This window comes from Leuresthes tenuis, unplaced genomic scaffold (genome assembly GCF_036924035.1).
Source record: "Leuresthes tenuis unplaced genomic scaffold, fLeuTen1.0.hap1 SCAF_24, whole genome shotgun sequence".
Taxonomy (NCBI): Eukaryota; Metazoa; Chordata; class Actinopteri; order Atheriniformes; family Atherinopsidae; genus Leuresthes; species Leuresthes tenuis.
This window is the reverse complement of record NW_027325378.1, coordinates 21,934,098-22,078,276: the sequence shown is the minus strand read 5'-3', so window position 1 is coordinate 22,078,276 and position 144,179 is coordinate 21,934,098. Positions and strand designations below refer to the sequence as shown.

The 144,179-nt window shown below is 39.8% G+C and overlaps 2 protein-coding genes across 2 annotated transcripts; one reads left to right on the top strand and one right to left on the bottom strand.

Annotated features, from left to right (window-relative positions):
- The first annotated feature begins 70,660 nt into the window (after positions 1 to 70,660).
- Positions 70,661 to 80,759, top strand: f3a (coagulation factor IIIa). The gene is made up of 6 exons (XM_072378377.1): positions 70,661 to 70,866; positions 72,205 to 72,316; positions 72,824 to 73,017; positions 74,350 to 74,531; positions 79,175 to 79,343; positions 79,972 to 80,759. The coding sequence occupies exons 1-6, from the start codon at positions 70,812 to 70,814 to the stop codon at positions 80,115 to 80,117; spliced, it is 858 nt and encodes a 285-aa protein (XP_072234478.1). The 5' UTR covers positions 70,661 to 70,811; the 3' UTR covers positions 80,118 to 80,759.
- Positions 80,760 to 85,942: 5,183 nt separating this feature from the next.
- Positions 85,943 to 134,278, bottom strand: abcd3a (ATP-binding cassette, sub-family D (ALD), member 3a). The gene is made up of 23 exons (XM_072378128.1): positions 134,110 to 134,278; positions 129,974 to 130,010; positions 129,766 to 129,864; positions 126,716 to 126,804; positions 118,459 to 118,528; positions 117,252 to 117,349; positions 116,594 to 116,717; positions 116,201 to 116,257; positions 110,468 to 110,610; positions 110,029 to 110,098; positions 109,567 to 109,636; positions 109,246 to 109,343; positions 108,884 to 108,975; positions 103,006 to 103,097; positions 102,813 to 102,879; positions 102,644 to 102,707; positions 100,721 to 100,798; positions 97,885 to 97,950; positions 90,403 to 90,492; positions 90,193 to 90,312; positions 89,478 to 89,582; positions 87,291 to 87,347; positions 85,943 to 86,410 (listed from the first exon to the last, which is right to left on the bottom strand). Exons 1-23 carry the CDS (start codon positions 134,217 to 134,219, stop codon positions 86,333 to 86,335), a joined length of 1,974 nt encoding a protein of 657 aa, XP_072234229.1. The 5' UTR covers positions 134,220 to 134,278; the 3' UTR covers positions 85,943 to 86,332.
- Positions 134,279 to 144,179: the final 9,901 nt, after the last annotated feature.

Sequence of the window (144,179 nt, the reverse complement as noted above, 5' to 3'; positions counted from 1 at the left end):
TGCAACAGAAGCTGTCGTAACTCGTCGTGCTTCAACAGACACAAAGAACCTCGTGAGAGCCCCCGAGCCAGAATGCAAGTGAGTGATTGTGATCTGATTAAAAGGTGTCCGACGTGTAAGAGATTTTATCGCGTTGCGATGACTAAGGTAAAAACCCCCCACGTGTGTGAAGGTTTAAAATGTACAATCTGTGGTGAGAAACTGACCCTCGGTTCTACACCAACTCTCGGTGGACATCAGTGTTACATTCAGCCTAGCAGCGCCGACGAACGGCTTGACGAAAAACTGATCTTTTATGATTTTGAATCCTTAGTCGGTCAGAACGATGTGCATGTCCCCTTTCTGGTCTGTGCAAAAACGCTGAAAGGTGTCGAGTGGTCTGCCTACGGATTGGATTGTGTCAAGAAATTCCTCCTCCGTTTCAGGAGACCACGCTACCGTGGATACACGTTTATTGCTCACAACGGACGAGGTTATGATAGTTATCTAATCCTTAACGTCATGGTGCAACTAGGTATGAAGCCCTCTCTCATCACACAGGGGAGTAAAATTCTCTGTTTTACAGACTGTGATTATGGTTTGAGATTCATCGATAGTCTGTCCTTCCTGGCTATGAAACTGAGTATGATGCCAAAAGCATTAGGTTTCAGTGATCATACCAAAGGTTTCTTTCCCCACAGATTCTCTTCAGAGCAGAATTTGAAATATGTGGGGCCTTTTCCTTCACCGAGTTACTACTCTGTAGAACTCATGAGCCCCAGTGAGCAGGGAGAGTTCTACAGATGGTACGATGGAGTTTGTAAAGGCACCTTTACTGCAAAAATGATGTAGATATACTGTTCAAGGGGTGTGTCTAATTCCGCGAGCAATTCTTTAACGAGACGCGCGTGGACCCCCTGAAATGCATCACGATCGCGTCGGCCTGTATGAAGGTTTTTACCGCCAACTTTCTGCAGCCTAAAACCCTGGCCATACCTTCACCCCTTGATTACAGTCAGCAGAGTAAGACCTTCTCAAACGCATCCATCCAGTGGCTGGAGTGGTTAGCGTTTAGCAGAGGGATTGAGATTAGCCACGCGTTAAACACAGGGGAAAAAGGAATCGGTCCTTATCACGTAGATGGGTATGCGGAAATTGACGGTGTGAGGGTAGCTTTTGAGTTTTACGGCTGTTTCTTTCACGGCTGCCCCATCTGCCATCTGCCTCAGGACGCATGTCCGCTGAGGAAGGAGCCGTTTGAAAAGTTCTATGCAGAGACCCATGAGAGAGAGAGAGTACTTCAGTCAGTGTATGGTCTTCGTCTGCATATCATGTGGGAGCACGAGTGGAGTGAGATGAAAAAGTCCCATCCGGAGGTGATTGAATTTCTCAAGAGCTTTAACGCCCCTGAACCTCTCTCTCCAAGACAGGCACTGTACGGTGGTCGGACCTGCGCACTTAGGTTGAGGTACAGTGCGGGGGTAGATGAAACTGTGCACTACGCTGACTTTACATCTCTTTACCCCTATGTAAATTGCAGCTTTCCTTACCCTCTCGGCCATCCCAGAATCATCTGCAAAGATTTTGATGACCCTGACAGCTACTTTGGTTTCATAAGAGCTGTTGTTTATCCTCCGCGTGGGCTGTTTTTCCCAGTTTTACCTTACAAGTCATCTCACGGAAAACTTGTATTCACTCTCTGTCGCACCTGTGCTGAAATGAATAACCAGGCAGGTGCATGCAACCACAGCGATGAGGAGAGAGCACTAACAGGTGTGTGGGTGAGTGTGGAGTTTAGCAAGCTTGGTTATCGTCTTGCTAAAATCACTGAGGTGTGGCACTTTGACAGGACCAGTAGCTCAATCTTTGTAGACTACATACACACATTTCTTAAGGGTAAACAAGAGGCTTCAGGATATCCCGCAGACGCAATTGATGAGGAGAGTAAGCTGAGGTACGTCAGAGATTACAAACTCCATCAAGGTATTCAGTTGGATACCAGCAAAATAGAGGTGAACCCTGCTAAAAGACAGGTGGCTAAACTGTGTCTGAACAGTTTCTGGGGGAAATTTGCGCAGAGGAGCGACCTCCATCAGACCACCATCGTCACAGACCCGAATGAATTTTTTAATTTCATGTTCTCGGGTAAATACAAGATAGCCTACTTCCACTTTCTAAACCCTGACATGTGCATGTTGCAGTGGACTTACAACAAACGGTGCATCGCTCCACCCAACAAGGTAAACAATGTATTCATTGCAGCATTTACCACCGCATATGCACGTTTAAAACTGTACAGCTGTCTGGAAGTAATGCAGGACAAAATTCTCTACATAGACACAGACAGTCTGATCTATGTGGTGAAAAAAGGTGAGACTCCTCTGAAACTGGGAAACTATCTGGGGGATTTGACCGACGAACTGGGGGGTGACACAATTAAGGAATTTGTTGCAGCAGGACCCAAGAGTTACGCCTACCAGACCAGAAATCAGAAAAAAGTATCGATGCACGTTAAAGGCATCACTCAGACGCATGAATGCAGCGAGAAGGTCAACTTTGACAGCGTCAAAGAGTTAGTGGAGGGATACTTGGCTGACTCCAGAGAAGCGGTGATCGAGACCCCTCAGCGTACCATCAGAAGAGATAAAAAGGGGTTTCTGTTAAAAAATGTGACATTCCAGAAAAAGTTCCGGGTGGTGTATGACAAGACGGTACAACTCTGCCTTTCGGTTATTAAGGTATTAAGGTGGTTAAGAGGGGAAAAAATCAAAAATAAATAAAAATGCCGCAAATTTCAGATATGAAGGAGATTGATTTTGACCCCAGACTAAAGACTCCTTTTTCATGTCTGATTGTGAGGCCCAGCGGATGTGGAAAATCATTTTTTGTTAAAAGTGTTTTAAAAAAGTGTAACCATGTGATGGATGTTGTACCGGATAATATTGTTTGGATTTATACCTCTTTCCAACCATTGTATGCTGAACTGCAGCGGTTGAATAAAAACATCAAATTTGTGGAAGGATTGCCTCATTCTTTTGAAGACCTGTTTAAAACGTAAGCAGCTGGCTCTCAAAAGTCAAGGAGGAGGGTTTATTCTCCACATCCTAACGGCTCTTGCACCCGTAATTGGGGATCTAGTGGCCGGAATCGTTAGAAGATAAGATGTCGCTCAGGACGGCACAAAAGATGTTTCTCATCTCACCTCATCAGTTCAAACACTTGAGTCAGTCAGAGACTTCTATCAGACAGACGGCGGAGGATGATTTGGATAATAAAATGAGAGCGATACTCGACGAGTCAGGAATGACCTCTTATGAAAAAATTAAGAAATACGACGCCCTGCTGCAAAGATACCTCACCCTAATCAAGCAAGGTCAGATGGAGGAGCCGCGGATGACTGTGACTCTTCAGCTAAATAGTCTTAATGATCCAATACCTGAATCAGATTCCCGTGAGACGGATCGTGTTCACGAGCCCGATCAGCTAGAATTGGATGCAATGGCGAGTGAGGTATTAAAAATCCTTCCAAAGCGCGATCGCAGAAATGGTGAATACATCTTGAGGAAATTATCTGAGAGAAATGGCTGGACCACCAGAGGAGAATTTGTTTATCAGGGGCAGGTTGTGAGAGGATCACATTTGGTTGATTTACTTAAAAACCTTCTGCTCCCTTTTAAAAGAAAAGCCCAAACCATGCAAGTTTTCTCAATGTTCTGAATGAACTGAACATACCTTTATCCTCTGTGAATAATCCGCAAGCCCGTGAACAATATCGTCATCTCAAAACAGAGCCGAGCGGAATGGAGAAAATACCATCTGTAAAACCGAAGAAGAAGATAACCCTCTCCCCACATTTTTTAAGATCTGGACATGCTGAGCGAGACGAGGCTGCAGATGAACATAGTCTGCATAAAAAGATAAAACCTCCGCGCTGGGTTACCTTTTCACCATAAATTTCTGTAAGAAATGAATAAAATGATACCGTCATTTGTTCTCAATAAAAAATTTTATTGATTCCAATTTTCAGAGTCTACAGAGTCATCACTTTCATGCATTCACCATTTATAGCACTCTTTGAACATCTGTAAAGAACAGGCTCCGTGATGAAATGAGGTAGCACTGTGCTTTCTGATGCATCTCTGATATTTTTTCACAAAGTTAGATACCATCATATCATTTTTAAGAACATCGTCACTGTAGGAGGATAATACTTGTTGCAGAGACATTCCGCACGCCCGGTGGCAGAGGTAATAAACGCACTGCTGACCGCACACGGTGGATAAGGTGTTCTGAAGTTGGCGATTATGGTACGTTATCTTCAGGGATCGGTCTTTCAGAAATGACACAATGTCTGAGGGGTAGTGAGAAAAATCTGGCGGTAGCCCGTAAGAGTCGAAAAAGGTGGCTTGACCGTTCTCCTCCAGAGTCAGAGCTAGCCAGTGCTCCCCAGGCATGTGAGAAGGATGTGTGTTCACAATGAAGTAAGCCGGCTTTGTAAACGTTTGTGTGAGCAAGGGGAGTTGGTCACTAGCCCACACGCCACAAAATAGGTCTCCCAGTAGATGGTGCAACAGGCTCTCCAGTTGGTGGTTATTCATGCTTACTCTTTTAATAATAGTCCACCAGCACCTGTCTTCTTGAGTTGATCTCCAAAATGGAATCGTAACATGCGTAGACAATGAGGGTTGTGGTGTGAGGAAGCGGAACTCTAAACCTCGCCTCCAGTCTTAAATTCCCATTAGAAACAGGTGACAAGGCGTCGCTATCCTCACCAGGATTGAGATTAAAGATAAACAGCGAGTAACCGTTGTTAAATTCTTCACGTGTGATACTCAGAGGGAGATCTTTTAAATGACGACCTGTCGCTGTGAACAAATTGTAAAATTGGTTGAACTGAGGCTGGAACGCCTTGGCGGGAACTTGTTTACCATCCTGACAAAGAGCTAGATACTCTATATCCATATGTTTAAAGTTGAAGGGTGACAAGTCCCTTCTTCCCGTGAATGCCTCGTGGTGCACCATACCTAAAACAATATATTTAGGCATCGCTCCCAAAAAGAGATTCTCCTGATTGCATATCCTCGAATTTTCAGGGATGGAGTATGTTTTTACATTCACTCGTGACAGTGGGTAGAGAGCGTTTCCTCTCATTAAGGCCGATGTGTGGCCTAAACGAACAGCGGGGGTGACGGAAACTTTTTTGATAAAAAGAGAGGCTCCTAATATCATTAATCGGTAAGTCGAGTCTCTGGTTCCCATGAGATAGAAGGCCTCACTGGCTCTGGTTAGTTTAACTCTCATATCCACAGAGTTCAGCAGGAGCCTTTCGCAGAAAAAGATATCCCCATGGAGGGGGCCCAATAGGTGTACTTCCCTGGAATTAGCTGTACAGAGAGCCCTCTGGTTTAGCCCTCTGTTTGGCCCATTATTGGTTACTATAGAGTCTATGGCGCTGGCTGTGTCTTTACAATAAAGACCAGCGCTGAACTGACTCTTTAACGTGTCTTCAGAAAAGTTTAGCAGAGTCTCGATCATAGCTCTATATGGGTGGGTGGCACTAGACTGTGAAATTAATCTATCACCAAGAGTAACATCGCATTGACTGAATAGTGTATTGAGAGGATAATTGATGAGACCCACAGGTGCGTCGTTCGCCAAGTTTGTGCCGTCTGCATTGGTGATCTTTACGCGTAGATGTAACAAGGTATCGTTGAGATCCAGATAATTTTCACCATCTCCCGGTATAAAAAACTCAATCGGACCATTTTCAGTAATAGCGGATAGAGGCATAATTTCCGTGTAGATCTTATCCTCGATAGAAAGCTGGGTCATAGGGACTGAAAATAAGTCCAGTTCTGCCAGGGTGCACTCAGGGGATTTGTGATGCAAAAGAGCCATGTTTCAGTCTCTTTCTCTCTCTATTTATGATTCAGTGAAATATATCCCTGCTCCATGTAGACTTCCTCCCTTTAGGCTTGATCCTTCCAACTGACTTCTTTCTTTTGAGCGGCCTCACTATTTGTGACCTCCTCACACGTTCACCCGGCGGCCGCTTTCTTGGTCTTCGTGACAGAACCATGATACCCGATCCTTCTTGTCCTCCCGTCTCTGCAGGACAAGAGATCCTTCTCATGGTTTTGCCTATGACATCTGAGGCAATGTTTGTAGCTGCTGTTTTCAGATGAGGCTTAGCTATAGCAAAACCTTTTTTAACAAGGGGGGCTACGAAGCGAAATAATTTTGAAAATATAGAACCTATTCCACGACCGTACATTACAGGTGCTCCATAAAAACCAGGCAGGGTACCTCCGACCTGGTTCTGGTAATAGTTTACGAAGCGGTGAGGATCATCCCTCATGTTTATCTGAACCATGTTGCTTTGTTTTGTTGTCCTCCTCCTGACACAGACACAGACACTGAGGTGACCTCTGACTGAATGTCACTATCAAGTGACTAATGAGTCTGTGATCAACCCGTTTTTATATATATATATATTACCTCTTACTCTCTCTGTGATATTAGAGTGAATGACCATCATTTCATTACGCGTTGTGATATCACGGGTCGGAAGTGTAGTCTCACAACGGTTTTCCCATAAGTAAAATTTACTGGAGTGTTTTGATCCGTTTTAATCTCTATGTGGATGTTTTCAATATGCCTCTTTGCTACAGGTAGATAGTTGACCGGGTTAAAAGTATGCGTAATTATATCGCCAAACTTACTCTCTACTCTAACTGTTCGCAAGAGCGGGGCATAAGCATCGCCGACTATCTGAGGAGCAACCACATCGCTGTAACAGTAAAGCTGGTAGAAACCTGCTTTTAAATCCATCGGGTAAGGGGCACTCCTTTTATCAAATACGATCCATTTGCCAGTTTCCACACCTAGCATGTAGCTCAGTGGTGGATAAAAACGCAGGTGGTACTGGGCACCTGCCTGATACACGAGTCTATTTTCCACCGTGTTCACGACTAAATAAATATCAGAACCTATTTTTCTAAGGTGACCCTCAATCTCGGCTTTGAGCTGATTCAAATCCTTGAAATGTCCCCATCCTATATTCTGGCGGTAGAAATTTTCCAGCCCCGCTTTCCTCCATTCAAAAAAAGCCTGGTCCCTGGGGGCGTTATGCCATGTGTACGGATAAGAAATCTCCGTCAAGGCAACCTGCCACGAACCTTCCAAATCGATATGCTGGGCTAAATCCATGCGGAAACTGGAACTGGTATTATTCTTAAAGACGTTGAGACTAGCGTTGGAGGGCAGGGTGATATAAAACCCCTCATCCTCTACCGTTCGGTTCATGGTGTAATGTAGCGGGCTAGGAGTAGCGATGGCCCCCTTTATACCTCGTGAAGGTCACTGGCTCTGACCCAGCTGTTGAATTTCTCAGGCCAGTTTTTCCAACGGACAAAAACCTGTTTTACACCCCTGATGTTGCGTCGTTTTAATATCTTCTCCACTTGATACATCTTGTCTTTATTCAGTTTAACTTTTTGAATCTCCTCCGTGTAAAATGAACCTTCAATAGCTTCTCCATCAAAATCTTTGAGTTTGTACACAGGGGGAGATCGTGCAAGCTGCTCGGTCACTGTAAACACTTTGTTCATATTTCTTGTCAAACACGCCTCGCAGTTTAGATATTCTTACAAGATCTCCTTTTTTAAACTTTATCCTTGAGTCCTTGCAGCGTTGATCGCGTGCAGAGCCGTACAGGTTCTGAAAAACTTTAAAGGTGTTTTCTAGAGTCACCTCTACAGGCTTCATTTTGATGCTCGTGTGGTAACTGTGGTTGTAACTTTCCACGAGATCCTGCAGGACGTCGAGGTATCGACGTGTGTTATTAGCAGTAAAATATCTCCACATCCTGGTTTTTAACGTGCGGTTAAACCTCTCAATCACAGATGCCTTTACCTCGCTCGGAGTAGCAAAATGCACAACTCTGTGGTTCTCTAATAATGCCTTAAATTTTTTGTCAAAAAATTCTTTCCCCGCATCAGTTTGAAGTTTTTTAGGGGTCTCGCTTTCTTTAAAAACGGATTCAAAAGCCTTTACCACCTCTGCGGCAGTTTTTCTCTTCATAGTGCGAACGTAAGCCTTTTTTTGAAAACACGTCAATGACGGTTAATAGATAATTATACCCGTCATTGTACTCAGCCAAGGCCTGCATGTCGCAGAGATCTGCTTGGAATTGTTTTAAGGGGCTGGTGACAAAAACTCTGTTTCTCGGAAAATGCATTCTTGCAGGTTTATGTAGAGTATATGCATCTTGCTCTGATAAGAAGTCTTGCACTTTTTCGCACGCGACTTTCTTACCCGTTTTGTCCTGTACAGCTTTACGCAACCTCTCTACTCCCCCAAAACTACCTGGGTGGATAGGATTGTAGAAAACCTTTTTCATTAACCTCGTTTCAGCCATCTCATCTTATACAAACTCTGGCTTGTAATGACAGAAAACACAGAACGCAAGTATATTTTAACCTTTTATTTTTTCTCTAATGTGTGATAATACACACGCACACACACAAACAAATGATCACAAAAAGCAGGAATGCTAGTAATATAGGATTTAAGAAAAGTTAAATGTTATAACAACATCACATGATTACAATATTAGTCTAAACACATCCGGCTGATGGAAAGAAGGAATGTAACACCCCTCTTTTAACCCTCCCAGAACTTTGTCATGGTTTGAAGCTGCTGCAATTTCTTTACATCTTCTCCAATCAACTGCTCGTACATATCGTGTATAGAAGTGTTGATTTGTTTCACCAGAGTTAGTTCGTACAAGTAAGCTTCTGCCACAGCCCTGACTCTGGCATCATCTTCACAAATGTTACGCGCAGTTAGAAGTTGAATGGAAGCAATGAATCGTTGAGTATAAAGTCTCCACATCAGAGTGTAGTAATGGTCATGAAAAAAGTCGTCCTCGAGGACATCCTTGCACTGATGTTGGTGTAAACTAGGGTGATCGACACTACACCCGTAGCATGATTCAATCATAAATTTTTTGATGGTCTCGTTCAAGAGGTGTATCATTGCAGTTTTCACAACTTTGAGGAAACCTGAGGGGACCCATCCATCAAACTCGTCCTCACCCTCTCTTCCGGCATCCTGAGTGTGTGCAGGGGACCCCTGGCCTGGTGGAAGCTGAGAGTCCTCCATTTCGTTAGATTTAGCTTCCTCCGTTGTTACGGCCACGGCGGATCCTATCGGGTAGAGCGTTAAGCAGCGGTCATCAGGCGCCGAATTTGAGAACTCGATCTCGAGAGAAGAGGATGAGTTGGAGGAGAAGAAAGACTCAGACGAAGTCGCTGGTGAAGGAGGGTGATACGGCTCCAGGTAGTATCTGTCGCTGTCTGGTGATCCAAACTGCGGTGATGTGGATGTTGCAGAAGGGGTCCCTGTATGCATCAATAGCGACGGAGAAGCATTCTCCAGATCGCGGTCAGTGATCTCCTCGCACAATGTCTTCTGGACGCTAGTTTTCATCCTGTTCCTCATGTTGATCGGTGTATGACCTGTGCTGGAGTGTGTCCTTATAAACCTGAAGGGGGTGTGGTTATTGAGGTTGAGGAGGACGGTTCTCAGTGGAGGGAGGTCTACACAGCCAGGGTTTTCTTGACTGCTAGAATCTCACCCCAGTTCTGGCAACTGCGGAACAGTGTGGAAACTCGATCCGCTATATCATTCATCTTCTCCACCCAGGCTGCATGAGGTGTCCACAGCGTCCTAAACACACCACAGTCAGAGTTATAGCACTCAAGAACAAAAAGATCCCCGTCTTCATTCTCATTAGATTTCCGGTGGCTTGCACGGAAGAACTAACGGCCTCTAACGCCTGTTTTCGATTGCCACACAGCAGTGAAAACCATCCTTGTTTTGGCCAGCTCAGCATCATCCAGAGGATTCTTCAGTCTCGGACTCTCCAGTCTCGGCCGTTTGGCTGCAGACATTGCCGGGATTTCTTCGGGTTCTTCTTTCACTGTTAACACCTCCTCAGCCGAGCCCTTGCCTCCTTCTCTATGACGCGGTATCGCTAGTTTCAACACTCCCCAGTCGTTGGAAGTTAGCATACCCACAGTGGTCAGAGGTCCCGGCTTCTCACCACCCTCGTCAAGCTGATACAGACAGAGGTCACCTGTTTCATACATGAACACATAGCCCCATCTTCCCCGCAGTCCATAAGGCTCCAGTGACCATTCTTCCCGTAGAGACACGGGCGGCGGTTGCTGCGTTCTCCACAGAAACACCATCCTTTTCTTGGGAGCATTTGGTACCAAGGGCTGATCTTCAAATATCGTTACCGGAGTCTCACAAATGAGAGACCGCAGAGCACACGTCCTCTCCGGGGCCTGCGTAGATTTATCCTCTACACTCACTCTGCTTCTTGTCCTTGGCATCTTGAATCAGCTATCTTTCACCCCAAAGTCGTTCTCTACACACTTACTGTCTCAGGGTTTTTATCCTTTACTCGAAACCCCTCACCTGTCCACCCATTGGCCCTCAAACCTGGGGTCGAACAATACCCCACCCCACACATCTAATTATTTTCCCATCTTTACCTTACAGGGACCAGTCTTTGAAGCTGTTAAAATGTTGACCGCTTCTACAACTTAACCTTTTCTATTAACCCTTTCTCTTATTTAAACATTCAACGAATATATTTCTCACAACCTCCTGACTTTAGCTGTAATCATTCTTAACCCTAGCCATAAACACCTTAGATGTCAAAGATCTCTTCAACAGATGGCTAATCTATGTCAAACAAAGGTCACACGTCAAAATAGCTTGATCGATCGATAAGAGGTCAAAAGTCATATGCCCAGATGTCAGCAAACAGATGTCAAACAAAGGTCACCTGTCATATTAATTTGATTGATCGATAAGAGGTCAGAGGTCACCTGTCAAAATGAGTTTGATCGAAGGTATCCTTTTATTTCTCTTTTGCGTCATTCTGAAGGTGTTCAAACATATTTGTGGCCAGACGTTATGATTAAAATGGATGGATAGATCTGCCTCCCATTTTGAGGATAGTAGAGACATTGTGGCATCTATCTTCGACAATAATTAATATATTTTTGATAGCAGTTATGGGGTGCAGACGCTCAAAAATTCTGCTACCCTAATTGGGAGTTGTAATTGGGAGGATAGATTTCTTAGTTATTATAGACTTAAGTTGTTGATATTCTAGGAATTTATTTCTACCTATCCTATGTTGTGATATGTGCTCATCAAATGAAACAAAATTTCCATTTTGGATCATATCTTCCAGATGTTTGATTCCTTTGTTTAGCTTTTTGTTTTGTTTTGCAGCATGTCAGGATTGTTCCAGATGGCTGTAAGCTTACACGGTGGAAGTGACGAATTTAAGAAATTCCCACCAGGCTGTCAGAGATGTGCTGATGTTAATACTTTTGAAACATTTGTGATGTTTTACATTTTGACTAATAAGTGGCATGTCAGAGATTTCCAGATTATCACACAATGCTTGTTCTACATTTATCCATGGTTCATCTTGGGATAGGTTTAAACCATTTTGATATGTATTGTAACCTATTGGCTAAGAAATAGTGCTGGAAAATAGGTAAATCTAATCCACCACTGTCCTTGGTCGGTCAGTGTTTTTTAAACTAATACGTGGTGGTTTGTTTTTCCACAGAAATTTGGAGATACATGAATCTAGTGATTTAAACCAAGTAGCGAATGGTTTTATGGGGATCATTGAGAACAAGTAGTTAACTTTTGGTAGTATCATCATTTTAATGGTTGCAACTCTCCCCATAAGTGATATGAGTGGGATATGAGTTGGAATGACTTCCAACTAGTGAGATCGTCCTCTGCTGTCTTTAATAGTTGCACATAATTTAGCTTTGTTAGCTCTGAGAGCCTGGCGGAAATGTTTATGCCTATATATCTAATATTTCCTGACTGTAAAGTGATCACAGGTATATTCTGGAACCTACAGTTAATGGGCAGAACTGTGGTCTTAGACCACAGTTCTGACCACAGTTCTCTATCAACTGGTGTTGATAGAGTCGTCTGAGTGTGATCGTGTGAGTGAAAGATGTTTGTGAGTTCTGAAGGAAAAGTAATACATCATCAGCATAAAGACTTACTTTATGCTCAATATTTTGGGGTTGGATGCCTTTAATATTTCTATCTTGTCTGATAGCAGCTGCTAAAGATTCGATGAAAATAGCAAAAAGTGAGGGGGGAAAGTGAGCAACCCTGTCTTGTACCTCTCTGCAGACTGAAGCTTGAAGAAGTTTGATCATTTGTCCTGACACATGAATTTGGGGAGCTAAATAATATCCTTATGCAGTCGATGAAGTATGACCCAAACCCGAATTTCTTTAATGCTGCGAATGAAATTTTCCAGAGAGATGATTGTGGTTTCCAAATTGTTGATGGTAGAATAGTCTGTGAGATTGATTAGCCTGCGTGTGTTAGTGGATGAGTGTCTACCCTTGTTACTAGGCATATGTTGATCTATGAAACTGATCTATGTTACTGTCTGATGGATCATTTTGTGATGAATATAAGGTTTTCTACAAGTCCCTAAAAGCATTGTTGATTACATCAGGGTCATGGGTTACATTTCCTTTTGAGTCTTTAATAGAAGTGATTGTTGTTTCCTTTTGATTGGCTAGGAACTTTCCAGATTTATTGCCATGCTCAAAGTTCTCCAAGCGAAGTCTTTGTATCAGAAACTGTGTTTGTTTCTCAATAATTTCGTTTAGTTCAAGTTTAGCTTTTCTTAGTTCATTCAGTATCTGTTCCTCTTTAGAGGCACTGGAGGCAACTTCTAATAATTTAATCGCTAGTTCTAAATCTGATATCCTTGAACTTTCCCTCTTTTTCTTATTTGATGAAAAATAGTTACTTATATACCATCTACAGTGATATGATTTATACAAGTTAACGAATTCAGATCACCTGGGGTTTAGAAGAGCCAAGGAGGGGTTTCCTGGTCGCGGTACAGCTGCCCGTTGATGAATAATTTATCCACCGCAATGACAGCTCAGGAGTCTCCTTCCATGAACTTTCTCCAGATGGGGAACAGGACCCTGCGTCTTTCCAGGATTTCTTTAGGAAACTGGTCGTTGATGCTGAAGTCGGCCCCTGACCTGAACTTTCTGTTGGTAGTGTTCAAACTTCCACAAGACCACAATCGGTCTTGGTCAGCGGGCCTCAGGTCTCTTTCCTCCCAGGCGGTGGATTCGGTGGAAAGTGATGTTCTTCACTGCATCTCCTGGAAGTTTCAGCTGATTTTGGATAAAGTTTTTTATTGTGAGTACAGGATCCTCGTCTGCCTGCTCCGGGATTCCAGAAAACACCAGGTTGTCCCTCATACTGCAAGCCTGGAGATCAATGATTGATTCTTTCATTCTCTTGTTTTCGTCAGAGATCCGGCTCATTCCTTCGGTGAGTGATTTCACCGATTCTCTGTGGGCTGCTTTCTGTGTAGAATCTCTAACAGAGACATACGGGCATTGGAATGGGATCATTTCTTATCTATCTATGTTAAAATGTCAGTCGAATCATTGCCAGCTGGAGACACACACTGGTGACACTTTGTGGTGACTTCTTTTGGAAGTAGAAACGTAGTAGAAAGTAGTCTTGCTGGCAGATGGGGTTTGGTTGGTTTTCCCCATGACGATCCTGTCAAAACACTCGTCAATGAAATCCATAAGGCTTTCCAGACTTTCTTCAGTGTTTTGTTTTTGTTTTACCCGAAAAAATTTATTCGAACAATAGACATTGGTGTAATTATAATCTTACTGTATTGTTTGCTCGATTAGAGGCGCGCCATGTTTGAATCTGCCGATTGTCTTACAGAATCTCACGACACTACAGTGTCACACTCTCCTAACACTCTCACCTCACAAAGGAGTCTTCTAATGTGTGATAAGGGCTTTGCCAAGCTTGACAAATGGAAGTCTCATCAAGAATATTGTCAGTGGGCGCCATGTTCTATTGATGATTGGTAGGACTCTTGTAAAATTATAATCCCATAATACCATTTATTGCTAGCACCACTTGTTTTCTTGTTCCAACATAATAGATGATGACTCTGTTTACCACAATTAAGTTGTTGAAAATATTTTACCTGGACTGAGTGGCTCTGATCGTAAAAATCGTTATCACCTAAAACCTTTATCCTTTATAAATTTTCAAGAGACTTTTACTTTCACAAAAGTTTCCTAACACTACAGGTAGTTCAGATACATTCAAATCTCTTACTGTTTTCTTCTGGCTCAGGACCATTGGCAGTGAGGTGGCTGTTACACCAATAAAGTCTTATTATTTTGTAGTAAAAAATGTAATAAAATGGCAGTGGTGAATTTTATTCTAAATGGAAATAATAACAAAACAACAAGAATTGGAACACTCTATGGTATGTTTGTTATTTGAGGAAATTATAGCATGTAAATATAAATTTACCTGAGTCTGACCTTAACATTACTACATAACATACAGAACAAACATGATTAGATGCAGGAAGTTTGTTCTCTTACACGTCTTGTAATTCTAACAAAGAAATGTTAAGAAATGTACTGAACAAATATTGTGTATTGTAATCATAAATTTATCCAATCTGGTAGTATGATAGTGGATTTGAGTGAAGAAGGAGCCTGCTACCATCTGAGACTGCTGGCAGATGTGTACACACCTGAAGTAAGTAGCACCTACACTGAGAACTACCTTGAACAGCTGCAGGCAGTTGCACGAACGATAGGCAAGACACTGGAAGAAGTCCTTGCAACAGAACTCACAAAGCTCAGTGCAGCCACCTCTGCTCTTTTCACCAATCAGTCAGCTTGTGATGCTCCCACAACAGACTTCACTCATAAAAAAAATCAGGCAAGTACAGACGGCAGCCAACCATGACATCCTTTGGTCTGAGCCCCAGCTTACATGGATTACAATGCAGCTAGTCACTTATGCACCCAGCCTCATCTCATGCTGACCTGATCCACGCAACGCCTCCTGCACCTGCATCACTGAAGTTTACTCCAAGAGTTGAGAATGTGACTCCATCCATCTCATCTGGATTAAAGAATTTTCCCACCTTCAGAGTTGATGACATTAACCCTCCTGAAGTACAGAGAGTAGTGGTCGAGCATGTCATGAGAAACGCAGACATTTCCTCTCCTGCCTACAAAATACATACCCCATTGCATAACACTTAAAAGTATTTGCAAACACCATGTGTTTTGTAAAAGTAATTCACTAAAAAGCATTGCTGTCATTATTTAATGTGAGTCTCATGTAACCCCTGGTTACTGGACATATTAAATAAATAGATAATAATTTTATTTACATTACTTAATTTATATTTAGGTTACATGATTTAAATGAATAAATAATAATTAATTTACTAAATAAATACATTTATATATTTTGTAATGTAACCATAACAACAGTCCCCTGATATAAAAGGCTGTGTAGACCAAAGTGCCCTCACTCTCAGAGCTGCACCTTGAGAGACACCGAGACAGACGGAGTCAGAGACAGACCAACAGGAAATAAAAAAAGAGACAGTAAGAAGAAGAAACCCCTCCTGGAACAGTAATAATCCTGCTGTTTTAAATCAAAGACCCTTGGTGAGTGAAACAATACCCCTTCACAAAGTAGCCCTGTAACTAAAAAGAAAAGAAGTAGCTTAGTGACTGTTAAGAAAAAAAGAAACGTTGGCAAGCTACCAACGGCTACAGTGTTATTTATATTAAATAAATAAATAATAATTTTATTTACATTACTTGATTTATATTCAGGTTACATGATTTAAATTAAGCGATGTAAATACAATTATTATTTATTTATTCAATATGTCCAGTAACCAGGGTGTTCTGTCCTCGCTGAGGTGTGATAACTCCAACTAGACAGTGAGCTAAACTCTATATTCATTAACATGAAGAATGCCGTAGTTTGTTTGCAGATTTATTTTCACTCTTCACATTGTACTGAATCCATACAAAAGAGATGAACTAAGAGAGAGTGAAACTAAGAAAAAACAGACAATATTGCAATTAGTTACCTAGCTTCATAAACATGAACTGAAATCAGAGATTTTCTAAATTATTCCTGTGCAAATTATTCAACAGCTTAACCAACTGGTAATGCTAACATGTCCATGAGATAATAATAACTCGTTTTTTATAATATGAATTTAACATACTTATGAATAAACTTATCCAGAACAAAAATGTAATACATACAAGGATGCCTCTGCTGATGAATCAACAGGTGAGATACATCACCAGCCTGCTGTCTTTTTAGCGATCCGGTTTTAGCTCAGAACACAACTTCAAATTAAGAGTCTGCGTGAAACGTCAAAATAAGAGTCTGCATAAAACAGAAAGTATACACTATTAATTGCATGAAAATTCAGCCTAAATGCCTGAGATGCCTGAACACAGGGGTTACATTCTCCCCTCTCAAAGGTGTGTACGTCCCGTTACACCTGCTTAAGCACAACTGACTGAGGGACATACTTGTTTTGAAATGTCTCTGTGAATGCTGTACTTAAGCCTTGAAAAAGCGACTGTACAATAGATACAAGGGGATTCATCAATTGAGTGTAGTGTAATCTATCTGGTGGAGCTCTGTATCTACTGGAATGTCTCTTTTTTCTTTTCTTCATCTTCGTCTGCTGCCAATCCAGTTACGTCTGGGTCATCTGCTTCAGCACCACTTTCTCTTCCAGTTCCAGTTTCTTCTTCAAGTAAGTTTCCTCTTTCAGGTTCTATTTCTCTTTCAGGTTCTCCTTCAGGTTCTTCTTCAAGTCCTCCTTCAGGTAAGGTTTCCTCTTCAGGTTCTGTTTCAGGTAAGGTTCCTCTTCCAAGTAAGATTTCCTCTTCAGGTTCTGTTTCTCTTTCAGGTTCTTTTTCAGGAATTTGTTCGGTTCTGCAGGGATGCCAATTACTTTCCACACACTTTGCATTCAAGTGCACTGCAACATCCTCATCTGACTCATATCCATTTTCTTCTCCATCTTGAGCAGCAGGGTTCAAGCGAACGCTCTGGCGTGTCCTGCGATGTGGGCCTGTTTCAGGTGAGGCTGACTGTTTTTTTGTTACAGGGAGAAATCCACAGGGTAACAGGAGGTCTCTGTGTAAAGTTCTCAGGGGTCTGCTCTGGTTCTCTGGCTTTACGGTGTACACTGGAAGCTCACCAGCATGTTTTGTCACCACATGAATTTCAGGTTCCCACTTATCCGCCAATTTGTGTTTCCCATGAAGGCGGACGCTTCTAACTAGCACACGGTCTCCAACTTCAAGTGCAGATTCTGTGATGTGATCTGGCCTTGTTCCTTGCAGCATTTTTGGCAGCATTGCTGGTTGCTAGTTTGTAGCGCTCCTCCAAATGAGACCTCAAGTTGCGTACATACTGTGGCATGTTTGAGGACGCTCTTTGAATGGGACTCCAAATGCTAGGTCAATAGACAGCCTTGGTTGCCCCCACGAACTTCAACTCATATGGGCTTCCAGTGACTTAATTTTTAGTGGAATTATAGGCATGCACCAACGGCCGTATATAGCGGTCACATGTATTGATCTTTGCTTCCACTTCAGTGGCAATTTTGGGCCAGTAGTATCTGGATCTCAGGAGGTCTGTTATTCTCTCTATCCCCAAGTGACCCATGTCATCATGTAAGCTCTTCATGGCCGTTGCGCTCAGCTCTTTGGGCAACACTAGTTGGAAGTTGGTATCATCTCCTTCTTTCCTCTTCCTGTAGAGAACTCCTTCTCTCATCTCCAACCGAAGCCACTCTCTTAACAACAACGGGAGTTCACGGAGCTCTTGTCGTACAACTGTTGGAGAATTCTGCCCAGTCTCTATTTGGAGTATCACTTCTCTGATACTGGGGTCAGCTCCCTGCTTTTCTTTTAGTTATCCTCTTGACAGATGGTGGATGTTCCTTCTGCACTTTTCTCTTGCTCAAAGATGGCAGGCATGGCATCTGCATGCATAGCAAGGGATTCAACGAGTGTGATGCAGGGCTCAGGTGACTCGTTCTCTGGGTCATGTCGGAATAGATGACGTCCACAGACTGCCTCGATCACTTCAGGTTCCATTTTAATGAGATTTTCATCCAGCAAATGTCGTGTTATGAATTGCTGGACTTGTTCACGCTCTTTCTGTGATGCAGGATCATTTGTCAGCTCGTCATGGGGACGTCTTGACAGACCATTAGCATCCAAATTATGTTTCCATGCACGGTACTGGAGTGTGAATGAGAAAGTGGAGAGCTGACAGCCAGCGATAACTGGTAGCATCCAACTTTGGTGAGTTGATTATATAGGTCATTGGATTGCTGTCAGTGATGACGTGAACTGAATCGCTAAACTTTTCCGTCACACTGCACTTCAGGGCTAGAAACTCCAGCTTATGTGCAGGATAGCGAGCTTCACTGTGCAATAGGCCTCTGCTGACGAATGCAATGGGTCTCACTCGTCCTTCTTGCTCTTGGTAATGGGCAGCTCCCAAGCCAGTGATGCTTGCATCAGTGTGCAGGATGTTGGGGAGTGTGGGGTTAGCAAAACCCAGCACTGGAGCAGTGGTCAACTTGTCGATGATTGTGTCGAAAGCATGCTGGCATGCGGGAATCCAGCTGTCATTAAAGGGCTCTTTTGGTCTGTGATACTGCTCTTTCTTCTCTCTTGGTCTTTTGATCTTTCTCAGAGGTGGGTAGCCAACTGTTAGGTCAGTTAGGGGTTTGACAATCCCAGAGTACCCCTGGATAAACTGCCTGTAGTATCCTGAGAACCTACGTTTGTTTAGGTTCTTCCGGCGAGGCCAAGTCTTTAGAGCACTGATCTTGTCTGGATCTGTTACGACACCATTCTTGGATATGATGTACCCCAAGTATTTCACAGACGTCTGAAATAACTTGCACTTGTCCACTGACAGCTTCAATCCATACTCTCTGAGACGGTTGAGGACTCGCACCAATCTTCTCTTATGTTCTCTCATCTTCTCTCTAGAGTCGCTGAGAATATGATGATGTCATCGAAGAAGACAATGGTCTCTTTCAGGTTCATGTCAGCCATACACTTTTCCATGAGCCTCTGGAACGTACTCGATGTGTTGGTGATTCCCTGGGGCATATGCTGGAATTCCCAGAATCCCAATGGGCATACGAAGGCGGTCTTGGCTTTGTCCTCTTCCTCCATTTCTATCTGGTAGTATCCAGACTTGAGATCCACTTGGATCCATGCAGCGCTGTGAAGGTCTCTTCAAGGTTGGGCAGGGCATATGCATCTTTCACCGTCTGGGCATTTAATTTCCGGTAATCGATACACAGCTGTATGTCACCATTTTTCTTTCTGACCACCACGATCGGAGAGGAGAAAGAAGATTCAGATTCTCTGATGATACCTGCATCCAGCAGCTCTTGGAGATGTTTCCGTACAGCTTAGATATCTTGGGGGTGTATGGGACGAGCTCGCTGCTTGAAGGGCGTCTCATCGTGGAGGTTGATGTGATGTTTCACTTTGTTAGTTCTTCCAAAGTCCAAGTCATGCTGGGAGAAGACATCTGACATTGATCAGAAGCTGTCTGTCTTATAGCTGTCTCTTCTTCACTTCAGCCAAGGCTCGATTGGATTTCATTGCAATTTGCTGCAATACGTACTTCGTCACCACACCTGAAGCAGTACCAGGGTCTTGGCCTTCCATTCTGCACTGTGACTGCTGTACGACTTACCTCACCACATTCATTTGGGGAATGAAGGGGAATCTGGGCTCTGAGCGCTGCCAGTTGACTTTGCAGCTCTGCTATTTTTCTCTTCAGATCTTTGACATGGGGATCAAACTGGGGGAAATTGGATTGCGGTCTGGATGTCTGCCGGTTCTGTCTCTTTAGGCTGGTCCTCTCACTCTGAAGCTCAGCCACTTGTTTCTTCAAGTTCTGGTTTTCACATAGTACATCTACTGTGGAATTATTCTGTGGCCAGGTCATGTTCTTCATGGGTGCAGGTACACTGAAGATGGGCTGTAGCTCTTTGCTTGGGGGTTCTGAGGTGTTGTCACAGCTTTTGCAGCCTGTTTGTCCTCTTCTGTGCGCAGGAGCAACAGGAGTTCTGGAAAGGATGGGGGATTGTATTTTCTCCTCTCTGGCTGGAGACTTCTGAGCACTGTGTTGTCCCAACACCCTCTGCAAAACTGCCTCAGTTGGTGTTCATCTTGTTCCACAGAAACAGCACCCCCTCTTTTCACAGCCTGGCTGAGAATCACCTGCAGTCTGTTCAAGTACTGGGAGGGTTTCTCTCCAGCATCTTGCAACGTGTTGATGAACTCAGCAAAGAGCTCTTCACCATCATCAACAGTGCCAAAAGCTGAATCCAGTAGCTGCACATAGTCAGTGGGGGAAGCTTGAGGTACTAACTGTTTGACGATATCACCGAGATGGGAGATGAGAATTTCAAGTATCTTTCTCACTCTGTGTAGGTCAGCTCTTTAAGCATGAGCTTGACGTTAGTTCGCCAGGAGTCGTAGTCAGCCTCGTAGCCGACTCGGTAAAATATTGAACCGTTCTGTCCACTATGCACGGGACAATACACCGTTATGGACCGCGGGTTTTCAGTATTGCAATTCATTTTGCACTGATGCTTTACAGGCCACTGTGTGTGACTGTCCAGCCCTGGAGTTAATGTCCAATCACTGCTCTGCCTCCACCCAAGCATGTCAGTCACACTGTTGTAACTGGAGGCGGGTTCAAAGTGCAGCTAGCACATGGAAGCAGAAAAGAGAAAACAAAGAGGCATGGCCACTAGTGGAGCATGCTGAGCACTAGTGGAGGGGTTGTGAGCAGGGGTGGACTAGCCATTGGGAGCACCAGGACATTTCCCGGTGGCCTGGCCGCCGAACTGGCCCGCTCGGTGATTGCCGATGGTCGGTGGGCCGTCTAGTGGGGGCTGGTCTCTGATCTGGACAGCTGAGAGTCTAACAGCGTAGTAATGTTTTGTTAGTTAGACTAATTTACATTGCAGCGCACTTTGAGAGGGCGGCGTTTGTGTGCTGCCACTAATGGTGCGTTCAAGTTGTACACGAATGTCGGAATTTCTGAACTCCAAGTCAGAATTTTAATTTCCCCATTTGAAAGTTGTGTTTAGTAACTGTTATCTTGAATGGAAAGTGTTATATTATTCAGTACACCAGAGATACTGGTATGTTTACAGTTTTTGCTGACAAGCAAAATAAAGAGAGAATTTTGGGAGAAAAAAATTGTTCTCTTTCAGCACAAACACGTACTGAAACTGGTCCGAAACCATTGCCCATGGACCGTACCGTGGGTTACCTGTACCGTTGCAGCCCTAATAATGAGCTGTATTGAAAGGTATTGTTAGGGGTTGTGGAATTTTTTTGGACTTTGGTTTGGTTTTGTCTTGGTTTTTCTGGGTTTTGTTCTTTCCTGGTTGTTATTTATTTGTGTCTTTATTTGTGATTTTTATTAATTAATTTCTTTTTTTCCTTTAATTTATTTAGGTTCTTGTACACTATTCCCTTTTGCAGTTTCCTCAGTCTTCATGCCTGATCAGGTGATCAAGACAACCTGTGTTAATTGTCTTAATACTCATCTGTTGTCGTTTCACCCAGGGTTTTTCTTCGTTGTTTCATGCTGATGAAGCTTCTCTGTCATCCAGGTCATGGTATCCATAAGAGCTTGAATAAGGGCAACTGGACTTCTTGTTGAATGTTGAAGACATTTCACCTCTAATCCGAAAGGCCTCTTCAGTTCTTACGGATGAATTTGTTGTTTCATGTTCATTCTTGTTCTTATTCATAGTCAGGTTTTTGTTAGTTCTTAAGGTTTTGCTTTCATTGTTTAGATATGTTTATGTTTATGCATTTAGCAGATGCTTTTATCCACAGCGACTTACACATGAAAATATAACAAGCTATATAAAAAAAAAGCTAACAATAAACTACATAGAAGGAACCCACTAGTCAGACTCTGTCAGAGGTGACAGAGTAGAGATAGAGTGCAGGCATAGAGGAAAGTAAAGAAAGAGTACAGAGTTAGAGGGGGTAGGGAAGTACAAGGTAAGTGCTAGGATAGGAAATGCTCTCTGAAGAGCTGGGTTTTCAAGAGTTTCTTGAAGACAGACAGAGAGACAGAGCGCTACCTGTTCTGGAAGCACTCTGTTGGTTATTCCACCATTGTGGAACGACACATGAAAAGAGTTTGGATTCTTAAGCATGGTGTAGGCACTGCTAGACGACAATCCTGCGTCGAACAGAGGGACCGAGTTGTGACATAAGCCTTTGCAAGAGCATTCGAATAGATGGGAGCCGTTCCGTTAAACACTTTGTAGGCTAACATCAGTGACTTGAATTTGATGCGGATCATTTCCATCAGTTTTGTTCTATCAGGAGTGGAGTTCAATGAACATAGGCGTGACGTGTGCTCTTTTAGGCTGATCGAAGACCAGACGCGTCGCCGCATTCTGGACCATCTGTAGAGTTTGCACAGCACAGGCTGGGAGACCAGTTAGGAGAGCATTGCAGTAGTTAAGGCGGGAGATGGCCATGGCCTGCACCAGGAGCTGGGTGGCATGTTGGATTAGGTATGGTCTGATCTTTCTTATGTTTAGCAATGCAAAGCGGCATTAACTAGCAACAGAGGTAACGTGATCTTTGAAGGTTAGTTGGTCATCAATCATGAAACCCAAATTTCTAGTTATCTTTGATGGAGTAAGAGATAGGGATTCAATTTGGATGCAGATGCTGTGGTGTACGGTTGGTTTGACTTGGAAGACAAGCGGTTCAGTTTTAGAGAGGTTTAGTTGGAGGTGATGGGCTTTCATCCATTTTGATATGTCAGAGAGACGGTCTGAAATTTGTGCTGAGACCGTGTGGTCATCAGGTGGGAATGACAGATAGAGCTGGGTATCATCAGCATAACATTGGTTATGAAGCCATGTGATCGAATGATCTGGCCCAGTGAGGTGGTGTATATGGCAAAGAAAAGAGGTCCCAGTACTGAACCTTGGGGGACCCCTGTGGCAAGGTGGTGCGCTGCAGAAGTGTGACCAAGCCAGGATACTTTGAATGACCGACAAGTGAGGTATGATTCAAACCAGGAGTGTGCTCTCCCTGTGATGCCCATGTCAGAGAGTATGGACAAAAGGATACTGTGATTGGCAGTGTCAAATGCAGCCAATAAGTCGAGCAGGATAAGTACAGAGGACTTAGCTGTCGCTCTGGCTTCTTTAAAGGATTCTGTCACAGCCAACAGAGCCGTTTCAGTGGAGTGTCCACTTTTAAACCCAGATTGGTTTGGATCAATGAGGTTGTTGTGTGAAAGGTAATCAGTGCTTGACCTGCTTAAAGACCTCCCTTTCAATGGTTTTAGACAGAAACAGGAGGAGAGAGCCCGGCTGATAGTTCTCCATATGAGTTGGAGGGAGGAAAGGTTTCTTGAGCAGTGGCGTAATCCGAGCTCGCTTGAATGTGGTAAGAAATGTGCCCGATGTCAGTGAAGCATTAATCACATGCGTGACTGCTGCAGTTACGGTAGGAGCAATGAATTGGAAAAGATTAGTGGGAACGGGGTCCAGTGGGCATGTAGTTGGACGGCTATATTTGAGAAGTTTAGACACACTGCTCTGAGCGAGAGGGGTGAACGGGGAAAATGATGCAGTAGGACTTCTGCATGCAGATTTTGTGGTACAAGGGTCAGTAAACTGTTTGCTTATAGCTGCCACTTTATCAGTAAAAAATGTGATAAAGGTGTCTGCTGTTAGATTGGTAGCAGGTGGCAGAGGCAGAGGATTAAGTAGAATTTTTAAGGTGGAAAAAAGTTTCTGGGTGTCAGTAGTACTATGAATCTTGTTTATGTACAAAGACTTTTTTGCACCAGTAACACTGGATCCGAATGATAACAGTAGTGCCTGGAGTTTAGCTAGATCTGCAGGATTTGTGCCATTTCCTTTCGGCAGCTCTGAGATTGGTGTGCAATGCTCGGAGAGTATCATTAAGCCAGGGGTGAGACTGGGAGGATTGAGCGGGTTTGGTGGATAGAGGACACAGACTATCCAGAGATGAGCTCAGTGTAGAGCATCATTAACCTCAAGGGAGGAGAATGTGTTGGAGGTCGGAAGAGCGGAGGCAACAACGGAGGATAAGCGGGTGGGCAACAGGTTGCGGAGGAAGGAAACCATAGGGGTAGAAGCAGATGGTCTTCTCGGGAGACTCACTCTGAACTGAATGAAATAGTGGTCAGAAAAATGCACAGAGGTATGACAGACCGGGCGTCTGCGACACAGTTTCTTGTGAAAATGAGATCTAGCACTTTGCTAGCTTTATGAGTTAGAGGACTGCTGAGCAGTTGTAGCTCAAACGAGTGCATTAGTGTCAGAAAATCTGAAGAGTTAAGACTGTCAAGGTGGATATTCATGTCACCAAGGACCATTATGGGACAGTCATGCTCCAGGATAGAAGAGAGCAAGGTGTCTTGTTCATCTAGAAAGTCATCGAGTTGTCCTGGTGGGTGATATACAACAACCATATAGATTTTGACCAGTGCAGTTACCAAGATGGCATGGTATGGTATTCAAAGGTATGGTATTTAGCATTAGGTAGCAGTTGGTTGTATTTCAATTTGTTGGAAATGAGCATGCCCGTTCTACCACCTCTCCCAGATGTACAAGAGGTGTGGGAGAATGAGTGGTTGGTTGAAAGTGTAGCTTTGTTTTCAGGCTTAATCCAGGTCTCAGTGAGAGCCAATATGTCAAGAGACAGGTGGTTGGCATAAGCCATAATGAAATCTGCTTTGTTTACCGCCAATTGGCAATTCCGCAACCCCACAGACAAGGGCATGTCACAGAGTGGGCTTTAGAGAGCGGAGGTTGTTAAGGTTGCGGTGGCGTTTGGTTGTGTGAAACCTTCTATGTGAGCTGGAGACAACAGGAATGGGATTGACACGCGCAGGTAGACATGCTACTCTTTACCCAAGAATGTCTTCACATGAGAATGACACTTCAGGCGTCACCCCTTATTTTATGTTGTGCGCACAATTGGACATGGCCGTTCATGCAATTCAATTGCACTAGGCTGAGACCGCCCACCAAGAGTTAACCAACAAGTGGTTTCAGAGAGGGGAGTGAACGCCCGTTCACAGCCCCTGAATACTCTGATTGCTTTGCGATGGCCCACCCGAGGCTAGCAGACACACAATGTTCTTTCCGTGCAGTTCCGATACCTTCATTGTGCTGTAGTGAGTTTATAAAGCTCTTGCTTAGTTTAGTATTTTGTAGTATTTTGTTTCTGGATATGCTGTGCTTTTTGTTCTATTTTTTCAATAAATCAAGTTGTGTTCCTCCTCAACCTCCTTCCAATCTGTGTCTGCATTTTGGATCCTCTCACCTTTCTTGACAGTAGGATCGGACCACAAAATGGATCCAGTGGTTAATGACTGTTTGGATGAAGTAGCTGGACCTTTGGCGAGACTAAGAGTAGCAGGTGACCTTATATATGTGCTGCATTCGAGACCTTGGCCCCTCTCCTCTTCTGATGTGGCTGAGCTGGAGGAGGAAGCTAGGACATAAGCAGCACTAGCAGAGATTTTTAACGTGGAGCCAACTACTTTTGTCCCTGTGATCAGTCCTCCAGTCACGTCTTCACCTGACTCTCCAGTCATATCACCGCCAGTCCCTTCTTGGCCTTGGTCCCTCTCCTCCTTGGCCCCTCTCCTCTTCTGATGTGGCTGAGCTGGAGGAGGAAGACAGGACATAAGCAGCACTAGCAGAGATTTTTAACGTGGAGCCAACTACTTTTGTCCCTGTGATCAGTCCTCCAGTCACGTCTTCACCTGACTCTCCAGTCATATCACCGCCAGTCCCTTCTGTCGATGTGTGGCTGGGAGTAGCCACCGTGGAGGTCAGGTCAGACACCCCTCCGCCTGCTTCCGACGGGGTTGGCCGTGACATACCTCTCCAGCTGCCTTACCTTTTCATTGGGTTTACAGCTGCTGTAAGACACCACCCAGTGAGGGCTGCTGTAAGACCCTGAGACACAGCCCGTGATCTCTCCCACTCACCAAGAAGACAATAATCCACACGGGGAGATAATCACTTAGTTTGAATATTTCAGCCAGATGACTGCCAAGACCAAGAGAGAACGGCTCCTGAGATTCCAGCAGGAGCTGGCTCCAGCTGAGCTGTCAAAGAAATGTGTGCATCAATCTCCAGTTCAGGGACAGGCCCAGGACAGGCGCTTCAGTGCCCCTGTCTTGGGCGCTTCAGTCTCCAGAGTCCCTGCTGCCTGCATTGGCGTCTTTAGCTTCTGGGTCAACATCCCAGAGAGATTCCCTGAATGGGAAGCCCCACTGTATGCTCCTGCTCCCGAATAGGTCCCTGGGTGGGACACTCCCATTCCCGTGGAGGGAACAGTTTTACTATGGAACAGTTTTACTACTTCTGTTCCAGAGGTGATCCCGGGGTGGGACACTTCTTGTCATGCTCACGTCTTTTAAGGGTCCCAGGTGGTCTCACTTCAGTTGACCTGTGTTTTCCCTGTGTTTTCGAGGGTCCTGTTCTGGCCAACATCCAGCCTTCCGTCAGACTGGTTCAAGTTCTGCCAGATCTCCATCTGTCTGCCAAAAAGGTTACAGCTCCTTCCCTGCTAACCGTATGGCCACCTGCTAGGCCACCACCCGCTTGCTTCATTTCAACCCCCTGGTGGGGTCCTTGTCTTGCTGCCTGCAATGTAAAATTAATTTTTTTTTGGACTTTTTGGAATTGCCATGTTTTCTGCTTTTCTATACTTGTCATGGCCATGGTTTTGTTGTGGGACTCAAAAGCAAAAGAAAAAATATAAAAAGTTCCTTAGAGGATCCTTGTGATAAACGTACAATATAATAAAGTAATTACTGATGAATTTTCTCCAGTGTTGGTGTATAGAGCAGTGGCAGCCTATGTCCTTCTGTTTAAATATAAACCACTTCCCATTGTGATGAGTGGAGCAGGCAAGCCTGTGTCTTTTCAGTGCCTTTGGTCAGGCATCCAGGGATTTCATAACGTTAAAGACAAAGAATGTGCAGCCAATGAGCTTCATGAGAATGTAATGGCATTCATTCAAAGCCCTTCCTAACACAACTTCCCCCTGCCCCATCAAGAATAATTACTGTTTTGTGTTAGTTTGCAGAATCAAGGGTGAAAACACAGCACTCACTTGCAGAGAGCCAGAGAAAACACAGTAACCATGGGTTACAGAAGCCTGTTCTTAGAAGGCATAAAAGCAAAAACAGTTCTGAAAACCTGACATTTTCTTTCTTAGTTAACTCAGGCTTTCCTCTTAAGACTTTGTGCACACTCACATGAAATGAGTAATGTACATGTAATTTGATGTTTCTTCTGTGCAAAATACACCAATCATGTGACATTTCAGTAACAATAAAAATTTCACCTTGACAAAATCAAGGCAAAAGTTTATCAAATGAATATTTTCGGATATATAGGATTATACGATGTACAGTATGCATGTTGTTTTACTGCAAATATAGTTTCTATGGTGGGTCACCAGGTTTACATATTTAGCGTATTCCTTCAACTGAGAATCCACATCACAAGTTGTTAATTCAACAAAGAGTTGTAGTCAAATAAGCAGATTTTTGGAATGATCTAAAATGCTATTAAAAAGAAACAGTATATCCTGAGTATATTCCAAATTGAAAACCAGCAGAAAATATAGAAAAAATAGGGGGTTTAGGTTCAAACTGTTAGGTGTTGCTAATTATTACACAATTGACCTCTGATGATGAAAAATGCATTTTTCAATATTACAATATTAGTGCAGCATTCAGCTGCTCTGGATTTCGTGACCAGTATTAAGAAAGTGGTTGTATTAGGATATTGACAAAGATGGAGAGCAACTTTGAGGACTAAACTTATTACAATACTAAGTACTTACTGGACTTCATAGGCCTGGAGCCATTCACATTCTAGGTTATGTGAAGTATTCTTATCCATTTTGTGCTTGTGGAGGAGTCCAGTGTAAAAACTTTGTTTTAATTACTTTTTTAAATAACTTTTTAAATTCTATGGCTATAGTATTTAGAAATATTAGGTAGTTTTCAGACAAAACTAATGTCCAGGGTCTATCTATATCTATCTATATCGTGTTTGCATTGTTCAAAGAGGTATGTACACCATGCAAAGAAAATGGGGGGACAGAGGAGGCTATTCATATTTTTACCCTGTCCCTGTTTATCCCACAGATTAACATAATGTAGGTTCACTAGATTTGATCAGATTGTGCAGCATACCTCCCAGTAACTTCCATTTATTTTAGGAATGTATGATACCATTTGGCTTAACATATGAGAGCGAAAGCTTTTATTTTTGGTTCAGTGTCCAACAAGAAGTTACTAATACAGGAAAGACAATTGCAAAATAATGGTGTTGCCAAGCCTTTTCTACAGAGGCAGAGAAAAAGCCCCCTATGTTTAACATACAATTAGTGAGTATTAGGTCTGGTAAGTGTAACTCCCCATCAGTCTCCTTTGTTAAGCATACAGAGCTCTTATCTCAACATAAAGGATCTTAGTCCAGCCCACACTGGATTAGATGTACTTTTGATGCTTGGACAGAAAGTCAGTGTGTTCACTGTGAACTTAGCAAATCGGGTCAGCAGACAAATTAGTCTTAAGTCTTAAGGGTAGAGCAGCTGTTTTATATTCATGGCGGGAACACCTGCTCTGTTGAAATTACAAGCTGAAACCATGGAAGCTACTGATGAAAGTCTGTTAGCAGCTTTATTATGGTGTACAGTATATACTTCCCTTAAATGGAAGTTGTAGAAACACAGACAGGACTATGTGGAAACATTATTTCATTGCCTCATTATGTAATCTTTATCTGGCTATTGTTTCTTTGGTTAGCAGTTGCTGTTTGGTTAGGTTTAGCAATCAGTTTTTATTTTGCTTTGTTAAGATGTATTCTGTCCAGAGTATAACTTGTCTCTTGCCTGGAAAGTCTGCAATTTTTTGTCAATTTTGGGATTTGAAATAATAAACCATACTTTTCTGACCTCTTCCAAGTTGTATGAACATTTTCAGTCATGGCACCAGCGTCGCCCCTCCCTACACGTAGAACATGCGCTGTGAGTAGGGCCCCACGATCCATGGGGGCCCCATTTTGCGCAAGGGGACGCATTCTCCACAAATACGCAAAGGATACATATCGCTGCCATGAAGGAGAGAAAAAAAGAGACGAGTAAGAGACAGCGCACGCGTTGCTACAATGATTGACAGCGCACAGCATCTGACCAATCAGCGGTCAGATGTGCTGACAGGCAGTTGGATGCAGATGGAGAGATGGCCTCCAAACAGCAATACAAGTCGGAAGCAAGCAAAAGAAAGAAAAGATCTAAATAAGACGAGGCTCGTGCTTCACTTAAAGGTGGGTTGTTGAAATAAAAAAGAAAAACTTTGTTGTGTAAACACCCCAGCTGCTAGCCTGCTAATGATAAGACAGAAGAGAGAATAATTCTATCTGGATGTGGACTGGAGATTAAATTTTCCAGGGGCCCTGATTTTCATTTATTGAATGTTTTGTTAACTGTATATACATCAGTTGAAAAATGAGTGGTTAATTGACCAGTAGGTGGTCCTATGTTGGCTCAGGTTTATTGGTTATCAATGTGGCCTGGCTATCATAAGCATCAACTCAGAAGTGGCACAGCAGCTGTCATATGATGACCTCATTGATGACTTTACATCCAGAAAATGCAGCGGTGTTGTTGAAAGAGACTGTTCATTTGATTTGTTCTTACTAATAAAGGTTGTAAACCTAAATGGCATTTCGTGATACAGTCATTTTGTAATGGGGCAGCTCAATCTAGGTCTAAAAATAACTCTGATATTTTTAGACCTAGACCTTATTTCTTGCATGAAATACACTCTACTCACTGAGAACAGTTTGGTGAAAGTCAGCGTCTTTCGGAAGATATTTAGATTCCTCGAGATCCATATGATGGAGTGAACGGGGCTTCGACAATGCAGCCTCCAAATAAGGCATTATCTGTCTTTATTTCATCAATACTTTAAGACGAATGAATGAATGAACATATACTATTGCACTGTTGGCTCATAGCTGTTGTGTTGTTGTTATTGGAGGCTATCCGGGGGCTTATAGAGGGCTTTCAACACACTCGCCTACTGCGATGACGTCATCGACACGAGGTGCTGCAGCGCAGCTTATTTACTCCATGCTCTGTGACAGTCGGCTAATTTCACACATAGTTTGCTACTGATAGTTTTGTACAACATGGTAGGATATTTATCAGATTTTGACGAGGTGGACGACAACTTTGAGTACGATGGACGTCCTTACCGGAGTGAATGAGCTGTGCTGCAGCATGCTAACATGGGAATGCTATACATTGTCCTCCCATATACTTAAACATGCCAGTAGTTCAGCGCCCTGCTCCAGTTTACCTTCAGATCTACATCCTTTAACAAAGCATACATTATTACTATCTGTTCCAAGGATTTACTCCTATTGGCCCAAACACCTCATCTGTAGAAGATGTCGCTCAGTCCATCTGTTCTCTCTGCCTGGTGTCAGATGGAAAATGAGCTGAATGGCAAAGCTGAGCTAAATAAATTATTTTAAAGAAACTTTAAATGACTTGGAGGAAAATATGTTGCTGTAGATGCTTCCACTGATGAGCCAGGATGAATTCTTCTTTTTTGCTGTAGAAGACATAATTATTCTATATTTAATTTTTTACTTTTCATGTGAACTGAATGTATCTGTAACCCTGTTTATTGTGCTTCAAGCCAGAAAACTGTTTATTAAAATATTAATCTAAATAAAACTTTTTCTGGTTAAAACTATATTAGATGACAAAATATGTGTGCGTCAGTTGTGCAAAAACAACCAAACACTGTATTATACAATGTCATGGAAGATGTAAAACAAGCCTTAATAAAGAAGTTCTTTTACTGCTATTTATACCGTTGGGTAGTTTAATCAGCAGTAATTAACTGTAATTGATCAAATTAAAGAGTTTGGATATTGTAGAAATGTGCTGAAGTCCTAATGAGGGTTGATCCTTGGCAGCATGACAGCAGTTCCCTTTGACAGTGACCATCTGCTGACCTCCTGACAACAACAACAGAGAAACAATTTACTATTACAGGTGCAAGTGGTAATATGTGTTGCTTAGAAGGAATAAACTCATGTAATCAGAAGAAAATTAAATAAACTTATAGAGCGACAACCTTTTTTACATTCAGGCTGAAATTAATTAGTGATTCTGATCAAATGAAAACGCCTAGATTACTCTGGAAAGTCCTCTAGGTGTTCACTGAATGGTCAGATGTATCCAGCCCTCTTATCTCTCTTTTCCTGTAATATTTTAAAGTGGTCTTGAGCAATAGTTCTCCAGGCTCTTTCAAAGTTTTTCTTTGGACATTGGCTGCATTTTCACTCATTTTCAGTCTTGTCCTTTTACCTTACCATTTTCAGAGGAACGTTTTTTTTTCTTGTTAAGCCATTCAACTCTGACCTATGAATCATTCAAGCAGAGGAAAGGCTCCTAACTCAAGGGAAGAACAAGTGTTATATCTACACATAATAAACCACAAAGAAAATGAAATATATAAAGAAATGAGGGGTGGCTCAAAACTTCTGCACAGTGCTGTGTCAACAAACACAATTCAGATTACTTTAAATCATTATTTTATCTTAGTTTTAGTGTTCAATGTTGAAGGTAGAACAAGAGAAAAGTTTATAGTTGAATTTTACCACTATAGTTTTGGTTTTTCACAAACTCTGACATGTATACTAATAATATCCACATTTATGCTGCAGTCTCTGAGGCATTGTCTGTCAAAGGTTGGACTTTTAACTAAGTAAACCATATAAATCTTGCAGATCAAAAGCTAAACATGTTTTCTAGTTGAGATAGTTCACTACGAGGAATTAAAGGCGTACTGATACAGTCACCACCAAAGGACAAATCTAATAATCAAAGAAAATCTTTATATGAAAAAAAACTGCCAATAACTACAATAAATTTGAGTTAAATGCAGGCTTACTGATGATGTCTACAGTGACTGAAGTTGTGCTCACATTAACTAACTGCAGTTAAACTACAACTAGCTGGTCAACACGATTAATTAACTATGACTAGCTACATAAAAAGCACAGTAGGCCATACAGAGCAGTCAGCTAATGCCTCACAATGCCAAAATAAGTTGTAATTTCATCAACTTAATGGAGAAAATACTTAAAAAATACTACTTTCGAAACACCAAGAATGAATGGTGTTCAATGCTGGAATTGCTGGTGTTTGGAACTCTCAGCAGATCCATGACCCAAGTAACTTTCGCATTCCTTTCTTTCTATAGAAGTCGATGGCAGTGTCGCCACTCTCTTTTTACACCACTCTGGCTGGATAAATAGAGTTTAATAAAACACGTTCAGCATACTTGAACAATCTTTGAACAACCTGTCTTTGATTGATGCAGAAACAGTCACTTATGCAGAGCACTATAGCATGGCTGCTCTGATAGTACTTGTTACATTATCTAAACTTTTTTAAATCAGTGTGTACCTACATCTGTCTGCAGAAGGGGGGTAAAGAGTCATTTGAAAAGACATGACAACATTATAGGAGTGCACAAACTCTTTTATTAGAGCATTAAAACACTGTCATGGTTTATGTTCTGTTCCATGTCTTGTCTCGTCATTTCCGTTTTCTATCCACATGAGCATCATTACCAGCCCTTTGTCTTGTTCCTTGTTCCTTGATCCACGAGCCTGCAGTGAGCGATCCTCCTGCAGTGCTATCTTGTGTAGTAATTTATCCTTACCCATAGCCTTAGTTTATTTATTCTAAACGGTAAGTTTCACAGCCTTGTTTTTCCTCCGTTTCCAAGGACTTTTCATAGTCACCTCCGTTAAAGGACAGTTTTAAGTTTATCGTTAAAGTTCATAGAGCCTCTGTTTTGTTAAGAGTGCGTCTTTTGTTTTATTCCGCCTCGTTTTGAGAGTGTGTCTTTGTTTTGTTTAGTGTTCATAGCTTCTCCCAGTTTGGAGAGATTTGTTTTGTAAATTTGTTTTGTACAGTTTTGCTCGTCGTTTATATCTAAACTTTTTTTAGTGATCTGCTGTTTATTTACATTTCGTTTTCATTTACTTTTATGACAATGTGCACTGCTACCATTACTACACCAGTATACACAAGAGAAGAACTGTTGGCACTGTCAAGGATTAGATGCGGCATTAAACATTCAATTCCGACCGAGCTAAAAAATTTTTAAAAAAGAAGCTGTATCATGGATGCAGAGCTGGAGCACAACGAAAGGCAAAGAGGCACAACAGGAGGTGGAAGTATAAGCCTTTTCTGCCCTCCGTGATTATGGGAAACACTAACTCGCTACCAAACAAGTTTGATGAGCGCTTGTGCGGAACCAACGGCTGTATAAGAGAGCAGTTTGATCTGTCTGTCTGAGTCCTGGCTGAACGACAACACACCAGACTCATGTGTGGACATACCCGGCTTCACAGCCATACAAGTGGATCGTGACCGGAGTACGAGCGGTAAGCGGAAAGGCGGGGTATTATTCTGTTTTTTAATCAGAGATCAATTAACCCCCACAATGTGACTGTTAAGGAGCGGGTATGTTGTCCAGCTGCTGTCAGTTGGTTTCTGTGCGTTCTATGCGCCCAGAGTTGCCATATACAGTCGCCATCGTTGTTTACATTCCACCGAGGGCAGCCCCGACAACGGCGTGTGACATCATCCATGACGCCATTGCTAGGATACAGACCAAGCATCCTGAGGCATTAATTGCAGTCACAGGGGATTTCAACCATGTCTCTCTATCCTCCTGCCTGAGTGGCTGTCCAACATGTGGAGAAAGGACATTAGATCTGTCATTCAATTCAATTACATTCAGTTTTATTTATATAGCGCCAAATTACAACAATTGTCATCTCAAGGCATTTAAATAATATAGTCCAATTCAAGTCAATTGGAATTCAATTCATTGTAATCATAATCCAATTAATTCATATAGAGCCAATTCAAAAAATTAACATCCTAGCGAAGGAAACCAACAGATTGCACCGAAAGTTGTCTTCAGTCCAATCTCCCGTCCTGAGCGTGCCGTACACATTCATGGAGATGTTTTTGGAACACTGGAATGCAGTATTGGGGCTCTGCAGGGTACTGTTTTGGCTCCTTTTCTTTCCACCTTGTACACATCGGACTTCAGGTACAACTCAGAGTCCTGCCACATACATAAGTATTCTGATGATAAGGCTGTTGTGGCATGTGTGCGCGGTGGACAAGCGAAGGAGTACAGGGACCTTGTGGAGTCCTTCTATGGCTGGACCAAAAATAACTGTTTGCTCCTGAACACTACCAAGACCAAAGAGCTGGTGGTGGACTTCAGGAGATCTAAAACTCCATACCAGTCAGTCTGCATTGATAGAGGGGAGATAGAGACTGTTCAGACCTACAAATACCTGGGGGTGGTGCTGGATAATAAACTGGAGTGGTCTGCCAACATAGAAGCAGTGTACAGGTGGGGCCAGAGCCGTCTCTTCTTTCTGAGACGACTCAGGTCCTTAAGTGTCTGTAGTGATATGATGTGCATGTTTTATCACACTATCATTGAGAGTGCACTGTTGTCTCTGGGGGAGTTGTACTACAGACAAAGACTGTGGGCGTCTGGACAAACTGGTGAAAAAAGGCCAGTTCTGTTGTTGGCAGAAGGCTCGACCCTCTCAGTGCTGTGGTGGAGCAACCGATGAGGAGGAAATTATATTCTGTTTTGGAGAATAACAAACATCCTCTCCACAGCATTGTGGAGATAGAGTTCATAGAGTTCCACAGGGTTTTGTGCTTGGATCGATTATTTTTACTTCATATATGCTTCCATTAGTTAACATTATTAGACAGCATGGCATACATTTCCATTGCTATGCTGATGAAACTCAGCTGTACTTATCTATGAAACCAGATGAAACCAATAGGTTGGTCAGACTACAAGTCTGTTTTAAAGACATACAGACCTGGATGACTCAGAACTGTCTGCTTCTAAATTGAGACAAAACTGAAGTCATGATATTTGGACCTGAGCGCTTCAGGGAGAAATTGTCTAGTTATATAGTTACTCTAGATGGTATTTCCTTGGCTTCTTGTACTACCTTGAGGAACCTTGGAGTTATTTTTGAGCAGAATTTATCATTTGACGCTCATATAAAACTGGTTTCTAGGACTGCCTTCTTTCAATTTGTAATATTGACAAAATCAGGAACATCCTGCCTCAGAGAGATGCAGAAAAACTAGTCCATGGATTTGTTACTTCAAGACTGGACTACTGTAATTCTTTATTATTGGGCTGTCCCACAAATTCTATGAAAAGCCTTCAGCTGATCCAAAATACTGCAGCCACAGTGAGATCTAACATGAGAGATAATTTTTCTCCAGTTTTGGCTTCTCTTCTAAAAGTAGAATGGGAGGCAGATCCTTCAGTTAGGTCCCCCTCTTGTGGAACAAACTGCCAGTAAATGCGCTGATGCCCTTTCCACTTTTAATATTAGGCTTAACACTTTCCTTTCTGAAAAAGCTTATAGTTAGGGATGGCTCCGGTGATCCTGAAACATCCCATAGTTAAGCTGCTCCTCACTTTGCTCTCTTTTTCCCCTGTTTCATTTCTCAAATGAAGCGGAGAGCCTACCAGATACCTCTCACGTAAATAAAGAGAGCGTTGGAGGTAAGATTTAAATCTGGTGGTCTTGACAATAGTATAAATCACTTACATATTTTAGGCAGCATCTGTAATGCTGGCTACTTGCTTAAACAATAACACCTGTTCATTGTGTAGGCAATGTTTATCTTTATCTCTCATGATCTCATTTTATTTCAGAGTTCAATCATTCATTCATTCATAATTTAGGAATGACGTTGCGACAATAATGAGGAAGCTGGATGCCAGTCTTCCATAGAAGATTGCCAGGAAAGAAAAAGATTGCCAGAAGAAATTACATCAGCCGTGGGCCAAACGACACCTGGCACATTGATGGTACTAATTTCATCTTTTTAACTGTAAAGATCCCCCTCTGAGATGGTAACACTAGTAATACTCATGGCAAAGGCATACTCATGCTGTGTAAGTCAAAGCATTTAGGAAACGACAAGGTCAAGTTCTTTGGAATGTGGATACGTCTGGGAATAGATGGGTATGTATGATGAAAAACACTTCAAAAAGCTTTCACCATATCATGATGTTAAAGAAAACAATCTAATAATTAATGGTAAACGAAGAACACTTACAGATATAACAACATACAGTAGAGGATGAAATTATTAGCCCCCTATGAAAATTTCAGTTTTTTGTAAATATTTCCCAAGTGCTTTTAAACAGAGCAAAGATTTTTTTTAACATAGTGTTTTCAAACATCTTAGCTTTATTTTGGATACTTGCATTCATTTACTTTGCACATAGAAACCAAATTATTACACAAAAAACAAAACTACCAGGGTCAAAATTATCAGCCCCCTGATGGAAATAGTCAGTTGTGTGTCCTTTTTGCTGGATACCAGCGTAAAGTTGTTTTTCAACAAGTCTCCTGTCGAGTCTCAGCCCCTTCTTCTTTGGGAAATATCTCCGGCTCCTCAAGATGTGATGGTCTTCTTACATGGACCATGGTCTTCAGTCCACCAAACACATTTTCTAGAGGATTCAAGTCAGGGCTTTGTGTAGGAAAGTCAATAACATTCACTTTGGTCCTCTGGATGTCGTTCTTCCCTAGGAGTGACCTATGTTTTTGTTCATTGTCATGTTGGAAGAGATAGCAACAACTCACACCCAGTTTAACTGCTGACTGCTCAAGGTTTTTTTTCAAAATCTTCCCGTTTCCTTCTTTTCTCGTGATTCCTTCCACCTTGAATAGATTCACAGTTCAACACTACTTGAAGCATCCCTACAGAATAAAACTGACCACCATGTTTCACTGTGGGGATGGTGTTGTTTGGGTTAGTTGCCTCTCCCTTACCTTCACAATCACTAGAGCTCTGTGCAGGAATAGATTGCAAGGTTGCAGACCAAGAAAAACCCAATTTCTGAACAAGAGACACCTTCAAGCCAGACTGAAGTATGCTAGGGACAACCTGGAAAGCATGTCCTTTGGTCAGTTGAATCCACAGAAAAATTGCTTGTGTTTAGAGAAAGTAAGGAAATAGCGACTAATTAGCCCAAAGAACACCATCCCCACAGTGAAAATGGTGGTCAGAGTTTTATGTTGTAGGGATAAAAAAATCTTTGCTCTGTTTAATAGCACTTGGGAAATATTTACAAAAAAAGTGAAATTTTCATAGGGAGGCTAATAATTTCATCCTCAACTGTATGTGCAACCAGAATTATTAAGTCATATATTTGTGTGGACATGTGCTCCTTCTCCTTCTGGTGATTCAGTTTTCTAGAAAACTTCTTTGGCTGAAGGTGGGCACGTCAAAGCAGCGAGTTGTGGCGAGATTAAATAGGATTAATGGATTTTTTATTTAAAAAAAAGGTTTTTTGATGTAGTCACATACAAAAGATTTAAAATTATTTTTTTTAGGCTGGCCTTCCTTGATTCGGACAGAGGGAAGGAAAGCCATCTTGTAAGTCAAATTCAAATTGCATTTCATGTACGCAAGCTGGGAAACCAGGCATGGCTGCGCTTTAGAATAGGGACATCTGTCCATAATCAGGGAAGTTTTAAAAAAATATTTGTAGACAAGCACTGATTACATTAAAAAAAATTTTTGTGTGCATGTGTTGTTTAGAGAGCGAAAAGCTACAATAACATCTTGAAGAGGACTTGGATTAAGAAATGGCTGACAAAATCTGAGGTACCAAAACTAAGCAATTTGCAAATGAACATAAAAATGGTTTTGCACCTTTAACACCTCCACAGCACACAGACCACTCACCCATGCACTGCATTAATGACAAACCCTACAGACTTCCACAACTCATTGTACAGTTAGTTTTAGTTTTACTTCTAATAAACTATTTGTTCTTAATTCAACTTTGTTTGATCTCCCTCATTGTCACATTCACTGAGCCAGTTTGTGACAACCCTCCAAAAATTTCCAAAGTTAAACATGTTTTCCGTTGTAAATTATAAATACAAAAATACAATGCTTCTTATGTCCTTTCGTGACCTTTATATTAAATATAAAACAAATTTTTAAAAAACTAATTTATGTTCAAAGTAATAAACTGTTTTAATGACTGCAGCACATTTCATAACACTTGGTAAAGGGGCTAACCCTTGTTTAAATAGTCATGTACAGTCATTCTGGGAGTGTTTTGTTAAACAGTAGTGAGTGTTAAGAGTAAATATTCCTCTTTTCTTTGAAATCCTGCTTTTTCTCTTCTTTCTAAGTCTGAGATAGATGACTTTCTAAGTAAGCCGTCTATCTTTTGTTTGCTTTACTTTGCTTTTCCGTGAAAATTTGCTTGTTTTTTATGCAAGGTTAATTCTCCATAAGTTTTGAGTTGCTAATTCCCTGAAGAATTACAGGCTGCGAGATGAATCCAATCTCTTGTATTTATGCATCATGGAAGGAAGACTCAGGCAGTGTTCTCTACAGATTGTAACAATGCCTATACTCTTACACACACATCTGTTGTTTTGCATCCAACAGTAATCATCAATTACGGTATTTACAGTGACTTGTAAGATTTTAACCCACTGCTATACTTTAGGTACAACCCTGATTCACCCAGTATCACCTCTTTATCTCATCAGATGTCCTCCTTTCCCTCTTGACCTCAGGGAACAGGCCACAGACACTTAAGCCAGTCAAAGATGTAGAAAAACTAAATAAGATATAATATAATAATCCGATTCCTGGGGGGGGGGGCTACCCCAGCTGTCATCGGGCGAGAGGCGGGACAGGACGCCAGTCCATCAAACCAGACAAACAACCACACACACGCTGTAACGGCAAATGTTGACAAGAAGGTATTTCTGGCTTACAAGTGTCTAAACCGACTCCGACAATCCCCAAGGTAAATACCTATGTATTTGTGTAACTCACAACAAATGTGTTCATACAGTAGCCTGCTCACAGCCCTATAAGATAGAGGTTCATGCGTAAATGCTGTATGTAGTTTCAAATTTGTTCAATTAAGGACTTTAACTCATGTTTGATTACTCAATTTATTTTATTGTTACACAGGAGAGGACATGGAGTTGCAGCCACGTGCCACGGGCTCCACCGATTCCTCTGACATTCCCAGTGCCTCCAACGCCAGTACGCCGCGACCACCAGCTGCTGCCGTCGTCCCTACTGGTCGAGTCCTCACCCGTGCTGTGCTGGAGTCACAGGAGGAAATCGTGAGGGCAATAGGCGGCATAAATGATCGCCTCGACCAACTAATAAATGTCCTCACAAATATTGGGGAATCAATAAATGCATTGGTGAATAAGTGAATTCTGCGTGCTTGCCTCTTTTACATAGTTGAAATCAACTGTTGCCGGGCCCGAATGGCCTCCAGGGTAGGACACACAATGGGTCCATCTTCTGGTTCATCTGGTGGGGGGATAAGCTGCTGTGGCAGTGGTATGGCGTGCCGGTTTGCCACGTTGTGAAGGACACCACACGCCATCACAATGCGGCACACCTTCTCAGGACTGTACAGCAGCATACCCCCAGTCCTGTCCAAGCATCGCCACCGTCCCTTCAGTACACCGATAGTCCTCTCAACCACTGACCGACTGTGGGAATGGAGGTCATTGTACCTCCGCTCTTGGTCAGTCAGAGGGTTGGTGAGAGGGGTCATCAGCCAGGTTTTAAGTGGATAGCCACGGTCACCTGGGGTAAATTGAAAGGAGACAAAGTTAACTGGATATACAGTTTCCATTCGTTATTCTACATGTATCACATACTATTGTTGCAAAATAACGCATAAGTGCGCCAAGGAAAAGGTGAGGCTGAGACATTTTACACTTTTCGCACGGGTTATTAACATGAGTAATTTGCACTCGGGGGTCAAGATCTTACGCTGTAGTTTAACCAGAGTGAACAAAAACTAAAACACTAACCTTAAGCACCGACTAATGGTGCTGTGAAGACGGGATAGAAATTTAGCACATGCTCAATACACGTCACGGGGAATAATATTAGGACAAGTACACAAATATAGTTACTTACCAAGAAGCCACCCATCGCTCACAGTGCCAGCTTGTAGTCTGTTCCCAACAGTGCTGTTACTCAGAATGTATGAGTCGTGCGTTGAGCCAGGCCACCTCGCCACAATGTTAGTTAAGTGCATTTGCGCATCACAAATGATCTGTACATTGATGGAATGGAATTGCTTCCTGTTGACATACACAAATTCATCCTGTGATGGCGCTTTTATAGCAATGTGTGTACAGTCGATAGCTCCGATTAAATTAGGAAAACCGGCTGTCGCTGCAAATTGCGCTTTAATGTTGGCCTGTTCAGCTGCATTGTATGGGAATTTGATATACCTGGCTGAGATGCGGATAATCCCGTCCCACATGGCTGGCATGGCTCGGCTCAGGGTCGACTGGCACAGTCCTGATCGGTCAGCCAGCTCCCTTTGAAATGCCCCGGTTGCCAGGAACCCCAACGTGGTCATCACCTGTATGGGAACAGGCAGCGCATGGCTCCTCGCTGTGTTGCGCTCCAACGCCGACCGCAGCTCTGCGCATAGCTCCAGGAGGATTGCCCTCGGGAACCTAAAGCGGCTGATGAGCCAGTTGTCATCATGTGCCAACCAATCATGTCTGTCTCTTAAGACACGCTCTCTCCTTATTGCACCATTTGCTATGTCTTCTAACACTGCTAAAGCAGCCATTGTTTTTAATAGTATGCATTGCACCACTTTGCGCATACTTTTATATCCACTCGTGTAATTGCAGACACATGGGTGTGTTAATTGTTAATCAGTGTTAATTGTTCATGTGTCTCAGATGTGCACATTGCTCATTCTGAGGACAAATTGTGTTTAAATTTATTCATTATAACAGATTCCCAACATCACCTGTAAGTGTCGCCAGAGAAACAACCGCTGTAGAAAAGTGCGTACGACAGCCCTGACATTTGCGTGAGGCACCGCACATTTCCACGGTCATTTCGCTCTTGATACATCTGATCGTTGACGTGAAAAAGTGTGTACGACACTTTTTTGTGCGTATGTACCCTTTGTACATGAGGCCCCAGGTCCTTTTGGGAAGCCAGACATTCTCCACTCCTCACCATTTCTTGGTATGTAATTTGCATTGCATGTTAATTACATATATTTCCCTTAGCTTGAGGATATGAAGAACAGAAAATATGTTTTGCTAATGTCATGAGAATACCATTGCTTTGAACTGGCATAAAAAAAAAGAAAAATATTCAATTGTTTGTTATATGTTTTAGGTTCATGTTACTGTTACTGTATTCCTTTTATCATTCAGAGGTACAATGTTCCAAATGTATCCTCCCACAATTACAGGCTATGGTGACATGTTGTTCCCAGTTGACGAAGATCTCTTGGACCATGCAAAAACCCTCATCGGGGAAAGAGAGGAAGCATCACATGTGGCAAATCAGGAGTTTTGGGACATATGGGAAAAAAAAGTTCCTTTCCTGGCACAGAAGATGGTTGTCTTGCTGCTTACCTGATGCTGGTCCAGGAATTCACCATCGCCATTAACAGCAATTAATAAAATTTATTTAACTCCTTGTTGAACAACAATGTAACCTAAATGCACAGACAACTTTTCAACCAGCAATTTTCATAGTTTTTTTTTTTTTGCTTACACTGTAATTATTGAAACAAACACACAACAAAGTCCTAAAAAAAAAAAGGTAATGTACTATTATGAGGGCAAGGCAAGACAACATTGTAGACTAACTACCACTTGTAGCTATAATGGTTTGCAAGATCAAGGATGGATTTCAGGAAACTTACCACCTCAGACGAGGAAGCCCTTGAGGAGGCATCATAACTTAACAGGCCACGAATAAAAGCAAACTTCGTGTCGGTAAATATACTGTATAGTTGCTCTGTGCTACTCTGATTAGAGCAGCGTCCTTAGCAACAGCGTGTTATACTTAGGAACGTACTGGCAAGTGACTTCAAGAATATTTTTTCTGTTGTTGTTGGCCATCTTGATTAGTAGATGTTGGTATTTTGGTAATTCTCCATACTCAAACTTTAATTAACTAAAAGTAATATGGTGACTTCAGTATTGTGATAGTTTGTGATAGATTTACATTAGTAATTTGTAACGAACCAAGAAAATATTTAAAGTAACTCTCACATCCCAGTACAAAAGTATATACATGTACACACCTGACAGACAACTTTCCCCCACTTCTAACTCAATGTTTTCAGGGTCCTCATATGAAAAAACAAAACACAGTTCACAAGATTTCAGAGCTTTGACACTGAATCAAATAACACACAAAAAAAGAACAAATTAAAAACCTGTGTCACACTCATCAGTATGGTCTTCTGCAAAATATTAGAATGAAAATTCTGAGCATGCATCTGGAAAGACACAGAACATAAGCTTCTATACCTTGGACGCAGAATGTAAATAAAAAATAATATGGTGATAGCAAGCATACAAATACGAACCTGACGTACCCAACTAGACGTCATTCAGACACATAACATCTGCACAAGAGCACAAACATTTCATACAAAATTAATTCAAGTCGACAAATACTACTAATTATCCTTGTGCCTCTTAATTACCCAATTATTTGCGCACGACAAAAAGCATCGTTTTCCATGCATAAGTAATCGCAGATGCCTCCAGAAACTCAAGGAGGAAGTCCTCCTTGCTCCACCTCGTTCCATCTGCATTGCAGAGGGTGAACTCACACCCCTCTGCAATTCAATTCAATGAATTTTATTTATATAGTGCCAAATTACAACAAATGTCATCTCAAGACACTTAAATAATATAGTCCAATTCAAGCCAATTGGAATTCCATTCATTGTAATCATAATCCAATGAAATCCAACTAATTAATTTCAAAATAATCCAATTCATTTATATTGAGCATCCTCCGGTGACCAGAAATGTGACTTCCCAAGGTTTACTAGGTCTCATATGTTTCATCCCCTTGCAAAATTACTCGTGGTGGAGTCCCCTCAAGCACTATTCCCTGGTACTGTCCAGATCTGGTTTTGCTTCTTGGCCTCTACTCCATGGGGGCCAGTCTTATCTAACATCAAGATGAAAAATCTTAAAAATACAAAACAATACAATACAATTTCATACAGACATTCATACAATCAATATCTGTGGCACACAGTTCACAAACCTTCAGTACTTTGTCACTGTTCTGCATTTTCTTTTTCCACAGTGGAAACTGTTTTTTTTCCCTTGTCCTGTCCAGCATTATGGCAGCTGAATTGTAATCGGAATGCCGTTTATGCCAAACAGATTTGCTTTGCCAAGGGAAGCTTTATGAATGTAAAGCTCTCCTTGATGCCCATCAACTGCTTATTTATTCATTTTTGTTACAATACTTAAAATGTAATAGTCCTGAACCGGACCGGGGTACAGGGAAAGAGGAAGAGAAAAGAAAAAGAACAGAATATGCACATTTAAACATGCCACATGCCCCAGTGCCCCTGGCCAAGTGCTCCAGGAGTCAAGATGTGCCCACAGGTGCCCCAGCCACCACAGACCCGGACCCAGCAGAACAACTCTTCCTCCCAGCCCCTCCCGCCCCAGGCAGCAACCAGGCAACGGGGGTGTAGGAAGACTAATTTCTAATGGTGAACCATTCAAATTGAGGGGCAGGAAACCCTGTAGAACTGGGGGCATGGCCCTGTGGGCAGCCTACATACCCAGAGAGCCCCGCCCACCAGATACCATTCAGTGCAACCACCCCCCAAGACCTAATGTGTATGTGTGTGTGTCGAATAAGTAGTAATGTCGAAGGTGTAATTAAAACAGGGGCGAGGGGCTGCAGAGTGCAGCAAAGGGGACCACCTACGTGGCTTCATCCACAACACCACACAGAACACACACTCAACCAAAACCCTACGTGTGTGAGTGAGTGAGTGCTGTGTACAGGAGCCAGAAGGGAGAGGGGTATGGGATATAGAGAAGCTCCTCCAGAGAGGGCAGCCAGAGGCTGGCTGCAATAGGCAACCCTGTTACCTGGGATCCGCCACATGGCAGGAGGGCCTGATGTCCACCCGCCCCACCCCAGAGTAAGTAAGTAAAATTTATTTATATAGGACTTTTCACAGAGGAAAAAACTCACAAAGTGCTTCACAAAGTGCTTCACATAGCACCGTCAAGATATCTAGTTAAAATCATGAAACAGGTACACACACAAATAAAAAAATTAAAATACAAAGACAAAACCAACAGACAGAAACGGTCAAAATAACACTACAACTCATTAAAAGCCAGCCTGAACAGGTATGTTTTAAGATGTTTTTTAAAAATATCCACGGTAGCTAAGTCTCTCAGGTCCTGAGGAAGACTATTCCACAACCTGGGTGCGACAGACTGGAAGGCTCTGTCTCCTCCACAAATGCATGAATTATCAATTCTAGCTCAGCCTGCGACACCATGGTTCTCAGTTTGGCAATGTTTCTGAGTTGGAAGAAACAAATGCGAGACAAAGAATAAACTTACTTTACTTAGTTTTGGGTTTGACTATTCAGTACTATGAACCACTCGGGGGCAATGTGGCTCCATAGGCTGATTAGTAATTTTCCAAAATAATAATATCTTCCTGCGCGGGCTGCACGGTGGTGTGGTGGTTAGCACCTGGGGCCTTTCTGTGTGGAGTTTGCATGTTCTCCACGTGTATGCGTGGGTTCTCTCCGGGTACTCCGGCTTCCTCCCACCATCCAAAAACATGCATGTCAGGTTAATTGGTGACTCTAAATTGTCCGTAGGAGTGAGTGTGAGCGTGCATGGTTGTTTGTCTCGTTTGTCTCTATGTGGCCCTATGATGGACTGGCGACCTGTCCAGGGTGTACCCCGTCTTTCGCCCAATGACTGCTGGGATAGGCTCCAGCCCACCCGCTACCCGACTGACGGATTGACAGTATAGGAAATGGATGGAATAATATCTTCCGTATCATTCCACGTACGATCATGAAAAAGGTATTAAAATGCAGCTTGTGATATCACTGAGAACATGAAAGAACTTGTACAAAGATACAAAGCACATTTAATACAGTTTCAAGATTCAGCTAAAAAGTGATTCTGGGTGAGATCCTTTTGAGAGACCCATGCAGCAGCTGTCTCTGGCTTGAATCAGAGTCAGGGCAAACTGTCACCATTGTTTACTTTGAACCATATAGGGTCGGAAGGGTCCTGTTCTGGTTTTCCCCAATACTCTCCTCAAAGGGTCCGTCGCTTGTTCAGCTTCGTTAGCACTAAGCTATAAATGCATTTACCTAAATTTATGGAACAGGCCTGTGGAAAGAGGGGCTGAGAAAACTCCCCAAAATGCTTTCGTGGGCAAGGGTTGTTGTAAATTTCTCTTCTTTGATGTAGAAATCCCCCATCTGGTATTTCCACACTGACCATCCCGACAAAAGAATGTTGCAGTCATTTAAAATCTTAAGTTTATATTAAATTCCACACTTGAGTTCGCTACAACAGGCAGTTGCTTAAATCTGAGACTTCAAACACTTAAACTCATGCTGATGACCCAAGATAAAGTAATGAGCTGCATTTCCAAAATTAGTGACAAACTGGAAAGGCTTATGTTACTATACAACACAGCACTTACTAGACACAAAGTGAGTCATGGCCAATGTCAGAGTTGCAATAACAGAATACTAATGAAAAATGTAGCAAAGTCACTTACTTCCTTTTTTTGAAAAAAAATGCTCTAAAAACAAAAGAAAAAAATGAAGTAATTTCCAACATTTCTTTTGATTCACATCTCCTTTTCCATTTGTGCCTCACAGCCTGAATCTGTGAGTTTTGTCTAAAGCACTAACTAAAGCCGCTTTGTTCCTTTCAGCAGGATAAACCAGGACTTTAATATCTGTGTTGCCTGGTTCGAATTTCCAAAGAATGCAACTTTCAGCAGGCCTAACCCACCCATGCAATGGAGATAGAATCTTTTCTGATTACAGAAACAGATCAGACAGAACATATATTATCATTCTTATCATTTAGTCTCACGGAGACTGTGATATAGAAAATAAATCCAAGAACATCTTTGGATGTAAACAGCTGTGTACATCAACACATCATAGAAAAAGTTTAAAGTTGTCAGTGTATGAGGCATTATGGACCTGTTAAGGCTTTCGATCAGCAGGATCCAGAAAGAACCGAGTTGGAATAGTTGAGGAAAACACAAGTTTGGCAAAAAGTGCAGACAAGATTAACAAGAACTTTCAGATGGACACTGTTGAAAGCTGGTCTGTATTTTTCTCTGTGAGTGACTCTGTGGCTTTGAGAGAGAGGTAAGTTAGAGATGATCCTTGTCAATTAATAAATTCTGAGAATTTTCAGTAATATCATACAGAGCTCGCCTCTCTTAAATCATGGTTGGTCTTCAATTTTTTCACTTCACATGACCAAAATTTAATTTCTTTTGGAAAATGATAAATGAGAAGACGTGTGTGACATTAAGTTAGCTATCATGTTCCTGTCAATTCAGCATGTTAAATCTGCTAAAAAAATGTCCTACAATGCAATGCAATACAATGTGAATTGCACACTGGGAAAAACAAGAAAGAAAAAGATGTTCACTGATGCTTATTACATGCCTGTTGGCTTGGTGTATAGGACTGAATATATTTTTCTTTTGAAACAGCTTACGATTCTGAATTCTTGTCAATCATGCTGAATATCCAAGATATAACAACTGGAGTACAAATACTTATAAGGACACAGGGTCGTGACTGAGGAGGCAGAGACAGTAGAGTAAATAAAACAAATCTATTTATTGAAAATGCTGATGAATAAAGCAAAAGTAAAACTTCTGCTGCAGAAAAAGAAAACGGGTTAAACACAAGATACATTTGTAAAATTATTTTTATTAACAAAAAAATAAGCTAAAAGGTTGACTATAACAATGCTAAAATCCAAATAACAACAGAAAACTAAAATGAGTGGGCTGGAGCCTCAGTGGGAATCATACTACTGGGTGCATGTGTCCCTCCTTCTTAACCTGGTATTAACACTACAAACAAAAGAAACCACTACAACCACACTAGAAGTGCCCCAGTGTCTACTTGCATGCAAAATGGGAATTGAAGGTCCTCACCACAGTGCCGAGCCTCCCACCTGATGACAATCAGGCCACACTGAAGCTCAAAGGGACAACAAACAAAGAGGGTTAAAAAAAAACGGCAACTTAATCCATAAAACAATATTACAAATGTAAATGGGACAAAAATACTTAAACTAACCAAACTGAATAAACAAAGAACTACACAAAATAGAACAAAGTGAAACAAACCAAAAATGTATAACAGAACTGCACAAAACAAAACTAAACAAAACAGTACAGCAGCAAGTAAACCTAGAAGACAAAACAACAAGTTAGAGAGAAGCCAGATTTCATCTCACACACAGATGAGCGCGCGCACAAGGTGGGGACCCTACTCACCACCTTGATCAGGTAACTGTACCAGCGGAGCCATTTTGAGCCTTTATGGGTCCGCCCGTCTCCAAAAGCCACATTTGGAACTATTTTGGGTTTAAACAAGTCGCAGACGGTAAAGTAATAGACATGGCCGTCCACTGTGCAGGCGCTGCCACCAAGCTACAGGAGCCAAAAGAGGGACACACAACCTCATAAAACACCTACAGTGTCGTCACCCAGATTTATATGTCGAATACCAGGTTAGTATGCCCCGTTTATTTTCTCATTGGCTAATATTAGGCTATATGCTCCGTGTACAAGCTGAGGAATGAAGAGTTAAAGGATGTCAAAGTATAAAGCACCTAGAAAATGAATGGAAATATAGTTTTCACAGGGAATCAGTTATTGTTTATTGTATTTTGTCCTCTATGGTTTATTATGTTGGAGAAGAAGCATTATTGTCAAATAGATTTTTTTTTTAAAAAGGTCAGTGGATCTGGGTTTTTTTTCAGTTGTAACTTTTTAATAAATGTTATTCATAAAATATTTGTTTTAGTGTAATTCGTACTTCACCAGTATTATGCTTATCATGCTCCAAATAACATACATAATTAATAAGTATTTATAACTTGTACAAATAAATTGCAGTTCATAAAAATAGTAATAATTTTAAAAAAGGCTGCAGTGTCGCGATAATACCAAGAACCGTGATACTTTGTCTGGTATAGAATCGTGGTTACTTTTTTGGTATCATGACAACTCTAGTCATGATTACAAATAAAGTCATTGTGTGAGTGACTTTAATATTCATGTAGATGTTGAAAATGAATGTCTATATAATATGGAATTTAATTCTATATTATTTTCAATTGGATTTTCTCAAAGTGTTTACAGACCTACTCACTGTCTTAATCATACCCTTGATCTTGTGCTGACTTCCTGAAAAGGAGTTTTTCAATCAGAAGAGGTTAGCTCCTTGGTATAATTTACAGTAGCATGCTTTAAAGCAGACTGCAAGAAAGTAGGAGAGACTGTGGCGTTACTCTTATTTAGAAGAGTCTCAATTACTCTGGTATGATAGTGTAATAACATATAAGAAAGCCCTTCATAAAGCTACAACTGCTTACTATTCAGCATTGATAGAAGAGTTATTCTCTCCTATATTTCTCTTTAATGAGTCTCAATATTTGAATATATCTTTATGAATAATATAATGACTTATAAAATCCAGTACACATTAACTCTATAAATATAACACAACACTGAATATATTTGGAAGTATTATATTTAGCTTACTTTAAAAAATCTGCCTTGGATTTTGTGAGGGATCAGATTTTGGTACGAGTTTATTAATTAGCAGATTGTGCATTCTGCAGTGTGATTACTTCCAATAAGGTCCACTTCTCTCTCCTTTTGTTTTCTTCATCTATTCTCTTCTCCACAAGATTTGACCATTTTAAGTCAAGTAAAACTAAATCTAACCAGGCTACATTAATACACGAAGAGTAAGCATTTCTCAAAAGATGGCACTACAGCATACTGTGACATATCTTCACATTGTCTATAGATCACATCCAACTCTGTCTATCATTATGATATCTATCATTATTTCAAATTGTCCTTGATACCTTTTCCAATACCTTGTGCATCACATTTGTTAAAGTTTAATCTAGTGCCTTTTGAGGCATACATTTTAGGCACTCCTTGGCTTTTAACTAAACATGTTTCCTTTACTGTTTCTGTTTACTGTTTACTTTACTGTTTCCTTTCCTTTATTGTTTCTCACTGTACGCAAATTGAAAATCCTTCATATTGCCTAGATTAATCTAGAGGCTTCCTTGTAGAACAGCCTCAGATGCAGTTGTGTCAAAGTTAGTCTGTCAGAGTTGTGCTTTTGATAGACTCACAGTTTTTACTATTAATTTGTCCGTATTTCCACAACCAATGAATTTAACAAAGTATATCACAGCAGATAATTTTGACAAGGCTATGCACAAATGGCCAATTAGTATGATATGACAGATTTCGGTTCATACTATGCCCAATATCATGTGTACCAAACTTGGTTATATTCCATTCTACTTTTCAGTTGACTGTACTTAGAATATGTTTAAGGTCCCCAAATGGATTGGGCTTAGTATGGCCTTGCTCACCTCTCTGACCTGATTCAGCATTATGCGTCTTCTTGGTCCCTGAGCTAGGCATCCTCTCTTCCTGATTAAAAAAATGGTTTAAAAACATATGTGTATTTTTTCTATGTATTTCACTGACTAAAAAGTACTTTCTTTGAACCCTGTTGTTTTAAATGTGCTTTATAAATAAAATTTAATTGGATTGGATTGGATGTGAAATAAAGAAGTCCAAGACATTTGTTTTGTACACATACATATCCTCAAACTGTAACCTTCCAAATAATTCTAAAGTTCTTCACGGTGGCTCTGAAAGCCAATGTAATACCATCCAAAGTAATTACATGGTGCTCAGATCCAAAGACAGCAACCTCAGTTTTGTCAAAATTTAGATGCTGAAAACTTAGTCATCCAGGCATTTATGTTCAAGGAACCTGAAGTGAACGCTGCCGCGACTGGCTGCCGCGACTGGCTGCCGCTGCTCTCTGAGAATTCTGTGTTTGTTTATTGTTTGATGCAGTCGCCTTTTTTTTAAGAACTACCATTCCTGCTTCCAGCTTTTCTAAACTTCAGCTCACCCTACCCTTATCTCTATGAGAATGGTGTGTGCTTTATCCGATGAGGTGTAGGTTAATCAGCTGGTTCAGTTACCTGTGACGCGTCTGGCTCCCTCACCTCCTCCGGGCTGCTTTCTCCACCCTGCGCCCTCGGCCTAACTACCATGAAGGTCTCCGGTTTGTTGTCATGGGCTCTTCCTATCTGGATCATCACCTGCTTCATGTTCTACCCAGTGTCACCGATACTCCAGTACACAACGGCGGAACTTCTCCAACTGCGAATCCACTTAGCTGACCCTCCGCCGCCAGTGCTGCACCTTCATCCGGACATCGCGCGGCTACCCCACCGTAAATACATCCATCGTGGGTCCCGGCGCCACTTCATCTCTAACTCGAAGCCCATCCATTCTGTCTGGTCTACCTGTCATCTCTCTCAAAGTCACCGCTCATCTGCTCGGACTGTGGACCGCACCATGCTAGCTTACCCAGCTAGGCTGGCAAGCTCCAAACCCACGGTCAGTCTCAGTGCCAGGCTCTTTAACTCCCGCACGCTCACCAACAAAGGTCCGTTGCTCAACGATCTGATCACTGAGCGTAAGTATGATTCCTTTTGTCAAACTGAGATGTGGCAGCAGCCGAACGACTTTTACCATCTCAATCTAACTGCCCTGCCGGGGTTTGTTTACGTCTGTCAACCACGAGCAGCTGGCCAGGGCGGTGGTCTCGCGATACTTCACAACGACAAGTGTAAAGTATCAGTTGTAATTGTACCTCCACGTCTCGTTTGAATCCATCTCTCTACAAATCAATGGGTCGAATCCTACCATTTTAACCACCATCTACCGCCCTCCTAAGATAAACAGAATTTTCAGCATTTTTAACCGTCTTATGCTCCCTATACTCTAATGGTATCCTCCTTGGTGATTTTAATATACATATTGACAATACCACAAATACACTGACAAAGGATTTCACAACCTGCCTTGATTGTTTTGGACTTCAACAGTTCATTGACTTTCCTACCAACTCCAAAGGTCACATTCTTGATCTCTTATGCTGCTCTGGTATCACCCCTCTTCCCTGTGTTGCATCTGACTTGCCCATATCCAACCACAAGCTGGTGTCTTTCAAAGCTTCTTTACCAATATTCAAAACCAACCCATCTCGTTCCATCTGCTTCCGTAACATCTAGAACATTGTATCTGCACTGATGAATCGACTTGACAACCTCCCTAATTGAGACAATCTATCAACTCCTGATGAACTGGTTTCCCACAACAGCGATGAACTACATTCAATTCTGGATAATCTTCCTCCCTTAAAAACTCGGACTGTCTCTTTTGGAACCCCCTGGTTGACCCCTGGTTTACGCCTCCTAAAAGCAAAAGGTCGTCGCCTGGAACGTTTATGTAAACGTGTTTTTATATCCACAAAGCAATGTATCGTGATCGTATCCTGCTTTCCAAAGATGCTTTCTCTTCTGCCAAATCGTCATATTTTGCCAACCAAAGCAGGTCTGGTGAAGCAAATTCAAGGATTCTGTTTTCCACAATTAACACGATTCTACAGCCTCCGGACTTTTGTGCACCCCACATGTACTCGACTGAACATTGTAACACCCTCGTGTCCTTCTTCAATGCTAAAATAGAAAATATTCATTCACAGTTGACCTCCACAAAACACTCAGTACCCAGCGCACTCTATCCAGCCTTTGTCCATCATTCAAAAATCAAAATCATCAGCCTGTCAGCTTGATCCTTTACCTACCAACCTGGTTAAAGCCTGTCTTTCTTCCCTGTCCTCTTTAATAACCAAGATCATCCAGTCCTCTCTTTCCTCTGATGTTGTTCCTTCATTCTTCAAAACAGCTGCAATAACTCCGATTCTCAAAAAACATGATCTCAATATTCCATTTCCAACCTTCCATTTCTCTCCTAAACTCTCAAAGGAGTAGTTGCAGCCCAGGTCCATTCTCATCTCTCTGACAATTATCTGTTTGAAGAGTTCAAGTCTGGTTTACGTCCCCTTCATAGCACTGAAGCAGCCCTGGTAAAAATCACAAATTACCTTCTTATGGCAGCTGATTCTGGACTTATCGTATTATCTATCCTCATCCTTCTCTAGCTCAGTGCAGCATTTGACACAATCTCTCACATCACTCTCCTTGACAGACTCGCTTCCCTTGGTTTCACTGGCACCCCCCTTGTTTGGTTTAAGTCATACCTCTCCGACCGTACAAGAGTTTGTTCAACTTAAAAATTTCAGATCACAGTTCACCCCAGTCACTACCAGCATTCCCCAGGGCTCTGTCCTGGGCTCCCTCCTCTTCATAATCTACCTCCTACCGCTTGGTCACATCTTCCAGAAATTTGGTATTCACTTTCATTGCTATGCGAATGACACCCAGCTCTCCTCCAAGCCTCACTCCACCCTTCCCCCTTCATCCCTCTCTGACTGCCTTACTGAAGTCAATTCCTGGTTAACTCACAACTTTCTCAGATTCAACTTAATAAAACTGAGGTTCTCCTTGTTGGCTCCAAGAACACTCTGGCCAAGTCCCCAGCTTCTCAATAACAATCGACAACTCCAAGGTACCTCCCTCCCCAAAAGTTAAGAGCCTGGGTGTCATCCTTGACAGTACACTATCCTTTAAAGCTCATATCAACAACCTCACTCGGTCAGCATATTTTCACCTGCATAACATCCACCGTCTCTGCCCGTCTCTCACACCCCACAGTACTGCCATCTTAGTCAATGCCCTCATCACCTACCATCTGGACTTCTGCCATTCCCTCCTTTCTGGTCTATCACTCAAGCTTCTCCATAAACGCCAACTGGTCCAGAATTCAGCTGCCCAGATCATCACCAGAACCCTCTCCATAAATCACATCACTCCTGTTCTTCAAGAGCTGCACTGGCTACCCATCAAACACTGCATAGATTACAAGATTCTCCTTCTCTCCTTCAAGGCTCTTCATAACCAACCTTGCATCTCCGTACCTCTCTGATCTCCTTCACATCTACACTCCCTCCAGGACTCTTCGACCTTCCTCCTCCATGCTCCTCACTACTCCTTATTTCCGCTTATCCTCAATGGGGTCCCGAGCCTTTAGCTGTGCTGTCCCCCGTCTCTGGAACTCTCTCCCACAATCCATCTGTGATACTACCTCTCTCTCCTCCTTTAAATCACAGCTCAAAACCCACTTCTTCCACATAGTCTTCTCTGTTTGACCATACCATCCTCACTTCTGCTGTTTGCTTGATTTTATGTAGATCTCGTTCTTCAGTTCAGTTCAATTTTATTTATATAGCACATTCAAAAACCACAGGGGAAGCCAAAGTGCTTTACATTGAGACATAAAATAGGTTTAAGTTTCCTAATCTAAAATTCCTAAAAGGCATAAAGACACAAACACAAAATCACTTAAAACAAACAGACAAACGAGAAAAAAAAAAACCAAGCTTGCTGCAAGTGCTTTTTAGGGAATGACAGACAAAAATTAAGGTAAGTTAAAGGCAAGGGAGTAAAAGTACGTATTTAGAATAGATTTAAAAACAGGAAGCCTGTCTGACATTTAAAGGCAGCTCATTCCAAAGCAAATGCTCTGTCACCTCTGAGCTTTAGCCTTGTTTTAGGGACTGTCAGCAACCGCTGGTCGACTGATCTTTGGGATCAGGTCGCAGATCAGATAAATATGGTGGAGCAAGGTTGTTCAGGCATTTAAAAACAAATAACAAAAGTTTCAAATTTATTCTGTGGCCAGGATGGGAGTGATGTCCTCACGCCTGCGGGTCTGGGTTAGCAGGCATGCAGCAGAGTTCTGCACAAGCTGCAGACGGGCAAGGGAGGCGTGGCTGATCCCTATGTACAAGGAATTACAGTAATCAAGACGAGTCGTAATAAAAGAATGGATTAATTTCTCCATGTCAGATCTCATCCAAGATAAAATAGGTTTCACCTTTGCTAATTGACGTAGTTGATAAAAGCTTTTTTGTACTACACCACTGATCTGTTTCTCAAATTCAAAATTAGAATCAAACTTAACAAACAGATTAGTGACACAGTCCATGAGATACAGTGACAGAGACGCAAGGTCAACGTTGGAGAGGATAACAACTCGGTCCGAACATCATTACTTCAGTTATGTTCGTTCTAATTTAGACTAAGAAAATTGAATGAGAGCCAGGCTTTAATGTCGTTAAGACAGTCTATGAGATCTGGCCATCATCGACATAATAATTAAATGAGTGCTGTGTTTCCTAAAAACAGAACTGAGGGGGAGTAAAGAGCAAATAAAAGAGGGCCAAGAATTGAGCCCTGGGGGACCCCATGTGGAAGAGAAGCTGTTGAAGAAACAAAATTGTCAAATTTTACACAGAAGCTTCTGTCAGTTGAGTATGACCAGAACAAGTCAAGGGCATAGACGGATTACCGCATGGGCAAAGTGGGCGCCCCACATATGTGAGCAATATCCTGGTGCACTGTAAACAAATGCAAGATAGTTTATTTTATCAAGAAATTGGCAAACACAACGGTAGTGAAAGCTAACATAACATTTAATTTAAATTGAAAAAATATATAACGTTACACGCCCGGTGGGGATTGACACCAGGCAGAAGACGGAACAAAACCGTGTCGCAGCCATTATGCGGCGCTTATGTCCTCGGTGGAAATCCCCCTTTAAGCTTTACCAGCTGGCCGCTGCATTTACCCCGGCGGCGTTGGCATTTGCGCTGAGGGAGTGGAGCGAGGGTGCGCCACAGGTGATTAGGAATCCCGCCGAGGGAGTGAAGTGGCTGAAACATCGTATTTCCATCGTGGTCACCAAATCCTTGGCAGAATGGCTAAGATCCAGCAGTGTTTGGCGGTCGTACACAAGCAGTGAGCTGACATTAGAGAAAACAATTGACACAAATAACACAAACAGCGTTGCCAGCGAGAGACAGCAGGCCACACACTGGCGCCATCTTGCCACCAAGACCGACCAAAAATCTAGTTTTTTTTTAACTTATGCATTGTGTTTGTATGGTGACCTTGAGTGTCATGAAAGGCGCCCACAAATAAAATTTATTATTATTATTATGTCTTCAAGATATGTTTGTAGTCTAATTAACATCTGGTAGTTAGTTTAATCCGGCTTTATGGATAGTATAGTTTGTGTAGTGTCACTTGCAGACTAAATTTGTGCTGTGCTGCCCAGTGCCCACTGATATTGCCTAATGGCAGCCTAAATAGGGTGGAAAGTATCAGTCCAAGCTCAGAACCCTGTGGAACTCCATCAGTAACCGGTGTCCAAGAACAATTCATTGTTTACATTAACAATATGAAATCTATCAGATGAATATGACTTAAACCAGGGTAATGTGGTTGCTTTAATCCTAATACTGTTGTTTGTAACTGTTCAAGCCTAGAATGTTGTAACAAAAAGTATTACACTGGGATCTAACAGGACAAGAAGAGACACAAATCCATAATCAAAAAAACGTGGCGATCATTTATAAGTTTCAGTAGTACTGCTTCTGTGCTAAGATGTGGTCTGAACGTAGAACAAAACTTTTAAAATAAATCTTTCTGTAGAAATATATCCAAAGCTGATTTGCAACAGTGTTTTGGGGAATAGAAAGAGATGTGACAAGGGTCTGTAATTTTCTAAAATCTTTGATCAAGAGAAGTTTTTTTAAGAAAAAGTTTAAATACAGCAACCCTGAAGCCTGTCAGTAAAAAAAACCCCACCAAAATGTCAGATCTACTATGAGTGTGCTAATGAAGGGGAAATGTTCTTGAACACTCTGATTGAGATGTAATGGTCTAAATATGGAAGTTGAAAGTATAATTATGATTATTTGCTTTTATTATAAGAGGTACTTTTAAAAAAAAAAAGTATTTGACAGGATATTTTTTAATAGTTTCTCTCTGCTTAATTCTCAATTATCAGATATTTGCTTTATCAGTCATCTTTCACAATTAAATTATATTACAAAAACAAAACAAACATACTGATTGTAAGACACAGACGGCCCAAGGCTCTCTTGTCTATGCTCAAACGTTCCATCTTTTTATTGAAACAGCACAGTATAAGTTTTACTTTCACAAAATAAAAGTGATTTGAATGCAGGTCACAATGTTTTTCTAACCTTAACCAGCTTGTTTTAAATATCATAACATAACTATCTAATTTTTTAAACCTAACCAAGTAGCTAATAATGTATAAAATAATGGAATGGTGCGTGAGATCACAAAGAAACAATGACTGAATAAAAAACAACATTTTAAAGTAGTTTTTCTTAAAAGCTCATGCAGTCAATATGGAACTTCACTTGGCAGTTGGGTGTTTAACGATATCCCAACCTTTCAGTTGTCAGGAACCTCGGACTCAGGACACAGGTGCAGGATCAGTTTGGATTCAAAAAGGGTTTATTATAAACACACAGAGCATAGCAAGGCAGGATGAGGATCTCCAAGCAGAGCAAAGAAAAGGGCTATGAAAGTCCTAGGCACTCTCCTCAGTATCTATGGCAGAGGACGAGTGAAGCTATGAAAGTTAATAAACATAAATCTCTCCACACTGGGAGGAAAACAGAAATGATATGAACAGTTTAACCAAACAAAGACACGCTCTCCTAACGAGGCGGATTTAAACAAAGGAAGCACTCTTACAAAACAGAGGCACGATGAAATTTAACTATAATTTAAAGCTCTCCTTTAACGGAGGCGACTATGAAAGATTGCAACAAAAAAAATCCTTGAAAACGGAGGAACAAACCAGGCTATGAAACTTACCGTATAGAATAAATAAATTACAAACAAGACAGCACTGCAAGAGAATCGCTCACTGCAGGCTCGTGGAATCTGTGGGTCGAAGTAAGGCTGGTAATGAGGCTCATGAATGGAGACAACATACTGGCACAAGACAAGGGAAACGCAGACTATTTGAACACATGAGGGACCAAGGGGAACAGGTGAAAACACTTGGGAATCAGGGAAGACAATGAAACGCTTGACACAGGAGGAAGGGCAAGATACCTGAAACGAGAGGAGAAGGTCAGTGCTTTTTCAAAATAAAACAGGAAACGACGAGACAGGACATGGAACAGAACGTAAATCGTGACATCAGTTTGCCAAATGCAAACTTTTTTTTAACTTACTAAATGTGAAGCAGCAGTCAACGTTTGACTATATCTCAAAATGCTGAGGCACTGTGGTCCTCTGTGACGATATTCTTGTCTGCTGCAACATGAAAAACAAGAAAAATCACATTTGGGCACAAATCAGTGTATCTATGATTTTTTAGGTTTTGCTTTCATACTGGATTGTGTTGAAATGTAGTAATCCAGTTACATAAATATGAATGTACTATATCAGTATTAATTTATCATATTATTAAGTAGATACAGGGCTTGAAGACTGATGTTTGCTTGACTGACTGGTGAGTTGGCATTTACTAAATTCATAATGTGCTATTAATAGAGAGGACACTGTTTTAAGAGTTATTAAGGGACTTTCAGTCCCATGTGGAGCTGGGAATCTGTGACCCGCTCAGCTGGACTGAGTTCTCTGTTGTCCTAAAGGAGAAAGAGACAACAAACAACATTATTCAAACTTAAACATCTTTGATGTCCCAACAGTTTTCATAACTCTGATTATGAGGCTGAGGCAGGCAGACAGATAATGGGAGTTTTTAGCTGACAGATTTTATTCATACACAAAGAATGATTACAATTCCAATGCATGATATTTTTAACCCTAACACAGTAGCAAACAACTGTAATAATATTGCAGTTTGCCAATATTCTTACTGGAGCACAAAGCTTCTCTTCATCACTTTGTGTCACTGCTTATAAGCATTTTGTTTTCATATCTGGAGTATAATACACACAGGCTTATATATGCGAATGTATGTCAGAGGAAGCCAACCTTTTCTTCATCTGAATAACTCACATTCTTCTGTTAAAAACACTCCCACAATGAGAGATATAAGATGTCTAAATAAAGTTTCCCTTGATAACTTTTCCAAGACCTTGTGCATGTGGTGGAAGTTTTGCTTCCTTCCAATACCTCTGATGAGAAATTAAATAGAGACCTCTCTTTTTCCTGCCGGCCGGCCAAGTTCTTTATTTTCATTGCAAGGAAAAGGTAAATCTCTACCACTCAGCGCTTATGGTGAAGACGGACAAAGCGAAGCCAAAACATTTATACATGAGGAGGGGGCCCTGTTCTTTGGGTGTGTATTGTTCGACCGTCACCTTAACACACCCCCCGGGGGAATGTCTCACACTTTGGAGCAGGATACAGGATGTAGTCTTGTTGATAATTAAGACACAGGTAGTTTAAACCAATTATTGTGTCTGAGTGAGACAAATGGTTAATGTAGATTGGAGAGTCTGTTGTGGGGGTTTCTTAAGCAGTTCTGAGACACAAAATTTACAATCACAAACCACCTTAATAGAAGAATCTATGAGCTATTTTAGGGGGTTGTTTTGGAACTAAGATCTGCTATACACCGAAAAGACGGCACATTTCACTCTGAGCTAAATGAAGTGCTCTTGTCTGGAGTCTTAAGTGGACACTTTTAAAGTGCCTGGAACTTTATGTGAATGGACAGAAGTTGGATGTGCATTATATAATTTTATAGGTAGAGGTATAGAAGCTCATGAGTGCCTGCTGAAATCCAGATTATGTATGTAGTATCTGGATAACGTTATGGTCTTACTAAATGTTTAAGTTTCAATTTATAAACAGGTAATTGTTTTGCCAGTTCTCTTGAGAAAGCACAGCTGAGACACAGACAGATCAAAGTTAAAGATGTGTGGCTTGTGAAAAGAAAATAATAAATAAATATTTAAATAAAAGTAAAATATTTCCAATGGCATAATAAACTCTGGACCTGCTCAAAAAGGGCTGTGCCAGTCGGGTAAATCGTGTGATACAAACAACAAACCAAAAATGACACCAGAGTGCCATTTCTTGAATGTGTCTGTTTGGAGTTGGAGCTTAGAATGCAACCTTTTAACATGTTTTAAGCAAAATTTACGGAAAGTCAAAAGTATCATTCACTTGAAACATTTCCAATGTATGACTGCAGTGCGATTACTTTTACACACATGATATTTTCCAGTGCTTGTCTTGGAGCCAAAAAGGAGCCATGAGCTGAATGAAGAATCAGTCTAAGGAGAAGCAGTTTATTTGTACAATGATAAACAGAAATCTCAGTCAGTTTTATAGGCCCTTCAGCAGCTGATTATCAATCAAAGTTCTGAAGAAGAAAAGAAACCATAATACTGGATGAAAACCCCGGGGATGCTGTACAGATGATGAGTCAATGAGATAATACAAACAAACACTATAAATTTCAGAAAATAAAGTTAGGGGGTAAGAAAGACCAAAGGTACTCTCTCTCTGTGTATTCAGTCAAAACCTTGTGGTTTTTTTGCAGGGATTTTTTCTTTTGCTGCACCACTTTGAGGAGTCCCTCTATGATATGTTATTTTCCACACTTCAACCATTTTCTTAGTCACATCCACTGAGTTATAAATTTCCAGTCAGGCCATGTAAAGGCCAGTTTCTCAATCATAGCTTGTCATTATGTTTCCAGTATGAATGTCCTACAAAGATAAAAGATTCAAAGAGTGGATAAAGCAAACATGACGCACTCACAGAAATAAGAAGTACCTCTGTCTATATCTTTGCCCTCATAGTCAGTCAGCCATCATAGCTGAATTGTGTTTGCATTCCCTTCTAGACTTGGATTTATCCTTTGATAAGGATCAATTCTATAGTTCAGTCTACTTTTCAGCACCTGTGAAAGGATTGGTTTCCTTCGTCAATTCAGAAAGCAACAATCTTTTACCTTTGACCTACTCAGCAAGAAGTTGTGTCATCGAGCCAAGCCATAGTCTAAATAATACATTATTTTCATAAGTTAGAATTATTAATCAGAATCAGTGTTGATAGTTTATTTGGAGGACATGCAATTCCACTAAATTCAATGATTCATCTTCTGAGAGTTGCAAACAGTCACCAACTGTACGCTGTGTCTTTCTTGTCAAACATAACTAATTATGCTGCTGAGATACTACCCACCCCAATGAGGTATATAATCACATAAGTCCTGTGATTAGGAAGAGGTTAAAAAACACAAATATTCAAGAATATTTATTTTGTAAAACAGTATAGCTGTCAAAGTATAGCCTTCATATTGGTTATGTTTATAGTATTATTGCAAATTCTTAATTTCTTGCTTCCTATTTTGAAGTATAACCACATTATAACTGAGTCAATCTTTACTTAATGATTAAGGATTGGACACTGTTTTTTTCTTTTTTTTATGTCTTTCAAATAAACAAATAAGTCTTATTAGAGCGGTTCAGAAACACAAATGAAAATAAATAAAATAATGACCAGAGTATTCATGGATAAGAACATCAATATGCCGACAGATGTTACAGATAACGTGAACCCTTTTAACTTCAGATATGTCTGAAGTCGATGTGCTGCAGCATCTTACTGCTCTTACCCACCGTCATGTCTGAGGGCTCCGATTTGTAGGTTTGTAGTTTTACTTCCATTCAAAACTCTTATGTGTATCAACTGTAAAGTAGCTGTGTAGCTGTTACCGTAACCTATTGTGTAACTGCAACCTGTAGCTTTCTGTAGGTTATATTCCATCTTTAGAAATCTGGAATAATAATTAAACTTATCTGAGCCTTGTTGAGCATGATTATGTGTGTTTCAAACAATCACTAAGTACAAGTACTTTTGCTGATATTTCCTGGCAGAGGGATCCTCACCGCTTCTTTTAATTCTATAATGTTCTCAGACATGGATAATTAAGTGGCTTTTGTTTTGTTTGCTACTGAAACAAGCTTGCTGTTTATCTCTTGCTATATTTTAGCTCCAGCTAGCATATAATCTAGAGTCTATCAGTCTCCATGTCCTCAACATCAAAGCATTATTGCACAACAGGAAACAGGATATGCGGGACCAATGCACTGAACAGTTGTGCTCACAAACACAGTACCTCTGTGTCTGATCTAATTCCTGCTGTTGTTCCTGACTGGTGAGATTAGGTGCAGACAGTCATGTTACAACAAGTGAATATCCTACCTCCACTGCACCTCCCTATAACCTGCATACCAGTAAACAAAAATTCCCTCTCAACATTCCTGAGCAAGCTTGGGCACCATGCACCCACCCAATCAGTGACAGCGGAAATTCACCACTTTAGTTTACATTACTGTTTAGTTTACAGTACTGTTTAGTTTACATTACACCACACATATTCTTCAATGGATTCATTTTGTCAAAAGGCTGTTGTGTACAAAACCATTCAGCCAACCAGTCTGTTCCCAACATTCAAGTGATACTGATAAGATCAGCAAACACTGCACCAGTGTTTGACCACTACATTAAATGTAGTCACTTGAAATCTGAAATGTTGAAATGTGTTGTGGACAGGAAAGAATGGTTCCGAAAGTGTCTTCCAGTACACGTGATATTATAGCTGCACAGTCATTACTGGTACTTGGGAATTTCTCAACTCTGTTCTCACTCCCTCTCTACCTATCTACCTCCCAATACTACACACATACACACACACACACACACACACAGAGAAACCAATAGGACAAGAGTTCTTGAAACCATGTTCTAGAATGTCAGTTGTCACAAAGATGAATTACTATAAATTCTCAATTCACAAATTAATTTTTTAAATGATTTTAATGTAAAGTCAAATCAAGGAGAATAAGATATGTCAGAATTACTTAATGCAAAGCCTTGGTTTTTTCAGATAAAACCACGTGCTTTCCAGCAGCAGTGCATGCTCACAACATTGTGCCAGTTTGACATTACCAAATAAAACCCCTGGATTCACTTTGGCCTACGGTGGAAACACTGGTGCACATTACATTGAATAAATTAGATTAGAATTACTTTTGTTTGCAATTTTGTGACTTTAGGTAGGCTGAAGAGTCTTGAGGTGGTCCTGGGTACAAAACATTTGTTCAGCAAAAGGTAAAACTGTATTAATATCACTATGTTATTGGTTTTAGATGATTGAGTGAGACTTTGAGTGAGATATTTGGCCACTGCTATTTCCATTCTGGAATTAAAAATGTTAATTCTGGAGTGGCACTGCACTGTAGCAACTGGAAAGTGTTTGTATGATGGAGCAGCTAATTTAATTTTTCAAAGCTAAAAGTAATGCCTGGAATAAGACCCCAAATCCATAAGATTTGAAGAGGAGATGTGAAGAAAGGAGAAGAGGAATAAAACAGGGAAAAGGAGGAAGTTGAGGACATATTTGCTCGATAGTCATGGGAAAAGCGAGATTACTTGCAGATATTAAAGACAAGCTTGGAGTGCTGAAAAGGATGCAGCAAGAAGACAATAACCAACAATTATGAGATTATCCCCAAGTTGTCTACTGAGAGAGTGCATGTATGCTGCCAGCTGACAATGTGTGTGACATAATCAGCTAAGTTGTTACAAAGACAATACGCCTATTCTTTCATGGCAATCTGTGAAGATTTCCACCACACTTCCCTCTTTCTCTCTGTGGCATTTTAAAATGATAAATGTTTGTCAGCTTATTTATTTTTTATTTTGTGATCTGTCTATAACATCAGCATATATTTGACAATATTTTGTAATGCAGACATTTAATTTCCCTTCAACCATTGTGGCTTGGCAGTTTTAAAGGTGACATATTATGCAAAAATCGCTTTTCCAGCGAAAACTACTACACTAATATATTTGTAATTATTGTATTATTTCTCCCTGACTTAACCTTTTAATTCTCTGCAAATGGGAGATGTTGAACATTTTCAGCTAACTGATCACACGTTATTAGCATTTGACACACCAGAAGGGACACTTTGTTTTGTCTTTACCAAAAGATAAAACAGGACTTTGGAAAACTGTTCGAATGACTCCCCTCCCAACTGCTTCCCACAAAAAAATGTCTCTTGCAGTATAACATAGGACCTAAAAATACATCTGTAGAAGTCCATCAGGATGGCAAAAAATCTGTTAAGCTCCTCCCTATCCTTTATTAGATTTATGAGATCCTTAGCTTCACCTTCTAAATGATCAAAAATTAACATAAGCTTGGTCAAAGGGAACCAACTTCTGGGCTCTAATACTGACTTCCATCCATTTATCAATACCAGAAAAAAAACTGGATGACATATTATGTTAGGCATTTTCTTTCTCAAGGAATATACAACAACGCAATGTGCTGCAAGTCACTCTTACCAGACAGAAAATAAAAAATAAATTAAATCAACACCTTGCCTTTATAGTGAGGAGAGGAACCTTAAATTCTAATCTGAATTTAACAGGAAGCCAATGAATAGAAATTAAACTGGAGAAGTATGATCTCTCCTGTTAGTTCTCATCAGAACTCTGGCTGCAGCATTTTGTATCAGCTGAAGACTTTTCAGAGAATTTGTGGGACAATGATAAAGAATTACAGTAGTCCAGCCTTGAATAACAAATGTATGGACTAGTTTTTTCTGTATCACTCTGAGACAGGATGCTCTTGATTTTGGAATTAGGTTGAGGAATAACATTTAGTCAAAGATATAGGAGACATTTTCTTTACTATACAACCATATTCTCCTTCTTGATTACGTGAGCAGTTTAGCTGTTAGCGATTCAAGAAAGACACCCATGCTAACTAGTGATTATCACAACATCATAATGAAGTCTGACTGATGATCTATGTGGTCTAGCAGACTAAAAAATCAGGATTGATGCTCAATAATAATCACAGTTGTTTCTATGATATATAAGCTAAGTTATAGTAAGGACTAAACTGTTTGGGCTAAAAGTGGTCTAAATTTAGTTGGGGATATTTAGGACTAAATACTATCTATGACTTGACACAACTTTATAAATAGTGTCTGGTGCTCACTGGGAAAGCTAAAACCAGTTCTAAACTATCTAAAAACTGGAATAATTACTTGCAATGTAGACCTTCTTCATAGTCCATTTTAGCAAAGATCTTGCTGTGGTTAAAAAACACAGCGAAGGGTCAGTCATCATTCAGTTATTATCTCTGTGCAAGGACTTGAGCAGATGTTCATTTGGCAAAAAGTCTAGGCATGGCCTGAAGCAACCTGTAGAGCTAACGTTGATATGATCTATGAACTGTTCCAAGTGTTGTTTCTTATATTAAAGCGTTAATGCTGACATCCTCATGCCAACACCATAGTTGAGGGGAATCCTTTAAAAGGACCCCTACTCAGCAGTTTGCTGATTATTATTATATACACACTGTGCCAGGGGAGAGGAAAATTACCATAAGAAATGACCAGAGTTGTTTAATTTGGTGCACTTAAATAAAACAGAATATACTGAAAGCAGAGCTGCTTTGAGCAAGATAATGAACAGTGCTTTGAACTACACGATTAAAGGCCTAATTTATGTCAAAGAAAAACAAAAAGGATCCTGCACAATTTGGGTAACATTCCAAAAATGCTTAGAACAAAGAAAATCATTCAAAACAATGATAAGAAGATTAGAACGATAAGGCCTTTAGGTCAAAGCATGCATGCAAGGTAACAGTGATCGATAACCAACCAAAGATCTGATGTCTAGACATCACAAGCACGACGCTGTGGCACTGCTAAGGGAAAGGTTAGCAGCATAAGGCCACAAGGCTAGCCTAAAAAATAAATTGATTAATCTCATAATGAATTAAGATAAATAAACAAATAAATGAAATCTTTGTTTTTTTAATTCTAAAGTTTTTGCATCACGTGATATTGTAAGCAACTCTAATGTCACACTGTTGGTACCACACATGAAGTGTTTATTATTCAACTGGAGCAGTTAAACTCAACCTGTGGATGGCTCAGCATCACAAAACACAGCCACTGGTAAGAATTAACAAGAATTTAGTAGTAAGTAACCTTAAACAGAAGTTAAAATTTTATCTAAACTCTTCTAAATCGAATTAAGAGAAGGCAAACAATATTTATCCTAAATAGGTTAATTAGTTACTCATTAAGAAGAAATGGCTGCTTCCTTCCTCTCAAAATAAAATCTAACCACAAACATTTCTGTCCTGCTGCAGACAACAATACAGGAGGAGAAATGCAATGGAAGAGTTTGGCAGAATCATTTCGACGACATAGCTACGACATGGACGTGGATCCTGACGCCGTAGCCTGACATGCACCTCCAAAAAATTCTCCAAAAAACTACACGTCGCGTAGACACGGACCGTAAGGGCTGTGATTGGTCCACTCAGAACGTAATTTCCGGCAGTTGCTTTTTCTGGTCTTAATGGCTGTACACATAGACTCTTTATAATGTCTATGGCTGTACACGACGAAGAAGCTGGTCAAATCTGCAAGTTGACATTCCTTCCCAGCCTCGACCGGTCGTACAGACCACCTCCGCAAAGGTCTTCTCTGTCGCCTGTGCTTCAACGTTTGCAATACAAGCATTTGTTCTTCAATATTGAAGAGTCAACCTCGGTTGCCGTTGTTTACTGTTGTTAACTCTGACTGGAAGAAAAAGAAACCACACAAAGCCACACCTCTCTAGCGGCATGGTGAATTGTAGAGGATTGTGAAGTAGAGTGTTGTGAAGATGACTTGTTGCAATGTTGTGCTGCATGGTTCTCTTTTGTGCTAACATTCATACGCAGGTTAAATGAACTGCACCAGCAGCAGAACCACTGCATGACTCAAAGTCAGGTGACTGACCAGGTGCCCATCTGAAATTCTGGAAGGTGTGCCCATCTTGCCAAGATAATGGCAGAACAATCATACGATCTTCATCCATATGTGCACAACGAGGGCCCAAAAGGGTGGACGGCGAAGCTAAGCGCTCCACCCAACTGAGTGAAAAGCTGAGTTAAAGAATTAATTCCACCAAGTGGCCACCAAAATTTCAACAATCAATAGCTTTCAAACACTGTCAAAAAAATCTCCTGAATTGTTCTAAAAGAAGATTAGTTGGAGAAATGGGGTGGTAAAGACATCTTCATGGACGTGAAGTGCTTGTAACCTCTCCTTCTGAGCTAGCTCCAGATCCAGGACCAAAGGAGAATTTTTCCGACAATAAAGTTGTGACTTACAAACAGAAGCAGCCAGACAGGTTTTTCGCTTTGTCATTTAGAATTATGTGTATGCTGCCATGTAATATGTTTTTATGTTGTTCCTATCAATAAATTCTCCATAAGAGGCTGAAAGGTGAGTCTGACTACTCTTTTCTTGAGAACAAACACCATGATAAGTATTGAAGAGTTTTATACATTATATACAAATGAGCCCTGGATTCCACCCATTCACAGATTTTTTAATCATATAGAGTACCCGTTTTTACTCTGGGATGGAGGGCAGTGACCTGAATTTGCAGCAGATATGATGTGTATTGAATTGTATGTTATGTATGTTAGAAATGCAGACTCTTCAACTTAGCTCATATTGCCAGCACTATCAACAGTCTTTATGAGGATAAGAGCATAAGCGGGCCAAGTTGACCAGAATTCTTATGGTGTGCAGGTAGTTAGTATTCCCATGCTCTTTGTATTCTAAAAAAATTGTGACACATTTTTGAAGAGTCACAACGAAGCAACTACTAATTTGTACTGTTTGGCTGTTCTATTTGTGTCCAAGCTATCTTCTGTTCACTGGAATGTAAGCCCACTTTTGAGCTCTCATCAGTTATCAGCGTTAAATGTTAAGCATGTGAATGTAACTATTCTTTGTTGTTGCCAGTCAACTCCCAGCAGACTTTAGTTCACACACTGCCCCCTTACACTTAAAAGCTATTTAAAAATTGATGCCATAAACACACTAAAAAAATAAGATAAAATAGTTGGGATAGAGAAGAATGTTTACCACTGCATAACATAATTCTTTGGCACATACTTTCGCTGTGCCACAGTCTGTGCTTGTTGTCGTCTGATTCTCCTCTTTGTAATGTCTTACACTTTTGACTTGGACTGAATGAAGTCCAAATCCATCTATAACTTTTATCACAAACACTTGGTTTTGCATCTTTCTTTGATTACAGCCTGGTTGGTATTTCTTTGGGACATAAAACTGGACATAATTCATTTCACAAAAGCAGCTGAAATCTAGACTCACCTGACCCCCTCTCTCCATCATTGTCTTTCTGTCCATCTGAATTCTCATACCCAGACAATTTAGCTGTTTCTGGACAGTTCCTCCTTCCATAATAGAGTTTAAAGTTACATTTCTGAATGCAGAGGGAGGCTGCATTTTAGAGTGAAAATGATTTTCAGATATTCTCAAGCTCTACTGACATAATGATCATGGAGGCACAAATGTTTTATTATGCTGTGCTCGAAGAACAAGAAAAAACAACAATAGTTTATGACCTTATTTTTTTAGCACTGAGATTTTCCCAAACTCTATTTATCTTTTACACTCTAATATTACACACAGTATATTTTGAATAACTGAAGTTAATTTCCATCTTACTTTGAGAAATATTTTTGGGGAATTTTTTAGGGATTCCCTGACTGTGTTTGGGAGAAAGTGATGAGCCATGACCCATCCACTGTGGGTATAACAAAGCATTCATTTCAAGAAATTGTTTGAGATGAAGAAATTACAATTGCATGCTTTTACTTAAATACCCTACTTTCGTGATATAATATCACTGTTGCATGATATTTTTACATTTTTCATAAATTTCACCTGAATGTTGAATATCTTTTTATGAGTAGTGGTATGTATAAAAGGGTGCATGGTTGTCTTACTCTGTGTTAGTTTTCTGATGGACTGGCAACACTTTCAAGGGTCGCCTGGCCCTTCATTTATTGTCAGCAAGGACAGGCTCCAGTCACCCATGACTCTGAACAGGATGGAATGGATGGATAATTTGTTGCATATCTTATGCTAACAGTTGCATCCTATAGATCTTACTATTAGGAAAAGCCACCAACAACCTATTTGATCATTTGGTTGGAGAATCTACTGTTTTCTTTTAGTTGCTGTGGAACTCTTTGACACACATTTTTTATTCATTATGAGCTTAACCCTGTTCTTTATAGGTGATCAGGACATAATTTCCTACACTTAAGCAAGAAACTTTCTTTCCAAATGACAACGATACACTGTTACAACAATTTGGCTCCCACTCAAACTCTTCCAAGAACAGCTTCTCGGTTCACTGAAATCTACAGTTATCAGTTAGGAGTTCTGAGAATCAGTAACTGAAAATATCTGATCAGTGATTAATGACATATTGTTTTCTGGAAATTATGTTTTAAGGATGCATCGACCCTGTTTTTTATTCTGGTTTACGTATTTATATATAAACATACACATGCATGTATATATATATATATATATGTACATTCATGTGTATGTTTGTTTGTTTGTATTTTATGCAATGAAATTAAAAATATATTTCTATATTTTAAGAAAAATTAAAAGTGGCGTGTGCATATGAATTAATCTTTTAAAAACAGTAACTGTATGCCACTGATGAATTTAAATCCCTGTGTGTCCCACATGAAAATCATCAATTAGTCAGCTGAGGTGTGAATAAGATATGAATCGAGGTTAAGGTTTTGGTTGGGTATGAAGTGATTATGGTTATTGTTTGCATGTTTATTGTATGTAAGAGTTTGGGTTATACTTTTCACTGTGTGTGTGTTAGTTTCGGAAGTCCCTGCTTTTATGTGTGTGGAAGAACTGTGAAAGAACCCTTTTGTATGTGAGGTACATTCACTCCTTACCATCAGATGGTTACTTGGTATTCAGAGGCACATCAGTCTGTGCTGCAGACAGGCCCCGCAATTTCTGGGAAGAGGAGGAAGAAAAAATGGAAACAAAAGGTAACAGAACTGGCAGCGTCCAGGTCAGATTTGTCCTGCTACCTCCATATCAGGGAAAACACATAGAGGCAGTGTAACTAATTGTGCTTCATCAAACAATCTTTTACTGTACCTTATACAAAAAAATTCTTAGTTGACTTTACATTTGTAAAGAATTTGTACCTTTTTATAAAGCAGGTTTTAGTGATTTTTACCTTTAAGGCTGTTTCTTGTTTCAGTTAATTTATTCTTACTATAAAAACTAGCTTGCATATTGTTGTTGGCAATCTGTGTGCAGACTAGCTGAAACATATGCACTGGCATGGGGCCAAAATAACATCATAGTTTATACAAAAACTCTCTGTGTTATCTGTGGGTAATAAGAGCGTATAGAGAGACTTATACATCATACAGAATAAGCTCTTGGTTCTTTGGTATTTCCAGGAGTCTGGAAAATTGCAACAGATGGATCTATAATTAGAGCTCAAGATCACCCACTGAAGCTGTCTGGTGAGTGGATTCCCTGACTCATGAGCTGTAGTGACTGTCACATCCATTTTAATACTGTTATGCATCATTATGGGATGATGACATAGGCAATGTAAAGTTGAGTATCTTTACCAAGGACACTTTGACACATAGACTTGGGAAGTTAGGGATTGAAATACCTTTCAAGAGTTCATATAGGTTTTTATGGTGATTTAAAAAAATTTTTTTTTAGAAGATTTGAATATTTGTTGTACAGAGGAAAATATGATAAGATCCCAAGTTCAGAATAGCATCCAAAAGAAGAGCTTTAGAATGTCCTTTTATGACAACTATTCATGAAGACTACTTAAAGAAATTGCTAAATATATTGTACGTTATAGTTCAGATTGTGTTTACATACACACGTACAATAAAGAGAACAATAAGCATCCTCTCCACAGCATCCTGGCTGGACAGAGGAGAGGCTCATCTCACTGCACTGCAGGACTGGGAGGTTCAGGGGGTCCTTTGTCCCCACAGCCATAAGGTTTTTTAACAGTAACACGTTTTTCTCAATTTACTTATTCATTTATTATTATTATTGTTCTAATAAACAATCATTGTAAATTTATTTATGTATTTTTTAGCTACTTGACCAATTTGGGGGATGAATAAAGTATTTTTTCTATTCTATTCTATTCTATATACACACACACACACAGATGGCATTTTTCGTGATGGCCAGAAAAGTCCGTTTTAGTCTCCTCTGACTCTCTTTCATATTTTTTGTGAATCTCCCACTTGGCTTTGTTACATCAGATCTAATTTAGGAGCTTCATAGTGAATAGAATGGATTCATATGCACGCACGACTTTTAATTTTTCTTAAAATATATGAAAATGTACATATATATATATATATATATATATATATATATGTATATATATATTAATGTATAATGTGTATAATGTGTGCGTGTGTGTATTCAAAGAACAGCCACAACTATCCTCTTAATGACCTCAGCAGGATAGGCACGCAACGAAGCTGTAGCTGTTCTGTCTAGTCTGGTGACGCCACAGCCGGACGCTCCTTATTTGGTCTAGCCTTTCAAAGTTGTACTGTTATAAGCAGAGGTTTGAACAGATTTGTGTCAATTCAGACTTAAGGGAGACGGGCGGATAACGTGCAGATTCTCGTTATTTATGTCCAGGACTGTACCGAGAGGGAACCGAACGTGTATCGCACTTTTTATTTTATCTGGATTACATTTCCTTTTAAGGATCCTAACCTGACAGGATGACACAACCAGCATATATCTTTATTGTACTTCTCGCCATACACTTTGTCTCCGGTGAGTCCTTTAGATCACCCTATTAGGCTATGTGAGCCTTTAATATGATTATTAAATTCGGCGCCTTTTTCCAGGTTAGTTTCAAAATCAATTTGCAGTTTAGAGACGACAGTGACCATATGAGCAGGGTATGATTGGAAATAGATAAAACTGATCTTTGAAGTGTTTTCATTCCTCTGGCTCCTCTGTACTTTTCTCCCAAATCTTTTCCTTCCAAATTTATTATGAAAACTGATAGTAAAGCCGGATTAACTACGGGAAATCACGGGATTTTTTCCAAGACCGGTGTTAAAATTCCCGAATGAAACCATTTTCTCTTCAGAGAAGCCCAACTAAACACATCGTGTTTAGTTTGGCTTCTAGTCCAAACCTATTTGTTTAAGGTTATGTTTGTACTGTTAATATATTCACTATTTTGGTTAAAATATTAATCCTGTCGAGAAATGACTGCACATGACATCTAACGCGTTCCAATTTGACGCCAAGGGCAGGGCAACCCGGTTCAATCCTTGTCTTTCGGTTTTAAATGGACATGTTACTGTTCCACTTCGTGAGAGGTAGCACAGTCCGAAACTCCTGCACTGTTGCTGTTTTCAAACACATACGACATGGACATGGGTTTAAGGCTTTATCTTAGAAGTATGTCTTGAAAAATAGAATTTAAAATACTGTAAACAGAATGCACTAAACAAATAATTTTTCAGTAAAGATTAGTCTACCTGTCAAACTTTAATGTCCTTATAAAACTATGTCCAGTCCAGCCAACACCATTACATAAGATTATCTCACACATCACTTGAGAATTACTTTGTCACCACTTCTATTTTTACTCACTCTGTGCCTAAATGTATTATTCATTCTGATTTCCAGTTGCTCTGTTGTAGTCTGTTTCACCACAGGGAGCAGTAACATACATATCACAAGCTCTCTATTGTTAAAAAACAAGTACAGTAATAAGGCAAAGTTGTGCACAAATAAAAAAGAATGTAAAAATAGCTTTGAGTTGTCAAAACACGCTATTGTCTTGCGTGGGGGCAGAAGATAAACCAAGAAAGCTTGGTTGTTACAGAACAAGATGTTCACTAAAATACAATTCATAAGGGTGTTTTATCAACAGATATTAGATAACAGTCACCTTCTTGTTTGCTGTCCCAGTATCAGCTCAGGTTGTTGAAACCTTTAAGTTTATGTATTTATGTACTTTTCATTTTCTGCTGTAATGAGAGTCTTTTTTGAAAGTTGTCACTATAAAAGTAATGGTAAATTTTCACTATTTCACCTTTATCTTTTATCAGGTTTTGAAGATAACTTTACTCTTATGATTATTTCAATACATAGGTTTTTATCCTCGAGCACAGAATGTCACTTGGAAGTCCACCAACTTTAAAACTATTCTTACCTGGGAACCCAAACCATCAGCCAATTACTCCTACACAGTGGAGTTCTCTGTGTAAGTACCACCCAGTCCTCACTTGTTAGCCCTTCAAGAAATGGTATTTCCTTTGCAGTTTCCTCATGTAGTTAGTATTTATTTCTTATCACTAACAAACTACGGGCGTTAGCTTGTTGGCTGCAGCATGTCTGTTTTTACATACTCACTGAAAACATAGAAGAAGAATTAATGACAGCAGGGAATTATAATAATTATTTTCTTTCTTTTCTAATTAATTGTGAAGCCTATTTATAAGTGTTTGAATTTACACCAGGCATAATTTGCAAATGCCTATTGTATTAAAGCTGTACATATTTAAATCTGTAGTTTTTTTCCAAGGCTGTGTGTGATTGGTGCATTCTATTGTTTCATCTGTTAATGAAACTGTGTGTGTAAATGTTTTTGTGTCAACAATGAGATAACTTTTTCTTGTAATGTCTTGTGCATATTTTAATGCTTGTTTAGTGAGTTTGAATATTGCATCCATTTGGCATGTGTGTGTCACATTGGGTAAAACTGTTGCAGGGTTGGAGGGGACAAGCAAAGGAATCATCATTGCATTCGCTCCTCCAATATAATATGTGATCTATCCAACTCATTGACGGACTTGCAAGCCTGCTACAAAGCTGATGTTCTATCTGAACCCCCGTTGGGGGCCACCTCTGAGCTGACTGAGTTTCCTCATACCAGCTCACCACAATTCTGTCCATACCAAGAAAGTAAGTCCCTCTGCTACAATGAGAAGTATTTTCTGAATCAGCATAATGTGACATAACATGATATTTGTCCTGCACAGTCCTAAAATGCATATAAATAGTTCAGAACCATGTTCTGGCACATCAGAGCTGACACACAGTAACTGAACCACACATACTGACAGTGAAGTTGTTGATATGCCTAAAAATGATTATTGTATTTATTTTCTATCTCACTTGTATGGTTATTGACAGAGGCAATCATTTAGTGAGTTCTGTGAACAGGATGACATCACCTAAAAACATTTAAAAGGTCAAGAATCATGTATGATTCAAGAGAAAGACAAAAAGGAAAATCTCACTTCTCTTTGCTGTATGCACTCCTCACAACTCACGCCATGTTTTGCGTGTACTTACTGCACTTAAACTGGATTTAAAGCTCTCCAGTAAAAGGAAATAGTGCAGCAATAAAAATCAAATCCAGAGACGCTTTTAGAGCTATGACTGTCATTTGAAGTTCTCCCTCAAGTTTCTAATTCGGTTAGAGGTTTTTGAGAATAATGTAAATAGGAAGCTTGCTGTTCCAGTCATTTTCCTTGCTAATTTCACAAAGCCACTCTACTCACCACAATTACCCCTTGTGAGTCAAATAACATGAGAGTAAATTCAGCACCTGGACTCTATCTATCTAATCTATTTTAAAAAAGAATATAGCAAAACAGAAGTAACTACTTGTGGCTCTTGTATGTGAATGTGTGAGATATCCACTAGCACAGTGAAAAAGTAAACAAATTAAAGTCTTGTTTTGTAGAATACTGGATCCTTTTCTCTGATGTAATGAGACATTATTTTAAGCATCTTATCTGTTCTCTCTTTGGTTAGGTCTTCAGATAAAATTACTTAGATTAGAGCTGCTAACAGTTGATCAATAATTTGGTATGTAAAGTTAGAAAAAAATAGCAAAAAATAATCCTATCAAAAAACAAACAATAATTCTCTCTCACGATTTAGTTGACCCAAATGTGATGTCATCATGTCTTGTTATGTCTGACAAATAGTACAAAATGCTAAATAATAAAATTTGCAACAGCAACAACAAAAAAAAAAGCAAAACATTTTGGCATGTGAGCAGCTTAAACAACTGATTGTTGGAGGGAAATGTAATGATCAAAATGACCAAATTATCAACAAATTTATAAATAAAATCTTTTGTTGTTTGAGGTTAAATTTTTTTAACCTCAAACATTGTAAGGCTTATCATATATATTTGAATAGGGTTTTAATTACATATATATGCATTGCAAGCTATATGTTTGGCAGTAAAGAAAATCTCATCCACATTTCCTTACTCCACAGCTGATATTGACAGACCTGACTTTGAGCTGAAGATGAATGAAGACAAAACGATAACCACCGTGTATGTGACTGATCCACTCACAGCTTTGTTTAAAGATGACCGCCAACTGAATATCAGGGATATCTTCTCTGACCAGCTACAATATAAAGTTACCTATCGAAGGAATAAGAGTACTGGGAAAGTAAGTAATAGCAAATAATACAAAAGAAAATTTGAAGCTGACATCACATTGTGTTGAATTGGGTTGATGGGGGTAATGTTTTGTTTGCATGCCATATTGCAAGGATCTGGCCTGCACTGTCACTGCCTTTCATATGCAGAGACACCAGATTCTAACTTTAAGAATCATGCGTTTTCAATTAATTTTTATAAAACATAACTAAAAGTGAAACTGCTAGTTAAAACAAACAAATTTTTGTCACAAATCTGGTATGTTGATTTGATCCTACAGCCAACCACTGCTCAACTATTCATGAGCTTCTTTGGATTTTTAACAAAATGCAGTCCAAATAAAGAGTTTACAAATAGCAAGAATGCATATGGAGATTTTGGATGCAGTTTAGTTAATTTTGTGCCAGCATAATTCAGTTTAATTTCAATTCAATTCAATTCAGTTTTATTTATATAGCGCCAAATTACAACAATTGTCATCTCAAGGTACTTAAATAATATAGTCCAATTCAAGCCAATTGGAATTCAATTCATTGTAATAATAATCCAATGAAATCCAATTAATTTATTTCAAAATAATCCAAATCATTCATATAGAGCCAATTCAAAAACAATATCCTAGCTAAGGAAACCAACAGATTGCACCGAAACTTCTTCAGTCCAATTTCCTGTCCTGAGCGTGCCTGAGGCGATTGTGGAAAGGCACTCCCTTTTAACAGGAAGAAACCTTTGGCAGAACCAGACTCAGGAAGGGTGGCCATCCGCCTCGACCAGCTGGGGTTTGAGAAGACAGAAAAGAGGGGGAAAAAACACCATAGCACCATTCAAAGGATACCTGTTGGAACAGGGAAACACAAGTTAATAACTACAATAATGTCACATGTGCACAATATCATTTGAGAAACTAAGCGGGGAAAAAGAGAGCAAAGTGAGGAAAGGTGTGACAGATGAGGTCCCCCAGCAGTCTAAGCCTATCCTAACTAAAGGCTTTTTCAAAAAGGAAAGTTTTAAGCCTAATCTTAAAAGTGGAAAGGTTGTCTGCTTCCCGGACATTTACTGGCAGCTTATTCCACAAGAGAGGAGCCTGATAATTGCAGGCTCTGTCTCCCATTCTACTTTTAGAAACTCTGGGAACAACAAGTAAACCTGCAGTTTGGGAGCGAAGTGCTCTGTTAGGAAAATATGTTACAATGAGATCTTTAAGATATGATGGAGCTCGGTCATTAAGAGCTTCATATGTGAGGAGAAGAATCATAAATTCTATTCTGAATTTAACAGGGAGTCAATGAAGAGAAGCTAAAACTGGAGAAACATGATCTCTCCTGTTAGTTCTCTTTGGAACTCTGGCTGCAGCATTTTAGATCAGCTGGAGGCTTTTCAGAGAATATCTGGGACAGCCCAATAATAAGGAATTACAGTAGTCCAATCTTGAAGTAACAAATGCATGAACTAGCTTCTCTGCATCACCCCGAGACAGGATGTTCCTGATTTTGGCAATATTACGAAGGTGAAAGAAGGCAGTCCTAGAAACCATATATGTTATATGTGTGTCAAATGATAAATTCTGGTCAAAAATAACTCCAAGGTTCCTAACTGTAGAACTAGAAGCCAAGGAAATACCATCGAGAGTAACTATATAACTAGACAATTTCTGCTCAGGTCCAAAGAGAACAACTTCAGTTTTGTCTGAATTTAGAAGCAGACAGTTCTGAGTCATCCAGGTCTTTATGTCTTTAAGACATGCTAGTCTGACCAACCTATTGGTTTCATCTGGTTTCATAGATAAGTACAGCTGAGTATCATCAGCATAGCAATGGAAATGTATGCCATGCTGTCTAATAATGTTACCTAATGGAAGCATGTATAAAGTAAAAATAATCGGTCCAAGCACAGAACCCTGAGGAACTTCATGACTTACTCTGGTGTGTGAGGAAGATTCTTCATTTACAAGAACAAACTGGAATCTATCAGATAAATATGACTTAAACCAGCCTAATGCAGTTCCTTTAATCCCAATAACATGTTCAAGTCTCTGTAACAGAATGCTGTGATCGACTGTATCAAATGCAGCACTGAGATCCAACAGGACAAGCACAGACACAAGTCTGCTATCAGTGGCTAAGAGGAGATCATTGGTAACTTTCACCAGTGCTGTTTCTGTGCCATGATGCACTCTGAATCCTGACTGAAACTCTTCAAACAGATTATTTCTATGTAAATGAATACAAAGTTGAGCTGCAACTATTTTTTAAGAACTTTAGACAAAAAAGGGAGATTGGATATAGGTCGATAATAAGCCAACACTTCTGAATCAAGAGTAGCTTTTTTTAAGTAAAGGTTTAATTACAGCAACCTTAAAAGTCTGAGGTACATATCCTGTCAACAAAGAGAGATTGATCAAATCCAATATGGAAGTGTCAATTAAGCGGAAAACCTCCTTGAACAGTCTGGTTGGGATTGGGTCTAAAATACAACTTGATGGTTTACAAGAGACTATTGCTGTTGTTAGCTCAGAGAGATCAACTAAATACAAATCAGGTTTTAAAGATATTTCTAAAGCTGCTGCACTTCATGATACATCAGTGATTATAGTAGGAAGGATTCCATCAATCTTCTCTCTGATAGAAACAATTTTTTTGATAAGGAATCTAATGAAATCATCACTGCTGAGAGTTAAAGGAATACATGGCTCAACAGAGCTCAGACTCTTTGTCAGCCTGGCAACAGTGCTGAAAAGAAACCTGGGATTATTCTTATTCTCTTCTATCAATGATGAATAATAAGCAGTTCTAGCTTTACGAAGGGCTTTCTCATACGTTATTAAACTATCTTTCTAGACTGATTGAGACTCTTCTAAACGCCACTGTCTCTCCAGCTTTCTTGCAGTCTGCTTTAACTCACGCAGCTGTGAATTATACCAAGGAGCCAATCCCTTCTGACTGATTACCTTCTCTTTCAGAGGGGCAACATTGTTCAGTATTGTAAACTATAGTGCTGTCAACAAGAGAGTCAAGTTCTACTGGAGTAAAATTTAGGTAGCTGTCCTCTGTCATATCTGCACATGGTAGTCAAGAAAAGGATGATGAAATCAACTCTTTAAAACTGGTTGCAGCATTCTCTGATAGACATCTTCTATATGTAAAATTCTTCTCTGAAGCCGTATAGTCAAGTAATATAAATTCAAACGTTATCAAAAAATTGTAGGACTTTTGAGGGAATACTGTTAACTGTTCACTCTCAATGCCATAAGTCAGCACATGATCATGATTAAGGCAGTTAGTAGATCTGTGAACACTTTGAGAAAATCAAATAGAGTCTAATATAGAATTAAAGTTAATATTTAGGCTGTCATTTTCAACATCTACATGAATACTAAAGTCACCCACTACAATGACTTTATCTGTACTCAGCACTAACTGGGATAAAAACTCTAAGAATTCAGACAGAAACTCAGAATAAGGGCCAGGTGGACGATACACAAACACGATGTTTTTGTGATTTCCACTTTGGGTGGGAAAAACTGAGAATCAGAGATTTAAAAGAACTAAAACTAATCTTGGGTCTGGGACTGATTAGTAACCCTGATCTGAAGATAGCTGTCACTCCTCCTCCTCTGCCTGTGGTTCGAGGAACGTGAACATTTAAATAGTCAGAGGGAGTTGATTCATTAATGCTAACATGATCCTCCTGCTGCAGCCAGGTTTCTGTAAAACAAAATATATCAATATGATGATCACGAATCAAATCATTCACTAACAGAGACTTTGAAAGGAGAGATCTAATATTCAGCAAACCACATTTCATAGTTTGATGTTTTTGTTCAGTTAAAGCTTTTGTTTTCATTTTTCTTGCACAAGAAGATTTCCTCCTTTTGTGTTTTTTGATCCACGGGCTTGACTTTAGGACTATGACTCCTCTTCCTGACAGTCACCCAGCCACTCTGACGTCCCGGCTGCTCGGGATCTGCTAGGGGACGACTAATAGAGCTAGCTAGGCTAGGTGGCTCCGCACTGGCTAAAGGGGCCGGGTTCGCTATCGGGTGGTTTTCAACAGTGCAGAGCCAAGCTTCCAATTCAGATAACCTCGGCTCCGAAACTACAAAAATTTGTTGTTACATTTGTTACATGTACCATAATCACTAAAGGAAGCAGAGGAGTAACTGAACATCTGACACATGGAGCAGGTGAAAGCAGGAGATGGAGGAAGAGAACTGGTAGCCATGCTAAGCTAGAGAACCCGACACACCGCTAAAAAGTGAAAAATGAAAATAAAAAGTGAACGTTAGAATATAACAAGTATGCGATGGAGTTAACTATGCAAAATGTGTAAATTATAGGGAGAAATAAGATGATTATTAGTAGTTCAAGAGGAGCAAAAAATGTCACAGTACACACGCAAGGCAACAGGAAGTGATGCAATACATCTTATCCAAAGCAAAGCCGCAAAGTTTTTTTTATTGTTTCAGATCCCTTTTCTCTTCCTTTACCTTCTCCATTTGATTTAATTGTTTTGACCTAATTCAGACATATCAAACATAACAAAAGATAACATTGATACAGTAGCAAATGCCAGGTGAAATTATTCCTCACAAGTCACTGTATACCTTTGGATACATCCTCAAATTGACTGTTTGTTTTTTTGCGGTGTTCTTAGAAAGTCCACTTCTCTAAGAGCAGTGTGATAGAGCTGACTGATCTGGATCAAGGGGAGAGTTATTGCTTCAACATCCAGGCTTACATTCCCAGCCGCAGCACAGACAAACAGCTGGGGAAGATGAGCGTTATCAAGTGTTCGAATAACGATGACCAGTCCATTCTTAAAGGTAATGTGTTGTGACTGTGTTGCAGTCATATATCATCATACTTTTGTTTTTTTTTCCGAATTATATTGGAACTCACTTCCAAAATATTTGCAGTAAACCAAATTGGCACTTAAATGAAAAATCGTAGTTATATATCAGAATATCAGAATTTTGCACCAAATTTATAGAACAGAATAAAATAAAATAAATACTTTATTTATCCCCCAGTGGGGTAAATTCAGTAGTTAATTACTGCCTCCTGACTGCCCCACAAACTGTACAAATTAAGTATGTCTGGTATAGGGAAGAATAAATCTTGTCAGCCATTCAGCCTCGACACCAGAGGATCAAAAAGCAACAACGCTATGAATGCTTGAGAGACAATAAAGGAACCCTAAACTTGATGTTGCAGGTTAATTGGGAAATGCATGAGAAATACAATTCAGTAGCACTCTCTCTCAGTGGGATGTATCTTTCTCAGACTTTGGGGAAATAAATGTATTAACACAATCATACTGAAGTATGACTGTCACTTATAGTACTTTGTTACTTTGAAGTTCTCAAGAATCAAATATTTGATTTTGTTCAACTTTGTCAACTTTTAATATAAAGTTCTTTGACATAATGATATATTTCTCTGTCTTCACAGTTTATTCCTTTCCTGTTGTTGCTGTTGCAATCCTTCTCATCTTGCTGGTGATAGGCATAATCATTTCTGTCACAGTAGTCTGCTGTAAACACAAGAAAAAAGCTCTGAAAAGTGGAAGAGAAGGAGTGCCACTCCAAGACGTATAAAAACTCAGACACACACATATAGACACACAAAAATACCATGGGAACTTGCAGTACTTGACTCAGGGCTGTCAGGAGAACAGGAATTCAACATTCCACTGTCAGACACTGGAATAATATTTTCTTTAGTTTCTGTGAAACTGCTTCTGAATATGTTAGGCAGACTTTAGGAAAACACTTAACTCTCCCACTTGATAAACAGCATAAGAAATAATATATTCCTGAAGCTGTGATATAATTTTGTTTCTTCTTTATTTAGTGAATGGTACTTTTAATCACTGTAGATAAATTCAGCTAATTTTATTTATTTCATCTTATTGTTGACCTTTTTACTTGAATGGCTGATATGACTTGGGATTTTTGGTATCTATGTTTATGTTTATGCATTTAGCAGATGCTTTTGTCCAAAGCGACTTACAAATGAGGATATAACATTACAGCTAACATCATATTGGTATCTTGGTAAAAGCAACACTCAATGCTAAATTATTTCATTGCACATATTTGTTTACATTTGATGCTTAACTTATGCCATTTAGGTGAAACTAATAATTCTTTATGATGCTAGTCCTGATGTTTTATATTTTTTATTGTTGTAGATAATTAAATGTAGTGCAATGATAAAGTAATAAAGTAAGTATTTCACTGGGCATGGTTATTTTTCCCATTCTAACAAATGTTTCCATTTGTCTATATTGGTAAACACAAAGGTTTGGAATAAAACTAGATGTGGAATCATAACTGTTGTGTGTGTAGAATGCCATTTCATTTCATATTAAGCATTTGAATACATGAATATACATATATATATATATATAGGGAGAGAGAGATAGTGTGTATATCTCTATATATGTATATATATGCCCCACCTGCCCCTAATGATCATCACCACTGCTGATAAAAGAAACGATTTTTACTGCAAAAATGAGCGGATTCCCAAAAGTGGTGTCCTGTAATTGAACAGTTCCATACTCACCTTTCAGTGGTAGCGGTTCCACATGGTCTCTGGCCTCCTCTGACATGTCTGATGGTCCAGTTTATTGGTCAGGTACCATTTATGGGCCACTGGAGTACATTGCAAAGGCCTGGGCTGTAAATGATGACGAAGAGCATGAATTCACAGCACTCAGCATTCAGTCAGAATCTGTAACTTTACTATGTTTCTCCTTTCGGGAGTGGAAAAGCTGGGCAGCCACGACCAATCAGAACTGTTACTTGAAGAATCTTTAAGACTCCAAATTTGATTCCAAATGAGCCCTTGGTTGTTTTTAGGTTAATGGCTGGATACTACACCATGGATACTGACACACGGCACTGGGATTCTTTCCTCCTAGAGCATGAGGACAACCAGCAAATTCTACCGTCTGCATTGGCTCATCAGTCTTTTCACACTGCCAGGAGATATGTCCCACCTCTCCGAAGCAATTTCACCAGCATTATTCAGGGACAGGAAACGTTAGTTTGTATAGGTTGACTGACAAATCTTTTTGGTGGGCTCTGATTACATCAGACTGCCTTGAATCCTCTGGGGCAGTTTCCCCTGGACATAGCTGGGACTGTACCTATCTGCGATTGTTGTGGAGCACGCCTGCTACCGCTTCCAAGAAGTTGAGTGCTGTCGTTACTTTCTACTGGCAGTGCTATTAGATAATGATCCATCACAAGCATGTCTATTGTTGCTGCTATACTGTTTTTATTCTAACCACTTTTTAGTCACTCTAATCAGTTCATACATTTGTGTTCAGGTTGTCAGGCCCTTCTGGAAAGTCCAGTCATGAAAATGCAAAACTAAATTTGGAAAATCCCTGACAGCTCAGAATTTCTTTCTTTAAAATATTAGTCTTGGGTCAGACTAGGTTCTAAATCTTGGAAAGCTTTGACTGTTTTACTTTAAAGGAAAGGGACGAGCGGCCCCATGTCTTTGGCCATTTTTCTCTTACCCCTGTAACTTCAAAGGTCATGTTCATACACTTTCACACAATCATTTACTTCCAAGTTTACAGATGTAAACTTTGGATTAGCTCAGCTGGCTGTTGAAGCTCCTACTCTGTGATGCAATTGTCCTTGACTTGTTGCAGCAAGAGAGCATTTATGTCCTGTTGGGCAATCTGAGACTGCCTGTAGAAACTGTTTCATAGGTGATGTTGGGTCAACAGTAGAAAGTGCAGAAAATTGTCGAATCACATCTCCAATGCCTTCACCCATCCACGATCCAGTATTAAATCTTGGATGGTATGTGTCAAGTGGAAAATCAGCAAACAACACAGGATATCAGAAATAGAAATAACTTTATTGTTCCACCATGAAACTGTTCTAACAGCAACTAAAACATCCAAGTCCACTTAATATGGGGGAAGGAGGGATAAGGTCAAAGTATACATGCTGCTTCTTTCAAAGTATTTTCTAAGTGGCTTCCATCCTGGTATGGCTTACATAATACAGTAGTTCCTCCCGCTAGGCCAGTAGTTCTCTTTCACGCTGTGTGAGCAGCTCCTTCCACTCCTTGTAGTTCTCAGCAATCCTTCTCTCCCCCTCCTGCCATCCAGCCTGCTCATAATCAGGTAGCTTAAGCACCTATATCTATCACTGTTGTGAGAGCTTCTGGGTGATGTGGTTTCAGGCCCGACAGCCATTTTGTGTTGTGGTAGCTGCCAGACTGGGATGTAGCAGCCCTTCACGTCATGGCCTCCAATAAGGTCACAGAATTTTTGTTTCATAATTTTGCATTTACTTATTTAAAGAGAAAAATAATTTTAGAATGCCATTTCAATTTCTCATCTCATTTACAATTTTCATTGTAAATGGAGGAGACATAGGGTACCTGCTATGAGTGGTTGTTGTCCAACCAGAAGGTCAACTATTCAATTCTCAGCATTTGCACGTCAAAGTGGTATTGATCAAGACACTAAACCTCACATTGCCCCAGACAGGGTTACTGCATGATTGTAGACACAGATTCTAGAAAAGTTTGCATATATAAGGCACATTGTATGTGTAACATTGTATGTGTTCCTGCAAAGCAGGGGAAAGCACTTAGAGACTAGACAAGGTTAGATTGGAAAAAAAAAAAAAAAGTCTATTAAAGTGCAATGAAGGAAAAGCATCAGTCAAAAGAAAGCATGGGCACAGAATATATATATATATATATATATATATATATATATATATATATATACACACATACATACACACATACATACACACACACACACAAATATAAGGGATTTCTAAAATCAACCTTGTTCCTTGCCATGTCTACAATCTTTCCTCATCAAGATAATGTGCAAAGACATCCTCAATTTTTTTTTAAAAAGGACATTTTTAAAAGTTTTTTTTTTTTTAAGTAAAATCGTTTTCACCTAGTCTTTACAATTTCTTTAATGCAGAGACAAATCATAATATTATTGTTATACATAAAAAACAAACAAAAACACAAGTAGAGTTAAGATTCCTTCTTTATATTTTCAAAGTGATAGTGGAAGGTTTGGTAATCTAGATCTGGATCTATACTGTGAAAAAAAAAATCATCACTGTACTTTGGACCTGATCCCCCTACTCGATATCAAATGAAATCAGATATTAACCCTTGCAATCCCACCACCTGGTCAACATGAGTATTATATCTTTAAACAATTTTAGACACTAGAAATTGGTATTTTCTTAAGAAATTAAATTGTTATTAACTATTATTTTATAACAATGTGTATCTTCAAACTGTAGCCAACATGATCAATGAAAAATTAGAAAAGACCTGTGATGATGTTAAGCGATAGAGAATATTATTCATAGACAACATGACTGGAGCTAAACTGCACTTTTTTCGAATGCTGAATGCCTTCAAGTTTATGGAACTACAACTCAGACCAAAAATGACAACGTGGAAACTATCAAAACAGTTTAAACTAAATTAAGGGAGCTTTTCAAAATCAAATGCTACCTTGATTGTAGAACACTCTTATAGGATAAAAAAAATAAAATAAAAAAAAAAATTATTTAAAAAAAAAAAAAATAAATCAATGAAAGTTTCCTAGCACATCCGACATAGTTTTGGATAATAATAGCACTGCCAATGGTAGCAGTAAGGGCAATGTTAATGAGCCCAAATCTAGTTTACGAGCAGAAATCTAGTATTGTCGTCCCATCTTTTGTCAAGGACTTGGGGAATACAGTGGGTATTTTAGAACATTCTTTTACAACACCAGTGCCTGGAGTTTCTATTGAAAAACCATTCAGGCCCAGCGAGAATTAGTCTAGCAGCAGTTGAGGCTGTACATTTTCACTCTTTATAAGATTACAAATAATTTATGACAAGAATGCTTTTTATGTGCATTTTTAAGCTGTATTTACACCTAAATTAAAAAATAACTCAAAAAATGTTTTGAGGATTACTTGAAGTTGACTATTAATAAGTTATCAGGGCAGAAGGAAACACCCAATACATGAGTTTTTGCAGAACAGACGTTTTACTCACAACTGGTCACAATTCTCTTATGAGAATTAACATGGCCAAAACTCAGCGACATGAACAAAAATAACCAAAACATACCCTCTTAACGCAAATTTCGTAAATAACCATTTCCTTTCATCTCATTTATGTGATCCAGCTCACCAGTTTTGTTGGTCTTTTTCCTCCAAATTGTTTCTGTTTGAAATTTCAGTTTGCTGTCAAATGTAATGCAACCTACATCACCACCTGCTGGTGACACTATGCAGCTTAGTCTATTCAATCCAAACTAGTTAATGAAATGAGCAAGAAAAGCATTTGCTATACGGGACATTACAAGATTTCTTTACAAAGTTCCTTCATAACTGGTTGGAAATCCAACTACTGGAGCTGGGACCAGGAGTCAAAGCATGGGGACCTTGCACATCCTCATGTCATGTCCGCTGAGCCCTCAAAGCAGGCTGCTGGGACTGTGATCATCCAATGAATAGCGAGATTGGACAGTGGTTTGGCTGTAGGTAACTCATCTCGCAATGACAAATTTGACAAACTTCCCTGTCCGTCAATGACATGATTTGACGGACAGAGAAAAACAAGGAGAGGCTCAAGCCCTCTCAGTGAAGTCACAAGGGAAAAAATGGAGGGTGGGCAGTTAAAGACAGGACACCAATGACACTGGCTTGACAAAAGCCACAGCTTGGATTTAATTTACCAAAGCAAATTACCTGGAGCTGCTTTGGTTGGTCAGGCCAATGTTCAACAACATAACGTGCCCGAAAAAACATTTTCAGCTGACTAAATGAATAAACTTAATCTCCAGCTTTATACACCAATAGAGTTTTTTTTCCTTGATAGCATGGATACATTTTAAAATGACACTGCCAGGATTCATCGGGCTCAGATTGTTGAAGCATCATTCAGGAAGCAGGAGACATTTTCAGACATGGAGTGGCCATCACAGAATGCAGACCTTAGCACTGTTGACTTGTTTGGGATGTGCAGGAGAAGACTACGCAGTAATCTAACTTTTCCATGATAAAATGATAAAAAAAAAAAATAAATCAATGGACAAAAAAAAACTATGGACAGATATAAATGTTCAGAAACTATGGCATGGCAAATGCGTGCCTTGTTTAAAGCTGGTCTAACTACATATTAGTGTGACTTTTTTGACGAGGCAGTGTATTTAGGCAAACATTTAGAACATGTACACTGAATAATAAAAAATAGTGAACACGGCGGTTGCAGTCGTTGTTTGATATCACCTGTGATTTACCCTTCAATATGTGGTGTTGCAGTTATGGCAACAGCCCTAATTAAAGGAAGCTGACAACATTTAATATTACCAAGTTTAGTTCAGATATAACAATAACAAAGCTGAAAATGATTATGTGGACAATTTAATATTAAAGGAAACCTGCAAGGCATTCAGGAGCCTTACCTGTTAAGGGCAAATTTTGCAAGAATTTACACATTTCATTTTCCAAGTTGGACATGTAACCAATGTGACATGATATTACGCAAAAATGATAAAAACTGTAGAATAAGTCCATCTTTCTTCCAACATCTCATATGTGACACACAATCTACAAGTTTTAAGATTTAGAAGATTAGACAGGACTAAAGTGATTTGTCAAAAATAGAAAGTTAGGCTTAATTACAAAGGATTAAAAATGTAATTTTCTTGCTTTAGCAATAAGTTTTATCTTCAGTGCAAAGAATTAATGGACTGGTTTAACAGAGCACTGCGTGCACGGCTTATTTTAAAAGCCAGTTAGGAGCCAAACTCTACAGTTTCCTCTGTGATGGGTTTGAACTCGTAGTTCCCTCTTCCGTCCATGTGGAGGTAAAACTTCATGGTGATAACAACAAAAAAAAGGAAAAAAATTAGTAGGAAAACAAAAACAAACAGAACAAAACAATAAAAGGAAACAGTTTCAATAAGCACAAACAGGCTAAGACTAAAATCTCTCAATATATAGAAATTTGTATTTAGGAATATAATTTAATAAAGTAAACGTGATTCAATAATATTGTTTCCCATATACTGAAAAAGAATACCATATGCTAAAATGCTTATTAAAGTCCATTGCATCAAAATGTCATGTATAAAACAGAATTTAAATTAGAGCATTGAGCTACTCTGCCCATTTGTGAATAAAAACTGATCACGTCTCTTTTTTTCTGCAGTTGATGCTTCATAGTACATAAACTAACTTCTCTGTGCAACAGAGTCTTAACCCATCCCTTTTTTGTTGTAGAAATTAGAGGAGAGTGTGTGATGATTTCTTTTACTTATCAAAACAAGAGTCTCCTACAATCACCCCAAATTTACACTGTGACTGGTCAGGTGTAGAATTGTGCAATATCCATTATTATCCTGTAATCCATGTCCCTTTTCACCAGTTCAACTGGGTGTAAAAAAAATGCAACAATGCAATCAGCACCACATTGGATGAGCTACCTTTTCTCTAGCATACCCAAAAATTTTAAATATACATGTAATTTTGACAAGACTAGGTTTGCACAGCCTTATAAACTTTCCGTGCCATTACTGCCCTGTAAACAGAGACCAAGCAGGCACACGTTATGTATTGTATTTAACTCGGATATTCTGATTTTCAAAGCTTTGTCATAGGAGAATAGTAACTCGCAGTGCAGTGAGAAGGTATTAAAGTTTTTTGTGGGGCGTATGTTATCCATGTTCCTTCAAAGGAAACTTCAATCATTACCTCATGGTGCTTCCACAGGGACTTTCTATGGGACACTGTGAACAAGGTGATGCCCACCTGTGAATTAAGGAAAAAAACACTTGTACTGCATTGTCTGAAAGAACACATCCTTATAACGTTCTCATAATATTTTATGACAACATTATGAGTGACTCCAACCATTTTTCTTGACATTTCAGATTTAATGATACCACAAATCTTTCATGCTTTTTACTTCTCTCTTATATTGTGTCTATAATGTAACAAAGCTTAATGAAATGTTTGGCAGAATAAAACTATCAATATGACTCTGTGTTTTCTGTATTGTTTTTGCCATCTGTTGCTGCACTAATTATGTAGCCCCCAGCTCTGCTGGACCATATTGGTCAAAGTATTGCAATCTATGTGAGAAAGTCGTTATTCTGGAGCAGATTATATTTGTCCACATAACAGACCACAATCTGCTATGCAGTGTGGGAGATTCCTTTAAGTTTCCATATTGGAAAGTGAATAAGGTTGTTGTCCATCTGAAAACCAGGATTGTGTCAGATTGGGGAGTATTTATATGGCAATAGCATTGTGTGAAACATGTGTTTACTTTCCACCAGATTAATCTTTTTCTTCAGTATAGTTGACAATGGAGACTTTCACTTTTGTTTTTTTTTTTCCTGGTAAAACTGAAAGATTATTGAATCAAGTGATGTAAACCATTTGTTTAATGGTTTTATTGGAAATATTGATGAGGGGTAGCTGATTTGTACTAGGATTTTCGATTTCGATTACTAGGATTTTAACTGTCGCAATGATACTTAAATATCTAATATTGCCAGTGTGAAGTGGCAGTGGTGACTTTTGAGCTGTAGAATCCCAAGAAGAAACAAATCATGGCAGTACACTTGATTTGTCGACATTTATAATGTAAAAAGATTTTGGAAAATGCATTTATCTAGTGTTTTGTGGGTCTGGTGTAACAAAACAATTGCTTAGAGACTAATTTTATGGTGCAAGATCGTGCCTTGTATTCCTTTGTTCCCTTTATTCTGTATTTTTTTATTCTGTCTAATTTCTGTTGGTGGAGTTTCAGTGAAAATGGCAAATAGGAAAGAGAGAAAATGCATCCTTGTCTTGTTCTCCTGTCATCTCAAGTCTATCTATTATAATTGTGGTCCTGGGAGCAGTATACAGTGTACATATTCAATGAATGAATGAATGAATGACACTTAAAAAACACATCTTTGTAGTATGCTGAGTAACAATGGCTTATTGGCTAAGTGTTTTTTCTGCATCCAATGATACGATTATGGTCTTCATTTGAATTTGTTGGGCAAAATCAATTTAATTATAAGATCTGCAGATGCCATCTGAGGCTTTTGTTTTCAATAAAAACACTCTGATAAGGGTGACTTATGGATGAGATGATAGTTTCTAATCTGGTGGGAAAAGCTTTGATTTACAGGCAAATGTTTCATGCATACTGTGGTTCTCTGTCACTTTCAAGAGCCAGTCTGAATGAAGTGATGAAGGACATCAACCTTAAGGAGAGCACTGTCAAGGATGACTGTATGCCATCACAATAACAGATATTTGCAACTATCAATGTTAAATAATGTCCTTATCTCATGTTTGAAAATGGTTTAACATGATGACTTTACATACTTCTTCCAACCAGATCTAGACTCTATTCCACAATGAGGTACCATTTCTGTGTACACATAGGTTGTGGATCTCTTGTGATGCTGTTGACAGGTTAATGCTGCACAATTGATGCAAGTTTGTATTCAAATAAAATGGCATCAATTTTATTTGAATACAATCAATCATCCAGCTATCTAGTTTTTACATTGTTCTCACATCAGTGACACACGTGTGTCATTCTTATAGACTATGTGATAAATTATGTAAAGGAGTAGAACTTGAAGACTATATGGTTTATGAAATACATTTTTGTTCTAACTCGAACAGAGTCATCTTTATGGATGGATAATTTGGACTGAAGACTGAAATGTCCTGTCAGTGAAATGGTGCATCACCTATATATTTGACCCATTATATTCTGTGACTAGATTTACTAAAAGTGACTGCAAATTTTCAGCTACTGTAAATGTTTAATATTCTTTCAATGCATACTTTTATATATGTTACCAGTCAAACTGAGACTGTTTCTGAACATGATATTTAATACATTTGTGTTGTGCTGTACAATCGTACCGTTCTGCAGTGGCTGTAGATATAGTCCTCCACATCAACACTAACTGCACTAGTACACTCATCAAGAATGGCAAACTGAGGTTTGTGGTAGAACAGCCTGGCCATCTACATATAGAAAGACATCAAGCACAAAATCACCAGTATAAATGAAAAATCTCAATTATTCCTTTACAAAATCAAGACAGATATGGAGAGTTAAAAGTGCATAGAAAGTGACAGCGACAACAGAAGCAGACAGAGCTGGTATAGGCCATTATTAGCTTGAACAGGGCATTCATCCATCTATCCATTTTCCAAACCTGCTTAAACCTATCCAGGGTCAGGTAAGGGCTAGAGCCTATCACAGCTGTCATTTGGCAAGAAGTGAGGTACACCCTGGATGGGTAGCCAGGGCCAACACAGAGACAAATGAGATTAACAACCATGCAAGCTCACACTCACCTGTAGGGTCAATTTAGAATCCCCAATTAAACTAATATGTACGCTTTATGACTCTGCGAAGCCAGAGTACCAAGAGAGAATCCATGCTGAAATTGGAGGCGCACATAAAGAAGAGGCGACAGCGCAAACCACCACACTACTGTGGAGCCCTGAACAGGGCACTCAGTTTAACAGAAATAGATAGATGATGTCATGTTTAACCATTTAAATCAATCATGTAATGCTTGTATTGCTGCCTGTTAGGCAAATAAACTGTGGGTGTGTGAGTTCTTACAGCCATCCTCTGCTTTTCTCCTCCACTGAGAACATCCATCCAGTCCTGAACTGAATCCCAGCTTCCCTCCCTGTCGAGGATGTGACCCAGCTGAACATTGTCCAGATACTCCTTCAACACCTGGACACAGACAAGACAAGATAATTAGAAATACACACAGTCAATGGAAGTGATTAATTATGTAGTTGTTTTTTTTTCATTGTGTCCCACCTGGTCAGAGATGCCTTTCCTCCTCTGTTCTTCAAACGTGTCAGGGTAAATGACTTGGTCCCTCAGAGAACCTAAAGTCATGTAGGGTCTCTGTGCAATCACAACAAAATCAGTCAAACCTAAACTTAAGATTAGAGTGGGACGTTTCATATGAAGTCAGCAGACTCGAGTTGGTGTAGTTTTTTTCCATTTTAGCATTATAATTTTTTTTCTTAAATCACCTTCAAATGGCTATGATTCCAAAGAACTTCCACTTTCAACACTAGTTTCAGTAAGATCCAAGTTATAAGTTGTTGGATCATCTTTAGCAGCAACAAATTGCCAAAATAATTCTCTCTGACATTATTAGTCTTCAATATTGTTATAGAGGAATGTAGAAACATGATCTTGTGTTTGCAAGCATTTGTTTGTGCAAAGCTTTTTTCAGGTCCTGCCACAACATCTCAATCAGATGGAGGTCTCGATTCTGACTGATTCATTAATTATTTTATTTTTGGGCAATTCTCTAGCAGATTTGTGCTTGTGATCATTGTCCTGTGGCAAGATCCAGTTTCAACAAAGCTTTAGTTATCTGCCGGTCTCAGACGGCCTCACATCTGCATATAGAATACTTTGGTGTACAGAAGAGTTTATGGTAAACTAAATGACTGCAAGATGTCTAGGTGTGGTGGGTGTAAAATAAGCTCAACTCAGCCCAAATCATCAACTGTCCATGTTAGAAAAATATCATGAAGTTATACTATGAGAAAAGCAGAACCATCTATGAGAATGTTTTACAATGCTGCAGGGTCAAGGGAGACAGTGTGCTGGAGAAGGCCTCTTATCCATCTTATTTCAGCTTCTGTGTGAACCATGATTTACTGAACAAAGAAGACTTACTCGATTAATTACTTTGTAATCATCTAACGTAGAAAGTGCTGTGGGGAACAACAGGAATGTCTCGTGACCTTAGGTGGCTAATGAGTCAAATTTTCTGAACAACTTGGTCCTTCGAGCAGGATCTCAACATCCTTTCGAGCATTCAGGGTCGGAGTTGATACCGTGCACAGGGGAGTCCGGGACTCCTAACGAAAGACCTCCAGCTGAATTGCTGTTATTCAGAGCCAGTTTCCAGAACAAGGGAGAATGGTGACGAGATCGTATATTTGAATCAGTGGCCAGACTCGCTGGATTCGTAGTAAGAAAACACTTTGAGTTATTATTTTTGCGAAAAATAGTGTGTATTTAACTAAGACCTGTAAAACCAGTGAAGTTAAATAAATTGTATTTTAACTAAGACCTGTAAACAGTGAAGTGAGTATAAACAGTATTATATTCAATTAAGACCTGCAAGACCGGTGAAGTTCAATATAAATGTGTGAAACTTAACTAAGACCTGTAAAAAGCCAGAGCAGTAAAAGGCAAGGGTGTGAGTAACTTTTAACTAAGACCTGTAACAAAACACCTAAGTTAAAATGTTAATGATCTGTGTGAGAAGACTACAGGAATAAACAACTCTGTGTGCACATTAAAAACAGAGGTGAGAATTGCAACAAATAATTGTTTGTTTGTATGTATATGAATGTTATGTGTATAAACTGTGTTAGGTGGTAGTTATACAGTAGTGTCTCAGTGAAACAACAGATGGGGCAACCTCGCGATGATAACAAAGTGGCTGTGGAAACCCAACGGTGACAACAAAAGCAGTGTTTCACTGATCGGACCAGTTGCTCAGGTGTGCTCCATACAAACTGGTTGGCTACTGAAGGGATAAAAAAAAAAAGGGGAATACTTGTTTCAACGGGACCCATATAATATTAAATACTTAGATGGAACAAAAAAGTTTGGTTTTGAGAGAAATCTTAATGTAGAGGAATGAACAAAGTTAGCGAAAGACTTAGAAAGAGCAGGCCAGAAAAATAATAAGAAAAGTAAAAATAAAAAGAATGGCTTCATAAAGGCACAGGCCTGGCTTACAGAGGCACACAAGTGAAAGTCAGGAAAAGAAAAAAAGGAGCAGCAGAAAGAGATGTTAGCACTAATACATAGAGAGGATGTAAATGTGGTATACAGGAGGAGACACCCAGATAGCCTTCTGGGACCTCAGACTAATCCTACCTCTATACCAACAAACTCACCAGCTTATGGCCACTCGGGAGCTACAGATGGGGTCAAGCCCCCAACCTAGCTACCCACCTTTAAACTCTTGGTATCCAACAGAAGATTTAAGAGGTATCTTTAAAAGTGATGGACATGTAACTAGATCAGGGAAGAGTCTGTGGCATTGAATGTGTTCGGTCCACATGAAATGAGAAATTTAGACATCACAAATAAAAACTTATCCCATGATCCAAGTGCCCAATCCCAGAACACAAGAACCAAGAGCTGATGCTACCATGTATGTCTAATGACCATAGACAGCTGGAGATGTGAGAAATGCATACCAGATAGAGGGCATACCACACCCAAAAGGAAATGCTAGAGGGTTTAGTGATGGTGTAAAAAAATTGTGTCAGCTTCAGTTTGAATGGATTAGAGACACAGAGAGCACTGATACATGTAATGGGAGTATATTGGTGTGTAATCAGCGGGGATTGGAGTCCCACTGATGATAATAGAGTGATGTTGCATTATGGTGCAAAGCCACTAACTGGCAGAGTTGATGCATTATTTGAACGAGTATGAGGTAGATATCAAAGACTGAGATATTGAGAGACTCGATATTGGACTGAGATTAACAGGTGCATGCAAAAGGAGGAGGAAGATGTAGATCGATATTATCACAGACTCAAAGAAGTATTTGACATTCACAGTGGAGTAAATCCACCGGATAACAGGGATAATAACTCTCCTTATGAGGAACAGTTGAAAAATGCCTTTCTGAAGGGCTATTGCCATAGATAAGCAGCTTTGTGACCAAGCACATGGTAGATCACCGTACTGCCTGGTTAACTAATTTAATGGACTGATCTAGACATGGACAAAGCTTTATGATGGAAGGTGATGAAGAAACAACGGTGTATGTGATGAAAGAGAGTAGACATAGACAGAAGCAGAGTCGGTAGAGGAAGAAGGAGAGGTGGATCAGGAGGAGATGGTGCATGTTATGCGTGTGTAAAGACAGGACATTGGTCAAAGGATTGCAGGCAGAGGAAAGACAGACAGTCTCCAGGAGATGAGGCAGGTCAGGTATGACTAAGTGAGAGAAAAACAGAAACCAAAAATGTAACTAGGATAGAAAAAGAAGAGCCAGCGAAAGGGATTGAGCTCATGTTGCATTATGAGATCAAATCAGAGATTACATTGAACGTGTGTAGAAGGCAAGTAACTTTTCTGTATGACACAGGTGCATCCTGCACTGTAATACATCCTGGAGTTGAGAGATCTAGTGAAGTTACTTTTGTAAAATTAGCAAATGACAAGACTCATCCTGAGTACTTATCAAAATAATTGACATTAACAGATCCACAGACTGCAGTAAGTGCTACTTGTCGGATTGTCTTATCCACTCTGTGTCCCTGTAACTTGCTAGGAAGAGATTTACTCCATCTATTGAACTTAAGAGTAGATCCAGAAGAAAAAGGTTTGACTGTGGTTCGAATGAAGTCAGCTGAAACAATGATTCAGCATGACTTGAGACCACCATCATATTGATATAGTTTAGATCTTGTGTCCACAGGCCCCAGCTCTGTCACACTTTCCCTTTTAAAAAAGGGAAAAGAACACATCTCAGGAAAGCTCACCTTCATGACACCAGATGATTTGCACTGCACTATGTATTACTCAGGGAGCTGACACAACATATGAGAAAGATTACTTTTTATTTTCAATTTTAAAATTTTTATTTGTATTTTTTTTTAAGGGAAAAACTGACCGTGTTCAAGTTGAAAAAACTATACTGGAACAAAGAGGGTTGTTGCGCAGTTAGCTGCTCACTTTCCCCCAGCATGAAAAGGTTTTCAAGGTCATGTAATGCACCTCATGTCTCACTCTCAAAGCCAACCGACCAACAATGAACACATTTAGGTGTGTTTGTAACTGCGTGTAACAGTGTCAATTACACAGCAGTAATATGTAGAATTATAATTACACAAAATCTGTTTAAATACTTATTACCTGACATGTCTGACCTCCTGAGCCAATATGTGGAACGTTTGAGACTCCGTTTCTGTACCTCAACATTCACTTTCAAGGGTCCCTCCTATGTGTGTCTCACGCTTTTGCCTCGCCCCTTTTGCTGTTGTACTCCTTGGGAGAGGTAAGCGACACTGTGGTCACAGAAATTTCTGCGTTTTAGCCTCTGTTAACTTGCTAGCTTAAAGTTATTGTGTAGTGTGCTATCATATTTCTGTGTCATTTAATTTGTAGAGGAGCTCAAGTTGATCACGATTGACCGGAGGATTTTGTTGTTATTTACACCTTTTGTCAGAATAAACGGAGATCGCCTCCAAAGATATCCTGGTCTGGGCCTGTTCATGTTCATAAAAACAACACAGACAACACTAGAAACTAACCGGTTACACGAGGAAGCTTCAGCTTGGAAAGAAGTGGAGCCAGGAACAGAGTATTCTGAGAAGCTGGATGCATATTATAGTTCATTAAACTGGACTAGTCATGCAAAACAAAATGCGCACTTACAAAAACAGATATGGCAACAGCGAAACAGATTCTGATCTATTTTCACTCTCACTGAAAGTGAAGAAGCATAACTAAAAGATGTACCAGAACACTTGTGGTCAAAAGGAACAGCAGACATGGGGTTAACAAAAGGTGTCGAACCTGTCTATAACTCCCATGTCATCTTTCAGGCTGCATCAAAGACAATATCCACTTAAACCAGAAGCTGAAGTAGGCATAGCACCTATAGTGAAAGATTCTCTTAAAGCAGGTGTTACAGTAGAATGTTCAGACTCTCCATATAATGCTCCATTGTTTCCTGTGAAAAAGGCTCCTCCCTCCACCGGATGGAGGATGGTGCAAGATCTGCACGCAGTTAACAGAGCTGTTCTGCCCCAACAGTACCAAATCCACACACTCCGTTAGATGATTTGTCACCCAAGACCAAGTACTTCTCTGTTGTAGATATCAGTAATGCCTTCTTCTCAGTACCTGTGCATCCAGATAGTCAATTTTGGTTTGCTTTTACCTACAGAATGAAAAGGTACACTTATGTGTAGTAATGTCAGTCTTCCAGGCTTCCACAAGGATATTGTGAATCACCAAGTATTTTCTCACAAGTAATGTCAGCCAACATAGCTCAATTCAATCCTCCAAATGACAGCCAGATATTGTTATAAGTGGATTACAGTCTTTTGGCTTCACCGACAGAGCAGGACTGTAAGGCAGCCACCTTAGCACTCTTGCATTTTTTAGCTGAACAGGGTCACAAGGTTAGTAAAAACAAGCTCCAACTGTTGAGAACCACTGTTTAGTACCTAGGCTACAATCTCTCAAAGGTAGGCAGATACTTAGATGAAGACAGAAAGATGTCAATCTTTCAAGCACCAAAACCAAGAAGCAACAGATGATGTATTTTCTGGGAATGATCAACTTTTGCAGGAGTTGGATATCTAACTATGCCCTCCTTACAGCCCCCTTGTCTGCATTGATCTATGACAACCCTTTGTCATAGATCAATGCATTTCTTGGCATGCCCATAACTAGAAAATTTCTGGAAATTTTTATATGGGCATGCCCTACTGCCCATTTCTGACCCCTTGCTGCTTTGCTTATGAGGTTACAATATGGTGTGGTCCAAATCGTCCGGAGTCTTTAAATGTTTGTACGATGTGTATATGATATACTATGGCCGAGCAAAAGGCTTCCGAATTCAGCATGTGTGTTCATTAGCATTCAAATTACGATAGAATTAACGTTGAAAATTCTCAAAAATTGTAAATGCCACCCTGACGAGACTTAAGTATGTTGTAGTTCAAACTGTCCCGAGTCTTTAAATGTTTGAACGATGTCTGTACGATAAAGTTTGGCCAAGCAAAACCTCTCCAAAATCAGCATGTCAATCATTAGGCTCCCCCTTAGGAATGCATAGGATTTGTGTTGCCACGGTAACAAGCCTCATGTTAACGGTTGGGCAAATTTTAACGTTAAATTTCTCAAAAACCGTAATAGCCAGCATAATGAGACTGAAATATGTTGTAGTACAACGCGTCCCGGGTTAAATTTCGCCATTTCTTGGCATGCCCATAATAATAGGAAAAGCTACTATCACAATGGGTCAAATTTCTCACCTTGCCCTAAGCAGATTTGTGAGTATCACTTTTATCCAGTTATCCAAAGTCCATTATGATTTCTCTTTAGCCCCTGTTTAGGTGCTAAGCGATGGTTCCCTTTTTCTCTACGCAAATCTCATTTACTTCAGCTGTTTTTTAACAGTTCACTCAAACACAGACTCCTGTTTCTGTCCTTAGCTTTTTTTAAATTTTCTGTTATCTCCTCTTATGAAATTTCTCTTTTCTGCTATTTTCTGCTTTCTATTGCTTTGACGTCTTCATATGTTGACTTGTGCGTTTCCCTTTTACAGCCTTCTCATTTGGTTAGTACTTCCTGTGAACAAATATCTTATTCCACAATTAGTGTTGAATTACTTTCTTCTCTGAGTTTTATAATTTTTTCCACTGTTTCAACTGACAGCCATGTTGGGCCATGTTTTCTGCCAATAAACCAAGTGCAAATCCTCACTAATTTACATATTTAGAATTATGACGTATTTGTCGTAGAAATGCAAATTACAAGCAATTTCATATTCTTTCCTTTACTCGATCCGTAGACAAAAAAGAAGAAGAAGAAAAGAAAAATAAACAAAAATAAATTTCAATCTTCCTGTGGGAGTCCTTTTATATACCTGTATAAAGCTTATGCAGCAACATAATCTTGGAATTGCTCAAACCTTTGCATCTGGTAAAGCTTGCAGATGTATTCTAATGTAAATCTAACAGTGGGCTCAAGTGTAGCAAGGTACTACTACCTCCAGTAGGGGTCCTTAGGCAAGGCCCCCTTACCCTATTTGCCTACCTGTAAGTCGCTTTGGATAAAAGCGTCTGCTAAATACATAAACATGACATAGTATAAAATGGTGATTATGTCAATGTATGAATTAACTTACAAATGAAGGATGATGGAATGGGTAAATAAAATTACAAATTCGAAAATCATTTATATGTGTAAAAAATTTAAATCAGAGGGTACTTGCTAGAAAATCTTAACACATCTTGACGTTACAGGAGTTTTGCATTGAAGAATGGTAGGAAAAGTATAACAAACTAACATACAATAGTGAAAAATGGTAATGAGAAGTTAATTCTGCAAGAGGGATAGTACAAACTCTTGAGGCCAAGAGAGGTCATTTTCCTTGTGGTCTTCCTCAAAAATATTATAATTAATATTTTTGCAAGGCTTGGACTCACATCTACAGTGCAACTGTGAATAAATTAACCTAAATCTTGCGATTAAAACTGTTTCAGGCAGCTTGATGAGGATTTTTACCTGTGGAACATAGAAGAGCTTTCCTCTCTCAGGTTTTGTCAGGCATCCACCAAAAAGAGGCCACAGCTATTATAAAGAAAAAATATATAAAAAAAATGTACATATTAGAATGGGGGCACGGGGTGTGGGTAATAAACATAAATAATAATCAATTGGGGATCAATATGCAATTACAAGGGATAGCCCTCAACCAAGCATGAACACAAGATCTCAGCCTTCATGTTTACAGGTATAATAATTCAAGCGATTTAGACACTTTTGCTACTTTCAGGCACTCTAACTAATCCTGATAGCTACGGTCCACTCAACTATAATAAGGCAATTGCTGAACCAACTACGACCGCTGTAATTTAAACAATTTCACTACTGTACATTCCCATTTACAAAGCATGAGAGCACTTACATGTATCTTACGATTCTTTTATCAGTTTTGTCATTTGACTAAACTCATAAAAACTAACAGAATAGTTTGAATTTCTATAAAATTGTGAAACTTTATGACAGATGTAAATTGGAGATTAAACTGATAAACAAGCTTTGAATGCTTAAAAGAGAAGGCAACTGGACTTCTTTTTGGTTCTTAATGACATTTCACCTCTCGTTCAACATGTTTCATTAGTTATAATTAATATATGGGAAGTTCCAGTTAATTTGGAGCTTTGTTGTTTACCCACTCTGCCATCATGGAAGATGAAGGTGAAATGGTGGTGAAACCGTCTGGAGAGGGATGTCAAGTCTATGTTTTATGTGGTTAAAAGGTGATGCCAGAAAGACTACCTCTGTTAAAATTAGTTTTTTCCCCTATGTAACTTACATAACTTCTTTGACACTATGTATATTCTGTCCAGAAGAATATATAATATATATTTCTACATTGACAAGATTCACAGTACTACTGACAGCCGGAAACTTTTTTCCCACCTTCAAAACTCTACTTAATCCTCCGCCTCCGCCATCTGCTACCAATCTTGTACCTTGTACCACAAAATCGGCATGCAGAAGTCCTACTGCATCATTTTCTTCATTCACCCCTCTCACTGAGAGCTGTGTATCTAAACTTCTCACATGTAGCCGTACTACTAGTTGCCCACTGGTCCCTGTTCCCACTAATGTATTCCAATCCATTGCTCCTACTGTAACTGCAGTAGTCACACATGTGATTAATGCTTCAATGATATCGACCACATCCTACCACATTCAAGCAAGCTCAGGTTACACCGCTGCTCAAGAAACCTTCCCTCCCTCCAACTGTAGAAAACTATCGGCCTCTCTCATCCCGTTTCTGGGTGGTCTTTAAGCAAACCAATCTGGGTTTAAAAGTGGACACTCCACTGAAACAGCTGTGTTGGCTGTGACAGAAGTCTTAAAAGAAGCCAGAGCGATAGCTCAGTCCTTATCCTGCTCGAGTTATCAGCTGCATTTGACACTGTCAACTATTGTATCCTTTTGTCCATACTAGCATGGGTATCACAGGGAGAGCACACTCTTGGTTTGAATCATACCTCACTGGTCGGTATTCAAAGTATCCTGGCTTGGTCACACTTCTGCAACGCACCACCTCGCGACAGGGGTCCCCTTAAGGTTCAGTACTGGGACCTCTTCTCTTTGCAATGTACACCACGTCACTGGGCCAGATCATCTGATCACATGGCTTCTCATACCAATGCTATGCTGACAATACCCAACTCTATTTGTCATTCCCACCTGACGACCACACGGTCTCAGCACGAATCTCAGACTGTCTCTCTGACATATCGAAATGGATGAAAGCCCATCACCTCCAACTAAACCTCTCTAAAACTGAACTGCTTGTCTTCCCAGTCAAACAAACCATACACAACAGCATCTGTATCCAAACTGAATCCCTATTACTTGCTCCATCAAAGGTAACTAGAAACTTGGGTGTCATTATTGATGACCAACTAACCTTTAAAGATCATGTTACCTCCGTTGCTTGATCATGCCGCTTCACATTGCTAAACATAAGAAAGATCAGGCCATACCTAACCCAACACACCACCCAACTCCTGGTGTAGACTATGGCCATCTCCCGCCTTGACTACTGCAATGCTCTCCTAACTGGTCTCCCAGCCTGTGCTGTGAAACCACTACAGATGGTCCAAACACGGCGGCGAGTTTGGTCTTCGATCAGCCGAAAAGAGCATACGTCACCCCTCTGTTCCCATCTACTTGAATGCTCTTGCAAAAGCTCATGTCACAACTCGGTCACTCCGGTCGTCACAGAATTGTCATCTAGCAGTGCCTACACCACGCTTAAGACAATCTAGACTCTTTTCATGTGTCGTTCCACAAAGGTGGAATGACCTACCAAGCGCTACTAAAACAGGAGCGTCCCTGTCCATCTTCAAGAAACTTTTGAAGACCCAGCTCTTCAGAGAGCAACTCCTATCCTAACACTTACCCTGTACTTCCCTACCCTCTCTACTGCACTTTATCTTTCTGTACTTCCCTCTATCTCTACACTGTCACCCCTGTCACCTCTGACAGAGTGTGACTAGTGGTTAACTTCTATGTAGGTTATTGTTAGCTTTGATGCTAGCTGTAATGTTATATCCTTATTTGGAAGTTGCTTTGGATAAAAGTGTCTGCTAAATACATAAACATAATATGCACACTTTCTAAAATAACGGTCTGTAAAATCCTCACTTCAATGAATTTCATATAAAACATTACTTAGAATGCATTTGTGGACTGTATTGATATATTGTATTGAAACATCTTCAAAAAACAAACAAAAGTTCAGTTGCCATTTATTTTTGCCATAAATTGAATGCTCGAGTATCCAGAAATATATAATTATTAAGTCAACTCTTACCTCTCCAAGCACTCTAAACAAAGAGCTCTTTCCACAGCCGTTTGGTCCACACACAAGAACATTTGTGCCAGACCTCACCTTCGGGATACAGAGAATCGATTACTTATAAAAGCACTCATAAGCACTAATTGAACAAACACGTCAGTGAGTTTACCTTATACAACGTCACCTGGATTCAACCATGCAATGATCTGGGGTTGTTTCAGTTTATGACGTTTTGGTTCACACAAACCCCATTATACTGTATCATGTCAACTGACTATCTCGATATATTGAATGAATGAACACAGTTTTCCTGTAATAGACTTAAACTGTGACCGAGCCATTCTGAAGTTATATGGCAACTTGATGGCATGTTCCAGTATAACAGTGAGGAACCTTGGAGTTCTTTTTGGCCAGGACCTGCCCTTTGACTCACATAAAACAAATTTCTATCACTACTTTCTTTCACCTTTGTAATATTGCCAAAATTAAAAACATGTCTCAGAGTGATAGAATTTATTTTTTCTTTTTTAAAAACTGTCCATACATTGACAGTAGTAATGAAGTACTAAAATTACAGTAGTAATGAAGTACTACTGTCATTTTAATGATTGAGCTGTCCCAAAAAATTTCTGAAAAGCCACAGTTCTGATGAGAACTAGCAGGGAAAACATATTTCTCCAGTTTTAGCCTCTTTATACTGGGTCCCTGTTCAATTCCCTAGCATATAAATCTCTTAATGAGCATAGTTCATCATATCTTAAAAGATCTCATAGTGCAATGTTTTCCCAACACAGCCCTTCCCTGCCAGAAGGCAAGTTTACTTGTGGTTCCTACAGTTTCTAAAAGCAGAATGGGAGACAGAACCTTCAGTTATCAGGCCCTTCTCTCGTGGAGGGGTTTTGGTTTGGGAAGCTGACATTCTCTCTACTGTTAAGATTAGGTTTAAAACTTTCCTTTTTGATAAAGCTTATAGTTATGGATGGCTCAGGTGACTGAAACATCCCTTAGTTATGCTGCTGTGGGCCTTGACTGCTGGGGGACCTCCCATGATGCCCCTTTCCACTCTGCTCTCTTTACTCTCCATGTACATATGACATTATTGCTGTAAACAACTAGTGTATCCATTTCTCGGCAGGCATCCTTGGCCTAGTGTTGTCATGCTTATTGAAAACCTCTATCCTCTCAATCCCCAACCCATCAACTCAGATTACAACCCTTCCTGAATCTTGTTCAGCTGAAGGTTTCTTCCTTTTAAAAGGAAGTTTTTCTTTTTATTCTTTCCACCATCACCTAGTGCATATTCAGGACAAGAGACTGAATCAAAGAGATGTTTCAATGTAATTGGCTGGTTTCCTTGTCAAGACAACTTTATTTATTTATTCATTTATTTTAACAGCTCTGTATGATTTGGGCAAATTTTGATTTGATCGGATTATGGTTATATTACAATGAATTGGATTGTAAGTGGCTTGAAGCGGGGTGTATCTTTGAAATGCTTTGAAGTGACATTTGTTGTGATTTGGCACTACATAAATAAAACTAAATTGAAATGGACTAAACAACAATTCCATCAATCAACTATAGGTTTCTGCAGCAATACCCTTACTTGTGCAATACAGTGAAACTGACAAACTTATATAGCCTGTCTTACACAACAAAACAATTGCAAACTTTTACAATGCCAAGTATAAACATACATTATAGATTCCTTTAAAGCAGTCTCTCATATTTCATTAAACCGTCTAGACCTGAGGCAACTGTTGGAAGTGCAACACATATATGATGCATCGTGTCTTAATGAATTACGTTAAGGCATCAGTGAGAGACAAGTCTTTGCTACCAATATCTGCTTTCCCTATGTGGCTCTTAAATCCGTTTGCAAAGAAATTCGTTGATTTCTTTTGTTGATTTCATGGCAATGAAAGATTAACAATTTACCTCGAATGAGAGGTCTCTGATCAGGACGTCTCCATTGGGTGTTGCTAATGGAGTATGGTCAAATCTGTAAAATGAAGAACTTTTTTGACAAAAGTTTATGACACAAAAAAAAGACAAAAAAAACAAAAATAATGTTAATATATATTGCAATGCAGAATATGAGGCTCACTTGATGACATTATCTTTGTTGATAATTTGACCACTTCCAGGTACCAGTATGTTTTTCTCTACAGTACCTGCATGTAAGATGAATGGGATAAAAAAAATGATAAAAATAAAACTAAAATAAGCTTTTTGGCAGCACAGCTTCAGCTGCCTGATAAGAGAAATATTTGGTCATTGTGATCAGAAGTAAAGTGTACCCCTCTCTTGTTGGGAAACCATTGTGCGTTCATATTTGCCGGCATTGAGCTCCTTGAGAACTGTCATGAGTTCAGTGATTCGAGCAGTAAATCTGTAATGGAACACAAGCACATACATAAACACAGTCAAATTCAAACAAATAACTGAATTCATGCAATACCACTTCAAGCTCTGTCTTGTGCACCTCAGCTCCATTAAGCTGCCAGAGAAAATAGATCAGAGTAAAAAATTGTGGGCATCGCGGTGAATGAAAACATAGTCGGCTAATTGAAGCCCAGGAGGGACGTGGGACTGGGGAAAACCGTGATGGGAAGTGGGGACTGGTGTGATAAGCCGTGTATTGTCCAGCAGTGTGGACCCCTGAAGAGACGCAAACCAAGGAACAGTGGTACCCCGGAAAAATCCCCCGGAACCCGCAGTGGTTGGCCATAAACCAGTTCTGCAGATGAAGACTGTAGGTCTTCTTTTGGTGTGGTTCTGATGCCAAGCATAACCCAAGGTAATCTGTTGATCCAATTCCCGTCTTTGAGGCCATTCTTGTCAAAAACCACATCCTCTAGCCGCAGCCCTGTAATAGAGGACTTGAGGAGTTGCACATCAGGGGCTGTGGCTTGGTCCGCTGCCATACGGGCATAGTCCAATTCCAAATGGACAGCACCTACAACAGCCCAGGAGAGGCAGTAGGCCACATGGTTGTTTTTTTCCGGCAACATGTCTGTTGTCACAAGCCCGTTGTGAACTCAGAAATGTAGGACAGGTGCCGTTGTTGGCATGCAGACTGCGGTTTGGTCACCTTGGCCATAGCAAAGGTTAACGGCTTGTGGTCCACAAAAGCAGTAAAATGATGGCCTTCTAACAGGGAACGATAATGTCTGTTTGACAGATAAAGACCAAGCAGTTCCCGGTCGAGGGTGCTGTACTTCTGAACACTGGGACGCAACTGAAAGCGAGCGGCCGCCAAGCCCCACTCACCCACTGCTCATACACGGCACCAAGGGCGTAGTTGGAATCCGTGGTGATTGTGATAGAGGCTGTGGGTGAGGGGAGTGCCAACATAGTAGCATTTGTCAGGGCTGTTTTAGTACCAGCAAAAGCCTGAACCCTATCTGGAGTCCAATCGACAGCATTTTTTGGCTTCCTACCTTTCAAGGCCCCATACAAAGGCTGCATCAGCTGAGCAGCTCGGGGAATGAAACAATGGTGAAAATTCACCATGCCCAGGAACTCCTGCAGAGATTTGACTGTGAGTGGGTGTGGGAACTGTGCACCTGCTGCCACCTTTGATGCTAGGGGAACTGCACCGGCCTTAGTAACTCTGTGCGCCAAAAGAAAATAAGAAAGATAAGAATAAAAAAATCAATGGTGGAAAGGCCAAACTGGTTGATAATTAGCCCATGTCGGCTGAGCCGTTCAAAAAGCAGGCGGAGGTGTGTCAGATGCTCGGATCTCAAAGTGCTCACCACCAGGATATCGTCAAAAGGAAACAGCAGGTCACACAACACAGAATCTATAAGCTTTTGGAACATTTGTGTTCTTAAGACCAAATGGCATGCGCAGGAACTCAAACAAACCGAATGGTGCGATCTAGGGCTGTAAAGTCCTAGTCGACTGGACTGAATAAAAAGAAAGTCTGGGTTGTGGTCACCAAGGAGATCCAGCATTCTGTCCATAAGTTCAGAGGGCTTGCCGTCGCCCAACCCTTGGAGGGAGAAAAGTCTCGCTGCTCTCTCAGTGACGGAAAGTTCAAAAGTCTTTAACAAGTGAGTTTTGAGGGCGGTATACTTCTCCGTAGCTGGAGGATCCTTCAAGAGGCTCACCACTCTGGATGCCGTTAAGCTACCCAGGGCCAACACAACATAATAATATTTTGTGGTTTCAGCGGTGATGTCTCTCAGGGCAAACTGTGTTTCGGTCTGGGCAAACCATGCTGCCGGTCATTGTTGTGTTACTGAATACGTCCAGCAGACTAACGTTGGAGTCACCAGTGTCGGAAATTGAAAAGGAAGGAAGGTACGATTTTCCATAGAACGCACATGCTTGACTGTGCTGTTTATTCAAGCCCCAGAACAGGTAAAAACTAATTCAAAATGGTTGACGAAACTAAACACAAAACGTCATCAAACATTGCGGACACTTAAAGGCCAAGACCACTAAACCGTTACATTTATAATTACTAAGTATTGAATGTGAAATATGCTGCTTTTGAAGATGAAGAATGATAGATGATATCATCTATCATAAAGGCTCTGGACATGGTGAGGGATTCTATGGGGGGGCCTTTTAGAAGCTACCTGGTCCCTGTATAACCAAAGCAAGAGCTGTGTCTGCATTCCTGGCACTAAGCTGAACTTGTTTACAGAGTAAATGGTAAATGGACTTGTACTTGTATAGTGCTTTTCTAGTCTAACTGACCACTCAAAGCGCTTCACTACATGCCGCATTCACCCCACTCACACACACTCATACAGCACATCTTAAGATACACATAACTACGTGCTTTCTAATCATTCACACACATTCATACCCCCAATGATACACTGGGGGGGCAACGTGGGGTTCAGTGTCTTGCCCAAGGACGCTTCGACATGTAGCCCGGGGAAGCCAGAGTCGAACCACCGACCTTCCGATTGGTGGGCGACTGCCCTCCTGAGCTACAGCCGCCCCACTGTTGGACTGTGTTGGACTGCACCAGGACTGCCCGTTGTCACGAATCCTGTTTGTGATTTTCATGGACAAGATATCAAGGCCTAGTCATGAAGAGGAGGGCGTCTGGTTTGGGCATCTCAGGGTCGCATCTCTGCTTTTTGCAGATGATGTAGTTCTGTTTTTGTCTTCAAGTCAAGACCTTCTGCATGGACTGAAGCGGAGTGTGAAGCGGCCGAGATGAAAGTCAACTCTTCCAAATCTGAGGCCATGTTTCCAACTCTCACCTGTGGTCATGAGATCTGGGTAATGACCGAAAGAACGATATCGCGGATATAAGCTGATGAAATGAGTTTCCTTCGAAGGGTGGCTGGGCTCAGCCTTAGAGTTAGAGTGAGGAGCTCTGCAATCTGGAGGGGACTCTAAGCATAGCCGCTGCTCCTCCGCATCCAAAGGAGTGGTGGTTTGGGCATCTGGTTAGGAAGCCTCCTAACGCATTGATTCACATTCATTCACCGATGGACGCATTGGTAGGCAACGTGGGGTTCAGTGTCTTGCCCAAGATCGCTTCGATATGCAGACCATGGACAATAGATGGATGGAAAATGATAATAGTTTGAAACTAGCAAAACTAATGACAGCTATTTAAGAGGCTCCCATTTAATAGTAATTTATCATCTTTATTGTAGCTTGTATGTATTCAGTGAGGAGAAATTATACTTAATAATTTATATAAATTTATATAAATTAAACAATTAATTTCTTGAGATTGGTGTTTGTATGATACTTTTTAAATACAGGTAAGATTCCTGATAAACAAATACTTTGTCATACTTAGTTCTGTCTCAAAGTCTTCATATCACACTTAGAGCACATCTAGAACCAGTGCTATACACGTTGACTGTTACTGGTTTTGAAAGCAGAATTAAATAAGTTGTAACATTCCATAACTTTTATCAGTAAAACAATCTGTTGGGCAGGGAACCAAAGTTTCATTGTTACTATGGCTTTAATGAAACAGAGTTAACACTCCCCCTTGTGTTACAGATGCCGTTAGGTGCTACAATACGGACAACTACCAAACAACTGGAGTTCTAAATATCACAGCTCAGTATAGTTGATCAGCAAATGCAATGTTTACTGTTTGTATAATTTGTTTGAAAATAAACGTCAGACGATAACAGTGTTAACTGACGTTACTATCACAACTAACTAGATTACAGGTTTTATGCAATAAATTAATAAATTAAATCTCTTTGACCACATAACTAACATTGATGAAGGTGTTGAAAGGCAGCTTCTGCATATCTCACCGCCTGCATGTTGGTGTCAACCTAAAGTTTGTTTCATATCTCAAAATGAATTTGATACTATAGTCTTTTTGTCGACTGCGTGGGATGACCAACTTAAGCGGCATCCCTACAGTAAGTGGAGCTTCTCACATCAGATCTTTCTGCCATTGGAATGTGCTCAGCACAGCTGCAAGACCTCAGATTTCAAGACTTCCCATACCGCTTTCTTCACAAGCAGAGGGTTCCGAGGTGTTCCAGCAGCTTCCCTGGCACTACCAGCAGGTACGGACCAGGAAGAGAGGCACCGAGTATCAGTCCAAGAACATCAAACGCAAAAGAACCCACGGCTGGATCAAGAGGCTCAGCTCACAAGGTGGCATTGAGGTGATTCTACGGCGTATTTTGAAGGGACGCAAATCACTCTCACATTGAAGGCTTCTGGTGGATAACCTGCAAGACTTTTTAGAAACAACCAAATGCTCTTAAATATGGAAAGAATACCACAAAGAACTTGTGTGTTGGGTTGACTGGCAATGCTGGGTGTGTTTTGGGTTTTGCATGAGAGGAGAATGAGAGGTAATCTGAGTTAGCCTTTTGAGAAGAGTAAGAATTGGTTAAGAAGAGAGCCTGACAGTTCCACCCACCCACCACTGAATTTTGGTCATAATCAGTAAATGTTGTTTTTTTCTGTGATATTTTTTGGTTCAAATGCAAAATGTTGAATAAAATGAATCTTGCAAAAAAAAAAAAATTGCTAAAATCAGGAACATCCTGTCTCAGGGTGATGCAGAGAAACTAGTTCATGCATTTGTTACTTCAAGATTGGACTACTGTAATTCCTTATTATTGGGCTGTCCCACATATTCTCTGAAAAGCCTCCAGCTGATTCAAAATGCTGCAGCCAGAGTTCTGATGAGAACTAACAGGGGAGATCATGTTTCTCCAGTTTTAGCTTCTCTTCATTGGCTCCCTGTTAAATTCAGAATAGAATTTAAGATTCTTCTTCTCACATATAAAGCTCTTAATGACCGAGCTCCATCATATCTTAAAGATTTAATTGTAAGGTATTTTCCTAACAGAGCACTTCGCTCCCAAACTGCAGGTTTACTTGTTGTTCCCAGAGTTTCTAAAAGCAGAATGGGAGGTAGAGCCTTCAGTTATCAGGCCCCTCTCTTGTGGAATAAGCTGCCAGTAAATGTCCGGGAAGCAGACACCCTTTCCACTTTTAAGATTAGGCTTAAAACTTTCCTTTTCGATAAAGCTTATAGTTAGGGATGGCTCAGGTAATCCTGAAACATCCCATAGTTAAGCTGCTATAGGCTTAGACTGCTGGGGGACCTCATCTGTCACACCTTTCCTCACTTTGCTCTCTTTTTCCCCCTGTTTAATTTCACAATTGATTTTATGTACATGTGACATTATTGTGGTTATTAACGTATGTTTCCCTGTTCCAACAGATATCCTTTGAATGGCGTTATGGTGTTTTTCCCCCCTCTTTTCCCTCTTTTCCGTCTTCTCAAACCCCAGCTGGTCGAGGCGGATGGCCACCCTTCCTGAGTCTGGTTCTGCCAGAGGTTTCTTCCTGTTAAAAGGGAGTCGTTCCTTTCCACAGTCGCCACAGGCACGCTCAGAACGGGAGATTGGACTGAAGACAAGTTTCGGTGCAATCTGTTGGTTTCCTTAGCTAGGATATTAATTTTTTGAATTTGCTCTATATGAATTAATTGGATTATGATTACAATGAATTGAATTCCAATTGGCTTGAATTGGACTATATTACTTAAGTGCCTTGAGATGACAATTGTTGTAATCTGGCGCTATATAAATAAATTGAATTGAAAATTGAATTGTAGTTTTAGGGCTGTTGCATAAGGGGGCAAAACCAGTTTTGTGGCTGTGCAAAAAAATATTGTCAGTATTTGTATTATTCCGGTATACTCACCCAGACAGGCGGGTCATCTCTCTGCCAGCCAGTACAATCCTGCCAAGTGCCTGGGACAATCTCAGGAGCATCCTCCCACTCTGGTAGTAGTCCTACAGTACCAATAACATAAGTTAAATCGCAGAACCTAATTGGAAAGCCTTTCCTCAATGTCAAAACTACCTTTAGGATGTGTGTAAATGCAGTATTGACTGATCTGACTGCTGTGCTGCATTAATATAGAAGGCCAAATTCCATGTTTTTGTTAGTTTCAATGTAGTATGTGCGAATCAAAATCCACTCAAATGTCAAACTATGATTAGATTGTTGAAAACGCTGTGTATCTCCAAGCTTTCTTTATGTGTGTGTATAATTTCTTTCACCTCAAGCAGCTCAGAATGTGTGCTGTGCAGGTGTCTGGGGTGAGACAAGTTCAGAAATGGCCGGCTAACCACCAGGTAGCCCACAACTGTGGCCACGTCTGCAAAGAAATGACAAAAGAATGACTTAACATATATTTCAATTAAAACTTCTCTGTAACTAAAAAGGCAAAACAAGGTCAATTTTACAAATATAGCATATTATCTTGCTCATCTTTTCAGAAACATTAAATAATTTCCTTTTCTTAATGTCTAAAGAAATTATGTTGCCTTCCATATAATATACCTATCAGCCTAAAATTAAACACATTTACATATACTTACACTTTGCAATCATGCTGTCTACAAATCCCATGGAAAAGCGAAAGAAAATGAAGTTATGCAGGTGGTCAACCTGAAAGTGGAAACAAATATTTACCATATCATAGATCCAAACTATTCTAACGCTGGGAAAGCATATAGTGTTAATAACTTGCACCAGGCTTTGTTTCCCCTGTAATATTTTATAGCTTTCTTATATCTTTTAACATCAGCTCCTTACAAAAAAACAAAAGGTCAAATGTCCTTGTATTTGTTCAATATACTGCGATCTCTGTGTTCTTGTAACCATTGACAATTGTACATTTTTATCTCAACAAAGTGACAAAATGTTATGTAGCTTAACTTGACCCCATTGAACTACGCCAATCGAAGTTAGTAGCTTTGGTCAGACATGACACTTAATAAAGTGCAGTCAATTTACACAAATCCTCAGCAAGCAGAAAACATTGGTAAATTGTTACCCACCAGTTTCTTGAATGTGGCATGAATGGTCTGTTTTTCCCTTGTGTTTCCATTGTAAAAGGCAATCTCCTCACTAAAGAGTGAGAGAGAGAGAGTAAAAAAGAAGAAATGTGGCATTGGTATAAACAGTTGCGCACTAAAGCCCTTTTCTTTGCTGGAAATGTCTTCCAACTGCCAATACAATTGAGGTTCATCTGGCTAAGGATGCAAGAGTGATGCAAGAAGTACACTTAAAATTTCTGTATTGTATTTAGAGCATGCCAACAATGGTGGATGAGATTTACTCCAGTAGTTGCTATTGTATTCATACCTGGATAAACATATAGCTGAATTGTGAATCTGTGAAAGAAGTTAGGACCTTGTATCTCTGGCATATTTCAGGGCTACAATGCATTTGGTGAAAATGGCAAATAAAAGTTGGAACAGCTGTTGCTGGGTTTACCTGTTGGTGATGAGGCGAGAGTTGACATAGCGGTACTCTCCCTCATAGCGCTGCTCAGTGACTGTCATCTTGCCTATGGGCCTCCTCAGTCTTGTCAAGAACAGACCTGAGATCAGCAAGTAGGTCATCATGATAGCTGGGCCCTAATTAGGAGGTAAAACACAAAATAGTAATTTTTTAGTTTAACGCTTGACAGAAACTTGAATGTGTAAAAATGATGAGAAAACATTTCTTATTCTATGTTTTTTTTTTCTTTAATGGACCAACATGGATCTTCAAAAAAAGTTCAATGAAAAAAAATGAAGAAAAAATATGAAGACAAAAAGGAGAGATTTACACAAGATTTAATGTTGAGATTGTTGTATCACCGAACACCAGAATAATTACCATTGTTTTCACCTATGTTGCTGTAAAAAAAGCCCCAAAGTCACGAGTTATCTGTTGTTTAAATGCCTTTAATTGAGAATTAGTGTCCATTTAGTAAGTCTTGCAGGGGCTTGGATGCAATGTACTGCAGAAAGGGACAACGAACCTTTGAAGGAAATAACTGCTCATCCACGGTAACATGTTGCCCTGGAATGTAGGACAACACACAATTCTGAACAAACCGTTGCCAGATGTCTGAAATTGCTACAAATTTATCCGTTTGTATGCGCTCCTTGCGGGTGTCCTTGTTGTCGAAGCAAAGGTACCGCTTTATTTCAAAAAAGCTGTTATGGGGCATTATGGCTTTGATATCTGGGTTGCCGAATCTATTGGCCCACATGATTCGAATGGCGCCGATGTAGCCCTTGGCAGCCCTTCGAAAAAGGATTGCGAGGAACGCCATCAGCTCGAAGACACTCATCTGCCAGCTGGGATTTGTTCTACGGCCCTCCTGGACTGTGCAGTCTCTGATGGTCAACAACATGCTGATATCCAACAAACACTGGAAGCTTTGAAGGCTACTCATGATTTTGCATGTTGCGAACTCTGTTGGCCCTCCAGATCCATTGAATGCTGTCTGTGGAGTTTCATGAGCAGAAAAGTCTCTAACTTTGTGGTGGAACCACACAGTGCCATCTTTCGCCTTCTCTGTGGATCCAGGTGCCCACATCTGCAACTTTTTGTTTTTTATTACAATGGGGGTTGACATGCGATGTGTCTTCCTCCTCATCTGACATGGCCTCTGTGTCTGAACTGTCCTGCTCAATCACATACTTGACCACCCGTCTCCTGGTGCATCTTTGGAGGAGAGGATTTACTAGTGTAAGAACAGTTACATCCTCATCACTTGTCGAATCAGTGACGTTTTCATTCTGAAATGCGAGGTCCACATCTCCACCATCAGATTCAGTTCGACATACTCTGTAGAATTGCTAAAGCCTTCTGAACACAGATCTTTCTTGGTTGCCTTGGTTGTGAAATGTGAAGTCTGGGTCTGCGTGCCAGGCATTCCTTATTTGTGGCTGTTTTTTGCCCACAACATTCAAATCTTTTACGACACTCCTTTCCCCTCCCTTCCTTCATTGAAACTAAATTGTATGATGTCCATTGAATCTTACAAAAGGGCATATCAGGTATAATCAAACCCACGTAGTCTATGTGAAAGAGGCTATTTCTCAAGTAACACAATTTGTCTTATGCCCTTGTCAAATGCCAGCACAGTTTTTGTAACAAATGTTATAGTGGAAAAATAGCAAATATTTTGGTTATGTGCCTTTGGTATGTGGCTTTTATGGCCAGTGATTCTTACATAAGGGCACATCAGAGTTGCTGGCCTGCAGAATGTCCAGTGTGTGGGGGTGGGGTGCTGGTGGGGACACAGCTCAATAATTAGGCTTCTTTACACAACAAAGAGAGGCAGTTAGTGGTATGTTAGACTTATTCACACTTCACACATGTGGGGGGACCTTTGGGTCTTCTAGTGTAACGTGTGTGTGAATGACAAGTGAGTACAACTACTGTATGACCTGTTATATTTTTGGGTTGACATGGCTATCCTTTGTTAGTCGCTGCAGACGAGAGTTCGGAACTTAATTACTTTAATTATCAGCCGTGTCGGCTCTGTACCTGTGCCTGCTAGTTAACAACCTCACTCACCTGTACCTGCATGCAGGGACTTTCACAATAAGAGCGCCATGCCAGTTCCACCACAGGAAGTGTTGTGTCAATACTAATGGTGACTTGACAAGTTTGAGAGATCTGTCTGCATATTAATTATGGGTGCCAATGCCAAAGGCAGGGCACACATATTACTATTGTGCATAGTTATTATTCTCCCGCTTCCGTCACGTTTTTCGGCGCGCTACTCCTCCCGCAGCGAAGGTCCGACTAAAATAAAAAACACATCGCTGCGTGCGCGCCGATGGGCAGAAATATGCTTGTATTTATCTCTCTCATTACTCGAAAGGAATAGCAGATAAATGGGAAAAAGCGGGCAAATTGTCAATGGGGAAATGAATGGAGAAGGCCTAAAAGAGGCAGTTTGGAGGCCTCTGAACTCACCCATACAAGGTCAAACACACATCATTCAAAGTTTGTGTGTGACAGGAAAGACTCAGCTTTAACTGTGGTAAAGGGCTTGTTAATAGCTTATACAGCTTTGACACAACGGCAGTTTACGTTTTAGGTGTCCAGAGGAGGTCGTCTCATGTCGGTTACACTGTAACTGTCACTCTAAAAATCTCTCTCACGTCCAAAATATCTGCCTGATCTGGATAGATTATATATCAAAACGTAGCTATTTTAGTTCTCTTTCACCCAATGTGACTGTCATTGAGCTGGGCCTCACAGATTTCTCACAAATCACCTCTGAGCGCAGAGAGGGAACATTCCATCCCATTATAAAACGGCAGAGCCCTGAAATCAGTCGGAAAACTAATTTTAAAACTGCCATAATAAAGGAGCCACGGGGGGTAGAAGAATAAAAATGACACCGCTGGCTTCCCCCGTCCCTTCTGGCGCTCACGGTGAAAGAATTATTCGGATACGACTTCTACTTTTCGAACAGCAAGCGTTTGTTCCAGACTTGTGCCTCAAAATGAAAACCCCATGATTTTAAGGGGACAAAGTGAGGTGCAGATTTGACAGTTGACAGTCACAGCTGTTGCCCATAGCAACTAATGCTGACCACACCCAAGATGGCTGCCCTGTTCTATCACAGCTGATGAAGCCAGAGCCAAGATGGCGGATGAGGGCAGAGCCAAGATGGCTGGTGATGGCAGAGTAAACATAGCAGCAGAAGGGCAGCAGCAGGGCAGCAGAAGGGCAGGAACAGGGCAGCAGCAGGGCAGGAGCAGGGCAGGGCAGCAGAAGGGCAGCAGCAGGGCAGGAGCAGGGCAGCAGAAGGGCAGCAGCAGGGCAGCAGAAGGGCAGCAGCAGGAGGGCAGCAGGAGGGCAGCAGCAGGAGGGCAGCAGGAGGGCAGCAGAAGGGCAGCAGAAGGGCAGGAGCAGGGCAGCAGAAGGGCAGCAGAAGGGCAGCAGCAGGGAAGCCGAAGGGCAGGAGCAGGCCAGAAGAAGGGCAGCAGCAGGGTAGGAGCAGGGCAGCAGAAGGGCAGCAGCAGAAGGGCAGCAGCAGGAGGGCAGCAGCAGAAGGGCAGCAGGAGGGCAGCAGCAGAAGGGCAGAAGAAGGGCAGGAGCAGGGCAGCAGCAGGGCAGCCAACATGGTTAAACAGCTTCATGCCAGCTGATCATGAGACAAATGCGCACGATAGCGCGCACTCACTCATAAATTTCCATTAATCTGAACAGATTAACAGGTTCATGCCAGCTGCTGACGACACAAATGCGCACGATAGCGCACACTAACTCATATGTTTTCCATTAATCTGAACAGATTAACAGGTTCATGCCAGCTGCTGACGAGACAAATGCGCGCGATAGCGCGCACTAACTCATATGTTTCCATTACTCTCAACACATCAGTTATGATAACAGCTTCATGGCAGCCCCTGACGACACAAATGCGCGCGATAGCGCGCATTCACTCATATGTTTTCCATTATTCTGAACAGATCAACTGGGCCTTATGTGTCTAAAGCGGGCAGATTTCACCAGAACAAGCCAGAACCTCATATTTTAGACTGGATTATGATCATATAATGGTTGACCTTCAACTTGACCTTCAACTCTCAGCACATTAACTCATATGTCTTTGTGTGGATGAGCAGCAGCTTGGCACCCATCAAAATTTCTTCAGAAATTTTCTAGTTAGTCTTATGCTTACTGGTGTAATGAGAAAGATGGAAGATTGTAATCTTTAAGTACAACCTTATTTGATTTCTGCTTTTTATACCAGACTGGTGACAGCAACAGGTTAAGTTAATTTATGGGTATGTTTATTCATCCTAATCTAGGTTGTGTTTGTTATTATTTCCTATAGGAGACCGCACACACATATACACACCCATACCCACACCCCCCATATGTACACACAATAAAGAGAAGAGGAAATATTGCATCAGCTTTCAGTCCCTTCTTGATCCATACTCCATGTTGGTTTTAAGCAGTGCTCTGGCCGGAAACCCCTGTGTGAACTTGGTGATCACACCCGGAGCCAGCACCTCCTCTCCACTACAATTGCTGATGTAGTAAGGCTCACCTATTAAGGACGATGATAGACGATATGTAAAAATAATCTAATTGCGATTTTTATTTTTTTTTCAATATTGTGATTGCGATTTAATAAGCGATTATTTTTTAAGTTCCTTGTCTTTTGTATTTTTCAACAAATATAGGGATTGTATCTTTCTGTTATAGCAGACAAACAACTTTTTTCAGCTCTGCAGTCACCCTTTGCTTGCATTTTTTATACAGCTCCGATATAACAACATGGCTAAAATATGTCCAGGATGGCATGCTTATCCAGTGTATTAATTAAGGCTGTAAACCCAGGCTTGGTCACCGTGGTGATGGGCATCATGTCCCTTGCCAAAAACTCTGTTATTGCTCGAGTAATTTCTCCGTGTCGTTTTTTTTTTTACAAAAATATGGAGTCACTCTTTCCAAACATTCGATTAACAAGCCCTGTTGGGTGCTGTGTTGATAATGCAATACGCTGCTAATCGTTATTTGAGCCATACAGTTATCATATAAGGCTTTACAGTGTTTTTCTAAATGTTGAAACAAATTGTCATGTTGTCTTGCGAGGTAGCAAGAGTAGCAATTGTTTTGCACAATACCTGGCGCTGTGCAGCATCCTCTTTTTTTAAAACCAAAAAAATTTCACACAATTTAAGTACTACTCCTCTTAGACACTAAAGTTTCTTTAGTGTCGCCTGCTGTCGTGGTTGTGCTTCAGGCCATCTTCGTCTGGTCATTTTTTTTTTTTTGGGGCCCTTTGCGTGTTGAAAGTTACTCGACGCAAATATGCGATTAGAAAATCAAATTTTTTCACATCGCGATTTTATCGCAAATGCAATTAATCGTTCAGCCCCTATCACTTATGTACTTGATAGCATCTTAACAACAGTAAAAGGAAAAACTGTTTGCACTGTGGTAAAGTTAATAAACATCCTATTGTCCTTACTCCCAACTTTTCAAAACAAGCGACAACCGATGCTTTATGTCCAGATCCTAGAACACTGACTAAGGCAAAGTGTTGAGTTACATACCTACTTACCTACTCTACAATTTCATTGTACATTGTAGAATTATAATAAAGGACATTCATTCATTCAGTAAGTATGGCAAGTATGTAATTACTATGTTTCCTATGGTTTAATAAAAGTATCATGAAAGTAATCGGCTTACCTGAGCACCAATGGCACTTGTCAGCTTGTAGATGTATAGACCAATATCTAACAGAGGCTGCAGGACAGAGAGACAGCGTGATAAGTAATATTTCAAGACTGTCTGAAAAAATAAGGTAATATATGAGTTTCCACACTAAAACATCTAAACACTATGGAGAAAGAGAAATTTCTATTTTTCTCTTTTTGTTGTGGCAGAAAACAGAATTTTGGCCTTCACATGCAATAGATGAGGAGTGTGTCATAAACAATTACTAATCTGCCTAGTACACATAGCCGAAGTGGTGGTTCTAATCATGAAGATACATTCTATGTATACAAAAATGTGTGCAATATTTCAAACCACTAACCATCAAGTTCAGGTGGGATATTGCTGAACATTACCCAGGCGTACCTTGCTGAGGTTGGAGTAAAGATCAACCACGCTGTTGCAGAATTTCTCTACATCTTGTGTCAGTAACTGATCTGCATTGGCTATCCGATTGTCCAGGTTTCCCATTTTGTAGTAAGTGAAACTTCTGCCAAGGCAAAACACGAGATTAACACTCAGAAGCCAAAAGAGACATGGACTACATGCCGGAAGTAATTTCTCTCATCATTTTTCTTTTTTCCATTTCCAGGATTCTTTGTCAACCCACAGAGTAAGATAGAACTGTATGTTACAATTTCTTCGATATTTGACTATGTCACAGTTGGGTTTTAGTTGTGAACAAGCTGGGGTTAAACAGTTTAATATGTTTCCTTTGTTTCCTGTTGGTCATTTAGGCTTTTCTTTAAAAACAAATGTGACTTATCTTGTGGGATCATCTTGACCATGAACAAAGGGTTAAATCCAAAGAGGCGCTTTAGAATGTCATTAAGGGGCCAGGAAAAGTCATTCCCAAAGACCACTTAAAGATATTATAAGAACGTTTGCCTAGGATGATTAAGGCCATGTTGATGGTCATACAAATATGAGAGACAGAAGCCAAAATGGGTCTGTTTAAAAAAAATCTATATATTGAAATCATGAAATGATAAAATAAGAATAATAAGAAAAATGTTGCACTTACTGCAGGTACTGGTCATACAGCTTCTTTGTGAGTCTCTCACGGAACCGCAGCTTTAGCTCATTTAGGCCCAACTTTAAGAAGTTGTTCACCAAAGCTATCTAAAATGAGCCAGTCACAAATACATATGTACACACATATATATTTATTATGGCATGCCATTCAGGAAATTAATCTTGTAATATATGGAATGAAATTTTGAATATATTGAATGAAACTTGACTGACGTCAGACTTCATGGAAGTGCCTGCGGCCATCTTGTCTAACGTGTGGATACTGCAGCGAAAAGCGAATGACAATGAGTCAGTCTGCTCGGAATCTCGTAGGAGGAATATTAAAGTAGGAGGACATCATTAACACACTGGCGAATGAGTGTACGGGTCAAAATCGACCCGATACCCCGGCCCAATACCATTCTTCTGATGAAGAAGTTTGCCCCCTTTTTAATCTTGGCAGACCTACTACAACAGGCCAGGCAGCTATTTATCAGGCCAACCTCAGCATGCCTTCAACCTCTCAGGAGTTCCCCCAAACAACCAGTGTCCAATCTCCACCCGTAAACGAGAAAGGGCCCAAGGCACAAGATGTAGGAATAGCTAGGCTTTATTTAAAACTACGATAGCTCTTCTAGTGCATATAAAAAAAAAAAAAGATAATTTTCTATATCTCAGTGCAGCTATAATGAGCCCTGGTAACGGGACATCTCCTAAGTAGAACTAATAACAGAACATTCTGCCGTGTGTAGAGGTCTGTAAGAAGGTCTGTATGGTTAGCTTGATATAAATTTCAGTTGATTTAATGAAGGTAAAACAGTAAATGGCCGTGCGTAATGGCACTGCGTTCTGACGCGGCACTTCTTTGGCACTGGAGAGGCTGCTGCGGCTACAGGGATTTCGTGAACTGAATATATTCAAGGTTCATTCCATATATTCAAAGTTTCATTCAATATATTCAAAGTTTCATTCAGTATATTCAAGGTTTCATTCAATATATTCAAAGACTAATTTTCTGAATGGCATTCCATAATATATATATATATATATATATATATATATATATATATATTTACACACGCATACATATATACATACATATATTGCAGTCAACATCTATAGTGTTTGTTCTTTGTGATACATAATATAAAGAAACAATTTAGATCAAACTTACAAGTGTCACAAAAGTTATTGGAAAAAAAAAAAGACACACTTACAAGTGGCATGAATTTGATAAAGCTGAACAGGCAGATCTTGAAATCTTTTGTCGAGCGACCAATAATTGCACTGCAAACCACAACATTCACAAAGATTAGCAAAAATTGCTAGGAGAGTGAGTGAAACAATTACTAAGGCTATGGCTACAAAATCATCATTTAACTTAAGTTCCTTTTCAATACACAATAGCTAAACATGTAAAAAGAGAACTTTAGCTTGGATAATGGATAATAATGTACCTAATTCCCCTGTTGACAAGCACAGTGGAGTGCTGAATAGATTCATACAAGAATAGCACTAAATTTATGTATATTCAAGTTATTTAGTGGAAACAAGACAAAAGGAGCATTAAATAAGAGCTGTGTTAATATTGTACCTTTAAGAGTCCAGACACTAAGGTATTATAAAAGTTATACATTTATATGGTTTATATGAAATAATGTTTTTTTGATTTACAACACCGTCTACTGTTGATACGACACTGTCTACTACTGTTGTGAAGTGGATCTTGTAGCTGGAAAAATGACATCTTTATTTTTTCTAATAAATGCATAATATAACCTAAACACTTCCAACACCTCTGAGGTGTTTCATCCTTTAATCAATGAAGAAAAAGTTCATTTCCAAACAAAATAAAATATCTTTTTGCAACTAAATCTCAGTCCTTCTCAGTCGCAGCCTAAATTTATAGTAAATCTTTGCTTTTTTTTTCTTTTTAAATGAAAAGGTTTTCAAGTTATTGTATAAGAACAATATTATCAAATGAACCAATAAAGACCACAAGTCAGCGGTATGTCTTAAAATAAATAAATAAATACAATAAAATGCAGAAGACAGACATTAAGTGAAGAAAGAGCACAAAACAATTTCAAAACTAGATGTTAAAACAACAGTGTTAGTGGTTCAAAGCATGACTTCCCAATTCTATGAGAAGCACATACTGGAATTACCCCTGGGATGACTGGTATGTAAGAATAAAAGTGCATCTTGAATGGACTGATGTCTCTGTTTATAATACCGCTGTGGAGATTGAAAATAATCAGTTCGCTGGCATGCAAAATTTCAGGGAAGAAAGAAAAGACAAATAAAAATAACAAAAAGAGCATCAAAGTCATCTTTCTTCTTTTTTCCTGACATTTGATGCGCTATAACTTTCTCAGCAGCATATTTGTTACCGACCAGCTTATATTCATATTCTTGTAACTTTTGTTGAGCTGAGCAGACAACAGGTCTTTGAATATAACTACTTTAAATTTGCAGAACAGTGAGATAACCAAGCATTAACTTTTTGGTCATAAGAAACCGTGATGGACTCCCTTTGTGCTGCAACGTGAAAAATCTAAGCAAATTTCTTTCAATCCTAATTTGCAAATAATGAGCATGATAGTTGCAACATAATGGCAAGGTAATTTTACCAATAACCAACATAAATGTGAAGAAAACAAGTTTAGAGAAAGATTTTCATTGTAGGGTTACATAATTCTGGAAAAAAGAAACCATTTTTTTTTATATTTTTTATTGAGACAATATGACATACAAGAGACACACTCTCATGCAGAAGAAAACAATGTCCACTTAACGACAGGAGTCACAACCAAAACAAACATAATAGTGTCCAAACAGCAAAATCGAAGATTTGTGTATTTCAATAGAGCAAACCAAGAGGAAACAGGACGCGTTTTCTGACTTTGTTTCCACATTTTTATTTTTAGGAAATAACACAAAGGTAAATAACAAGAAGAATAAATAAATAGATAATTAAAATAAAATATAAAAAATAGACAGATAGGAAAGAAAGAAGTGGAAGAGAGGCCCCCTCTCTGGCTCAGTCGGGAGACAGAGATTTAAGGGAGTTGAAAAAAGTTAAAAAAGATTTAGTGGACTTCCACTGGAGAAGGAGACGATGTCTTGCCAATAAAGAAGTGAAAGCTAGAACATCTAGTTGCTTGGAGGTGTATCGGTGGTAATCTTCTGGGCACCCAAATATGGCAATATGGGGAGAGAAATTTAAAGTAATCGAAAGTATTTTTGACATAGTGTTAAAATAGTTCTGCCAAAAGTTAAGCAATAAAGGACAGGAGTAAAACATGTGTTAGATTGCAAGATGAAGCATGACATATGTCACATCTGTCAGTGACCGTGGGATAGATTTGTGACACCTGGGCTTTGGAAAAGTGAATCCTGAACAGTATCTTAAATTGTATGAGTGTGAGGCGAGCGCAGGTTGAGCTTGTGTATATCTTGTTAAGAGCAACGTCCCACCAGTTGTCCTCCAGATTCAGCCCTAGTTCACGTTCCCAATTAACCTTAACTTTGGTGGCTGGAGAACAGTCATAGGACAGGAGTTTGTCATAAACCTTAGAGATAAATGGCTTCTGGAGGGCATTGAGAATGAGAAACTCATCCCACAGTTGCATTGGTGGTAAAGAGGGAAAAGCTGAAAACAGAGTTCTAACACAGTGTCTAATTTGAAGGTATTGAAAGAAATGCAACGGTGGAAGCTGAAATGTATTTGATAGTTCTGCAAAGCTACAAAAAGTCTTTAAACATTGTCAAGCCTTTATTATGCCATATTGAAAATGTGGAGTCTGATATTGCAGGCTGAAATAGATGATTTCTAAGTAGAGGGGCTAAGGTAGATGCAGAATTAAATTTAAAATGTCTTCTAAACTGGTACCAGATTTTGAGAGTGGAACATACCACTTGGTTTTTTGTAAAGCCAGAGAGATTGGTTGGAATAGAATAGGTAAGTAAAGCTAATATGGAAGATGAGACGCATGACTGTGCCTCTAATTTGCACCATGGGGGGTCTGCTGATTTGAGCCAAAATGAAATTTTGTGGATGTGTGCCGCCCAGTAATACCGTTGGAAATTTAGGAGAGATAGTCCGCCATTGAATTTACATCTTTGAAGTACAGAATAACGGATTCTGGGTACCTTTCCGCACCATAAAAAGCAAGAAATATCCTGGTCAATAGTTTTAAAAAACAGTTTGGCAGGAATAGAGGGAGACAACTGAATAAGAACAGAAATTTGGGCAAAATATTCATTTTAACTGAATTAATTCGACCAATCAGCAACAGAGGTAAGTTTCTCCATCTTTGAAGGTCAGACTTGATTTTAGACTGTAAGGGGGTAAATTTGGCAGAGAAGAGGTTGGTTAGCTCTCTAGTTACATTGATCCCCAAGTACTTAAAGCCAGTGGGGCTCAATTTGAAGGGGATATCAGACTGATTAAGTTGCAATGCTAAAGTGTTGATGGGAAAACATTTGCTCTTAGAAACATTCACCTTATAGCCCGAGAAGGAGCCGAATCGTTGCAAGATAGATATAATTGCTGATATAGAACGAGTTGGATCTGAGACATACAAAAGTAAATCATCAGCATACAGTGATAATTTAAACTCCATATTTAAGCGTGATATGCCAGCAAAAATGGGAGAGGATCTTAGATTGACAAGGGCTCAATTGCTAATGCAAACAGTAGGGGGGACAAGGGACATCCCTGCCGGGTGCCACGCAACAGAGTGAAAAATCCAGACTGAATACCGTTGGTAGAGATACTGGCTTGTGGGGATGTATAAAGGAGGTTTATCCATTAAATAAATACCTTTCCCAGCCCGAATCTACCCAGTACTGTGAGCAAATAATCCCATTCAACTCTGTCGAACGCTTTTTCGGCATCAACAGAGATTACCACTTCGGGAGTTGTTGCAGACGATTTAGAGTAGACAACATTTAGGAGGGTACGAATGTTATAAAATAGCTGGCGCCCTTTAATGAATCCAGTTTGTTCATCAGAGATTATAGCTGGAAGAATGTTTTCCAAACGATGGGCAAGAGCTTTGGCAAGGATTTTAGCATCCACATTTATTAGAGAGAGAGAGGCCTATAAGAGTTGCAGAGCTTTGGATCTTTGTCCTTCTTTAGTAGCAGACTTATGGAAGCTTGTCTTAAAGTGGGAGGTAGAGAGCCATGGCGCAGAGATTCACTGTATACAGAGTGTAATAGCGGGGCCAGTTTGGCCTGGAATATTTTAAAAAATTCAATTGGACAATTGGGGGCTTTATTATTCTGCATGCTTTTTATTGCGAGTACGATTTCCTCTACACTTGTTACTGAATCCAGTTGTTTAGCCACTTCTGGGTTTATGACAGGGAAATCAAGACCATCTAGAAAAGAATCCATATCTGTTGTATCAGATGGAGATTCACACTCATATAGAGAAGAATAAAATGAGGAAAACACAGCATTAATAGTGGAAGGGTTCGTATGCAATCTGCCTGATGAGTCCTGTATCTGAGGGATGAAGCGTGACGCAGCCTGGCGGCGCAATTGGTGAGCCAGGAGCCGGCTTGCCTTATCGCCATGCTCGTAATATGAAGAGCGTGAACGTAAAAGAAGGCGCTCAGCATAAGCAGTAGTAATGAGATTGAATTCGGTCTGGAGCTCAACACGACGTTTGAGTAGATTGGGAGAGGAGCAGGCAGCTAATTGTTCATCCAATTTATTAATATCAATAGAGAGCGCTCGTATTCTAGCTTTACGGATTTTATTCAAATGTGCTGAATAAGAAATTATTTGGCCTCTCAGGTGCGCTTTTAGTGATTCCCACAACAGTGAGCAAGAGATTGGGTCTGTCTCATTCTGATTAATAGCAATAAACTCATCTATTGAGGCTGAAATGAAGTCGATAAATTTATTGTCCGACAAAAGCAAAGTATTAAACCTCCATAATGCTGAATACCAGGGTTGTGGGGAAAACTGAATATCCAAGGAGAGAGGGGCGTGATCGGAGATAACAATGGGGTGGTAATTCACTGCTGTTACTTTGGAAATGAGTTTAGCATCCACAAAGTATTAATCAATTCGCGAAAAAGATTTGTGCATCTGTAAAAAGACAGAATATTCCTTTATCAAGGGGTTAGAGAACCTCCTCCAGGGATCTATGCAGCCATTTTTACACATGAAATCAGAAAGTGATCTTGACATTAATGATGGTTTTTGGATTTGACCGGTCTAAGGTGGGATTTGTAACACAGTTCATGTCTCCTATATAATATAAGGAAGTTGTTGTGTAAAGAGGGGAGGCGTTCAAACAGAATATTCATAAAGTGTGGGTCGTCAAAATTGGGGGCATAAATATTAACCAGCAATACAGGAACATTAGACAGAGTGCCTGATAGGATTACATATCTGCCATTTTTATCTGATATAACTTTGGAAAATGAAAACTGAACAGATTTATCTATTAAAATGTCAACCCCCCTGGCTTTTGAGTTGAAATTTGAGTGAAACGCCTCAGAAACCCATGGACATTTCAATCTCAACTGGTCTGTATAACGCATATGGGTTTCCTGCAGAAACACTATGTCGGCATTAAGACGTTTCAAGTGAGCGAATACTCTCGATCTCTTAATGGGGCCCCCGCCCTTAATATTCCAGCTTACAAACCTCACTGATGAGCCAACGTGTGGGGCCCCTGAGTTACAGATATTAGTGGCCATTTATAGCCTATTCATGTACAAAGCAATGATGACCATAATGAGCTACCCCCAAAAGAAAAAGATCCTCCGGTGTTTTGAACTCCTTCTCAGCGCCGTTATGTGTGACTCGGAGGCGCGCCGGGTATAGCAGTCCAAAACGTATCCCAGGTATCTCACGGAGCCGGCGCCGAATGTCGTTGAAGGCAGCGCGGGCACGAGCGACCTTCGCGGTGTGGTCGGGAAAGATAGATATGGTCATGTCTCCGGTCGTAATCCGCTGTTGAGTTCGGGCTCGGAGTAGGATATCCAAGCAGTCCACATGGTAGTGAAGTCGAGCAATAATGGGGTGAGGACGTTCACCGGGTTTAGGTTTTGGCTGGAGGGTGCGGTGCGGTGAGCGCGGTCCAGGAGAGGCTCTTTCTCCAGCTTAAGAGCATCCATGAGCAGAGTGGAAATAGCTGCCAACGTGGAGGTGCTAGGTGAGTCCTCGGGAACACCCAAAATTCTTATATTGTTGCGCCGTGATCTCGCCTCAAGATCCTCGCATTTATTATCCACTCTTGCCAGCTCCACCGACAGGTGTTCCACTTTAGCCTGGAGGGTGATGATGTCGTCTGTGCAGGTAGAAAGTGAAGTTTCCATTTCACCTACAGTATCCTTCAGAGCATTCACGTCGGACTGGATGTTGGTAATACTGCCAGATAGATCAGATTTTACTGCCAGCAGCTCTGTTTTGATGGATGAGAGATTCCCGCTAAGAGCCGCCTGCAGCTCAGACTTGAAGATAGCCGCCATCTCGCTATGGAGCGATGTTAGCAGCTCCTCTTTGAAGGCAGCGGGGACCGTAAGTCCAGTGGGGACGCCAGCTACGCCTAGAGGGGAAAGGTCACCATGTGGCGGGGATGCAGCAGGCGGAGCGGGCCGCTGTGGCAATGTTGAAGAAGAGCTTCCAGATTTTGGTTTAGGAGGCATTTTAGTTGGCAAAAAGTCGTAATTAAAGTCGTGTATAGAAGTTGCACCGAACCAGTATAAGTAAAAGTGAGTTTGGAAGGGGTTTTCATGAAATGTTGCAGGAGCTCCAAAAGTCACGTCCTATTCCATAGATCGCTAAACCGGAAGTTCTTCTTTTCTATTTTTATGAATACTGCAGCATTTAAAACAAACAATTTTCTCTAAATTATCTAAATGGGCTATTCTGGAGATAAATTATCTATTATGACCGGGGAGATGTTTTTTGTAATGTTTTTTTGAATAGACTGCACCTCTATTCAAATAAAAATGACAAAAAATGCTTGAGCCATGCAAAATTATTTACTCCTTTTGCTATTTTCCTTATTTGTTACATTACAACCTGAAATCAAAATCATATTCTGGGGGGTTTAAATCCTTTGACCAACTCAATATCCTTATCATTTAAAGAGTGCAAAAGCATTCGAAATTGTGAAACAAATAAGGATTGTAACACAGTATTTCAATGGGAGATCATCAGACGCAAGTATAGCTGAATTCACTGTACAGATGTTTCCTTTAAATTATTTGTATGGTAATTTTGTAAATGACTGCATTCATAAAAACATGTAATACTTATAAGGATTTTATTAGTGTCTAAAAACACCTTAAGAGTCTTTAAAGGGGAACTATTTTTAAACCTAGACCTTATTTCTGACATGAAATACGTTTATCTACTCACCGAGAACAGTTTGGCGAAAGTCGGCGTCCTTCGGAAGATATTTAGATCATGTGAGATCCACGTATATCCATATAACGGGAGAGAGCAGGGCATAGACAATACAGCCTCTAAATAAGGCATTGTGTCTTTATTTCACCAATACTTTAAGTCGAATGAATGAATGAACGCGTACTATTGCTCTGTTAGCACATAGCTACTGTTATGTGGCTACTTGCAGCTATAGGAGAGCTAATGGAGGGAATTCTACACACACCTCTACTGGGACAACTTCATTGACACACAAGGCTGCAGCACAGCGCATTCACTCCAGTAGGAACTTACTTACTCAAAGTCGTTGTTCACGTTGTCAAAATATGATAAATATCCTGCCATGTTGCACAAAACTAGCAGTGGCAAACGCCTCGTGAAGTTAGCCTACTGTCACAGAGCAAGGGGTAAATAAGCTGTGCTCCAGGGAGGCGTGTGGATGAAGTGGTCCCAGTAGAGTGCCTGTGTAGAAATCCCTCCTATAGCCGCAAGTAGCAACATAACAGCACCTATGAGCTAACAGAGATGCTGTATCAAGGTGCAACCTTTCACCATGCAATAACACTATTTTATATGGTCACTGTTTTTCTCATTCGCATTGCAACCCCCCGGTGTTATTTTTATCCTCATTTCTTATAGTTCTTTTTAAATTTTGCATGCAGATTTTCTTAGTTTTTTGTACATTTCGTATTATTTTGTATTGTACAGAATAAAATATGAAAATATATCTTATCTATATATATTTATTTATTTTAACAGATTAACTTCTGAATTTGTTCTATATATATACTGCTGCAACACTGCAAATGATCCCACTAAGGTACTAAAGAGAATTATTCTATTAAATTCTCACTATGGTATAGTTTTCCCAATAGAAGATTTGGATTATAAATAAGATTATATACACCCAACATGTAGCAGTTACATGGTAAAGGTTGGGGATGTACAGGTTAAATTGTTTTTTTTTGTTTGTTTTTTTTTTTTTAAAAACAAAAAACAACAACAACAACAAATAAAAACAAAAAGTCTTCAAGTGCAAAACCTAAGTCTGACCTTTCAATCATGGTGCCATTCTGGATCATCCACACATCACAGTAGGTTCTGGTCACCAACATAGTGGCGATAAGGATAAGGTAGGCAGTCTGTGGTGAAAACATAACCGCAGATAACAGTTAGTGGACCCCGTAACACAGGATATATAGTATCTTTTCTTCCTGCCCTTGAATCTTCTCATATCTACTTAAACAGCCATTTGGTTGTGACCTTTGCTTATGAAGCTGATGTTTCTATGTCAAAGGGCTCAACTACTTCAACAGCAAAGATAATGACACCTTGAATGAAGTTTTTTCCAAGTCCAATTCTTAGTGTTCTGTTTTTCTAACAAACATCTAACAAAAACTGCCTTTTAAAGTTGACTTCCATTATTTTGTATTTATCTCAAAATTGTTCCAATGTTAATTTGATTTCAAATAAATTCCAACATTTAAATTCAGTTTTTTAACGTGCTTAAATTTTCACTTAGTCTTTTTTCTGTTTGTCATCTTTCATTAATATCGTCTGATGGATCCTTACTGAAATCTCTTTTTTGCCCAGTACATACTATATCAGTCTCAACAACTGAAATCCCTGACTTGCTTTGAATTTGTTATATCTTTACAGGAATAAACAAATGAAACTATTTTGTATTATCTGAATATTTAAAGATTTCCCAGACTAATTAAAAACAAATCAAAAATACTTAGAATGTATACATGACAACATTGTTGTAATGAAGACACTCTAAACTGGGGTCAACTCATAATTAAGATGTGCAGTGACAAGACCAAACTTTGATGGGTCAAAAACAAGAGCAGTCCCCTGAGAAAGGGACACTCCTCAGTCACAGTCTACTGAGATATAGAAGCATCTACAACTGTACTACCAGACTTTGAAGTGATTTGAAGGGGCGGCTGTAGCTCAGGAGGAAGAGCCCATCAATCGGAAGGTCGGTGGTTCGACTTCGGCTTCATGTCAAAGCGTCCTTGGGCAAGACACTGAACCCCACGTTGCCTACCGATGTATCCATCGGTGTATGAATGGTTAGAAAGCACGTAGTTATGTATAGACTTAAGACGTGCTGTATGAGTGTGTGTGTGAATGTGGCATGTAGTGTTAGAAGTGCTTTGAGTGGTCAGTTATACTAGAAAAGTGCTATACAAGTACAGTCCATTTACGATTTTACCATTTGTTGTCTAAGGTTGTGAGATAACTGAATTAATCCTCTATATTTCAAGACAGTAGTTTTACATCTATGTTTTTTTTTTATCTGATCATGTGTTGATATGGATGAATGAAGTATTTTCTATTACAGTCTATATATTTTTCTCAGGTGGTTTACAGTCATCTGTAAGCCTGCAACGCATGATGATCTTTAAAATAAATCTGGCATGGGTTACATTCGGTAGCTTACTCAGCTGTGCATGTTGAAAAAAATGTGAAAAACTTAAAACTACTTATTTAAAACATTTAATATAGTTTTTACGCTAATAATCTTTTGAAATTTACATTCCTTCTATTCTTAGTGAGTGGGTGATCAGAGTTTTGACACAAAGGATCGCTAAGTTTTAAGTTTTATTGTCATATGCAGGTAACAATGGGACATTATTACTGGTAATGCAATTCTTTAACTCAAAAATACAAAGCCACAGAAGAAAACAAGAATCAAATAGAGAATACATAAAATGCTTTGCTATAGTGTAAGGGGTGTGATGTTCATGTCTACATGTGCAGTCTGTTATGTTCAAGAAGTGTGCAAAGAGGATTTTGCATTCCGCAATGAAGCAGCCTCATGGCTTGCGGGTAGAAATTGTTCATGAAACTGCTGGTGCGAGTCTTGGTGTTCTTATACTGCATGCCTGACTACAGGAATGTGAAGAGTTTTGCTGGGATGGCTGAGATTGGGGATGATCTGCTGAGCCTTCCTCCTATAGTGCTGTTTGTTGAGGTCCTGGATGGCAGGCAGTTCAGTGCTAGTAATCCACTGAGATAATCTGACCACCCTCTGTAGGAGCTATGCGGTCCATAGTATTACGACTTCCTTAACAGGTAGTGATACAGCCAGACAGAAAACTCTTGAATGGTGCATCAGGAGAAACTAGCGAGGATTCTGGAATCCATGCCAAACCTCCTCAGTCGCTGCAGAAAGAAGAGCCATTTGTCTTGCGGCTTTCGTTATCACACCTACAGTTGACTCTCTCCACCTCTGTTTCCTCAATGTGGATGAGGGTGTGCCCTCCTTCCTACAGTTTGTCTGGCTGATATTAACTACCGAGCATCACTTACCTTCCTAAATGTCAAAAGTTTGACTAGCTGCAAGCTGCCTCAGTAAGTGTGACATAACATTATTTAAAACATAGTGTGTTTCTAAAGGGTATTATTTAGCCAATGACTTCTTTGTAGTTTATGTACCCAAACTTTGCAATTGAATATTTGTCTCAAATCTCACCACATGCTCCCATAACCACTTCTTGTCTTCTCTTAAGCAGCTTTATCACTCACAGTGCATTTCTGAACTGTTTTAGAATTGTTCCAATTTGCACAGAACTTCTTTGGTAGATTTTACACCCAGCCTTCTAGTTCATTATCTGTGACATTAGCAGGTGAAACAATATATGAACGTGCTTGAAAACATTCTGGAGCATTTGCAGTAATTGCGTGAGTGAACATTTGCGCATGTGCTGGTACCAAGTTTGTTCTTTCTGCTGACCAGTATGCTGCTTTCCACTCGCTCTGAGCTACTGTGGATATGTACAGATATATGCAGTGCACATACCAACATAATGAGGAGCCTCATGTGCCATTCTCAACATTTTGTTAAGAAAACACAGGACTTTACACTGACCCACTAACAGAAAGCCTTCTGCTGCGATGTGTTCGAGTAAACTGCAACCGTGAAAAAAGACCAAATCAAACTGTCCTCACATTCTAACAACATTTTCAAATTAGAAACAAGTCTAAGTATTGGTTAGATGACAATCTTCCTACTTTTAAAGCAATCACAGTAATGATGTCAACAACTTCTAAAGAGCAAAGCCGTTGGAAACTTCTAATTAGTCTAACCATACCTCCATGCAGAAAACTTGTGGCACCATGATCCGCAGAATCCGAAGGATTCTGAGAAAGAAGACCTTATCCACTGCTGCCTTGTCTTTTTTTATATCTTTCTACATATGGAGAAAAGAAAAAAGTGATTAATTACAGCTATATTTGACAAATTTAATTAAAAAAAACATTTTACGCTTGAAACTGCCAAATATAATATATTTCACATACCTCTGTGTTCAGTACAAGTTGTGAGCTTCCTTTTGTGCTGTAAAGAACAAGAATAATTATAAAGCTCATTTCAGTCGCTGAACTGAGAGGAAGTTCTTACAAACAGCTGAACTGCACTAAGTTAAGTATCAGTATAAGTTGTTCAAGGTAGACAACTGAATATCATGCTTTCTAACCATCCATCCATTTTTTTTATACCCACTTAATCAAACTCAGGGTCGTATGGGGGCTGGAGCTCTCATTTACTTCATGTTTATGTTTATGCATTTAGTAGACGCTTTATTCCAAATAAACTTACAAATGAAGATATAACAAGCTATATAAAAAGCTAACAAACTACATAGAAGGAACCCACTAGTCTTCAGATGCTTTATGGTAAAACTGCAAAAAGGGCTGCTTGTTTTTTTTTAATTTGATTATTCATATTATTAAATTATTAGTATTGCATATTATTTGTAATAGGTAATCAGAAGACTTTTAAAAGAGCATCCTCTTTATCATCATCACTAATATAATCTGATAATAACCAGAGAAGAACGACAACCTATTGCATAATTAAATTCGCAAATAATAATGTTTCACAGCTTGGGCCCTATTGTATCTGAAGGAATTATTATTATTATTATTATTATTCTATGTGCATTGGACGCGATTTACGGTGCTTTTGCGTGCGCGAAAACTCACAAAATTTAGCATGCGTGTCAGGCCTTGTGTACACTACGTCATAGTCAAGTTGCTTCAAAGGGACTCCATAGCGCCCCCTACTGATTTACTAAATACAAGTGTCGTTGGGGTTAGTTTTCCGTAGCCGGACAAAATTCGCTGCATGCCATCGTCATGCCCAGGCGCACAAAGCAATTCACGGTGCTGGATGCACAGAAAGTTGGCCATTTTGAATTGAACGTATAAATTAGTGCCATTTTGCCTATTTCCAAAGCTCGCATCTGATCGAACTCTACCCACAGATTTAATGCTACCGGCTTCAAACTTGGTCAGGTTATTCTTAAACCATGGGGGATTAAAAGTTAGGAGAATCTTTTCCAAAGTCTGAAGGGTGTGGCCGTGGTGGGGCGGCAAAGATCGTGTTTTGGCGTTTGTGGGTTAAAAGCGATATCATCATCGCAAGGTCATGAAACTTGGCACAAATGTCCACACTGACGACCTCATACGTATGTAAAGAATATTTAGTGTGGCCAGAGGAAAATGGCTACAAATTTTCTAAATACCCCTGCCATTGGGCTTAGTTTTGTATAGGCTAGCAAAATACAGTAAACACGCCTTCATCATGCCCAGGCCCACAAAAAAAAAGCCTCTTGACGTCATGGCACCGGGGCCACAGGAAGTTGGCCATTTTTAATTGAACGTGCAAATTAGTGCTTTTTTTTCCCCCCACACCTCGCATTTGATCGAACTCCTCCTACAGATTTAATGTTAAAGGCTTCTAACTTGGTGTGCTTACTCTTCAGTCATGAGGGATTAAAAGTTGTGATCAAATTTTCCAAATTCTAAAAAGGTGTGTCCGTGGCGGGTCGGCGAAGATCCTGTTATGGCGTTTGTGTGTCAAAAGTGATATCTTTATCACAAGGTCATGAAACTTGGCACACATGCCCACACTGACGACCTCATACGCATGTAAAGAATATTCTGTGTGGCTGCAAAAAAATGGCTCTGTAGCGCCCCCCACAGATTTTCTAAATATCCTTGCCATTGGGCTTAGTTTTGCGCAGGCTGGCAAAATTCAGTACACGCCTTCATCATGCCCAGGCCCACATAAAAGCCTCTTGACGTCATGGCACCGAGTCCACATGAAGTCGGCCATTTTGAGTTTAACATGCAAATTGGTGCCAATTTGGCCTTTTTTCACACCTCAAATTTGATCAAACTCCTCCAACAAATTTAATGTTAACGGGTTCAAACTTGATACTTTTCAACTATAGGGGATTAAAAGTTGTTATCAACTTTTCCAAAATCTGAAAGGTGTGTCTGTGACACACCCTCAAACTTTGACGACTCGCCACAAAACACAAAGTCACTCATAACTTTTGCATACATTTTCCGATCTTCACCAAACTTCATAGGCTTGTTCGGGACTCTGCCCTCACTGCGTACATATGCGCATACCAAAACTCACCTATAATGCCACCTGCTGGTGGTTGGAAACATCACTCTTTCCACACCTCACATATGATCGAACTCCTCATACAGATTTAATGATAACGGCTTCAAACTTGGTCAGGTTACTCGTTAGCCATGGGGGATTAAAAGTTGTGATCAACTTTTCCAAAGTCTGAAAGCTGTGTCCGTGGAAGGGTGCGAATGTTGTGTTATGGCGTTTGTGGTTTGATAGCCATATCATCATCTCAAGGTCATGAAACTTGACACAAATGTCCATGCTGAGGACCTCGTATATGTAAAGAATATCGTGTGTGGCCGGAGCAAAATGGCTCTGTAGCGTCCCCTATGAATTTTCAAAAACCCTGCTGATGATATCTTCATATACCTGAGATTCTCACAGCCTGCTCCACACTTGCCCGACAGCTGTGCTATTCGATGTGTGTCAGCCAGCGTCCAACGCCTACCCCAATGTGCGCACATGCTCAGGCCCGATCATCGCTGCTTGCAGCTTTAATTAATAGTTATAATGTTAATTGTTTATTGTGGGGCTATTCACGATTTTATTTGGGTTAAGGACATGAAATTATTTTAATGGGGATACAAAGAATATAGAATGAAATAAAAACCACAAAGTAGGTGATAAAACCGTCAAATAATAATTAGTATTCATTAGTGTGAATTCACATTCTTGCTACTCTGCACATCGGTATTTTTAAATGAATGTTTACAGTGAGGGCATTTATGAAATACTTCTCAAAAAAGATTATATTCACTGCCCGTGCAGTTACTTGTCAGTTCGTTACTTGACAGGGCAGCTTGTGCTACTGACAGGGATAGTTCCTGCTGCCAGCTGGATCAGCCTCCAAAGTGTTGCTTTTTCGGTATAGGTAGAGGCAATTATTGAGAGGGAAGCAAAGCAAATCCAGTAATTTGTTTATCTGAACTGATTTCAGGTTTCATTCTGTTGTCTGTAATCCACACACATGCACTGAACACATGCAGATAAGCCTGCTTCATATAGTACAATAAAAAAATAAATCTGAAACTGACTAAAGCTTGAGTGGATGGAGGCAAACCTCAAATTCAAACTAGTTATCACATTTTTTTTTCTAAACTAGCAGCAAATGGTGCAGCTTTCTTTTAACAGTATCTGAAGCTTGCTGTGGCACTGAAGTCCGCAGCAAAAACCACAACAGGCTGCAGTTACTAATCAGGCAAATGTGTGTCATTTAACAGTGGGTTAAGAATAATAATCTGTCACTAAACTGTACAAAAACTATTATACTTTGCCATGGCTCAGCACCACCTCCACTCAATGGGGACTGTTGGTGACAACAGAGTGCATGCTTAACATTTATGCAGTTTTCTAAAAACTAGTTCAGAGTAACACATATTGTCACTTTGAACTAGTTCTTAATGGGAAGTGTGACAACAAAACCATTACGCAAGTGGTTTGAACAGGTATCGAAGCAGTTGCTTCATCTCTTGAAACTCCTAATCACGCATGGCAACGTGACCAGTTAATCTATCACCAATTAAATTCACGAGTTCACAGGAGCATAATAATTGATCTATTTACAAAACACACTATAGAAATATCAGATCGGTAACATACTAACGTCAACTGTGAAAACCATTCGTGACTCAAATAAGACAGAGAGCCACGCCAAGACCTAATAAATAAGTAATCGTCAAGTTCCCTAAAGTAACAATCACAAAAAAACATTTTATTAAACAGTCGTGGTTCTTCATGGACAAGTTAAAATACGTCGATAGCACAAACCCATTGCTTGTGCGAAAGTGAAATAGATTTGTACTCTGATTAGTCAGCAAAACGAGCGGAATGAAAAGTTACCTGCTCTCGGAAAATTAAGAGAATTAAGAACATTTAAACAGCAAGTCTTTGTCACCTGTCAAAATGGGCAGCTAGTAGCTAACAAAGTAGCATCCTGACAATAGTAACAAACACAAGTTACACGATTTCTGCAAATACTAAATAGTCTAAACAACAGCCTACTTACCCGAGTTGTTTAGGTGTCCGACTTCTTTGCTTTAACATATATAACACTAACAAAATTCCACCCGCTATGGAGGAGTTTTTCGCTGTAACGTATTTGCTAAAGGCCGCCATGTTTCTGACACAACCACCGGTCTGATTTGCCCCTGGTACGGCTACGGTGTGGGTAGAAGCTGATCTTCCTGCTTTTCTTCTTTGTAGCACGTTCAAGCAACGTCTTGGTGCATTTCCGCCATCAGCTGGACTGGAGTGTTGAGCTGTGTTCTTAAAGCCCATCCTTCATACATTCATTATACAGTGGGCTCAGTAGCTAGTGAGTAGAGCTAGAGTTAAAGATTAGTAGAGTTAAAGATGCTGAATTTCGTATAGAACTTCAATACGGCGTTGCATTATTCTTTATTATTCACATTTACATGTCACATAAACAAACACCTGTTAACTGTTGGGTACACACTAAATCTGAGGTGATGAACACCACAATGTGTTGTTTTTGGTGGAGAACATGCTGTAATTGAAATCTTCCTGGCTAAAATGGCACATTTGCAAGATGCTTTTCTGCTACCACCGTTAGCACTTAGTCCATTGTTGCCTTGTTATTAGATTTAGTTTTTTTCTTACTTGTTTTACAACGGATTAAATTGGTTGCCAGAGCAGCTGTCAAACTTACTCAATCAGTACAATCATAACTTTCAGATGATGATGTAGTTATTGGTTATCATTTAAGGCATGATTTCCATCTTAAGAAACTGCAGCTTGATTACAGCTGTTTTCCTCCTAAAAAAGGTATTACAGCACAGCTCAGTGGCTCAGTAGTTAGACTAACCATGTGTATGTGTAGGTCAACAGGTGCCAACCTAGATGGGTTAAAAGTGGAGGACAAATTGTGTGTGTATGCATGATAATAAATCTGATCTTCTTGTTAATAAGGAGATGATTCTGCCTTAAAATGGCTCGATTTAATTCAGGGAGTTTATACTGTGCAGAATAGAGACCAACTAGTAATTTCTACTCACCACAAAAACCTTTAAACTAGACTTATGGGACATTACAGCTGTTTTTTGCCTGCAAAAAAGTGATTACAGCACCTATTTTAGTAAGGAGTTGATTCTGCCTAAAAAAAAGAGCTCAGTTTAATTCAGTTCAAGAGGGTTATACTGTGCAGATCATATGCTAACTAGCCATTTCTACCCTCCACAATAACCTTCAAATGGGCATTATGGGACATTACAGCTGTATTTTGCCTGTCAAAAAGTGATTAGGGCTCCAAGCTACGCCCTGAATGGTTGTTTCTGCCTTGAAATGACTTGGCTTTATTCTAGGCGATTATATTGTACAAATTAATTCAATTCAATTCAGTTTGATTTATATCGTGCCAAATTACAACAAATGTCATCTCAAGGCACTTAAATAATATAGTCCAATTAAAGCCAATTGGAGTTCAAATCATTGTAATCATAATCCAGTCAAATCCAATTAATTAATTTCAAAATAATCCAATTAATTCATATAGAGCCTATTCAAAAACAATTTCCAAGCTAAGGAAACCAACAGATTGCATCAAAACTTCTCTTCAGTCCAAACTCCTATCCTGAGCATGCATGAGACACTTTGTGTTGTTTTTAAAGCATGAAAGGTGCAATATAAATACAATTTGATTTGATTTGGTTTGATGAGGCGACTGTGGAGAGGAAAAACTCCGTTTTAACAGGAAGAAACCTCCTTTTGACGAGTTGTGCACAAATTCGGATTTTGCTATAAAATTAATTAATTCACTCAAACCAAGTTAAAACTATTATGTCCTTCATATCTATCCATGTCTAAACAGGTTTTAATCATAATCTTCTTATTTTAACTTGTATGAGAAAGAACCAGGCTTGTACTTCAGCAATAAGTTTATTTCAAGGAGATATTAAGAAATACAGATTTTGCTATAAATTGAATTCATTCCATCAAAATGACAGAAGGAAACAGTTTGTGTTAAAAAAAAAACTAATTCATAACCCAAAAAAACTATTTGTGTTATGAATCTCAGGAGGCTGGACCCACAAGCAGAAGACAATTACTCCAAGGGAGATTAAAGTCCAAGAAAGGGTTTATTCCAACAGTATAAAAACTAAATTTAAGCTCTGCTTGGAAAAAATGCAAACTGAAAACACCCAGCCAACGGCTGGAGACATCCCAGTAAGGGTAACAACTAAAAAAAACCTCTATGAGCTGCAAGTGGCTGGGGGTGATGCTCGCGGACTCACTGTGTCTGTAAAAAACATACTTTCTCATACGACTTTGTAGTATGAGAAAGAACCAGATTTAATCTTCAGGAATCCAAAAATAAGCTCCTTTTGACGAGTTATGCACGAAGTCGGATTTTGCTATAAAAATTAATTCCTTCACTCAAACCAAATTAAAACTGCTACGTCCTTCATATTTATCCATGTGTAATCATGTTTCAGCAACAAACAACGTTGTACTTTGTAGTATAAGAAAGAACCAGACTTAATCTTCAGCAATAAGCTTCTGTCGAGGATATTTTGAAACAACCAAAATATACATGTAGCACTATGTCTACCAATTTTCCATATGCCCTACCTACAAAAAAATATGTCGTTGTTCGTTGTTCGTTGTTGCATCATATGAACATGCGTTCATATGATGCAACTTCTGACATCATTTCCATGTTTTAACATCTGGGGTAACTGTACTCTTCCATACTATGAAAATTGTTTGAGCAGCTGTGACCATCCTAACTTTTAAAAGCCCCCGTTCATATTTAGTTATATTAGGCACAGATACAGATATCGCCACACCTAGCTATTTACTCACATGTTCCAGTACTTTCTCCTAGAACAGGTACACTAGTTTACATCCCCAGATTACATGTAACAATTTCTCTCTGACACTTCCAACATAGATTATTTCCTATTAAGCCCATTCTATGTAGTTCTGAAGGGGTGAAATATAATCTATAAATGATCTTGTACTGAATAAATTTCCCCTTTGCCTCTCTCATGTGTTTCCCTGTTTTGATAGAATATTTAACAACCCCCCCTCACTCAAATCACACCCAAGGTCTTTCTGCCAGATCATTCTCAGATTTTTACACATATCTTGGCTGCTCTGTGTTATATTGGGTAGGTCCAAAACTTCCATTAATGTAAACTTGTTGTGACTAAATTTTCTCTTTGTGATACAGTCTCTTATTTGTAAATATTTCCGAAAATTACCTTTATATTCCAGATTATATTTTTGTATAATATCAGCAAATGACATGAACACCCCATCCACACAAAGGTCACTTATTTTGCATGTCCTTCTTACAAGCCACTGATTCCAATAAACAGATTTCTTCCCAATACGTATGGCTGGGTTGCGCCATAGAGAGGCGTACGTTTGTCTTAAGTGCGATATACTATACATCTTATGAATTTCCCTCCAGAATGCTTTAGAATAAGGCAACACTGGGTTTGAAAAAAAAATTATGTTCAGAAGTTGTGACCCCATGTGACATGTGGACATCCAGAGGTTCAAATGGGCTGGTTAGTTCCCGTTCAATTTTCGGCCAGCTCAGCTAATGATCTATCCCCTTCCAATGTTTTATCAATCTAGACGTTTCAAATGATAGATTATATAATCTTACATTAGGTAGACCCATACCTCCTATTTCCCTCGGTGACCACATCTTCTTTATATTAATCCTTGATCTCTTTTTATCCCATATAAAGTCTTTAATAATTCTATCATAATGTTTAAACAGCTGTGGTGCTATATTAATTGGCAACATCATGGAAACATAATTGAATTGTGGTGCAACCACCATTTTAATTATATTATTTTTTTCCCCACTGTGTGAGCTTCAATTTTCCCCATTTATCCAGAGTCAATTTTATTTTTTGCAGGAGTGGTTCCATATTTGAGAGCATTATTTCATCCAAATCTGAATGATAACCACAGAGTGGCATGTATCGGCATATATACCAATTTATGCTATTTTTTTTTATAACCTGAAAATCTAGAATATGATTCGATACAATCAAGTAACACTGGCAGGAAGTGTCCAGGGTCCGCTAACTTTACTAGGATATCATCGCCATACATAAGTAGCTTGTGCTCTTTACCCCCTGCCTGCACAACTTTAATCCTCCCATCAGCTCTGATTGCTACAGCTAACAGTTCAGGAACCATAATAAAGAGCAGCGGGAAGAGAGCACATCCCTGTTTTGTCCCCCTGGAAAGACAGAAAAGATCAGATATCAGCCCATTTGTTAGCACAGCTGCTCTTGGGTTAGAGTAAAGTATCTTCACCCAGTTACAAAAGCCGGCACCCAACCCAAATCTTGAAAGAGTCAACATGGGAAACGCCCTCTCCACCCGTTCAAAAGCCTTCTCAGCATCAATTGAAAAAGCTGCCACTGGTACCGGATTAAAGCAATTCATATGTTTGAGCCTTCGCATGTTATCAACTAAGGACCTTTTTTTAATAAAACCTACTTGATCTCCATGTATAATGTCTGGCAGTATTTTCTCTAAACATGACGCCAAGGTCTTTGTCAAAATCTTACAATCTACCCCAAGAAGGCTCATAGGTAGGAAATTTGATGGCTCTTAGATATCTCTGTCCTTTTTAGGAATAACAGAGATGAAAGCATCATTAAACGTACCACGTAGTGAGCCCTTCTCAAATGCCTCCATGTACACCTTATGTAATATGGGGGCCAAGACATCAATATACTGTATTTCTTGTAATATTCAACCGGAAAGCCATCCATATCAGGTGACTTCCCAGTTTTCATGGATGAGATAGAAGCCCTAATCTCTTCATCTGTTATTTGGGCATCCAGCATGTCTTTCTGCTCAATAGATATAGGAGGCAGATGAGGACCTGAGAAAAATGGCTCTGTCTCTTCTGGATTAGGAGCACAGGAGGATGTGTAAAGATTTTTATTGAATTTTTTAAAAACCTGATTAATTTCTTTTGATGATGTTACTACCCCATTATCCTTCTTAATCATTGGAATGTTGTTGGAATTATCCTATTATCTCAGTTGTCTTGCTAACAGTCTGCCATTCTTTTCATCCCCTTCATAGAAATGAGTGTTTAGCCTAAATTGGGCATAATCAGCCTTTTTATGATATCGTGTAGTTAATATTTGATATTACAAATTGTTCTGTATAAATGATCTGACTTGCCAATTCTTTCTCTAACTTACGGATCTCTTTGTCTAATGTGTTTTCTTTCTTCACATTCTCCTTTTTAATTTTTGAGGTGTGGGCAATAATTTTCTCCCTTAGATACGCCTTAGATGCTTCCCAAACCGAGGAAATAGTTTCTGTAGAGCCAATATTAATTTCACAAAAAGAATTAAGATCCTCTGATAACATAGCCACCCAATGTTAAGCCTCAAACATCCTCTTTTCACCTTATCTTTGCTCAGATCAACATCCTCCACTGTGGCGTGATCACTGAGGGCAATAACCCCTATCTCACAGTCTATTGATGAATTATATATCAGAAAAAAAATCTATCCTTGAATGAGATTTGTGACAGTGGGTGAAAAAGGTGTATTCCCTCTCACACGTGTTCACCAAATCTCCATAAGTCCACCAAACTCAAGTCCTCTGTCCGCATATGAATTGCCATCCTCTGTCCCTGGGAGAAGATTTACCACTGGGCTTACTCTTATCAATTATTCCGTCCATTACCTGGTTGAATTCACCACCAGTATAACCTGGCCCTGCATGTTTCCTATCACTCTATTAACTTCATGAAAGAAATCAGGTTCCTCCTTGTTTGGGGCGTATATATTACATAGCACTATCCTGATTCCATTGATCCAGGCTTCAATACAAATAATTGTACCATCCTTATCCTTATGTTGTTTTAGAATGACAAAAATTTTTATCAATGAGTACCATCACCCCATTCTATTTACTGAAGTATGAGCTATGAAAAACCTTCCCCACCCATCCTCTTTTAAATTTCCCTGCCTCTTCACCCCTCATCATATGAGACTCCTGAATAAATACTATATCTGTATTTTTAGATTTCAAATATGTCAGAACCTTCCTCCTTTTAATGGGGTTCCCACATCCATTTCTGTTCCATGATATTATTGTATCTGTAAACCATCAATTCAAGACCTGTAAATACTCTTTGACCTCAGTTCTCTCACCATGGTTTCAATAATAACTAAACACATATTCAAGAGGTTGTTCAAGACGTTAGGCCTTCTCAGATCTACTGTCTCACTGCAAAGATAAAACATGAAAAGCACAAACATAACCCCGCTTAAGGAAAAACAGAACTCGTTGCTTCTAACTGACCCCCACCCAGCCACCCAATTAACCTGAAGTAAATTAACTGTGTCCGTGAGGCGCATCCTGTCAGCTCGTGACAGCACGGATTTTCCTGCCAGTTCCATTTCAAACTCGTTGTGGTATAGCCCGAGCCCCTGAGAGAGGATCTTTTCCACATACTGAATAACTTTACCTGTCTCCTCCTTGCACTCTTTCAGTCCCACCACTCTTACATTGTTTCTCCTGCTATGGTTTTCCAGATCTTCCACCCGCATCCACAGTGTTTGGAGGCGCTTGTCACGCTTCTCCATGCTTTCCTTAATTCGTGTGTTTACGTCTTCCACATCCACTATTCGTTGTTCTGCCTCTCCCAGCCTCACTTGTATGCTCTCCACCGCATTAAGCTCTTTCGTTGTGTCCTTAATTGAGACAACATCCGTTGCCACCACCTGAAGAGTGGCGCTCATTTTCTGTATTTCCTCAAACAGTGTTATCGTCAAACACGGCTCCAGGTTCAGGGTCGCTGTCACTTGATGGTGTCAGCGAGGTGCGTTCAGGTGTGGGGCTGGTTTTTGAGGCTAGTTTACTTCTCGTCAACGCACCTTTTAAAAAGTAGTTTTGCTGTTGCTTGACATTCTCCCGGGAAACTACAAACTTTTGGTTGTAAACTGGTATTAATTCTCATCTTTAACATAGGACCTCAATTTTCAGAATAAGAACGAAGTGTATCTCTCCAAATTTATAAAATTAGCTGATGGTCATGAGGACCTCTCCTACTATACTGCCACCTTCCCTGCGAGACCACGTGACCCTGTTCAAATCAAGATTCAACAATAAACATTGTACTTTGTAGTATGAGAAAAAATCAGACTTAATCTTCAGGAAGCCCAAAAATAAGCTCTATTCAACAACTTATGCACAAATTCGGATTTTGCTTTAAAATTAATTCCTTCACTCAAACCAAGTTAAAAAGGCTTTGTCCATCATATTTTACCATGTCTAATCATGTTTCAACAATAAACAACGTAATTTGTAGTATGAGAAAGAACCCCACTTGTGCTTAGCAATAGACTTCTGCCGAGGAGATTTGAAGAAATACAGATTTTGCTATAAAATTAATTACTTCACTCTAACCAAATTAAAATTATTTTTGTCCATATTAAATACCCACTTCTAATCAAGTTTAAATAATAAACAATGTTGTACTTTTTAACATGAGAAAGAACCATACTAAATCTTAAGGAATTCGAAAATAAAGTGCTTTTCACGAGTTCTGCACATCTAAGCAGCAAAAACTTCTTTATAGTATCGTGCATGAGAAAGAAAAACACTTGTGCTTAAGGAATCCGGCATTAAGCTTCTTTAGACGTTTTGCACGATTTCGGTTTTTTACTATAAAATGAATTCCTTCTCTGAAACCAAGTTTCAACTGCTTTGTCTTTCATATTTATCAATGTCTAAATAGGTTTCAACGATAAAATTCTTCATATTACCCTGTATGAGATAGAACCACACTTGTGTTTCAGCAATAATCTCCTTCTGAAGAGTTCTGTAGGATTTCGAATTTTGCTATAAAATGAATTTCTTCACTCAAACCAAGTTAAAACTGCTTTGTCCTTCATATTCATCCATGACTAAATAGGTTTCAACCAAAAGCAGTTTCAACTTGCTTTGAGTGAAGGAATTCATTCAATAGCAAAATTAGAAATTGTTCAGATCTCATGAAAAGAAGCTTATTCTCGGGTTCCTGAACCTTGAGTGTTGCTATTTCTTATACTGCAAAGTACAAGGTTGTTTTTTTTGTTGAAATCCATCAAGACATGGATAAATATGAAGGACAAAGCTGTTATAACTTGGTTTGAGAGGAGGAATGAATTTTATAGAAAAATCCAAAATCATGCAGAACTCATGAAAGTAAGTTTATTCTTGTTTTCTTATTCTCGGATGCTTTAGTGTTGCTCTTTCTTTTACTACAAAATACAATGTTGTTTTTTGTTGAAATCGATCAAGACATTGATAAATATGAAGGACAAAGCCGTTTTCACTTAGTTTGAGTGAAGGAATTCATTTTATAGAAAAATACGAAATCATACAGAACTCATGAAAAGGAGCTTATTCTCGTATTCCTGAACCTTTAGTGTTGCTCTTTCTTTTACTGCAAAATACAAAGTTGTTTTTTGTTGAAATCTAACTAGACATTGACAAATATCAAGGACAAAGCAGTTTTATCTTGATTTGAGTGAAGGAATTCATTTTATAGAAAAATCCGCCACAGCTGTGACACCTGGTTCTTAACTCACCTGTGTTCCATCTTCCCTTGATTGCCACGTTAGTTTAAATATCTGGTCTTCTCTGCCTTTCTTTGCTTGTGTGTTATTGTATTTGTTATGCCTGTTTGGTTCACAACCTGGATCCTGACCTTTAGTGTTTTGTGGATTATTTTCAGTTCTTGGAGTACCTTGGTTTTTTTGTTCCGGTCCTGCTGGCCGACTTCCCTGCTCACCAGGCCAGGTTTTCCTCTGTGTGAGATTTTCTGTTAGCCAATAAACTTTTGTTTGAACTAAGAGTTCTTGTTTCTCCTGACTATGTGACCGCACCGGGGCCCGCACTTCATTAGGGTGTGACAGGGTGCTTCTTTCTCATTCAGGGTAATATGAAAAGTTTATGCTTAAAATCTATGTAGACATGGATAAATATGAAGGACAAAGCAGTTTTGACATAGTTTGAGTGAAGGAATTCATTTTATAGATGAAATCCCAAATCATGCAGAACTCATGAAAATAAGCTTATTCTTGGATTCCTGAAACTTTAGAGTTGCTCTTTCTTATATTGCAAAGTACAACGTTGTTTTTTTTGTTTAAATCTATCTCGACATTGATAAATATGAAGGACAAAGCAGTTTTAACTTAATTTGAGTGAAGGAATTAATTTTATAGAAAAATCCGAAATCATGCAGAACTCCTCAAAAGGAGCGTATTGCTAAACCAAAGGGGTCCTTCTTTCTCATTCAGGGTAATATGAGGAAGTTTATGCTTGAAACATTTTTAAACATGGATAGCTATGAAGGATAAAGCAGTTTTAACATAGTGTCAGAAAAGTTTGCTTATTATCATTATGTAAAAGTCACAGCCAGAGAGGCCATTTCATATCAAAACTTCACAAGGAGAAGTTGGGAGAGAGTAATAAAGGCTCCCTTCGATCAAACTTTTTTTGACAGGTGACCCTTGACCTCTTATCGATCAATCAAATTAATATGACAGGTGACCTTTGTTTGACATCCGTTTGCTGACATCTGTGCATATGACTTTTGACCTCTTATCGATCGATCAAGCTATTTTGACGTGTGACCTTTGTTTGACATAGATCAGCCATCTGTTCAGGATTACAGCTAAGGTCAGGAGGTTGTGAGAAATATATTAGTTGAATGTTTAAATAAGAGAAAGGGTTAGGGTTAATAGAAAAGGTTAAGTTGTAGAAGCTGTCAACATTTTAAGTCTCGTATGAGTACGGCTCAGGGTGCCGGAAAGTCCTCCTTTTTTTTTTTGACAGCTTCAAAGACCGGTCCCTGTAAGGTAAAGATGAGAAAATAGTGCATCTGTTTCTAATCGTAGGATGGGTGTAGACTAAGTGTGAAGAACAAATGGCCAGGGGTCACAAGAATGTACCATATTGTGTGGGAAACAGACAACGTTTTAAGTCTCGTATGAGTATGGTTCAGGGTGCCGGAAAGTCCTCCTTTTGTCAGGTGTTGCCAGCACTACAAGGATTTGGGTGGGGTGGGGG

What these genes read in the sequence shown, in the direction of transcription:
- f3a (XM_072378377.1), top strand. Translation starts at nt 70,812, where the DNA reads ATGACACAACCAGCATATATCTTTATTGTACTTCTCGCCATACACTTT. An exon ending in TACACAGTGGAGTTCTCTGT is followed by an intron (nt 72,317 to 72,823) that starts GTAAGTACCACC and finishes AAACTGTTGCAG; the next exon opens with GGTTGGAGGGGACAAGCAAA. An exon ending in TGACCAGTCCATTCTTAAAG is followed by an intron (nt 79,344 to 79,971) that starts GTAATGTGTTGT and finishes CTGTCTTCACAG; the next exon opens with TTTATTCCTTTCCTGTTGTT.
- abcd3a (XM_072378128.1), bottom strand. Translation starts at nt 134,219, where the DNA reads ATGGCGGCCTTTAGCAAATACGTTACAGCGAAAAACTCCTCCATAGCG. An exon ending in AGACAGCATGATTGCAAAGT is followed by an intron (nt 109,344 to 109,566) that starts GTAAGTATATGT and finishes ATTTCTTTGCAG; the next exon opens with ACGTGGCCACAGTTGTGGGC. An exon ending in TGTTTAGAGTGCTTGGAGAG is followed by an intron (nt 97,951 to 100,720) that starts GTAAGAGTTGAC and finishes TCTTTATAATAG; the next exon opens with CTGTGGCCTCTTTTTGGTGG.